This window comes from Coloeus monedula (assembly GCF_965178545.1).
Source record: "Coloeus monedula genome assembly, chromosome: 5".
Taxonomy (NCBI): Eukaryota; Metazoa; Chordata; class Aves; order Passeriformes; family Corvidae; genus Coloeus; species Coloeus monedula.
In genome coordinates, this window is record NC_138785.1 from 42,929,723 (window position 1) to 43,073,901 (window position 144,179).

A 144,179-nucleotide genomic window follows, 5' to 3' on the forward strand; every position below is an offset into this window, starting at 1 on the left:
GTTAAAGAGAGCAGTTTTGAGTCTTTAGTTTTGAAAGCACATGATCTTGTTCTGCTTTAGAAAGCCCTGGATGTGTATTCAAATGCCTAATATAAAAATTGTCTTTCCTTCTTGCCAGGGATTTGATCAATCGGAAGCATACTGCTCTGTCAGTTATTGTCAAGTCACCTGACACTCACACTTTCTCATTTTCCATACCAGATGAAAAGAAACACAGAATATTTATCATATGTAGTCAATTTATTTTTACCTTTGGTTACTCCACAAAGACATGAACAGTAAACACACATTTTAAAAGACCAATGACATTTTAAGTTTGTAAAAATAATCATTATGTGCACTCTTATTTTCAAAAGGATTTTCAGATTTATGGGCTTTATCAATGGAAAAATATTAATACTACACATAGTCTCCATGATACCTGAGGAGCAGAATTATGTTTTTGTGCCCAAAAATAACTTAGGAACTAACCTTGAAAAGGGTGCAACACTTTTTTTATCCCTGCTTTTGATGTAGAAAAGTAAGTAATAAATGTAGTGACACATGCATTTTTAAAACTTTTGAATTCTGAAATAATACTTTAAGACATTTTGAAAAGTCTTTGCATATGTGGACATTGTATTTCAGTCTTTGGGACTCGTGAATTTTTAAAATATTTAAAGTATGTGTAACTTCTTTTGATTCCATATTCTACTTGCATTATAGGCTTCTTACATTATAGAATGGGAAAAGTATGTAAGATTGTTTGTCACTGGGTTATTTTTTTGCTAGTCTTTTGGACTTGATTTAAATTTTGTTGATTTTTCTACTTTAAAGTGAGTTCAAAATACCCCAATAAAGAAATTATGACTTGTTTTGATATTTTCTAAAAATGCTAAGTTTAGTTTGCCCTTTGGGTGTGTTTATGTAGCTGGCACCTACCAGAATTCAACGTAGTCTTTGACAAGTTTCAGAAATTGATTACAAACCTGCATTCTTTCAGCTTTTTGGTTTTTTATTCTTTAGGACTTTACCAGCTTTTTTTTTTTAATAAAAGACCTTGCCTTTGCATATTTTAATTCAAGTTTATTTTTAAAATTTTCCAAGCTTTAATTTACGAGCAATGAAGGTATTGTGATTATATTTCCCCATTGTTTCTATTACGGAAATTGAAAAGATGGAGATACAAAAATCCAGTATAATTTTCTGCAGAAAGGTTTTAAAATTTGCTTTCACTCTCAATTCACAATGAATTCCTATTAGACTGTGAGGTTCTTTTTCATAAGAAAACAATTTATGTGTGTGCATGCCTCAGAATAATTTCCTGCAAAGTGATAAGGAAGTTGGTATCATTGCAAAATCATTAAGACAACATAGAACTTTTGCTTTGCTTCATACTAACCAGTCTTTATTATACTAACCATTTTATTGTGTGACTTGACATTTATTCTTTATCACAGTTGCTGTGTCAGAAAATTAAGGCAATATAACCCCAAATTCAGAGTAAAGTAAGCAAAACATGTTTGGGGTGTACATTAACGCTAGTTGAAAAATAGCAGACATGAACAACTGCTTGTTTGGTACTATCTGTGTAAAATAGCTGCTTTTCTAACGATCCGTCAAGTTTCTCATTTGTAGCGGCCCAGCCTGTAAGACTTTGATGGTGTTGATATTTGCACAAATACTTAATTTATGGTAAGAATTATGTCTAGATTACAGCACTTCTGTATAAGCTGTAGCATTCACGTAATACCTCAGCCGTCTCATTTTTGTATTCCAGGAGATCTGGTTTAGTATATACTTCCTTGAGTTATATTGACAGTTTCAAAAACAATATTTTAGCAGAATTTTGCTGGTATAATATGCTATTGCTGGCTAATAAGGACTTCTGCCTCTCTCAGAATCCCACAGGGAAAGGTTTAAAAGCTGCTACTTTGGATTTAGCCAGAAGTCCTGACACTTGTACTGCAGTTCTAAGCTGGTAAAGGCTTTTTGTGTGCATGCATATATTTGTGTGTTAAGCTAAGACTAGCATTTTGGGTAAACCGTAACTGTTTCGTATCCCTCTGGTGGCCTCATGCGGGCGCGTGCGTGCGCTTCACAGTACAGTTGGCCCTCCACAAAGAAGTAGCCTTTTTGTTTCAGGTTGAGATCGCAGTCAGAGCACACAAAGCACTCTGGATGCCGGTATTTATCACGTGCCTTCACCACTGTCCCTCTAAATGGAAACAATGAGAAGAAAAAGCCCCAGTTAATTCATATGAATTTAAAATGAGAAGAGAAACTGCAGCAACCTGGTCTAGTAGAAGGCCCCATGGCAGGGAGGTTGGAACTAGATGATCTTTAATGTCCATTCCAACTCAGACCATTCTATGATTCTGTGATACAAAGTATGTTCTAGGTATTTGCTTTAAGTCTTTACAGCTGTTCATCTTGTGGTTTTAGAAACTACTATATAATTTAATGTTGGATGCTGAGTTTGAATAGGTGACATAAAATGCTGTAGTTGATCACATAGAGCATTGGAAAATCAAGAGTTTGAAGAAACATGTTAGTTTGGTTACAAGACAGAAAGTACAGCCTGACCTATAAAGAGGGTGACAAAATGAGTTTCAAAGCCACATTGCTTTTTCTTTGTGTTTGTGTTCTCTCAGTTCATCATTATCTGTGTTCTTTGCTGAAGTTAGTGATGTTAGTCAGGTAGAAATCTGATCGTTTTAAAATAGGTCTACAGAGCTTTCTGGATACTCCCACTGGGTTGGGATAAGGATGCTTTGCATTAACAAGAAGTTTTTGAGAATTCACAGCCTGACACAGCATAGCACAGACAACAGCTGGTTTCATTACATATGTGTTAATGGTTGACTTGCAAAAGGTCCTGAGAAATCTCAGTTAAAACCTCGATGGTACGTTGTCAAAACTAAAATAATCTGTATTGAAATTGTTGAAGGTACAGGTTATAATTTGACATTTAGAACAATATATTTTTATATCTCTGTTCTCTAGAAGCATTATGGGAACGCACTTCTGTAGTTTGCAGTGGTGTTTGAGGATGAGGTGTGCTTGAGCTGGGGATTTCTAAAACTAAAAAGAAACAACTTACAGAATCCCACTCCCACATTTGTCACACAGTGGCACTTTCTGGGCACCAGACATGGCACTAGGCATTTTCGTTACAGGTGCTTTCACACTTCTTGTTCCCACAGGGCGCCCATCTGAGAAACAAAACAATCCTGTTATGTACAGGCTAATATAAAAACATCTGATGCAATTAAGTACTTATCTACACTTTTCTGTACTTTCTGTGATGTACATATACTTCTGGATGTATTTACAGGCTTTCACTTATATGAACAAACAATGCACTCTCACTAGAAAAGTTTAGTAGGCCAGAGTCCACCTCTTTGGAATCAGGAGAAATATTGTGTAGCTGTAGCCAAAAAGCAAGTACAAAAAAGATTGTATATGCAGTGCTCTCTGCCTCATGGACATCACCAAATTCTCTGATGGTAGGTCTTGGATGTAGCAGAGAGGGAGGAGGATTGGGCTTTAACACAGAAACATAACATAATCAAGACCTATTGTTAGAAAGCTTCTCATTTATATAACTAACTGTACAACAAATTGGAAAGATTAGTAACATGATATGAATACAAAATAATAGCAAAATGCTAAGCAAAATGCTAAGAAAGTGCTAAGTAAAATCCCACAATGATATATATGTAGACAATTAGAAGTGTTTATTCCTTCTCTAGTAAATATTGACTTCTCTAGTAAATATTGACATATAAACATTAAAATTTAAAATATTTACCTTTTAGTTAAATTTAGTTGTATTTTACTCTTATGCTTACTGTAAATATGACAAACTTGCAGCCTTTAATAATTTTATTTTCCAAACTTCTTTATTTGAAGGAAATATGACTGCCCTCATCAGTTTTTATTTAGAATGAAGAGGGAATAGGTTTTAAGGGGATTTCAGGAGTTGGTCTAAATTCCTCTTTTCCTCAATGTGGAAGAGAGCATTTTCTTTCTTGGTGTCATGAGTATAAGCAGCTTGTCCCAAAAATTCTCTCAGATAAAACTTTTTGTCGTTCAGTTAAAGCCAACTTTGTATATTAAAGATCTTAAAATCTGAGAAGAGATTCTGGAAAATGTTATCAGCACCTGCATTGTATTCACAGAGGAGGCTGCTGACAGTACAAGAAAGGAGGGGAAATGGCAGGAGACTGGTGTGGTAGCTATAAGGTCCAGAATAATCTGGGCTTTCAAAAATTCTTGTATCTCTAATCTCTCGTGTTTTCTTCTCAGATTCCCCCCTCCCACAAACATTTTTAAATGATTTGAACAGGTAGAATATGTTGTTTTTAACCACCTTCCTCGGAGACTAAATTCTGGAGCACCTTAAAGGAGCCAGATTGGCGCGGCTGACTGGGCTCCTCCTGGTTGGTGTGCAGCATCTTGTACACGTCAGACTGAGGCACTGAGCTGGGAGATGGGTCACTGTATTAAAGGGAGGAAGAGCAGATAAAACAGTTTATCAAACATAACTTTAAAGCAACAGTTCTACCAGGCATAGAGTATGATTCAGGAAACAAACATAAAGACAATGTGCCTACAATTACTGAAAAACTCTTTCTTCCAGGTAGCACTGCTTTATATAGCCTCCTTTGGATCTAAAAAGTGCTGAAAAACATTAAATCAGTGCAATTGTTACAAAAATAAATCTAGAAACTCATTAATGTATTTCCATAATTACTGTTTTGGCCCTACTGGCATTTGAGAATATGCCCTTTAATCTCAAAGTTTCATTCCTGTAATCGTGTGCTGTATTACCAGGTGCTCTTTGCTATGGTATCCAGAAGTTCCCTTTTTGTAGCAGCTGCCCTCAAGAATGTTGTTAAAATCACAGCTCATGCCTTTACTATGTAAAGGTAGGTCAGCCAAAACCTAACCAGTCAAATCTTTTGGGAGAATATGATTTCTAAATCAGCTTGATCACTAGGTAATAAAGTGATTATTTGGCTAAGATAATTGTTATTTATTTAACTTATGCAGATGACAAAAAGGAATGGAATAAGTATTGCATAATAGGAAACATTGCAAGGTGAATGCTGACAAACAGAAGTTCTCTTTCTTAATTTAATAAAATTGTGACATGGCTTTCTTTTCCAATGACAATTTTATGCTAAACATATAAAGTAACTTATTGTCCAAACAGCAGTTGAAGGCTGACTCTCAAATGACCTGTGAGACAAAGACTTTAATGAGAATATTTCATGGCATTTTAAACTGTGCTGAATATTTTGAATTTTTCATGATAAATGACATCCTAAATAGTCAAGAGGAAGAGTAGAGGACTACATGCACTGACAGGAGTTAGACTGAATATGTGGCATCTGCAAATTTCAAACATCTACTGGGGATAATTAGAAACATCCAAATTTACTTTGATGAAGTCTGTTATCTTACAGCTGCACGCACAAATGTCCAGTTTAAATTTCCTGTTGCAACTGGCTATTGTCCACAAAGAATTAGACTGGGTTTTGCTTTAAGTGGTTCAGTTTTTTTCCCAGCATAGCATCCAAACTGCCTAATGGCCCAGTAAGAGCAGCAGCAGTTGGACAGTGACCCCTGTTGCTTATGTGAATTTTTTGATCTTCATCAATCAGTAGATTTCTTTGAGCCACCTTTAAGCTGGTTAAAAAAGTATCAGTTTATTGTCTTGTCAGAAGCTTTTAATAAATAGGAGTAGCTTAGTTTTTACAATTCTTGGCAATGTTTAATTAAACCCCTGAATTCTCTCCTCTTCACTAAAATATTTCTAAATATAAAACAAGTGATAATGCAATTACATACAGAAGGCAATAAACCCAGCACTAATGTGTCATCTTACATTTGTTCATGCATACACAGTGAAAACCATCCCACAGCAAGAGACATTTCAAACCTGCGTAGAGAGTAGGTTCTCAAATTGGTGATGTCACAGGCAGTGTGAAATCTGATTGCTTTGGGCTTAATCCAGTAGTTCACAATAATGAACCAGCAGATTTTTCTTTTATTGTTCTAGAATTGTTCTGGTTGAGCATAAATATTCAAGCACTAGAGTAACTTCACTCTGCAAAGACTTCATGAACTAGTTTTCTTTTCATCAAATAGGATGAACCTAAATACTTTTATATAAATATGGGTTTTTTGGTTAGTAGCAGTCAAGGTGCTGAAGAAGGCTCATTGGTGCCAGTGATTATTGCTTATTTAAAATATTAGTAATCAGCTTTAGTTTATACCATACATATTATGAATTATTAACTTAAGTACTGTTTTAAAACAGGAAAATAGGCTACTATTATGCAAAAGTAAAGATAAAGCAGCTTGAATGATGAATTGTCTCCTGAAAATAATGAATAGTGCTTTAAAACTTTTTATTGTATAATCATAATTGTTATCCATATATGTAAGGTTCCTACCTGACTTTTAGTTGTGCAATGGACAAAATTTGTAAGTCAGACATGGATTTGTAGGCCTACAGTAAATTCTGTCTCTTTTTGGATGAGAGCTAGTTGTACTGAATGAGTTGTCTAGAATGGGAGTTAAGTATCTAGAACACTACAACCATCTATGAAATTTCTTAATCTTCCTGACCTGAATTTCAACAGTGGAAATAAATTTTATTTATTATTATTTTATTAGTTATTAAGAAGAGGGAATTATTAAATCATTATTAGATAAATAATTATTATAGTAACAGTTTTGAATTTTGGAGGGAATCAGAATCTTGATTTGGAGTGGTCAGTCAGGTAATAGTCCAGGTAGTATTATCATTTTTTATTTTTTAGCTGCAATTCTAAGATTATTACCTATTAAATACTTATTTTTATGTTCTGGAGGGCTCCTTTAATACTTTGAGTTAAAACCCAGAAATTGCTAGTATTTTAGTAAAAATATTGAATGGTTTTAAATTACTTAGTTTCTCTCGAACCCTTTCCCCCTTTTTTCGTAGAAAATTAAAGCTCATGATTTTTGATGTATTTTAAATTTGTGTATTCATAAATATTATAGATACTGCTCTAATTACCTTATGACAGGTGTTTCCCCCAGAGCTGTAGAAACTTGGCCTTGCAGTGTTTCCATGATATTGTCATCTGAGTACAACTGCATAGGTGTGTTAAACTGAGCGTGTACAATCTTGACACCGGGAAGCTCCATTTCCAGGGGGACATTAGGGGCCATCTTAGATACTGCCTTCAGCTCGGTGGGGCAGATGGAGCTGACCGTGCTAATTGAAGAGGGGGTACTGCGCCCACTGCCGCAATCCAGCCCCGAAGGAGTGCTGCATCCACTGTGTTAATGGCCAGAGCGCAGGAAAGTGTGCAGTGTGCGTTGGATTATAGAGAACAGAGACAAAAGTACAGCGATACGGTGATGTTAACAGGGCTGAAAAGCATGAATGGAACAGGCTCAAAAAAGTCAAAAGTACAGAAAGTGGAGAAAAGCAAAAGTATGTGTAGCCATTGAAAATAGATTTCCTGTAAAAAGTATCAAGGCCAGCTGTAAAGCAGTCCTTAAAATTCTGGTATGCATTTTCTTTGAAGACAGTAAAAATTCTTTGATAGATGAAATAATTCAGAATATAACATTATTTTACATTTTTAATGCTAGGTTTTATTGAGGAATAATTAAGCCTCCCTAAAATTCTTTGTTCTAAGTGAGTAATTCTTATAATCTGTAAATAGGGTAGCAGACAAAGTTTATGTGAGTTGTCCATGTCAGAGACAGGATAAACACCTGCAGCACTGGAATCCTAGACACATCATTCCAGTTCTATACCTCACAATCATCTCACTCCCCTGCCAAAAAGCTACTGTGAAGTAGTGTAAAATAATGAATGTGACATTTCCTAGATTTCCTTAAATTCTAGAGTAAGATACTTATTAATCTTTTAAAACTAGTTTAACAATTAAAAAAAAAAAACTTGTTGATCATTGCAAAGAAAAAAAGTTACTAAAACACCCAGGATTACTTTTGCTTTTCTAAATTACAGTGTTTCCAGTAGAATGTAAAGTGGTCCTTCACAAGTACAATGGGTACATATTCAGATAATTAATTTTACTGCTTCTGAAGTAGACTTTACATATTATTTATATACAAAAAATAACATGTAAACTTTTAAAAAATATTAATGTTGCTTGATGTTATTTAAGTGAAGTTACCGTACACCAATTCAACATATCTGGAAAAAGATTAGCAAAAGAATGTGAACATTAGACCTGAAGTCTTTTTCAGTATCACTATTTTGAACACTTCAATCATCTCTCTATAGTACTTCAGAGGCTTTCTTTGTTACAGGATATTTCTTTGCTGTTTCTGTGTAACAGCACATAACCAAATCTTTCTACAGACATTGGTTACCATTTATGTGATATTCTGAGCTGTGGGACAATAAATGCTTCATCTCTGTCCTCCAACCTGATATCAGGGTTGTGTTTAGTTCATTCCAAGCTGTGCAAACCTGGGACAATGCTCTGTTTCCCAGTTTGATAGTACAGAACTCTGTCCAGTAGCTACTCTCAGGTGGAGTTGACAAACCAAAATTCTCCCTTTGACTCAGAGTGGAATTTGTGCAGGACCACTTTCTCAAAATTTTAAAGGGAAAGATATACTTTTTCATCAAAGACATGTCAAACAAAAGCATTCCAGAAATTGTAGGTAAGCCTTAATGCAAATACAGTTGTGCATCATCACAAAGCATGAGACAGCCAAAAAATTCACACAGCCAACATACATGTTTGCAGTATTTTCTTTTACAAGAAACAATACCACCTTTAAATCCTGCAGTAGAATAAGTTTTGTCAGTGCTAACAGTGTTAGTAAATGGAAAGTAGCAGGAAAAGACTAGAAAAAGCACAACTCCTCCTCTCGCTGTGTGAAGCCAAAGTACTATTAAAACAGAATAAATTATAGGTAAATAAATAAAATATATTATATATTAAATGCAATTTCCAGTTAGTTTCACCGGAGTGGAGTCCAAAATTCTGTCCAATGTCCAATCCATAAGCTAAAACCCACAGTCCACAATCATCTCTTCTTTTAGTCAAAGTCCTATTTACTATCAGCTGTCTGTCTTAAAGGGATATTTAGAGCCAAGGTGGCGGGGGTTTTTTTGTCTGTATTTAGCAGTGGATTAAGTCAAACTGATGGAAAAGTAGCAGACAAACTGTGACAACCAAGGTTTTGTAGATGTAACACCCTGTGTCAGAGATTCTGCAATTTTCAAGTGCAGACCTCCCCAGTGCCAGAACACTGGACAGACCTTGCCCAACTGAAGTTCTTAAAGTTCCTGCATTGTTGTCAGGGTATTTTTTGCTTTGTCTTGAATGCTGGTAAATGGCCATCTACTTCAACATTTTCATGGTTCCTAGTGGTCCCAAAGCCAGTGTTGGTACAGTATGTAAGTGCTGTCTGCAGTTAGGGGCCAGGGATGTTTTCTAAGGACTGTTTTGTCCTTGAGCAGCTTTTCTCCACTGTGGTGGTGTTCTACATTGATAGTTCTTGTTTGCAAGATGAGACCATATTTAGAGTTAGGTGACTGACAAATATAAAGCATCTCTGAAAACTGATGATCCATATGAGATTGTCCTTTGTACGATGGAATAATTTATCATCCTGTTTTTCTGCTCTCATTTTTCAGACTTAAATTAGTATAACTAAAATGCAGGCATTTTTGATTTTCAGAATTAAATGTAGAACACTAATTCCACTAGCAAAAACTGCTACTGCTAGAAAGGATAAAGGATCACATCTCAAGATATTTCATCCCTCAGGTCCTTTTGAAGCTTCCTGGTGTTTTTAGCCACAGAGTTTACATTGTTTTTATCTCCTCTGTAATAATGAAAACAGTAGTAAGGAATTTCATCACCAGTTAAGACAGAGGATTATTACACTAAAATGATGGATGTAGATATATAAGAGTTTCTGCATTGAAGCTTTACATATCTGTGGCATCAGTTTTCTTATTTTTAGCTCAGCACTAGGTTGCCCCCTGGAAAGAGTTCTCCTGAAATGCAAATTTGAAATCTCTGGATGGCCTAGCTTATAACTCTCTATCTTTAGCTGTCTTTTATTTATATGTAATATATAACATATATGTAATATGCAACAGATACGTAATATGTAGCTATCTTTTGTTTAGCAAGTCAACAAATTACATTGCATTTGGACAGAAGAAGTTCACAGTGCCAAAGGTCTGTAAGTGTGCAGTATCTGGTGCTACGCTGTAAACTGAATCATGGCTACAGTTACTTCAGACTCTCATCAGTATAACTGAGATGGAATGTAGATCTACTTTCTTTCGGAAATAGAAATTTGAATTTCAAGCTGGGACTCTTAAAGTCAACCATTTAATTCTTTTTGTTTGTTTGCTTTTAATTTCAGCATTAGGCTGTCTAGTACTATAAGTAAATTTCAAATGCATCAGAAATCTTAATTAACATCAATGGTGAGTACCATCCATTAAAAAAAATAACACCATGCATCAAATCCAGCACAGCACTCAAAGTTTATAACCTGCTTCGGCCTGAGATTATGAAAGGTTTGGGCCGAATATTATGCTTGTGTTCAAAGTAGTTGATATCCTGTAAAGAAAAAAAAGATAAAATAGCTTTCTTTGACCTACAAATGCTCATTTCTAGTTAAAAAGCAGCTAACAAAGTTTACAAATTTTAACCATGAAGTAACCATGTTTAGTTTGTTCATTCCTGGTGCTCAAATTACAATCACTGCAGTGTTCAGAAACATTCGGAGTAAAGTGCAGTTACAGGAGGAAAGGTTGGAGGGTAGTGTTGCAGCCCAATGTAGAGGGCAAACTTTAGCTACCTGCAGCATTGCTGCTAGAAAGCTGAAAGGATAGTTCTCAGTCCTGGAAAAAAATGTTTCCTTGATCGCCCTTTTTTTGGATAATAAATAATCTCATTCTCAGAAAAAACAGCAAGAGCTGGACTTTTAAATTGAAAACAGAACAGATAATGATACACCACAAATGACCATGTATTATAAGTAAATACTGATACTCACTTTTGCGATGAGTTAGGAATGAGACCCCTCAGTTGTCCATGAAGTGCATCTTGAATATTGCCAGATGAATAGAGCCCAATTGGAGAATTATAGGAGGAGCTCACTACCTGTCTTTTGTCATCAATATTTGCTGCTGCAACAAAAGGCTGGGCCCTTCTGTTGTGAGCCGTACCAATAGGCTTGAATTCCTGTACATGATAGGCAGACAAAACACACAGAGCTACAATGCACACCAAAGCTAGCAATGAGTAAAACTGACACCACCGGTATTGTTAATCTCTGCATTTTTACTTTTGCAACTGTTATTTTTAACTGGTGCAAGCATATTATATTTTTCCATGAATTTTATATGTATTACTTGAGCCACACACATTATTTTCCTGCCTCCAGGCAAGCAGAAGGCTTAGAATAAAAGGGAGGGATGAATATTAGAGAGACCTTTCATATTGTTCACTAGATTTGACACTGTTTACATTTTTCTTTTAAAACACTTAATGTATGCTTATCTTAATTGCTTTCCTTTAGTGCTAGTCTCTAGCTTCTGCATTTTCATCACGTACTGATAGAGGGACTTCCAAAAGTGTGATTTTATTGTAAATGTCTTGCCTAGAAAACACATAATTTTAAATGCTTCTTTTAACTGAAATAAAGTCTTGAACATACATCAGATTGAGGATATTCTTCTGAATGTATTTCATCTTTAAAGTATATCTGTGTATCAAAAATTGCACTGCTCTATAATTTAATGTGAAATCATAATAAATAAGTAAACCCCAGAAGTGGCTAAATTTGAAATCATTATGCCTATGTGCCTATATTCTGCCATACTTTTTTTTGTCATTGGCCAAGGTAATTTCCTCGGTTTGTGGAATTCAAAGGGATAAGGTCTGGAAATAAAATCTCTGATGGCCTTTCAGATAACTTAAAATGTCTTTCTGTAGTGGTTGGCCAGAAATGATAAAGACTTCTGACTGCATTCACTTATTTGTATTCTGCGTATTTATTATAGTGTCCTTTGAGGCCCTTCCAGCTCAAGCCCACTCTTAAGCCTCAGAAATGGATACTTAGAAAAAAATTAATGTCGACATCTGCCGAGGGTTTTTTTCCTTTTATCCTAGCGGGTGAAGAACATTAACTGCTGAAGTCCATTCCCTCATCCTTATGGCAAGTGGCACTCTTTGGAAACAGTGCTGTGAGAGCATTTGAACTTCCATCTTTATGGAATAAAAAGCTTTTGTTTCTGACAAATAGGTTTCTACAACCTGAATTGGTCTTTTCTTTAGAGACTCGAACTTTCAATATTAAGATAGCATAGGTCATTAATACTTCAATTTTCATAGAAATCTTTTCCAGTTCTCCAATTTGGCTTTGTTTTTGAGTATGACTGTTGTACAACAGTTTCCAAAATATATTTTGGATTAGACTAAAGAAAAGTCATGGATATATAGAATATGCAACCAGAAAATGCAAACAGTAAAAAGCAGTTTTATTAAATGAAAATGTTTAGCAGCATTGCACTTTAAGAGGCTACTGAAAGCAACAATCAGATAAACGAGCACGAAGGTTTTACTTGCAATTCCTTCTTTCTGTCTAATAGAACTGAGTTGCAGTTAACAGAATGTATTAGTAAATGGAAATAATCTAATAGTGTTTAGGATTATGGCTATCATGAAAGAGATTAATGTCAGAGTATTTGAAATTGATTCAAATCCATGTATGATACAAAACAAACAAAACAACTGAGGACATTGTAATTTCATCCCCCTTTTTCATTTCTCATAGAGAAATGAACAGAACAGAAGATGTGGCACCATAGCAGCATGTTTGCAATGTAACAGTTACGAAACAAGTATTTGCAGTTAGTTAGACTTAAATTCTGTTTTCTTTATAATTCATCTATTCATACAAAATGTCAGTGACAGAACATACAGCAGCAAAAATAGTCCAGCTCTTGTGTTTATTTGATCTCATTGAATCTGTGAAAAGTCTTCTTTAAGTTCAAAAGCTAAATGAGAACTGGAAGTTGTTGAAATTTCTAATTAGGAATATTTGAGAATTACAGTACTTAATTTACTAATTTTTTTTTCCAACTGACTGATTTTTTTTTGCAGGGCTAGCTACATTTTTGCATTGATACATGCATCAGGAATAGAAATAATGTAGCCCCAAAAGCCTGGAGAAATGCATCCATCACAGCCCATATGATGGCATTCCTTGGGTTAATTGCTGTGACAGAACACAAGTGTGTACATTTTGGAGGTGTCATGTGACTAAGATCTTTATCTTTGAATGCTGTTATAAAGAGAGGTAGGTCCTCAAAACTAGCCCAGCACAATTATAGTGTTTCAAAAGTTGATTATAAATGGTAATAGACTATAAACTTATTTCTTAGAACAACGTATTGTGTTTTTCTTAGATTTTTATACTTATCTATGTGCATAATATATCTCCCAGGAATGTATAATCTCCTTCATGGCCAAAAGTCTAGTCTCACTGAATGAAATGTTCAAAGGCAAAGGTAGAAGTGAAAAAGAAAAGTTCAAATAAAAACAATTCAAGAAACTGTGGTAATGAATACAAAATTATTTTCAATGAGGTTAAACGGATTGTAACAGAAAACATTTACAAGTCATTGTATTCTTTGACAATATAGCGGAAAGCATTTAAAAAATAATTTTATGATACAATTTGCCATTTTGATGGTTTTGTTTTCTAATTATATTAATTGAGAACCTTATGTTCTAAATTACTTTTATTCAGAATACAATGGGATTGTATTAGTGATTCTTCAAGTGGTCTGTTATTTCCTATTATTTATCCGTAACACTCTAGGTTCCTCCAGACTAACAAAATCAGGGTAGCTGTTTTTTATGTGTGTAGCTTTCAAGAGTGACTCTCAGTCAGCTGCTAATTGCTGTAAGTTAGAATTGTTGCCTCAGTTTCCTCTTCTCAGATTTAGAAATAGTGAGAGCTTTCATTGTGCTCTGACAATTGCCTGTATGAGTCTCCAAACGGCTCTTGGGAGATTCTCAGGCTGATACAGAACTTTGCTACAGTGTGAAGGTTCCTTGTTCCATAGCTCTAAGTAGGCACAGTATTTAATTGTTTCACAGGTTTCACATAGCCATCTCCAAGTATCTGTAGAATGATTTTCATTCACTGAAGCTGAAGTAAGCATTCTTTGGCCAAATATTTGGCCACATTGCTGAACAATTTAAAATAGGGTTTACATTCATTTGTAGCTTTCTTTTATTAGCTTACAAACTTAAATTACATACTTATTAAGAAGATTGTGTAAGTTGTCTCTTGTTATTATTACTTAGTTGGCTTATAATGTATTTTAAATAACTGATTTCTCTTAACTTCCTTAGTGAATTTTGAAATGTCTATTTGACAAGAGTGAAAAAGTCTTATACATTTTTAAGATCTATGATCTTTTGAATAATTCTGGTTATTATACAAATAGAAGAAATAGAACTCAGTGGTTTTCCATTTCTGCACACCAGTAAATGCATGCAACACTTCTCGGTAAAAGAGTTTTACATTTGAAGTAACAAATTACTGCTTTTGGATTTTTCTCTATTCATCTGGGTTTCAGTGCCTGTATTTATTGTTAGAATTCAGCAAACTCTTATAAGACTTGGACAGCACAGGTTGTAGTTGTGCAAAAATTTGTCATCTGAGATTCAAGAAACTTTTTATTGTTTTCTCTACTGGTATACATGCTGCTGGGTCTCATGCTTTGACTAAATAGGCTGTAAAATTTAAATTACAGCAATTGTAGAAAAATAGGCTATGTGTATTTCCTTTTCCACAGGGAGTGATGGATACTTGGATGGAAGAATTTAATCTAAAATGTAAAACATTCCAGGAATAGTTTAGCATATTTGTTTGCAAGCATTGCTACTTTTCTGGTGCCTACTATCTATTAAATATACTCAGTACTGCTGAATTTCCTAGGAACAAAAAAGAGGTATACTGAATGAAAAGGCTGGCTGTTTAATCTACGAGAAATCAGTTTTCTGATTGCCCAGTGGAGGCTGCTTTTCAATAGGCTGCCAAATAGCACTTAGTGAAATCTTGTGATCTATTTTTAAGGAACTGTCCTTTTTAGGAATGCAGCTTTCATGCAGAGGGATTACTCTTGTGTCATGTGTGCCTGCATGGTTTTCTCTGTAGCTTTTTTAGTGAATTTGTTTCACTGCTAGTCATTTAATGTGTGTCCTAGCTCTTCCACAAGAATATGCATTTAAAATAGTTTTGTTTCTTCTCTATAGTATTCCCACTGCTGAAGAGGCTATATTATTTCTGATGGAGTTTGCTGTATGACTTAATGCAAGTTTTAGATCAGAAAGAAGATAGAGAAATGCAACACTGAAATGCTGTATTCATGTTTGGGAGCGTCTCCATGAAAACAGAATTGGTGGAAGTATTTATTGCACGGGAGTTATTGAAGTGGAATCTGCACTTATATTGTTTTTTTCTAGGGGATGACAGAATAAATACTTTGACATATTTGCTTTGCTTTTTTTTTTTTATATCTCCTGGCCTTCCAGGATCAGGAGAATATTCTTCCCTCCTTGCTCTTGAGATAACAGCAAATGTTCATGTAGGTTAAGGAGGAATGACAAAGAAATAAAGGACTAGTTGTAAGAAGTAGCTAGCTAATTAACTGTTGGCAATATGAAGACTTTGACCCACAGTACCTTTTTTTTTTTGAGTTTGAGTTTGAAAAGAGAGATGGCTGTCGATGGATTGGATTTGCTTTGGTCATATACAATGATCAAGACTTTCCTAGTCAGAAGTGGTGAGAGATTTGCTTATTGACCAGTATATGGGTCCTGTGTAAATTTGTAAATTTCAGTTCTGTGGCATGGTATAAAAATGTATGGAGGTAAAGAGATCCAGCATTTATGGACCTCTGTGTTTAACTGACTGTTACATCAAAATGAATTTTGTGATCTGATGAGTTCATCACTTAGGTGCTTTATTCCTGATTGAAGAATTTCCTCATATGACGAAGAATCTCTAAAAGAGTTAAAGCAACTTAAACTTTATCAGAATAAAATAACATATTTTACTTCCATAATAAAACTATGGCAATATGGAGACTCTTAAAGAAAAATGAGAATGTGTTGCAGCTTCTTAATGTTTTGTTTTGGTTATAGCTGAAAAATCAAAAACATTGAGTCAGATAAAACGGTGTTCCTATATGGCATAATCATGGTGGTTCCTATTAGCTTAAACTGGCGAATTATGGATGAAGCTCTAGTTAAAGAATTTTAATGACCACAAGGGAGATTATTTGGAGTGTAAAAAAGCAAATGGAAATGGTTAGGTACTTTTTACAGTTCATACCTGAGGTTCAGCTTCCAAATTTATCTTGAAGGGATGTGCTCTGCCATCTTCTGAAACTTGTGGGGACCATAATTTAGTTCCTGCCCTAGAAGGAAAGAAGGAAAGGCAGAATTGAAATAATTTGAATTCCTATAGAGTTGTGTATGTCCCCATAACATATAATGCAACTTAGAAATCTGCAAGTTTTTTCTACGCTTTTTTAGTGTTTTGACATAAAAATACTTCAGTGATATGTAAATAATAAATGTAAAATGTACCTACTTTAAAAAAAATTATGTATGCTATTAACAATGGGAAATAGGTTGTTAATAGTTACCAAACTCAAATGGAAAGGGAAATTAGTGCCTTTCTGACCTGAGCTGACCAAACTTTTTATTTTATTTTTTTTAATGGTTCATAGAATGAATGTTTTTTATGAATATTTTGTATGAATAATTGAATATATTAGCAATAATCGTAAACATCAACTGCTTTTCCTTTAAAGACCATAATTTCCACTTAAAGCCTGCTTTTCAAAGTAGAAGTGCAATCTAGGTATGCAAAGTATGTGCAAGGGGAAATTGAAGTTGTATAGATGATTCTTTCAGTCCCGTAGGCAGAAGTAAACATGAAAATATCAGTTACAGTTCTGTTTTCATTGACAAAGTGAAATGTGGCAGCTAATTTTAAAGTAGCATAATAGTAACGAACCTTGAATTAACAGAAGGAATTTTTCACCGTGACGTGTTGTCTAGTAATTCAACAACACTCGTTAAAAAAAAAAAAGAAACACTTTGTGTATTTTCAAAGAAATATCATGGTCAACTACAATAAAGAGCTGTGCCTCCTTGAGAGCCTCAGGTCACTTAGGCCTGTCAATTTTGGAGACAGCTGAAAGAGTGTGCTAAGCGATTCTGATTACAGGCTGAGAAAACTCAGCTGGAGATGTGAAGCTGCAGGTTGTTTCTCTTCCGGGCTCTAGCTGAGAGAAGTGAATACAAAAGTTTCTGGATTACTGCAGTTTGGGTAAGACAGAGTTTCTCAGTTTTGTTTTGAACATTGCTTTGAGAATCCTGTATTAGGCTTAATATGTTGTGACCAAAGAGATTGATTGGCTTTAAACTCCCTCCTTTGTCACCCCCCCATCAAAGTCTGACACGATGTTGTTTTCCCTGGGTGGGATGATACAGTAGCAGCTTTATGTGTGGCTGGGAGAAGGAGGCAATGATAAGCACCTGTGGCTGAGGGAGTGTTAGAGCACAGAGGTCACTGAACAACTGACATTAAATGCGGATTTTATTATTTCCCGACAACATGAAGGACTGCTTGCTTACTGACAGTAAACAGAGGACTTGTGCAGTCAGCAGAATTACCTTGTGAGTAACCTGAGGGAAGCTGGTTTTTTGTGCCTACAGAGAGTTCTGGGGAGTCTTGCTTGATCTGGAGTTTAAGAGGTAGGTCTGGTTGCTTATAATTTTAAGAATCTTGTGAACTTCAAAATATTCTAAATAGTTACACTATATAATAATTGTACTGTTGATTGAGTAGTATCTTCTTTCAGAAATAGGCAGACATGTACACGTACCTCTCTATTTTCAAACAAAGCTGATGTGTAGCTGCTTTAATTCTCTCCTGGGCATCATTATGTGTCATGTTCTCTGTGCCTAGACCATCAATAGCTACAATAACATCACCAGGGCACAGGTTGGCAGCTGAAGCCTTGCTTCCAGGTGTAATCTGAAAAGATCAAAATGTAACTGCTTAATCACCATACATGCCTGAAAATTGATAGAGAAAATAACCTTCACCACACTTCCCTATTTCCTGTTGGAGGGGGGAGATACTTTGCCAGAGGCTCTGTAGCTCTATTGTGAGGTAACCACATAAATGTTTTATTCATCATAACTCCAAATTAGATAGAAATTATCTTCACACTTCTGCATTAGTTTCCACTCTGATTTCTGTAATTACTGTAACTTTTCTTTAAATCTTCTTCCTTAACTGCCATTATATAATTTGCTTGAAAAAGAGCTGTATTTTCCCCTTAACACCAGCAGAAGAAAAGAACTGTTAAATTGTGTTGCTGAACTCCTTAAAGTGCTTAGCTTTAAGTCCCATGGCATTTAAGTGACAGTGGCCCTGATCCTTCTTGGTGGTCTGAGGTGCAATTTATACCTTATGTAAATGTACCACCATCTGTGACATTCATAGAAATAGCCCTAAGCTTATCTTCCTATGCTTGCTTTTTCTTTTTGTTTTTTTTTGTCTAGTTGAAAAACTTCTGTATGGATGTTAAAATAATTGATATGCAACATAATTTTGCTTTAAAATAACTATTGTAGAGAGGCCATGACCTCAGATGCTACTGAAGCTTGTTCTAGAATTGCAGGCCTCTGTTTGCAAAAGGTGACTTCTCCTGCCACTGCACTTACACATACCACATGCACAACAGGTCTTAGGTCACTGAGTGGGATTTCGGTCCCTTATGTGTGTATTGCCATTTTAGGCAACTCTTGATTACCTAGACAGCAACATGAAATTGATGCATGTAGCACATAAAGCTTCTGAAATTCAGCTCTCAAACAGCAGAAGGGACAAGCTGAGTGATGCAAAGTAACATTAGCTGCTTATTTGTAGGTAAATGAATCCCAGTGTGAAGGAGAAAAATGCCAATATAGTCTTGCTTCCAAAAGCAGTTCTTTTGTCTGTGGCATGTCTTAAATGAAAAAAACTATTGGAGAGAATTTTTCTCACTATGGGTTCTGCTACAGCGAAAGCACATGTTGTCTCAACTGGAAAACATGCTATGGAGACATTCTTCAGCTGTGGTGTTTCACAGTTTTCCAGGAAAGGAAGAGAGTAAGCTGCCCAGTACTTCCAGCATGTTCTGAACCCCAACTTTGGTGAAGCTGGCAGACTTGTCTCTGAAGGGGACGCTGCTGTCAACATAAAAGCCAAATAGAAATTCTTTTTGATATGAGTTGCACTGTATTAGTAGTGAAATAATGGCAAAAATCAGTGAAAGGGAGTAGTTCTCTCCTCTTTCCATCTCCATTAGGTAGGTCTGAATGATCAAAGAGATTGTTTTGTGATATCTTTTTCTTCATTCCAGCATGTAAACTTATTTTTTATGTCACTGTGACAAACTGCAATGCATTTGTTATTATCAAGTCAGGCAAACTTTCCACGTGGGTGCTTGTAGCCAGCTGCAGGCTTTTACAGCCTAGCCCTTCAAAAGAATGGTCTAGTGTATTCTGTGCTTAACAAAGTGTTAAGGTGCCTGAATAATCTGTTTGAATATTAATCAAGGAAGTTGTTCATAAATTCTAAGTCTGAAATCTCAAAAATTGTCTGCTTCTCGACCTTCAACAGCTACAAGTGTAAATGATCAACACTGAGACTGCTTATACCACTATAATAAGACAGGGGCTAGAGGTGCATGATCGTTCTTCTCCCTTCAATGTGGAATTGCTCCTGACTTGGCTTAGCATGTTGTGAATATGTCTGCAGTGACAAACTGCAGCAGAATTCCTTGTGTTTCAACGTGACTGTTGATGCTCTAATACCTAGCTGGGCAAACCCAGCCATTCTTGGTTCCCTCTCAAGAGTAAGTTAGCTTTTATAACCCTTATAGAGGTTACTCTGCAGATTATGTTTTTTACATGTCACAAAAAATCATCTGCTGTACCTGTGACATACTGCAGCAAAGCACTGAGATAATGATCCTGCCTTGTAAAGTAGCATATCTGTCTAGCACAGTACATTCTCCTGCAGCTGTACTGCTAGAAGAACATGCCCTGTTCTGTGCTGCTGCTAAATCCCTTAGGTTTTTTAAATTGTCAGCAGCTGCTGTGATACCACTTACACTTTTGGATGGGTTTACCATCATTTGGTGGGAGCAAGGATGGAAAGGGAGTCTGTATTTCCTATTCCTTGGCTGAATTGATTATTGCCAAGCTTCTGAGTTGTGTCTCTTGGGCCTTAACACCTTGATTGGGGTGCTGAGCTCTATGTACCCAGGCCTGATAGGGTGCAGAGAAGGCACCTGCCCTGCAGACTAAATTTTATAGAAAGGGACCATGTTGTGCAGTGCAAGATATCATGGGTATGATATTGATATTGTCGGTACCTCAATAATGTAAGTGATACTCTTCTTAAGGACTTACTAGTGACACATTAAGTGTATATTTTGGACACTTAGAATTGTGTTATGACTGTAGTGTTTGTTGTTTGCTCACTGTGGCTTCATGAGGTGGATTCTACTGTCGCTTTGGGAGAATTTTTGCCTTGCTCTTCAGGTCATGTCTGCATGGTGTTCCTGTTACTCATGTATCCTGGGTATCCTGGATTTGGATAAATACAAGAATATGTGTTGATCATTCAGATGTTGTTGTGGACTAACTATTTAACTGTGTGAGGGTCAATGTCTCTAATGAAACTTTGAAGAAAACCTCTCTGCATCTGATAATAGACTTGTAAAGCTTATCACGTTACAGCATCATAAATATTTCAGGCTCTGTGTTTTCTGAGGAGAGCTATGAATGTCTACAGATGGAGTGGCTAAACATAAAATTGAATTAATATGAATACTTGCATTGTGATTGGTAAATGTCTATAAAATTAAATAGAACTTAAATCTAGAGTTGATAATATTTTACCATTCTCTCCAAACTGCACAAGTTTCAATGGCTCCTGTAATCAGCTTCATTAATGCAATTTCTTTGCATCTTTGCAAAGTTCCAAGGATTTCAATGTTTTCAGTATTTATAGTTAATTAATTTTTTCTGACCCTAATAGAATTTGAATATGTCAATTTTTAGTCCCCTCCTGTTCTTCCTCTCTCCCAGCGATCACGGTCTGTAGTTTTTGCATTTGCTTGAAACAGTCAAAACAACAGAGCAATTTGACCTTTGAAGTGACATCTGTTCTTTAGACAGGTGGATAATGGTCTCTTACATCGTCTATCTCTCTTGATAAGTCCTGATAAAAGCTGTCTCTTGTTGAACAAGGACATGGCCAGCCAGTCTTAACACCTGCCCAATTATTTTATTCAGAATGTATTTTAAAATAATTTCTATTTATTGTTTAGTTTTTTCTTGTCAGGATAGTTAAGCCTAATGTGAACGGGCTGCTTATGATATCTTTTACAAAAGGAACACCTAGGCCCCAAGAGGCAAGACTTGTGAATCTTATGAAATGTTCTCTATTTTTCAAGGGGTATTTCATGAATCCTTATTGAGGGACTCTTCTGAATGCATGCTGTGGCAACAAAAATACTCTTTTAAACAAATTTACTGTTCATATTCCTAAACCTGAGCTAAGCAAATGTACCTTGTTTTCTTCATATATATATATATTTCATTGTACCACTTGAAATGTGATTTTGAACATTTCTGTAACATGCCAGAAACCAATGGCTTATGTCTTGTGATGCATTTGGTAGGTATGAGTCAACTGCAAAGTAATGTATTCTTTAGAAAGTTGTATTTATAGTAACATCCTTTGTTATTGCAGTTTTAAACTTCATTGCACTTAATCTAAACACAAAGAAAATACAAACCAGACACTGCTAAAATATTTTTCATTAGAGATAATGGAAACTATTTTTCTTTTAGAGGCCCATAAAAGGCAATGAAGGCCCCAAAACATCCAGAGATTTTTTTTTAATACAATGTTTTTGTCTCCTGTTTCTCCAAAGGCTTTGCTATAGTCTATGAGTATTTGTTATATAGTTACATTCAGTCAAATAATAATATTTTGATTAACTTCTATTTAAAATACATAAAATGTTTTATGCTTTTATAAATCTGGAATGAATGACTAAGTTACTTTTTACTAGTTAATATGTGAAAAGATCATCCTTAAACTCTCTACTGATTCTTGTTTGGAAGCATATTTAGTGCAAGACATCACTAGTGATATCCATCCTTCAAGGCTTTTGACGTTTACTCAATACCAGGCATAGTGTATATAGTGAGTCACAGTGTAAGGTTTTTTTTAAAAAAAAAAAGAAAAGAAACCAAACAAAAAAGCATAGTGATTTGGAGGCTCATGGAACACACATTTGGTGTGTCTAAGGTCCTGCAAAACAGCAGAAATATAAGGAGAATGAATTCTAGCCAGATGTGCATTGAACAAAATTTTCAAAACATAGAAATTAATGAAATATGTATCCTGTCTTTTGAGTAGATCCACGTCTGTAGATGCACGGCAGTTGACAGTGTGTTGTATGCTACATTGATTGAATAACTGGTTTTTTAAATTGCAACTAATATCTCAAAATCCATGGAAGTGACTGAAGGCTCAAATTCTTGCCATTTATTGGGGGAGGGGGGTAAGGTAAACTTTCAGTTTCTAAATATGGCAAAACCCAGCAAATAACTCTCTTTCATATGCAGGACAGGATAACTTTCTAATAACTCAGTCATTTAACATTCATAAAAGTGAAAAGCACTAGATATGTAAAAACAGGTATTGTTGCCTTTGCTGGCAATAAACAGAACTCGATATAATTAAATAATAGTCAGATTAATCTGCAAAGCACAAACTGCCAGACATTAGGAGCTGCTGCCAAGCAGTCTTCTCCCTCAGTGATCAGAGAGGCTAGTTGTGGAAAGCTTAAAAGTGAGGTCTTGCATTTAGTAGGTTTAAATGCAATTTTGAAAGCCTGGGAAATCATGCCAGAGTTTTTTTGCTGCCAAGGCACTTTAATTTTGAGACATAAGTAGAAGTGCAGTTAGTCTCTTACACCAATCAAGAAACATGTCACACAAAACTAGCAAAAACTCTTAGTATTCAGCTGGCTCTCCTCAGAACTAGCAGCTACCTTTTAATCTGCTCACAGCTTTGTCTGCGTCTCTGAACTCCACAAAAGTAAAGGACAAAAATCTACAGCAACTATTAAATGGAATAAATAGAAAGCAAATGGAAAGAGTACATACCCTGGTTATGATTAAGGGTTGGTTAAAATCTATTCCTCCTGAGAGCCTGAATCCCCAGGGCGACGGTCCTTGGAGAATAACGTTTTGTGGCATTGTGGGCAGATTTTCCTTGGTTACAGTTCTTTTTTCCTTGGGTCTGTTTGAGGAGTTGAGCTGCAGGAGGAGGGGTGCTGTTAGCAGAGCACCTGCCGGACAGGGCAGCCGACCTTTTACACCTCCTAAGAAGTTTTACTCATTCCAAAGCTGTGGGCACTGCACTTTATCCCTACGCTTTGGGTGACGTCAGCCAGTCCCTCGGCTTCTCCACCCACAGAGGGGAGTATCAAACTCGGACAAATAAAGCTTGAATGCTGGAAAGTTTACAACAAATGCATCAACCTTATCTGCTGCTTTAGCGTCCCCCTCAGCCTGATAATCAGTAAGCTTCAGGATGCAGCGTCGTTCTGGTTTAAAGCAACCTTGTTGCTCGCTTGATATCATGCCAATTATGTTGCTGGTGTTTGATTCAGCTATGCAATGCAGTGCTTTGGCTTGGTACATGACTCTGGTTCATGTAAACAGAAATATTAATAAGGGGATTTCCCTCTCAAGGTCTTGTTTCACATCTTGTCTTATTTGTAATGTAATAGTTTATTGCATTAAAATGTCCTCCCAGCCCTTCAGCTGCATTTTTTAGATAGTCACTTGAGACCATGGCATGCACCAGTCCTAATGCCTTGAAAAATCTGGACTGATGTCATACATATTTCTCATACTGAGGAAGAGAAATGTGGTATTAGATGATGATGTCTTTTTTCCTTTGTAGAAATCTTAAGTTTTTTAAGGTAGTTGTCCTTTATTTGTGGCTTGCTAGTAGATAGTAGTGTTCATCAGAGTTTTTTAAAACTATGTTCTTGTCAAGAATATTTCAAAGATATCCTCTATTATTAAAGTTTAATTCACATCCTGATCAGAACGAAACACATAGTGGTGACTCTTTCAAAGTGAACCATCAGAAAGGATATCTGTATCACAAAGAGCTTGCGGGGTGACAGTCAGCTGGTGGGGGCACAGCTTACATTAGGAATGTGAAGGAAGATAGGCACATTTAAAGAAATAAGGCAGGTGTTTAGGTCAGTGGTATCTCAGTCTTGGTAGCTCAAATACTTTTGTATATTTTGAAGTTGAGGAAAAAAATCCTCTCATTCCTTATGAGTAGTGTATATACTCTGGTATGTCCTAACGTGTTTTGAGATTGGTTCAGTACATGCCTTCAATGTATTGCTACTATATGGTTCATCCTGATTACATTGTGTGTGTTCAAGGTCAGAATTTATCACCAAGTAGTACTTCAGTTTCTTACCTTTTCTCCTCTTTCCTGATTATCTGTTTTGAGTGAAAATGCCTTGCATGTTTGGTACTCTTTTTTTGCTCCTCTTTTCCTAGTGAATCCTGTAGTGTGTTTTGATTTGTAGCTGGGAATGAATAACATGCTAGATGTACTCATTTAAAGAGCTCTTTTGTGCGCAATTTGCATTTTTTTTTTCTCTGAAAGCTGGAAATCTCAAATATTGAATCCTGCAATGCACTTTAGTAGAAAATAATTTTGAAATATAAAAATTTCAGTGTCAGGTCAAACAGTATAATCAAGCTCTGAGTTTCCAAAGTCAAAAGTTGTGCTTGTATAACTTGTTCACTGGAGAGATTCCTTTCGAATTACCATTATTAAGTTACCGATTTATATATTAATGTGCAGGCTTACTTTTTGGGTGTGGAGTTTTTTATTTGGTTGTTGTTAATTTTTTTTAAGAAACCCAAGTTTGGGATTGCTTAAGTGTCTGTAAAACTTGTTCATGTTTCTATACTATACTGAGATTTGCTCATATGGCCTTACAAATCTTCATAGATATATGTAAGGGCAGGGTAGGTTTAACCTTTTTCTAGGCAGGTGATTGCTCCCAGTTTCAGTGGAAATCATATGCATATATGATGCTGACCTCTTGCTCAAGGAATAATTTTTTTCTGCCTGATTTACTGGAAGGGTGACTTGCTCTCCAAGGTGCTGTTGCTCTGGAGAGCAATTGCTAGATCCTGTTTTATTGATGTTCCCTAGATGCAGCTTTTTTTTTTTTTTCCTTCCCTCTTTGTAATTAGAGAGGGGAAAGAAAAATAATAAAATCAAGTAAATTAAACAATAAAAAAATCAAGTCAGGCAATACTGACTTGATGCTTGCCACATAAGGCTGTTTCCCAGTTCCTTTTCAGTGGCTGCTTTTGAGAAAGTCCTTCACCCATTTACATAGTATGTGTACTTTTTTTTTGGTTTATCTACCTAGAGCACTTCTGTTTTTACATACTAGACCAAAATGCCCAGCTGAGCTTGATTGAACCCAGAGTCTTTTATCCACTTGACAAAGGTATATTCCTTTCAGTAAACTAAAGAACATTTTCTTTTTGTCTCTCTGATTCTAGGGCATCATATTTTCTGTCGTAATAGTTGTAGCTATGAAAAAAGATTTTTGTAAATACAAAGCAGTGTGCTATTTCCTTTTTCTTTTCTTTGCACTATTGAAGCTTTCATATAAGAAAACAAGTATTTTTAATAGATTTTCTTGTTTTGTTGTACTGTAAGATCATTGGCATTACACCTTTTTTTACCTGCAAATATACACTCTCTGAATTTGATGGCTGTGCTATGAATTTATGTATAAACTAGCCTCCTCAGAATCATAATGAAGTCTTTTGTTTTATAGTATGACTACCCAAATGTTTGAAGCAGAATTTTGCTTTCCAGGTTGATATTTCATTTGATTTTTGTTCCAAATGTCATTTTTCTAGCCAATGCAATCTGAAAGAGTGCAACTACTCTTTTCCACCCACCTCCTCCCCCAAAAATTGAAGGGAGGGGGAAGCTGTGTGAAATTCCTTTGTCACTCACCTCTTTTAGATTTGGGATCTGGGGTCACAAGTTAGGCATTGGAATAGTAGCATGGTGCACAAATCCATCATTGCACACCAAGCCACCTATCTAGCTTTGGACAATCAAACTCCTGTGCCCACGGCATGGCATTGTTTTCCGTGTTGCTAGTAAACGCCATGCTTCTTACCTCACATCAGAATATTTTTGGATGTAATTTCTAATTTGTCTCTCAGTATGTCCCTGTCTTGATGGAAGAAAATGTTGTTTTCCTGACAACTTGGCAGGCTGAGTGTTGAAGAAAAAAGTTTTAAGGAGCAAATGTTTAAAACCTATTCATCCTTCTGTAAACTCATGGAGTGCTCTGTTTCAGGCTGCAGAAACAGAATAAACCCTGGTACAGGCAGAAACAAACAAAAAACCCCAAACACTTCAGAGTCTGCATTTTAAGTCATAAACCTCCTGTCTTACTTTGGAGCTTAGTCTATATCATAATAAACTATATTGGACTAGGCCACCGTTTGTGAAGTTTAGATAGTAACAGGCTAGGATGCTAAATGGAGCCAGAAAATCACTTGCACATGTGGAATAGCATGTACTGAAACTGGCTGTCCAGAGGTGAAAGGTCAGAGTGTTCCGAACTGCACAGCCTGTTTTCTGTTTCAAAACTCATGGGAAGTCTTTTTATAATAAATATGACTTATTTTAAAAGAGTTCCCAAAGCAATAAGACTGATTACATACAGATTGTAGTTTTTCCTAATGGCATTGTTAGGGAACAGGAATGATTAATAATTTGCATACTGGTGAGCTTTTCTTATCAGTTTTTGGTTAGTGGATGTCTGACAAATTAGCAGTACCCTTAGTTTTTCCTGGCAAGTTTTTCCTGTTTTTCCTAGGTGGTGTGACAAGCAGCTCTGTTATTCTTCTCATGGCTCTGGCAAAGAAGGGAGAAGTGGGGTTCTTGTACCGTACCCCTCTCCCAGGCATTAGAAATTCCTAGGCTGGAAATACATGTGAGGTGGAGAAGGACATTCCTACAACTCCTTCCTGGAAGCAGTGATTTAGGTCAACTGACCTCTCATTTTGAACTTTTGGTTATCATTTTCACATGACTTTGGTACTTTGCTGTTTAGGTTCTGAGTAGCAAACTGCAACTGATAAGCATTTTCTTAAATTTTTGTGTGCAGGTTCAGGAAGCCAGGAAAGTTTGTTTTTTTTTTTTTCCCCCCCAATGATTTAACTTTCAAAGGTGGTAAATTTATTCCATGAATATTGCAGGAACTGAAGACTTAAACCTCAATTTTTTTCAAGAAGCTTCCTGCTCAGCAAGTGAGGAGTAGGTGTCTTAGATCCTTTAAAAGCCCACATTAAAGATCTGTTCTAAATTAACAAGCTAGTAAGTGGAAAGTAATTTTTTTTAGTGAAATGCTATGTTTCAGAGCTATTTCATAAACTTCTAAGCAAATTGAAAGTAAAAATTGAAATCTTTTATTTTCAAAAGTTGTTTAATTACAGATATACTTGGTTTTCTTCTTACCTGATATTTGTGCAGTGATTTTTTTCCCCCTTGTTTTCCTTTTAATTTTCAAAAACTGTAAAGGAGGAGTTAGGGACATTTATAAAACAATAACTAGAGTTTTAAAAAACATCTAAAGAGTATATTGAATGGAACGAGATGCTGATGTCACATTAAGGCATTGAAGTACTGCTCAGCTCAATTTTGAAAACTCATGTCTGTACCCTTTGCTTGCAACTTAGTATTTGCAAACTGACATATGCATGTATTGGCTCTCAATCTGTATTGCTAAGATTCTGATTATTGCACTGTTTTTCTGAAGTGTCTCTTCTGTCATATTATCTCAGTTTTTCCTGTTTTACAGGGGGTTAGATATGGTTGCGACTAGGAAAGAAATTTGTCGGCCTTTACTGGTTTCTTGCGCTTAATTGCTGCATTTCTCAAATGTCACAATTAATTTTATGAGAGCTGAATGTTTTCTGAGAGGCTGGGTTTTCCTGTTGTGTATGGAAAAGGGTTTGCCCTTCAGTTCTGACAGCCTGTAGAAGTTCTGATGGAGAATCTTAAAGCTGACTGAGGAAAGAGTTGTTTTTCTTTCCAGCTCATTCCCTCCTCAGTGGTTCTGCTCCCTTTAATAGCTGCAGTCAAACGTCACGTCCAAATTTGGCAAGCTGATGCCTTTTTTGTTTAAAGTTAAAGCCCATTTTGGCATTGGAAATGAGATAAGCTCATTTCAAAGGACTAAAGTTGGAATGAAGTTAGCAAGGCTCTTTGCCAGCAGATAAGTCCAGTATGCTTCATAAATTAACATGCTGGCACTTACATAATTTTTTGAACACCATAACCTGGCTGTTACACAACTCTCTGATGTGCTTGCCATTTGACATTACCTGAAAAAATAATGCACAGCAGTTGTTAGATTTATAGAACCTCTTTCATGAGGCATATTACAGAGCAGCATTCAGGAAACAGTCCAAATACTTCATCAGGTGTGCAATGACATGTACCTCCAAGAGCGATAACATACCTCTCTCTTCAGACACCCAGCACTGCCTCTATTAAAAGCAAAGTCTTATTTTTTATTTCTACAAGAATTACTCCTATTTCTTGATTTAATGTGTGATTTCATGTGTTTAGCTATGTAATCTTTTATTGTTACCTGGAAACTTTAACTGTGTCTTTTCAAGAGAAAAGCTTATCTTTACTAAAGGGGTAGTGAAGAGATCAAGTGTTATCAAGACACTTATCTCTTGTTATTTCCAAACCTTAAGTGTAAAAGGTAAACATTTACCACTAGATTATTATTGCCTGTGTCTGTGCAGGCCAAAACAGATCTGGATGTTGTTAGTATGCCAGTGGTATCTAACCATACACCTCTTCTTGGGCTGGGTTGCATGATACAAGTCAAGTACTGGCAGGGCAGTAGTTGAAAAGAAGAGGCTATCTGAATTTCTGGAGGAAATAAAGTGATCAGGGCCAGGGAAATGGGCAGTGGAAGTGATGGAGGTAGCATAAGGCCTTCCAAAGGGGTGTGCTAAATTGCAATTTAGCAAATAGCAGTAATTTTAGACACTTATAAGCTGTTGGCCAGCTATGTTTCAGACACGACCCAGTCAGCTTCTGCTGTGTACATCTTGCTTAGACATTGCATCCTTTCTTTTCAGACATGTATTTTTTAATTGCTGTTCAAGTCTCATTCATGGGATGTGAATTACTGTATCCACATTATTCATAGACTAAAGCTGGCACAAAATGCTCTGGTATGTCCCTTCTATGATAGTTATAATTAACATTTTTCTTCTCCTTACCTAATCAAGATAAAAGGTTATAGGAAAATGAAGATATTGAGATTACATGAGATGCTACTAGAGAAGAAGCTGGTTCTATTTAGTAGCACTAGGTGCAACAAAAATTGCAGAGAATTTTGCAAAACTCAAGACTAAGAATAGATCCATAGTAAAACATGTGTGACTAGAGGAACCCATCAGGCAGGGGGTAGTAGCAGTGCTTCTGAAATAGCATTTTGTCTAGTAATTATTAGATTACTAGAGAGAGTAATTACTAGATTACTATTAGAACGAGAGCTTGGAGTGGTAAAACTGTCAATAAAGATCCTGTCTATGGTGTATGTCCCTCCCCATGGAAACACTTGTGTGTATGTCCTTCTTATAGTATATTTTTGTCAGTGAAACTGACATCTGGAAAAAGATCTGAAGTGTCAAGAAAAGAACAGTAATTTCTTGGTTAAAAAGAAAATGCTTATCCCTGTGTGATTGTGATTTGTACTTTATTCCTGCTCTAAGATTTAAAAGATTTTTTTTTCATCTATAATTTTTAAATTATTATCTTTTGATGTATTGAGAATGTCTTACATTGTAAATAACAGATAATAAAACTCTGGGAATTCTATGACTATCTACAAAATACATTTTTGAAAGACAGAAATAAAGTGGGAGGCAAAGCTGCTCATCCTGTCTGGGTCTTCTTCTGAAATTTCTCCTAGTTTTTATTCTAAGCAGTTCTTTTTAACCACACCTTTATCCTTGGCTGTAAAATAGTGCTCTTGCATAGGGCTCTTTGAATATAGCAGAGCAAAGTGCTTATATGCAACTGTACTCCAACTGTGTGAATGCCATTGAGAGTGTGTCTGGTGTTTCCCTGGGGCTGTCTACAGGTTTTTGGAGGCATGTAAGCAACAGGAGACCATAGGATTTGGACTGTGGTCCATGGTGGCTCATTCTGTATTGCTGTACTTGACAGGTTTTTCTGTCAACCCCTGTCTATGAGCTTTTGTGCATTTGTGTCTGTGAGAGAAAGATATCCTTGGTAATAGGTATTTACAGTTGTTCTGTGTTAGTCTACTGACCCAAGACCTCTGGGAGGCTTAGGAGGAAGGGAAAACAAAAGTTCGTTCTGCCTTAAGCCTGAAAAAATATATGGATTTCTTTTTTTCTAACTATAGAGCAGTCAAGTGTTTCTTCAAAGCATGTGTCAAACCTCTAGATCAATACCTTGACCTATTTTGTGGTCTCCCAAGAGATAAGACTTCATACACAAACAAATGATGAGATCACATGTGAGATCACATGTTAAGTCACAGTCACTTGTAGTCCAAGTGCCAAAACTTCCGAGTATCTTTCTCTTAGAAGCAGGCATCAGAATGTCTTTTAATATACAACTGTTGTCTTATGTTCCAGAAAGTACCGTATTCAGCATCTGCTTTTCTTTCACTTTGTGGCTTGGGTTTAGCATTTTAACTGCAGTTGCTATGGAAGAGCTAGCCATGTTTATTGGGTCATGACAAACGGCAACAGCTGAAAGACAAATATTGTATTCTGTTTTAAGGATAAGGTGGGCCCTGAGCCAGAGATTAGCAGCTTCAGAATATAGCTAGCCACAAAGCTGGGTCCTCGGGTCCTGACGCACACTCTAGTTACTCAAGCAGAATGCTTAAATGTAGCTAATACTGTAAATATTTTCCCCATTACTATCTTGATTTCCTTCTGCTTGTTTAAAGGACACTGGCAGCTTGTTCATGTCCACGAATTAGTTTCTTATCAGCAAAAGAAAATACCGAATGAAACTAAAATTAATTATGTATTTCATACATTGCCCTGACTGGACTATTTGCTTGATTCTGTTCAGTGAATGTAGGGGTAAATGCACAGAATTGAGAAAACATTTGCAGAAACTGGCTGTATTGTGAAAAACAGTGAACTGCACCAAGGACAAAACTAGCAAGAAACCTAAGTAGGACAAACTTCACATTTGTGTGTACATTTACGTGTAATAAATGTAAATGAAATGGTAAATGTGAAAACTGTCAGATACACATATCCACAAAGAGTCTTAAAACCAGTATTCTTATATCCACTATTGCTGTACTCCAGCACGTGGGGAGTTAATGTAGTTCATACCATAGCTGGGAATTTTTTTTCTTGATGTTTGCTGGTACTGTGGAAATCCAGGCCAAAATTCCTCCATGGCTTTTCAAAGGGTAATCCTCATTCTACAGTGTGAAGACAGGTAAATAATGGTTTTTACAGGTAATGCTTAGAAATGTGAGTAAACTCTCCTAACAAAAATCTCTCTGGAAATAAAGACCTGGAAACAGTTTTGCTTGCAATCGTTACCACCAACTCCCTCCAGCCAAAAAAAATCACCTAACAAACCAAACACTGAAACCCCTGAAAACTAAAAAGTATTCAGAAATGCAAAAAAATAGTCAGGTACCTAAGACTGGGGTTTTTTTCTCACCTCCTGCCTGTCCATTGCATTTTCAGCAATTTCTGGTTTAGCACTTCTCAGAGTTTAAAAGTAACTTGCTAGTCGTCTCACTTGAGGGAACGTCAGAATGTTTAAAGTCAGGATCTTCTAACCAACTCCAGTCCATGTGCTGTGGGAGCTGTTAGCTAACATAAAGTTTTATGGCCTGATGCAGGAGACCTTTTCATCTTTGGAAGTTCTGTATTTCAATAATGATGTCAGGATGCTGAGGTCTTTTTGTAGACCTCTGGATAAGGCAAGAGCCAGAGTGTGAGAACTTGAACGGAATAAAACAGAATTGCAGTATTTTTCAGTAGTAAATTGTTTCATATTCCATGGGTGTCTGCTTTCTTTCAATAGTACTTTTGCCTCTGGAGCTGACAGGAAGAGAAGGAGTGGTAGAACAGGAGGGAAAAGTAGGATGGGTCACTGCTATAGTGGGGGTTGAGCGAGCGGCTGCATGGTTCTTAATTTCCAGCTGGGCTTAAAACCAGGACAGTCAAATTTCCATCTGGGTTTAGAACCACGCCCTTCAGGGTGGGCACGCCTATAGAGCCTGGAGAATTTCTTCGGGCTTGCCATAGATATTTGTATCTTCCCTTGTTGATCACACTCTTCTCTTTTTAGTCTAGTCTGATTGTAATAGTTACCTTCCTAAGGCTTTCCTGGGGACCTATCATTCATGGAAGCACAGGATGTGGGTGGTGAAGGAAGAAGGTTGACAAGGCTGGCTCCATAAAATGGCCAGGTATCCTGTTTCTAGGGCCTGAAACAGTTCTCCCTGGTCTTGTCTGCCTCATAGCAGTGTATTTGGGGTATCATTCTCTACTGGTAACCACTGCACCTCTCTGATTTTGGTGTGTTTTGTTGTGTTTTTTTTTTTTTTTTTTTTTTTGGTTTGTTCGGTTTGGATTCTTTTTGTTTGTTTGTTTTTTTTTGGTTTTTTTTGAGTGGAGGGGGTTGAAACATCTGCTGTTTCCGTATCTGAGGTACAGGATATATCTGTGAAGGTATGTCTATAAGTGACACAACTTATTTTAATTTAGTGGTGGTTTTCCCCCCTTGCATTAAAGCAATGGTCAAGACCTAAAAGGACCAAGGCTATCTTCATGAATGCTGTACAAATAAGTTGCAGGTTTTCTGTCTTGAGGATTCTTGTCTCAAAGCTTGCACTGTTTGTGACCTACAATGAAATAGATAAACAAAGGAAGTGTATGTTGCAAAGAACAGAGAAAGTTTGGATAGTTAGCAGTAATTTCAGGGTACTGTCCACAGAATTTATCAGTGATGTGTGCAACTGAAAAGTCTGTTTTCTGTAACAGCTTAAACCCCAGAAGTTTTGTAATTAAAGCTGTGATCAGAAATTATTATCTGATGCTGATGTAGGTTTGGGCCAATTTCTTTCTTTGACCACTCTTCTTTAAACTCCTTTTGACTGAAATGTTTGGTACAAAAATTTTGCACCCCTCTGTAGTAGTATGTAGTAGTATGCTTGTATGGATTGGTGGCTAGCAGAGGGTTTTTTTGTGTGTCCTGGGTGTTTCCCTGTGGTTTTGATGGCATATGACTTTCATACTTTCTGCTTCAGATTGTGTTGTGTGCTGCTTTATGTCTTGTACCTCAGAGCTGGCTGCAGGAGCAGATGAAATAAATCTATAAATAGTTCCTTGAACTCTTCCATGGCATAGAAATATTGCTCTCTACTACCCCAGACGTACTGGGCACATTCATTTGTCCTCTTTTATGGTGTAAGGAGGGAAGGGCTCATTCTCACCTGTTCAAATACTTCCAGTTACGTGTGAAAAAACCCCCTATCTATAACAGATGAATCTGTGGTAGTGTAAGAAAAGCCTCTGGCGGGTATTAAACCAGCTGGTATTTGTACATGTTTCACATTACAGTTTGGAGCACTAACCCAGGGAAGCATGAGTTGGGTCACTGCATGCTTGGGGTTTATCTAGCAAATCACAGCGACAGAAGCAGTGCAATGACCCACTTAGAACAACATGTTCAGTCTCCTCAGCGTTCCCCATCCGCAGCGCTGGTTTCACTTGTAGGCTTAACTCAAGGGTGAGGGGAAAAAAATCTCAGTGCAAATGACTGAAGGCTTGATTATTTTAATAGAGCAGTTTATTTCTTTGGTTCTTAAGTGGCACTTGTAGAAAGTCTTGAGATAAAATTACTCCATTTTATATTAATGTAAGATGGCCAAAACAATCTGAAAGGACCAGATCCTTTAAGATATTTAAATAACAACTCTTCCAGTCACTTGGAGCTAGAGCTCGGCCCCCAAAGTGGACACAAGTGAATACTGGGCCCTCTCTTGCAAAGGGAAACATGGGCTTGTGAGAGAGAAGAGAAATCTCTCCTTTTGGAGGCAAGTACCAAGAGCTACTGCATGTAATTTTCTGGTAATTCTTTACTGGTAGAAATAAATAATTAGATTATTCTTGGGATGTTTCTAAAGTGGTTTACTGATTTATCTGATGGATGGAAAATGTAGGAGGATTACTTTGCTATTCGTTTATGTGGGTGATGAAATAATGGCTTCTAAGTTTGTTATTTGTGTGGGCAGCAAGAAACACAAATTTTTCAGATGTGAGTGTCTGTACTGAGGATAGCAACGCATTTCTGGTTGTCAGTCAACACTTCCCCCCCTCCCTGCCCTGGTGTCACTTGTGATGTAATGCCATTCTGATGTAATGGAACCCTCTGTGCTCCTGATTTGTAATTAGATGTGACATCATGATACAAAGGCTTCTCAAAAAATTGGTATGGGATAGTTGTTATAGGCATTAAAGCTATTTTAATAAGAATGATTTCTACTTTTTTGTAGTATAAAACAACCTTTTACCACAAAACTTTGCTCCATTGTGACCCAAGGAAACAAAACTTAAATATCAAAAGACATATTTCTTAATACATATATTAGGAATGGGATTCTTATTGATACAAATGAAACAGGAGCTGGGAATCCTGGGTGCAGCTGCACAGTGTATCTGTTTACAGCACATTTGCACTAGAAGTTGTACCTGCTGGATTGTTCAGGTTCTTCCCTGGTTTCATCACCCCGTATTAACTAGAAGCTTCTGCTATTTTTTTTTTTTGTTTGTTTCAGAGGTGACACAAAACCCATATATGAGAGCCTAGCAGTCACCAGTATCACCTTCTTTGGCCTAAATTGTTTCTGACTCAGGGAAGTGCAAGCAAGAATTAATTCATTCTTTTGTTTCAGTGGATTTCTGTGATATTCTGCATAGATATGTATAAAAATATTTTTATTTTTCAAAGGAATATGACTTCACTATGTTGATGAGAACAATAGATTCTATTGGGCAATTTTTAGCGAGGACTTGGGAGCTTAACTATCTGGCCATTACAGGAGGGATAAAAGTAAAATGGCTTTTTTTTTTCATCCAGTCAACTAAATGGCATGGTGTTGATTGATTATCCATAAAGTTGCAGAAGAAAGTCTTATTAAATTCAGCATCCCTATTTAGTGTACAGATAAGGTGCCAATTTCCATTGTGTTGGTCTGGCAGTTCCCCATTCTGTAGAATGGATAGATTCAGGTATTGGTCTGATTGATATTTGCTGGTTGTATCAAGGGCTTCTGATGGATAAAACCGTTTTTGAAAAAAAACTGATTTTTTTTGAAGCTGACTTGTCAGTTAGGTACTAAAAATGGGAGCTATCTGCTCAGCTCTGTTTGGGGTAGCAGTTAAAGAAGTGGTTTCTGGTCTCTGCATGCACTCGTACTTTTCAATATAATAAAACCAACCCAAACTGGACATTCAGTTGCTCTCGTGCTTCTCTCTTGTGCAATTTTAGTTTCAAGTTAACACAGAAATTATTACCAATCCTGTGGGATCTGTTGAATTCAAAGGAGTTGGCTGTTAACTGGAGCAAAGGCAGGGTTTCACCCTGTAACTATTAATGCTGTAAGCGACTATACTTAGCCATGACCTAAGGTCTTTCTAGAGCTACTGACTTCATGTTTCCAGCTTCCCATGGGCTCATGCACTGCTTTTTCAAATGCACAGGAAGCACCTCGTGTTCCTGTCGGGGTTCTGTATATCAGCATTTAAAAGGCAACTAGTAAATACCAGGCATCGCAGAATTACACCGTGCTTTGCTTTGGCGCGGGTGACAGAATGTGAGACCTGCTAGGGTGACCCTTTGCTTAGTTTGGGATATAGATCACTACTCTGAACTGCTCATGCATTAGTCTCCCTGGCTTGTTGGTATGTTATGGGCTTTCTTGTTTTAGGAAGTCTTCGCCTCGACAGCAAATATATTCACTGCAGGGTAGGCACTGAGATCAACTGCGTTTTCGGGATGCTGTGGTTACATTACCTATTTGTCTGTAATGTAGTGCAACTCTACAACAGACTTGATTTTATTGTACTGGCACTGACTTTCCTTAGTCTGCAAACCCAGCTGCCAACTCATTAAAAATTCTAATAGAAATTAAAAATATAAAATAGCATTAAAAGAAATTTCTAATAGAAATCAAGAAGCATGCTACGTATGCTGACAAGAGAAAAGGAAGTTGGTTTGATAAATAATTTTCCAGAAAAATCAGTGAATGTCTGAGGCTTTTAATTGATCTTTTTTCATCTTTTCCTAGATATTAACTGGCTGGCCTCTAATTCTCCAGGTTGCTCTTGCTCTGGCTTTTAGGACAAAGCACCACCTAGTCCTGTAGGGTGTCCTTCATGATTTTATAGGGGCTTATACAAGGAAACAAAAAAAATCCTTTGTTTGTTCCTTAAATAGTGTAGTTGGGATTTCAGCAGACTTAGCAGAATTGAGTATGTTTGGTTTACCTGGATATACTTAAATATTTCTTTACCTTTTAACTAAAACATTAAGACTACAATCTTCTCCTGAAGTGTCGACGACTTGCTATTCTCACTACAATGGCCTACATTTTCCCCTTTTTCATTCACTTTGCAATTAGCAGAGGATTCAATTTCACCCCTTAACCACTCAGACCCTTAATTATCCAGAATTTCCTTATGTTAGTGGGCCTATACTAACCAGCTGGGGTAATTAGTTTTTATAGAAGTCTAGTTTTTATAGAAGACTGTTTTCTAGCTCAGCAATTGTAAAGACAGAACAGCATAAATCAGACTTGAGGAAATGGATTAGTCCTGTCCAAATGCAGGTTGCTGTTGTACTGGATTCTCTAAGGGTAGAAGTCCACCGTGCGCAGCATTTGGGAAGAAGCAGCCTGGCAGGAATGGCCAGTGTGGCATGCTGAAGGGCTACTCTGAGGCGCCAGCGGTAACTGTGCTACCAGGCAGAGAAAAAAATTCAACAAAAAACCCAACACAATCCCCACCCAAAACCCAGAACCTGCTTTGCTTCTTGTTCCAAGTTTTTTTTGGACAATTTTTCCTTGCCAGACAGAGATGTTCCAAGTGTAAAATGTTCCTCAAAAACACCAGTGTTTTCCTTAATTTTCGTTCCTATGCTGTCATTTTACACAGGAGTTCTCATTTTGGTTTTGTTGAAGAATTAGGAGGTAGGAACTTTTGGCATGTATAAAGGGTTTACCATTGTGTGTTTTATCTTTGTGCTTCTGTGTGAAGGGTGGTTCTGGCAAGAGAAAAACCATCTCAAATTGGCACACTCTATGCAGGAAGTCCCTAACGTTGCATTCAGGTGTTTCAGGGATGACACAGAAGTGGACCAACTGAGAGCTGTGTGGGCAATGCCAGTTGCCCATATACCTAACTGGTGTATGCTTGATGGGGGTGTGTGTGTGTGTGTGTAAGTACAAGGTGTAACTATTTGCATATAAGCTTGGAGAGTTAAGCACTTTGCAATACTTAAGCGGTAAGTTACATGTATTTGGAAAAATGATGGGGGAAACAGTTTTGTACTCCAAGCAAAATTTATTAGAAGTCTATTCAAGAAAAAAAAATCACAGAGACCTTTTGCTTGTAGGAATTCAAAGTCAGTTACCTGAAAGCCAGGTATGAAAAACCTGCATTTTTCTAAAATCAGATACAGAGTAGAAACAGTACTTTTTAAATATCACAGGCAACAGATATTTAAGTCTTCAATCATAAATGGCATCAAAGATAGTATTAATCTCACAGCAAAGCTGCATGCAGACCTAGTTTAAAATTGAAAGCCTTTGAATATAAAGCTTTTGCCATGAAATCTGCAATAATAAAGGTATGCTGCACAAAGATGTTTCTTTACCTTTGCCTTAATGACCTTTCTCAGTAATAAAGACATATGTACATTTAGATTTGGCTGGTAAACCATATTTTAATTAATAAAATTTTGCATAAAATGCTATCTTACAGAATTGCACTATCCAGATGTGCTTATGGTAAACAGAGCAAGAAAAGAAAAACACATTGAAACGTTCTGTATGTGAAGAGGGCAAATAAGAAACTTAATTTTTTAAAAATCAACAACCAAATGGCTCTGTACAAAAACGCAAACTTATGTACAAAATGCTACAGAGACTACATACATTTTGATAATTTTGATCCTTTACCCATGAAAAATGCAGCAGAAGCTTTTGCCATCTATAAGGTGCCAAAGAAACCAGATCTGAATTTTTGTTTTTATAAAGCCATAGCCATTATCATACTGTGCCTTAATGTCATTTGCTATTTATGCTTACCTTTGCTTATGGAAAATGTATGTTTTCAAACACTTGTTTCATTCAGAAAAAAAACCAACCCAACACCTCTAAAATATATCTGTTTTAATACTTGTGACTTTTTGTTCTGTCTAAATTCCTAAAAAGAATGTGTAACTTGGGTTTCATTAACATACATACACATATATAGTGAAATAAATCAGTACATGATGCTTGTGAATATTTTTCAGGTGGCTATGTTAGGAAAGAAAAAAAACCAAAACCCAACAACCCTTTGCACTAACACTGTTTACTTCCTGCTTCTTTAAATTCCTGATAAGTAAAAACACTAACCTCTTACACTTCATGTTGCTTACTATTACAACATTTTGATTACAACCATTTAATATCAGACGTCAGTAGCACATTATTATTGTCTATGCCTACAGCATTGTCTGTCTCTTCCTTAAGTTCTCTTTCCCAGGTCTTTGTGCCTTTTGCACTTCTTACCTTTTAACAGAAAACACTACAGGTTTACTACAGCTTTTCATTAGGGAAAAAAAGAAAAAAGATTTAGCCAATACCATTGCACTCATTCAGAACACTTGCAGTTCTTCAATTTTTCACTTTGCTTGCTTGAGATTTTACAATCACTGTGCATTTGTTACAGCATACAAGTGCAGGCAAAAAATCTATATTATAGTTTGTCATACATTGTAAACCAGTACAATAGGCAAACCCGTGACACAGCAATGTGGAAGCAACAAATGCTGCCAAGCTAATAAGAATGTGTAAAATCAATTTTTTAAAAAATAGTAAACAGCAACTTTCCCCTGTATTACATGCATGCTGAAAAAAATCCCACCAGACTTCATGGTAGTACCACAAATGTTCAAACCAAGAATACTTTTTCCCCCCTTCCCCCCCTAACCCCCATGGCAACTCATCTGTGTACCTGTCATCAGGCTTTTCCTATTGTGTTTCACATGAAAAGACTTTAAAGCAGGGAGTATTTCAATGCTGAATTGATTCCTCTTGTCTCAGAAAAGATTAGTTATTCACACTGTGGTCGTTGCTGTAATACTGCTGGAACGGTTTGGCGGGTGGGATGGGATGAGGATGAACTAGATGGCCTCTATCTGAGACTGCAAGCAAGAAAACAGAAGGCCAGCGTAGCATGTTTTCTAGCAGCTTTATGCAGATGTGTTGCAGAGATGCAGCATAAATAAGTAGAAAAAAAATTTCACAGCCTCTTGACATAGTTTCCAGGGAAAGTACCAAAGAATTTGGTTCTTCTTGAGGTTCCTGAAATTAGAAGCAATAGATGAAAGATGGGAATAACAACAGAAAATCACTATGTAAGCATGGCCTTAAAATTTTTATGTTTAATATTGCACAAACAGAAAGTTCTACAGTTCCTTGCACTATATAATTTTATTTGTGAGGTTTAGTAAAGTATAACTGCAGGAAGCAAAACGCAAATGAAGAGGCATATTTGATTAAATTGTTAGGTCTGATTAAAAGCTGTGCTAAAATTCTTGGTACATAGAAATAATTTAATTTCAACAACATCAAGTCTATTGAAATAATTTGAATTTTTGAAGTATTAAGGACTAGTCAGATGATTAAGTTAGCTGTTGTGTGCATGAGGGTTTATGAAATGATTAAGCCACCTTATCTAGGCCTGGTTATGAAACTGTTGTTTGTTCAGTAACACTTGGGTTTCACAAGTGGTCAGTGCTGTGCACGTATTTGTGTGAGTAAGTTTTAAGTTACCTGGCCTTTATAAAGAGAGAAGTAATACACAGTCCCTTCTGTGTCACAAATGACAACAATGCTATACAACAATCTGGAGGTATGTGCCAATTTGCATCTATCAATTTTAAAAGACAAAAGTGCGAAATCACCTGCCAATTTCAGTGGATTTTGGTTGGGATTTCTCCTGATAAAGCCAGGTTCAAGTTTATTACACTAAATGCCAAATATCAGGTTGTTTAAAAGACACTACACAAAGAGGACAGCAAAGGTTGGGGCAGGGGGGAAGAAGAAAGCAACCAAATTAAAACATACCCACAAACCATCCATCATCACATTTTTCCATCACATCAATGACATCTCCCTCTCTGAGCTCCAATTCATCTTCGTTCCTAGGAGTATAGTTATATAGAGCCTGAAACCTTAAATAGGACAAATGATGCATTTTAAAAAGAAGTAAGAGTTCCTTGCACTTTTTCTCAAGTAAAGGAGATGGTTTAAACATTAATTAAGAAGAAACACTTCTTGCAAATAGAGTGGAAAAGGACATTTTTTTTGCCTGGTGGACTTGAGGGTTAGGAACTTATAGTAAATAATACCTTCATTAGAAAGGTAACTCAAGGACACTAAAGTCTGGGTTGCAAGGCAAGCCTGATGGCTCCTCAACCAGTTGTTTCAAAAACAGACTTTTTTTTCAGATTTTTTTTTTTTTAATTTTAGTGCTATTTTATAGTTCAGTCACCAAACAGAGCACTGCTAAAGGAGAGTCCAGATGTGCTAGCTCTGTAACCTTCTGTGATCAGCACCTAAAACTGTGGTTCTGCCTTTAAGCTCTATGAAGCCAGTAACTCAGCACAAATGAGGGTACCCAGGACAGCTGCTCACACACACGGTCACTGTGACTGGGGGACCTCCCTGGGCTCGTCAGTGGCTACACAGATAAGCCATCTATCTCTGAGAGTGAGGGAGAGGCTTGAATCAAATCAGAATACATATGGATGGAAACTCAAACAATATTCAAACCCTGAACGTGCCTCTCCACCTGACCAGGACTGCAGATTGCAGGATAAATGGCAAGAGGTGTGCAATTACTAAATGCATTGTCTTTCATTCCTTGCCAGCTGTTAACTGAAATTCTTTGAATTGAAAGAATCCACTCTCACTAGGGGGAACTGAAGGTGCTCTTGGGCTGACAGGAAGATTGCTGCACAAGCCCGTGAGTCCTGCAAAGTTAGAATTGGCCTTTTTTTCCTAAGCAACTGTGCCTCAGATATGACTGACTGTGTATAAAGAAGCAGGGTGAAACTGCAGAAATTGTGAAAAGGAAATATTTTTAATTTCAGAATGCTGAAGCAAAACATAATTGTATCCATTCTTTTCTCTTAAATAGTTCACTGAATTTTAAACCTTAATGCCATTATTACACTTTACCCAGTAAAAACAGGATAGCTTGCCCATTGATATGTTAATCATTCTGGCTAAGTTTCCATGGCTTAAATAAGGTGTTTATTTTAGTAAAAAACTCCTACTCCTGAAAGCCCAATGTGAAAATCCTATATACAGACTGGTGCTAGGTTTAGTTTAATGATGGTCGTCTTGAATAAACTACACTTATTTTTCACATTGCTGGTTTGGAGATTAGAAAAGAAGACAATGTTCCAAGAAAAAAAAAAAATTTCTCGTGACTGGCAGTATCTTCCCAAGCCCCCAAAATCTATTTTAATATTTTAGTTTTACTAACAAAATGGAAAGAAACTGGTTGTTTAAGCGATTACCTTTAGTAATTTGTGTAGCAGGAGTAAGAACAATCTGTGCAAAAAACTAAGTTGCAATAATATTTTCTGTTATGCTTATCATCATTCCAGGAAAGCAGAGCTATGGTGATATTCCAAAAAATAATTAAATGCAGCTTCCAAGGGGACAGGATTTGCAGATGTAATGTGTCATGAATAGGATTCAAGCCAATTACTTAAGTACAGTTAGAAGAACTTCCCAATTAGCTCTCTTTGTACTTTAGAAACTGAATCTTAGTCATTTATAGATAATCCATTTAAAAAATTCCTTTGTAGTAATTTCATTCTCTCTATGCTAATCTAAGACTTTCTTCAGTATGAAAACTCTACTAGCATTTACAATACTGACAGAAAACATATTCAAGAGAAGGAATGGTTAGTTGGCCATTTAAATATATTTCTAATTTTAGGAATAAATTACTTTAGTCATGAAATACTTATACTGTATTGAACAAAATGAATTAGACAATTATTGCTTTCAAAACTGAGTTAGGTGCTCCAGTACACTCAACAATACCAAAAGCAACTTGTGGTTTTAGAGAGACTAAATATCCAAATCTAATTATTTATCTGTGGTATAGGTATTTGGTAACTTTTTGCCCCTCATTTCTATCTTCAAATGACTAAGGAAAACTTAAAAATATTTTTAGGCATTACGCCTTAGCTACATTTTATGAAGAATGATCTAATAGGGCATGTGCTGAAGTGCTCTGATGCTAAAGGAAGAATGGCTACTGGTTTCAGCGATCACTGAAGCAGGACCCAAGTGCAAGACTGGCAGCGGGGCGGAAGTCTTGAAACAATCTTGCACTAAACTTGCATTTTAACAGCCAGCACTGAAATATCCCAAGCACTTACAATGTTTGTCAAAATAAGACTTGAGTTCTAGCTTCTTCTCCGGTTTTCAGAATAGCTTTCTTGTATCTCATATTTGAATTGCACTTGTAAATCACACCAAAATGAGTGAGCCTGTGTTCTTGTGATCAACATTATCAAGTTACTTTTTTTCCCTCTATTCACATCCAGAACTGTTTCTGAATAATTGTATCAAGTCAGTAGAACAGATCAGTTGAATCAATGTTAATTCTGCAATTGTCATTTTGCTGAGATGTAAAACTGGAGAGAGTAAAAAAAGTCAAAATCCCTTCTATAAATATAGACAATGGAGAACTGTTAAGTTGCCATGTCTGCCTGCACTGAATGTAAAATTAAAGAAATAAGGCTTTGCCCTCTGGGACCTTCTTGGACATCTTCCTACATCATGCAGTTATCTATAAATCTGTGAAATCTCTTCATAATTGTACTTGGCAAGTTAAAAAATTATCTGATGATATGCTGGCTGTTGCTCAAATGTTAGGTTTTGGTTTAGTAGACAAGAAGTATACTTACGGTTCCCCCCCACTGTGTATGTTTTCATGAGAAAGCACAGGGCGCTGTGGCTGAAATGAAATGATTTGAAATGTGATAAAGATTTGCAGTTTAAGGTCCAAGTAGCTGGATAGGGGTGCAACACATAGTTGCTCAAGAGTTCATATTCTACCTTGTGTAAAACCATGGCCCATTCTGCCCCCCTTCCAACGCACAATAAATTCTTAAGAGATATGACAAACAACTGAATCTTGGCATGTTTAAAGATCTGATTTTTTGGAGGTGATAATAAAAACTAAACTGTGAACTTCATCAACAGTCCATTCTATTTATAGTAAAGTACAAAATTAGAATAGAACCCTGCTGCCTCTTCACTGTGAAACAGAAATAACATTAGAAAAATCAGATGCAACTGATGAACATCATACATTCTTTGGGTGAAATATATTTTTAGATAAGCAGAAACAAAATCTCCTACACATAATGGCAGAATCTAGAATATTCACAGATGAACAACATACCAATTTACATTACACACACAGAGTACTAACTTGGCAGGCATAACATGCTATGCTTTAACTAATTCTGTTTCATCTCAAGCCATGCAGGCTGTTGGGAGGCAAAGAACAGAAAAAATTTTTGAAAGAATACATTTAATTGTGTGAATGTAACAATTAACAATTTTACTTCAACAGAAAAAAGTAGTTTGTATTTCCAGTGCAAAGCTTTTTGAAAGGAACTATGTTCCTTCTTAATGGAGCATTACTGGCCACTGATATTCAATAAATTTGGATGCAATGGAAATGAAAAATACTAACCTTCTACAGAAACCATATCCTGCTTAGAAAGTCATTGACTTATATTGATTAGAATCTGGCTGGGGCCAGAAAGTGCAGGAGCAGCTGCTTGGGAAAGCTCTTGATATGAGCAGGGATCATATTCTCTGTTGACTGAGGATGCCCTCTGGTCATGCTGTAGAGACAAGTCTGGGAACCATATCTGTTTTGGGAGTGTGGATATCAAACACTGCTCATAGCACTTTCTTTCGTGAATTGAGTAAACTGCAATCTGATCTTTAAGCCATGGAATTTGTCTTATTGCCCCATGGCTCTCTCTTGGTTTGACTATTTCAGTCACTCTTTTATCACTCTTGAAGATGATACAGTCTTCCAAGAGAGGAGGCAGCAGTAAACAATCCACAGGCTGATGGCAAAAATTGAATGGAAAAACACAGGATGCAGTTTGTTAGGTTTTTTCCCCCCCTTTTCCCTCTCAACATCTCCAGATGAAATTAGTTAAATTTCTTTTCAGCAGTTTCTATGAATATGTGCAGAAAATATTGTGAACAGTCTGTACTTTAGATTCTATAGAGTATAACTTTTAAAAGGTGCCTAAATATGCAGGCAGGTAGATCAGAGATTTGGGGTTTTTTTAAATTCATATTATGGAATGCTAGGTGGAAAGAGTTTTTCAAAGAAAAAAAAATTTGTTTATACTCTTTACTGTCTTCTCTCCCTCACTTAACTCTCCTCTTCCAGTGTACAAGAAAGATGGATAATTTTTACCAAAGAATAAACAATAAAGATTGCAAATTAAACAGTTCTCAGTAAACCTCCTTCAATGGCTGGCTTGTCAAGCAAGAGGAGAGTAGTCAGAATGCTTTGTATTTAGACTGGAATGTGACCTTATTTGCTGCTAATCTTTCATCAGGTCTGTAACCGAGCTGAATGCCAAAGATAGTCAGAGATGCAAAAGAACTCAACTGAGGTTAAGGACTTTTCCTATAAACAATGGAAGTAAAAGTCCTAAACAATGCTACAAATGATTTAATGTGTTAACATAGTACCAAGCCAGGAAGAAACTGGGTAGGCTAGTATTATCTTCTTTTTCTGCATGTGCTTCATAAAATGCTCTATTGCTAATCAATTAAGTAGAAATAGATTATAAGAATCAAGGCAACTCATGATTTTCAACTCTGTTATTGCCTCAGAGAAAAGAATCTTTTGACAAAATTACAGTCTTGGAGAAATAGGGTGAAGTAATTGGTGGTATGTCTGAACAGGGCAACCTTGGAGCTTGCTACCTATTTTCCACAATAACGCATTCCACAATAATGCCCCCAGCTGACATCCAGAAGCTTTCTCCCTGTTTTCTTTCCCTAAGCTCTCATTCCCACATACAGTGGCACTGGCTAGACAGGGGACTATTGCAAAGATTTCTAGTTTTCAACTGCACCTCAGTTTACTAGACCATCCTACTTCCTGGGAAATATTGCAGGACCTAATCCCAAAAACATTAAAAACTGTTCCAGTTGTATGCCTGATTTTCATGCATGACTGATACTGCACTTGCATGTAAAAGTTCTGTAGAGTCCAGAGCATACAAATTAGGTGCATGGTATGTGCTCTTTGTACTTTTGGAATTAAAGTCATAAATACACTACACATCGACCAATACACTCCTCTTAATACATTCCTCTGGAGTAATGTGCAAAATTAAAATAGGGCTTAATCCTTTTTTTACAGCTCTCATTCCTAGTTGGACTTTCTGCGAGATGGTGTTTGTCTGCTACTACAAGAATCCTGGCCTTCCTAGCATTGAGCTGTCTTTCTTCACTGATGAAGAAAGCACAGTCCCCTCATACCTGGAAGCAAACAGAGGCCTGCCAAAAAGCTGAGACTTTGAAAGTTACACAAACCTGCATATCTTAAGCTAAAATTCAAATTTTAAAATTGGAGGCACCAGAAAGATGATCACCTATAATCAGCAGCAACAGCATGGAAAACAATTCAGCTCTTTACCAGTTTTAAGAGCTAAATGTTAAGAAACCAATGCAAAGGACAATTAAATCCTAAACTGAAAGTAAAACATAAGCCATAAATTCTCATTCTTATATGGTTTAGGTTGAGGGTGGGGTTTTTTTGTTTGACTTTTTTCCCCTCCTTTTTCATAATGTAGATCACCTTTTTGAGCAAAGTCCATGCAAATTCTAAACAACCTGACTTTCTGGCTATGTAAAAATATTAGAGCTGTGTTACAGCTATGTTACAGATAAGAAGGGAAAGATTGAAGAGTATTAAAATCTGTAATGACACTGCTTGGGTAAAGAGGACAGTATTGAGTGAAAAAAATATAGCAGGAGCAAAACATTTTGAAAAGAAGGACATGGATTCAAACCCAAAAATTCAATCTGTATACATGCAAAAGCCTGTATACACGCAATGAAGAATAAATTTTTGACTCTTAGAGGCTGCAATTTTAATAAACTAAAAATGCTTTGAAAGAGAGGAGTAATTTTAATAAAACCAGACTAAATATAAAGAACCAGACTAAATACAAACATCTTGTCACACTGGAAATACCATGCAGTACTGCAGAGATAGAGAACACTAATAGATTTATATAATAAGTTCAGACACACACAGACCTGTTGCCTTTACTCAGTCACAGCACAGAAGCACAACAGGAAGAAAACAGCATATGGATAGTATTGAGACACTTGGGTAAAAGCAAAATACTGAAAGACTAGACACTGAGCTCCTTGTCCATGGAAAAGCTGTTGCTGCACACTGGGCATCCAGTACCATACCCTGTGTGAATAGCTGTGACCTCTGACAGGTGAGCTGCAGGATCTCTTAGTCATCACTGGGCTACGAGGAGGTTTACCCATAACAAATATCTCCCTCTTTAAATTAGCCTAGAAGAACCACAAAAACTTTATCAAGTGAGAGTTTAAGAATGAAGCATCATAGGATTTTTGTTGCTTCATTCAAACATGCAAACCAGACATGCTTTTCCTGATGATAAAGAGCAACTGTTACAGGTAGAAGGAAGGGTACTATTAGTATACAATATTTTCATTGCTATCACTGTATCTTTTTTCCCCAAGGGTTTGCTGCTCTGGCACATGCCCTTACATGTTACAATTAAAAGATTAATCACATATAGCATATGCAGTTGGAACAGTTACTGCATGTGTACCCACGAAGTAGCTCAGATAGCAACACAGAAAAGCTCAACAGCACAGAGCAGAAATGCTACCTTAGAAATACCAATGGCAAATGTAATTCCTTGCTGATAAACAAAACACATCCCTTGGATTTGCATTTAGAAAGCAAGTAAATACTTGGTGGAAAGTACTTCCTAAAAATATCCTCATTTTGTTAGCATCACTACAAATCAGCTTCATGTTTGTCAGAATTCAATTCTTAATGGGTGTGTGTACAGAAAATGTAAATTCTCATGGTCAGGGGTGAGTTGGGGGGAATGTGAGGAGAGTGGAGTGCTATATCACAAACCTTTTCTTAGGTATTTGTGTCTGTCAGTAGAATGTAACTAAACAAAAAACCAGCCCCCTCTTAGGAGAGAGGTGAATAAGAACAACAAAAAAAGATACCAAGAGAGGCCAAGGAGGCAGAAAAACGTCAGCATTTCTCCTTAGGATGTGTCTTCAGACTTCTTTTTTTGGAGGCCACATCCCTCCCACCAACATGGTGCAAAGTGACACTTCCCACCTACAGCTCCTTGTATTCCATTTCCCACATCCCTCGTCATGCTTTAGTTTTGAGCCACATACCAAAAATATATACATGTCTACATATGTGTATATATACATATCTATGTGTTTTTAAATTAACAAAAATTCCTGAAGTAGAAGAACTCTCTGAAGAACCTCCCTGCACCTGTGATATTTGATTCTTCAAAATGTTTTGTTCTTTCTACTGTGGCAGTTGAGAGCAGAATTTAATCACAGGCAACATGCATAAAGAGAAGAGGATAGGAATTGTCCCATCTTCTCAAACCCAGCCTGTGGGCTAAATAGCAAGAAATGATGACAGCCAAAACCTGTATAAAATATAGTATAAAGTTATACTTTATACTATATTTTAATCCAACTCTCTATTCTGGCAATGTAATCAGTGTTGACTGATTAAAACATCTGTCATTGGTAGGAGTGTATCTAATTATTTTGGCAATTCTTAAATAGGTAAGTCTATACTGATTTAAGTTTATAAAGGAGCCTGTTCCTTAGATTTAAAAAATAATCTAAAAAAATTTAAAAAATAATTGAAAACAATAATTAAGAGTTAGAAGTCTGTAACAAGACCCCAGACCTGTAGTTCTTCTTGGTTCTCAGGCTCTTGTGTGTGCAAGATGGAGTCATCCCTGTGGTTCTTGGTGTCTTGCCTCCTGCCTTGCCCAATTAAGAGCAACTGCCTTGGAGGTTCCCTGGGGCAGATCTTTTAACTCTCAAAACATATATTCCTTCTATTTATTTTCAGCTGGGATTAACACACCTTCCTCAAATAAGGGCAAAGAATATAAAAATCACCTAAAAATAATTTCAGTGTAGATGAGGAATGTTCTTAATTTGTCTGGTTAGGCTAAGCAAAAGCATCAAAAACACTATACCAACTGCTAAACTATTAAAAGTTGCAGAAACAAGTGCAGTTCTCTGTTTTACCCCTTTCTGGAGGTGAAATAAACCTAAGGTCATGACAGATTTATGCCCTGGAAAGAAGCCTTATGTCTCTTCCCTACTTCAGAAAAAAACCCCAACAGATCTGCTTATCTTAAGACTTCTTTAACTCCTTTGTGTCTGTGTTTTCTGTGAATGCACATTGTAAGATGGGGTAGATGTTAAAAAAAAGAAAAAAAAAAAGGGTATTTATGACATAGATGTAATGATGCAATGATCACTTTTCTAGGATAGTTTCTCTTTACATGACTTTTTCTCCTTTTCATGAACAGATGAATCTTCTGGAAGTCAGCACTGCAAACTAACTTTGTCTTTCTAGAGCAAGTTTTCATTTTTCTACCACAGAGCTTCAATGCTGACACGAACTGTAGTCCTGAAGAGGGAATAATCCTTGTCCAGTCCTTGACTAACAGAATTGGTATTTAAAACATGACTCTGCAGTGGTGCTTTACTGTGAAATTTACAACTGTTCTCCTAAGCTTTGGATTAAAATTGAAAACAGAAACACAAGTGTTATCTAGTTTCTTCATACTTGAAGACAGTTCTGTTTCATTCAATTAAGTAAGTTACACTGTTATCCTGATATGGACCTGAAATTGAGTCGAAGGCTTTCTGCTTTCCTATCATTGGTATCTCCTTAAGCTATTTAATTGTATCATAATGGTTATAGTTTTACCTTGTGTTTCATTTGAAAAAGGCCTATCTTAATACTCCATTCATTATGTTATTTAATATTAGTAAAGAAAACAGTACATCTGAGAAGATCAAACTCAGTGTTAGCCTTGCAGTTATTTAATAGACACGAAGATTTGCAACAATCCATATTCAAGAGGTGCAGTTACCTTTAGCTGTAGTGAATCTTTCTCCTGCTGATGTAAGGGTTTAGAGAGGAGAGGAGGTGAGAGGGAAGCAGTAGGCAGGGATGCTGTAGGAACGGAGTGGGAAGTAGGTGCCTTGGCAGAGGGAAATGGAAGATTAGAAGAAAGGTGGAAAAGAGGATCAGTCTCCTGATGTTCCAGCAGAAAGAGGAGCCGGCTTAAATGTTTAAGAAATATGAGAAATAACTGTGCTATAAAACTGTTATAAAATCAGCTGAATGATGTCAAATGCTCAGTAAGGAGACATGTAACTAACCTGAACAATCACAAACGTCATGCTAATCTTATTATTAGTCATCTACTTTTCTGGAGAAATTTCTTGCCTCAGTATAAAAAAAGTTGCCATTTGTGGCCATGGACTTCACCTGTATTCTTCAGTTTTTCTCCTGTGTTTTTCAGGTCATTTAAGGGTAGAGGTAGCTTGCAAAATTTAATAATATTTAATAATTAGATAGTTTGACATTTGGCCTAAAATATTGTCCTACGCACCTGACTTGCATGTTGACAGTCAAAGCAACTGTCTGAAATGTCTGCTGAAGTAAGTGCTGGACAGAAAAAAAATCTATTCTGAAACTTTGCCTGGAAACAAACTGTGTAGTTATATTGTGGCATTTAATGGCCAGCACACATTTGGGATAGTTCAGTGATGTACTTCAGGAGGAAGCATTTGTCTAACTGCCAAACACAATCTGATCTGTTACTGTTAGTCAGATTCTCGTAAGAGAGGCTGCTATAAATACATCAGCTGGTGAAGTGACACCTGTGAAGCACAAACCGCAGAGTCTCTGCAGGAGGTACATGTCCCTCCCTCTGGAGGCTGTTGACAGCATTTGCTTGCTGGGGCCTGTCTCTCAAAAGGGGCAGCACGTAATGGCCCAGTGAGGGAAATGGTTCACTGGCTTTTCACATCAGAAGCTCCTCGGCAACCAAGGACAGGAGGGAAAGGACCAACACAATTGATACATCATGGAATTTACAATTATGCATATGCCTGCTTCTGAGAAGGGACTGTCCCCTAATGCTGACAATTTTTCATCATGGAATCATAGAACATAGTTTGAGTTTGAAGGGGTCTTAAAGATCATGTAGTTCCAACCTCCCTGCCATGGGCAGGGACACCTTTCACTAAACCAGCTTGCTCAGAGCTCAGTTTTATCGAATGCAATTGTGTAAAATTGTGCCTGTGCACAATACAAACATGTAAATACAAGGAAATGCAGAGAATAGTTATACTGAATTATCTGAACACAGAAGTCAGGGTTGTCAGAAATTAAAATACCTTCTCAATATTTGGTGAAGTGTATCCTTCATAGCAATCCATAGAATCTTCTCCACTTGCTATTGGGAATTCTAAATTGTCATGTACCAGATCCTCCTCTATATACAGTCTTGTCAGTTCTTCTGTTGTGTCTTGTGCTCCGCCGTAGAAATCTATTTCTTGAGGTTCTGACTGATCCCCTATATTAAGTGGCAGATCTGCAGTACAGATTTCCTCTTCATTTTCAGCACTTGCAGCTAGCACTCTGGACATGGAACCTCCTTCATATGGCGAAGGGATGTTACAGATAGCGCCATGTTCACCTTCTCTTGTAGTATCTGACAAATCTCTAGGTACTTCGATAACTAAAGGTTCTTCAATAACTAAAGGTACTTCAAAAACTAAAGGGTCAATTATACCTTCTAAGTCTTTATCTTTTCCTGACTTGGTATTGTTGCTGACATGCTTATATGCTATGTCATGAGATGAGCTGGCTGAAGATGAGACAGAGGGAGATACAAGAAAGGACAGAGGAAGAGCTGTAGGAGAGCTGAGAGACACCTCTGTGTTTGGCATAAAGTGACCATCCTTAACACGGCGAATGCTATTACCTGGGGCTACCATTTGGGAGGTAGCTAATGCTAAAGAATTGAGTTCTTCTAAGTCACAAAGAAAACTGTCTGGAAGTGATGGAGAAGTTAAGTTGCACATGTTTGAAGGTGAAAAACCAACAGTCCTTGAAAACAAGTCACTAGAGTCAGCCTGAAGAATCTTTTGATCAGTGTGTGACCAAGAGGAGGAAAGTTGTCTGGAAAGTGGGGTCAGTGCTTGGGAAGGCAACTTCAAAAAAGAAAAACACGGGAATTGAAATAGGTAAGTATGATGGAGAATTAGGATATGAGTAAACTGGAAAAGAAAAATGTTTGTGCCATCATCTGGATTACAGGGTAGAATTTCAGTGACCATAGGTGTCTGAAATCACTACTACATGAATCAGAACAGCAGGAAAGACATTTGAAACATGATACTGTATCAGGTTCTGGCTTAGGGCATAAATGTCAAACATTAAGACAGATCTGAATCATTACATTAATGAAGGCAACTGCATTTGATCTGCTAAAGTTATGTTACTTATGGTGCTCTGTTAGTGAGCCTGTCACAGGTTATTAAATCATACAATTAATAATAATGAAATTTTCTCAAACCATTACTATTATTTTGAGAATAGCATTTCCAGAAGTACACTTCAGGTGTCATTAAATACTTCTTTCCAAGTATAACAACAGAGGTAATTTCTAATTATTCAAATGTTAATACTTCTACTTTTTCTTAGTACTTCTGAGTAAATGTTTAAGAAACATCTTTAATACATTGCATACTTTTATTAAGGCATGAGCAGCTACAGAATGCATTTGTTTTTCAGAAGTAACCCTATTAGTTCAAATGATGTCTACATTTGTGAAAGGTACACACATTCAATTCAAATTGGATGTAGGCAGTCAACAATGCTTTTAAAATAGTGACAGCACAGTACACAACAGTATGCTTTGAGTACCGTTACACAATATTGATTGAAGTATCCTTCTGGGAAAAGAAAGGTCCTTGTCTAAGAATGAGAGACTGGTGAGTCATACGTACACAGCATCGGTAGATATCCATTGCTTCAGTAAATACTGAAAATGCATTTTTGTTACTATTAATCCTCAAAATTAAAATTGAGTAAAAAATATTATGATCTCATCGTTAGAACTATCCAAAATAATTAGATGTACACCTCTAAGTTATCTGGACTACTACAGACTTTAAGTATTAATGTAGTAGAGAAAAATAATTTCAGAAGTCTATATTAATGTTGCAGAATAGAGAGGTTAGTTTACTTACCTTCTGCTTGAGTTTTCTTGAAGCAAATAGCTTTATATTATAGTTAGACAAACCTTTGTTACAGTCTTCTGTACTAAAGTGAACAGTATAGACTGATAGAAGGCAGTCTGCTAAAACAGAGCTAGGCTGTTACAGCAATATTCAGTCTCTTTCCCTCATCTTTCCTCTTAAACAAGGGTCCCTAACCTGTGGTTTTAAGGTCAGTAATACTGCTGAGGAGACTTCACCATTTTTACTTTCCCATGGCTATAAGCTGCGCTAGATCTAAAGATATAGATGGATTAGGCCAAGTTACGGAGAGCAAAACTTGCTTATTTATTTTATTGCCATTAGGCCAGACAAGTTTAGTGCAATTGCTCTAGCAACAAGGAGAGATATGTGGTAAAAAACTCCAAAGGAATAGGGAAAGTGGTATCAGAAAGTGTGGTAAACCCTAGAACACCTTCAGAACTGCTGAAATTCTTCTAGGTAGTCAGGAACAACATGTCTTCTTCATGATATTGCCATTTCTGAATACAGCTGAATTCAGGAAAAAGATGTCTGTTTAAGAGTCTCAGTAGAAGTTGGTGGTTTTGGGGTTTTCTTCACCTATCATTGCAGAAGTATCCTATGTTAAAAAGAAGGTTTCTACCAATTTCCTTCCCTCATGAACTAATTTAGTAATAACTAACTTAGTAATAATGGCAGGATAATTTTGTAATATGGATGTAAATGCTCTGAAGCACCACCTGTGCTCAACAAGGATTATGGAACTTTAGCAGGATACCTTAGAGACAAGCCTGCTCCATAGAAAATAGGGAGAGGTATCTCTAGAATATGGAGCACTTACGCTCCCTCATACTCTTGACTTGCCTTCAGGACCCTCTGGATTCCTGTAACAGTAAGGGGCCCTAGCTTATGAATACCTCAGTTGGCAGCTACAGAATTTGATGCTACTTGAACAGTTTTGTGGTAATAGAAGAGAGAGGATCTAGTTCTCTGCTGTGACACATTCTGGAAAACCAGACAAGACCTGTTCTAGCAACTGTCCCAAACTAATATTTAGTCCTAAGTAATATTTTCAGAGGCTACCGTTGCATATAAATGACATCTTTTGGTAGCTTTTTACAACCCCAAAGCGATAAGCAAATGTGGAACTTATTTCAAAGTTGAAGCATGTGAATGACCACCAAGTATACAAGTAGAAGTAGAAAAGGGGACAAAACCAAATGAAACATGGATTAAAATCAGGGTAAGTTTATAATTACACACAAAACCTACTGCCCATGCTGAAGAGATAAGCAACAAAGGTGAAGAGGAAGATCTAGAAAAGTTCCCATCTTGAGTGTTCAAAACAATTGATAACATGTTAATTCTAAGCACAGTTTGTATGCAGAAGCTTCCTTAGTTTCTTTCACTGCCAAAAATGTTATGTTCCCCGCACAGGTGACTGTGAAGCCTCACAAGTGAATGATAAACCAGAACACAGGAATCTTTCTGCAGCATTGTCCCGGTTTGAGACAAGTCACCCCAAGACAATCATCCTGTAGGATGATATGTGATGGTTATCTAGACTAGGAAGGAAAACAATTCAGAACCTACGATACACATCTGGTGTGAACAATATACAACCATAAAGGTCTGAATCCAAGTTCATCGACAATGTGATGACAATCATCTATCTCACTCCGAAATGAAACAATACTGTCAGTTTGTACCGCTCCAAAGAATGTACCAACAGCCTCCTCCAAGACTGAGAATGGCAAAAGGAGGAAGGTTTTAGTACAGAATCACTGGCTGTTATCCTTTGCTTCAAATGGTACAGAACTGCTCTTGGCAAGGTGTGTCTTGCATGCTTATGGAACTGGAGGCTTTTAGGACAGCTGTGCTACGGGAATGTCTTTACACTGTACTATTAAAAGGCTGCTATACATACCCTTAATGTTCAAATTCTTGCTAAGGTTCCCAAATAAATTTTTCTCTATTGACTTGACTTTTCTGCCCAAATTTTGCCTGGTTCTACTAAAAATAATGTAATAGCCAATGAAGAAGATAGGATAAATCCTGGCAGAATATGACACACACTTGTCTATTAAAAATAATTTATTAACAACATAGTAATGCAATTCTACCTGTGCAAGAAAGAAAATGTTGTGTACTTAATGCCTAAGTTATGTATTATGTTAAGAAAAAAATTACAAGTCCCTCTAAACCCACTCTAGGGGTGGCAGCTAACATCAGAAAATCCTTACCTTAGTTGAACTTAAATGATGTATTCTGTCACTAGAATAGCTTTGGGGTATTGGAGGGTCGGGATAGTCATCAACACTTTTTGATGGATTCTTTTTGATGACTTCTACATAGGAAACAGGGAAGATGCCTTGTTTGTTGGTTCCTGGTATTTTACCTTCATACCAGTTTTGATCAACTCGCTTAAGAAGAATTACTCTGTCTCCCTGAAATGCATTATGAAAATGAGTTATCAGCACATACATTGGAAGTTAATTCTGTACATAACAGGTATTATTTTACCACATAATAGTATTTTCCCTGCAATTCTGTTTCCCATCAGTCTTTAGCATCATCTCCATTTTCCCATTTTTCCTCCCATTGATAATAACCATATATAAAACTACCATCCCAGTAAAATGAGGGGTTAGGCATGGACTGAAAAGGCTGTTCTTTTATCCGAGGGGAATCTCATGTAGTCCTCTCCTCTTACTTGGGAGATTAACATTAACACTTCTCTTTGGAACATAACCTGTTTTAATTGTTGGTCAAACTGCTAGCTAATGCCCCAGTGATAATATGCAACAGCAACAGCTATGCCCATGTTTTCTTAAGAGTGATAAAAGTTAAACAATGAAGTCCATGCAAGTGCTTTGTTATCAGTAAAACTGGAATAAGTGGAGGTAGAGAACTAAAAAGTGAGTCTACTGGAAATACGAGAGAAAGAAGTGCTTTTCCTGTGTAAAATGGGCAGGGCCTCACTGTTTTTAGAGACACTGTTTTTGTAGAAATTGAAATTTTGGGTTTCTTTTTGTTTCTCTAGTTGATATGTGGAGTTCACTACAACTGTCTTTAGTGAGATGGAACAAAAGAAAACCAGTGCAAGTCAGCTTTTCAAACAAACCAAAGTTGGGCTGTCAAGATTATGATTACCGCAATAAACACAAAAGCTAATTTTAAAAAGAAATAAAACATCGAATTACCCCATCCCCTAATTTCTCTAAGTTCCTATTCCTGGGGTTTTTTTAGACCTCTTTGACATTTACTACTTTCAAATGAGTAAAAAACACCCATTACTTTCAGTAGTGCTGGATTAGGCTCTAGGTCAGCAACAAACATCTCTATCCTTACTTTTTTGTTCAAAATAAAAACAAACCACTGAAAAGCTTCTATGAACTCTAATTCTTAAAAAAAAGAAAAATGTAACAGGCAGAACTTCCCAGTGGATGAAAAGTACACACTACTTATGCTCAAGTATTTAATATCTGCAATAATAAAGTTTCTCTACAGTGTTAATAGTCCAGTGTCTAACAAACTTCAGAAATTAAAGTTATTTTGCTCATGTGCAGTTCAGTATAGTCACCAGGATGTGCACAGGAAAGATAATAGAACATTACAAACAGAGAACTGTTATTAAATGAAATATTTACATTCACAAAAATATATCTGAGGCTTTTTCTTGCATCTTTTATCTTCTGTAATTTTCTATTTATTCTGTATTTAAAACCTTACCATAATAATTGTGACAGCAGGAATAATAATTAAAACCAGGAATAGATAATGGAAGTGCAAACTCAAAATTTAGCTGGGCAGTTAGCAGATAATTGCATATGCTATTCTGCCACAATCCAAATTAAAGGCACAACACATTTACACTATTTGCAGATAGCTGAGACAGACTGCAAGCCAACAAGCTATTATGTCAAGAATTTCCTACCGTGGTATATATAGTTTTGTGCATTGCAAATCTTGCATGCAGAGTGCACCAAAGCACAGTATTTATGTATTTATTGATTCTGTGTAACAGGAGACACTATAACAGTATTTTGATGGAAGATAGTTCTCAACTGTACCTTTCTAAGTGATAACTCCACATTTGTGTCTGCACTGAAATTATATTTGGCAACAGCTTCTCCAATCTCTCCAATCTGTGCAGGGGGAGGTGGCCTGGCAGGTTGTGCTTTTTCTGGGGGAAAAAGTTTCTAAGGAAAAAGAAAAACCAGATTTTCATCATTCTCATGTGGCTTGTGGACCTATTACCCAAATTAAGTAAAGGAATTAAAACAGAGAACAAACCTCAACATAAGAAATTGGGAATATTCCAACTCTTCCATGGTGCTCACCCTCATACCAGTTTTGATCAATTTTCCTGAGGATATAGACAGTATCTCCTTTCTTAAAGGACAGCTCTCTGTAACAAATTTATTTATATCAGATGTTTATAGCTTTACATTTAACTCTTCTCCCTGCATGGCTCCTGAGATCTTTACAGTTTGGAACTGAAACAGAATGTAACAACTAAACATTTGAAGAAAAAGTGTCACAGCTGTGGTACATTTACCAGTTGATCATACCATATAAAATCAAATTACTCGCATTTATAAATCCCATGCTTCTGCTCTACACTTTTTTTTTCAAGACAGCAATTCAGAAGCATGAAGAACACAGGATTATGTCCTCATTTCTTGATACTCAGAGACTGTGATATGTTAAATGTTAGATATCAAAATAAGGGAGTTTTTCAAATCATTAAGAATATTTTCAGATCCTGGCTTGGGAGATCTTTGCTGTACCATCCATTTGGTTTTTCAAGAGCTGATGTGCTGCTCTGGTAATTTCAGTTGTGAGTTTTGTCCTAGACAGAGCTAATGTAATTTTAGTGTCAATGTTTGGCCATATCTAAAGATTGTTTAAATTTAAACAATCTAAAGAATGTTTAAATGATCATTGTAACAACAGCAGAAATGAAATGTAGACATTCTACTTTGACTCTCTCATATCCTGAATTAGTGGTTCCCAATCTTGTTTTTGTTATGGACCACTGCTTTTTGTGTTGGTATGTGACATGTCACATCCTGCAGAAAGCCTGTGTATATTAAGGCAGACAGGAAGATGCTGAAGCATTATACAGACCTTTGATAAACTCATTATCTATGACCATATTTTAAGCACTTTACTCTCTGCACCTTAATGTAATTCACAAGAAACAAAGAGCATTCAGTGGGTGTCCCTCACAACTGGTGCTCTAGAAGGCTGAAGATGTACAGCTATTCATATGTTCAAACAGATGCAATGGAGAATATAGTAATTGAAGACATTTTTATTACAAAGTAACTTCTCACACAGTTTGCTAATGCAGGGACTACTGTGACAGCAAGCAGGGTCCTCGTGTCCATGGCATTTGCTGTTGAAACTGGCTCAAACACCAGTTAAGTGGTAGAAAGAGTTTGCTTGAAATATGAATTCTTAAATGAACAAAAGTCTAGTACTTACTTAGGAGTTTGAGCTTTAAAGTCATATACAGCTCTAGCTGGCAGTTTCTGAAAAATAGGCAAAGTGATTAATACATTCAGGTAGTATTACTATATGATAAATGTGTTTCAACTTCTAAAAAGGTGACCAAGATCCAAAAAGAAAAGGATGAGCTTTACAGTGGTTCTTGCAGAAAGAGGCAGTTAAATATATGGCTTTCTTTTTTAAGACAGTTAGGTGTTTGGGACTTAAGTGTTCTAAAAACGGAAATAGCTAAATTTTAATGCAGACTACTCTTCAACTTTAAGAGAAGCACTAAAGTAAATAAAAAAGTTAACTATGTCAATGTGACTTGTAGGCAACTAGATCTCTAGGTACAACATAAATACACATACTTAGTATCCTGTAGTATTTTAGGTGCCTTTTCTGTTATCTTTAGGCTAATTTCAATTGCAAATGATGAATTATGTTTATATATATATATATATATATATATATATACACTCTGACAGCTGGAAATGGTTGGAATATTTTTAATTTCTATAATTACATTCACAGTTTTAAGAAAGCACAGAACTGGAGGTGAACTGAGTCATCTGTGCAGCTCTCCTGCTATCACAGACAATCACATTGTATCATTTCTTTCATACATTCATCAACTTCTATCACCAAGTATGTGTAAGCTCAATATCATTTCAAAAATAAACCTGTAGAACAGCCCTAAGTCTCCTCACCTGTATGGCTGACACACTTTCACTGTTTTCAAAGCTGTGATGAAAATACGCACTGTGATCTGACCCAACAGCTTCACTCATGGACTGTCTGCATCTGACAAGCAGCCAGGACCAGATACTTCAGAGGAAGGTGCAAGAAGTGATAAACAGTACCACACAAGGGTATATGGTAAAGTGATTTAGTCTTTCTCTGCAAGTACTTGCACAGGTAACATTGCCATGTTCTAAAAAATGGCTCTCTAGGATGTACTAGTGACTAGAATGAGCTGATTATGCTATTTCTGAGAGATATTATTTGTAATGATGTAACGGTGCACATCTTTTTATGACAGGAATAAAAAGGGACACTTGTAAATTTTGCATTTTACCTTTATTCCAGAGCAGGTGTTCTTGACTGGGCTCTCTCCCTTCTTGTCATTTTAAGACTAGCTAATCTCACATACCTAGAGAGTTGTTTGTCTTCACTACAATAAAAAGTCCCTAAAGTTATTACAGGGATCCTGCCAACTTGAATTTTGCAATACTAAAGCAATTTTCTATTACAGATCTCCTTCAAATAAGATAGCCTAAATTTAAAAGCATTTTTCTGTTTGTTGCTCTTATTAAAAACAGTCTTTTAGACAGGAGGGGGTATTCATATCAACTGTAGCTAAGCCCTTTTCAGTCTTTCCTGATTTTGGTACAGCTGGTACTGTAACTACTAAAGCAAATAACAGAAGAAAGGGGGCAATATTAAAAGAACAGTGGAGCTGTTTAAATACAAAATGCTTTGAAATGTACAAAATGTGCTGGAAATAGAGATGCCTTTCCCCTTTCATATTTTTAAACCTTCTAAAGTGATCTTAAAAATAGCCTTTTTAAGTATTTTATGTATTTTCAAATTGAAAGATGACTTTCTATGTCATTAGATTCTTTAAAAGAAACACACAATATGGGTCCTGGAACTTTGTTAGCCTGTATTTTGTAATAAGAAGTCTTTCTTTAAAAAAATCAGACTTTAAATCAAATTGCAGCAATATAAACATGTCAGTGGGGTGTAAATGGATCTGAATTCAGTTCTAACCATACCACCATTTACCATAGATAGCCCAGAGCAAAATCTTAGCAAAATCTTATATATTAGCAACTAAAATATAGTAATCTTTTATGCTGCCATTATTGTGTGCAATATTTTAAAAAAATCAACTGAAATTGTTAACAATCAATGGTCTGTAGATGGTGGTTAATTTAAATGTACTTTACAATTTGATAAATTCCATGAAGCCTGTTTGGAGAGCATTTATAGTTATAGGTCTATAAGCATTCTTAAGATGTGGAATAATATACTTTATTTTTCAGTAAGTACTTTTCAGTGATACTTTGTGTTCCTTTAAAGGTGGTATGCTTGCTTCCATTTCCTCTTCCAAAGCATTACTACAAGCAATCAGTATCTAATTACAGTCACCAACTGCTACAGATGTTAGAGACTGCTCTTAGGATAAGTGGTTTTGTCTAATCCATTAACAGCAGTGGTTTGCTTTCCAAACAAAAATAATGGTGAAATATAGATGTTTTGTATCAGTTTTGAAACTACCAAGGCAGTTTCTTTGGGTAACACTTCGGGTTTCTAAAGAGCCTTTCCCCAGTCACATCTGTTCTTTTTATCTGTTCCAAACACATATTCCACTCAGCTTTGACAGAGCTGATCAATGACCAGTGAATTTATGTCCAGGTCTATTTAATAATAAATAGAAGAAAACTGCTTATCTTACAAAGCTTGATATTACTTAATTTCTTGAAGTACCAATCTCCTTAATGAAAAAGGAAGATGCTGATCTGTATGATGATAAGTAACTGTTCCTTTGGTCTGCATTTTTATAGTGTCTTACAACCAACACAAAACTTGTCTCAAATATGTTACCACTTTTCCATGTGGATATTGCTGTGTTATTTAATGTTGTTTCACTACCTCTTTGTCTGCAGTTCCTCTTCTCTCCCTTGGAGTACATCGTCCCACATCAGTGAAAGCAGAAGAATAGCTTCCAGGAGACTCCTGGTCTACTGAAAACAGAAATTATGTGAAACTACAATAAACAAAACCATTCAAATCTGTGATGCTGCTTCGTTTCATTTAGGGGGGTGAAAAGATATTGAAATCTATTGTTTTACCTTTAATAGAAAGCAAAGCACATGATATGATGGTAAAGTGCACCTTTAAAGGAAAAAAAGAATACTAACTTTAAGCAAAGGCTAAGGCTGTCCTCTGATCCAGAGCAGAGGAAACTATATGATAGAGGATTGAGAGGGCATATTTATGCCTCACTGTGAAAAGGAATGCTCCCCCTACTGGGCCAAGTGGAAGACATGACAGCAGTACTGGGACTTCATCAGGTTTCATGACACTGTTTTGAAATGCCAACACTATAAACACATAATTACATGCACAACACATGATTCAAGCATGCTTCAATGAGAAAATGTGAAGAAACATTGTTTCCTCCTAAGTGATCTAAGATGCATTTCTACTTTACCAGGGGCACATGTTAGGCAGCACAAGGGAATTTAAAAGGATGTTACTTCACAAAAACAATTCTGTTTTAAGAGATGGAATACAAATCATATTACTTACCAATCTATGTGGCAGACTTCTCTAAAGCACAGTTTACCAATGTTTATTACAAGATGGTGAATATCTTCTCATGTTTTAATAAGAATAAAAATCAAAATCTTATACACCCTATAGCTCTGCAAGTTGCCAATGTGAAATGAAAATAGAACTATTTAATGAATTGCCTCTTAACTTCTGAGAAGTACTGTTTTAGTCTCCTACTACCGCAGTGGTACTTTCTAGTGGAAATGTGATTTATGTTTGTCTTCCTTTTACTTCACTCCCACAATCTGTTGTTACCAAGCTCACACATTTCTAAAGAAATACAAGTGGAACAAAAAAAAAGAACTGAAAGCATTAAATCCATTCTAATTGGTTGTTGGCTAGGCCACAAAAACTTGAGGCTATTGATAAATGCAATGGAGGCAAAGAGATGAGATAATTTTATTATTTATGCTGTTGGTTGCAAGCATGTCATTCTCAACAAGTATATCACAGCCCCACATCTGGACAGCTTTTTTGATATGGCATGTGTTCATGAATGAAGATGGATGCCCACTGCATAAACCTAAAGATACAACGACTCCAAACATATCTATTTTTTTTTTTTTTTTAATTCCTAGCAGTAAGAGAAGGATATGGGTGGGAAAGAAGTGAAAAGGCAAAAGTTTTAGGACAAACAATTTCCTTTTTTTTCTCTACAGCTCCTTATGCAGTCAATATTGGTAGTTTTCAGTCATCTACTATGACCTCCAGGTCTCTGTGTGGCTGGCACACAGGTCCAACAAAACACGAAACTTGATTAGAAGTAGAGCTCAGCCATGACTGGTGCTAATGGAAACTAAAGGAATATTTGCTTTACTCATTCTCCATGCTACTTCAGGGATATTAATATTGACAAAGTGTATTGCTTTCCTCATGCCAGGCTCCTTCATAGCTGCAAAAGCTATTAGAAATCCACATTTACTTTACACTATGGATTTCCTCATTTTCACGGACTGGAAAATTCTCATTTAGCAACTATAATATGTGACCAGCACATTTTTCAACAACTGCAGTCTCACCATGTAGTACTATCTGATAGGGTTAATCATGATCAGGCCTCAAGTATGACTAATTCAACTCTGAACTGTGTTTTATAGCTGTTTTTTTACCAAATTTTCTATTGTAAATATGTCTATTATAACTAGCTAAGAAGAGATGGTAACAGCTTCAAAAAGCTACACAAAAATATGTGAGAATAAGGATAAGATGGGTCTGATCAAATATTGCATAATTTATGCTTTAAAGACATTCTCTCTTACATCCATTTGGGATTTCAAGAATATCTTTCAAGCAATTTTTTTTTTTTTTAAAAAAAAAGGGAAAAAAAAGAAGCAGAGCAACAAATGAAACAACTCAAAGCAGTAATTTTAGAAACAGATTGGTCATACCCTGACAATTTCATTCAAGTTTTGATTATTGAGAAATTTCCTTCTAAGAGGCTAGGAAATTTCTCAAAATTTCACAGACATATTGAAATTCTATGAAATGAATTAATTTTGCTGCCACAGAAATTGGAAATTGTATTGTTTGAACAGTGGAAATGGAAACTTCCTAAAATGACCTTTACATCTATTCACAAAAAGTAAAACAAAGCAGTGGATTCATAAGAAAACAGAATCAATTTTCTGTGATACTGGCAGAATTAACAGCATTTTAATCACTTATATTTAACAAAATTATGTAGTACAGCACATTTTAGATGCAGATTCTTTTTTTCTTAGTAATAAAGGGAGAGTTATCTGCATATTGTTTTCAGTTTGACCAGCATCTTATGATGCCTGAATTCATTGCTTAATAACATCATTATAATTTATAGAACTAATAATCAATTAACTGAAATGCACTGGTACTTCAATTGTCCTGATTCCTGTACTTTGTGAATAGACAGCAAATTTATCTACCCTCAACACCTATGTGAAAATGATGTCCTTCACTAAGAATTTTGTGGGATGAAAGCTTCTTAGAGGTGACACAAAGTGGAATGAGAAAGGGTGGGAAACACAGGGAGTAAGGTTGGATAAGTCAATCACAAGGACAGAGGAAGAAAGTTAATCCACCTTGGAAACACAGTGCACTATCATTGTTGTTAGTTGCATCCATGTCTGGAAAAGAGGCACTAAGAGGTAATCTTCCACAATCATTCTGGTACAGTGGACAATGGATAGCACCATCTTGAGGCAGTGGATGAAAAGGCTGGTGCGTGGGACTCTTTTTCAGAGCTTTAAGAGATGAATTCCTTTCTGGAATGTCTGGAAGCAGCTCAGTAATAAGTCTGTGTAATATACTGTTGTCGGGCAAGCTTCCCCGCCTTTTTTCAGCTTTAATTTGGTCACAGATGTCTTTAAGTGCAGAATCTAGTGCTTCAAACACGGATGACTTGCATTTTTTCTTGTCAGTTTGTTTTTTAGGAGCTGCACTTTTTTTCCTCCGGAAAGGCACTGGACTGACTAGGAATGCTATCTTAGAGAGGCCAGATTCTGCTTCCTGTCTCCTTGGATCTTCAGTGGTTTCCTGCTTAGCCCTTTCATGTTTTAGCATGGTGGTGAAGCGGGTGTAGGATGCTGGGCATCGGCCTTTGCAGGAGCTGATGAGATGCCTGTGGTGGTGGTGATGGTGGTGGTGGTGATGGCCTGATCCATAAAAACTTTCAGATGAAGTGAAGGAAAAGTGATCAAAGTCACTTTCACTACAAAAGGATGAACCCTCTATCTGGATAAAGTCACTGAGATCAGAAACCACTCCATCTTGATCGCTGTCTGAAAAGTCTATATGAGATCGTTGTGGCTCATCACTGGTCACTTCAATATGAATTGGCACCAGGGTTTTAGACTTGTAGCTCCGTTGTACCTGAGAGGGATGTCTGACTGGAGTTTCTTCTTCCAGCAAGGATTCAATAGAAAATCGCCTCTTTGGACACAAGCCATTTTTAGGAGGCTCTAATGCAACACTTGACAACATGTCATCACCAAGGTTCGGCATTGATTTTGATTTCTGAATTAACTTTTCAAACTCTGATATTCTGGTTGGCACCATGTCTCTGGGCACCTCCTCAGTAGAAGACTCTCTCCATCCTTGAAGAATACCTTTGTGCTGTTCTTTTTCATATTGCAGTATTCTGGACTTGACAGAACAAATCACCTCAGAATTCATCAAGTCCTTGCGATTGATGCGGTGCATCTTTTTGTACATCTTCAGGAAACCTGGAGCATCATGTGCAGATCTGTGACGAACTCTTGACCTACCACTACCACGGCCCTCAACATATGGGGAGTTCCAGTTCACTGAGCAAATTTCTTTGGAGTCCTCCTCACATAACAGAGAGCCCATGCTTTCAGCCTTGGCCTGTGCATCGGGATAGCTATCGCGATCATCTGTTAACAGGTCATCGCAGCTACGAGATTTCCTCTTTGGAGAAGCAGTTTCCTCTGTGCTACTCCAGACTTCTGCATTTTGGCGAGTCATTTGCCAGCCATTCTTGTAGCTGGTTGCCCTTCTTGAATCATTTGGAACAGCTAAATGTTGTCTGTAAGTGCTACAGTAATCTAATTCATTTGAGGTGTTGTGGTTGTGCACCGAGTAACTTAAAAGGGATGGATATACTTTGCTAATATCCCCACCTTTATAATCCGTAGAGCAGCATGGTAAAAAAGAGACATTGCCAGAAATTAAAAGATTCAGAAAGTTGGAATTAGCATCAGTATTAGAAAGACTAGAAAAGAAACAGCAATTAGTGCATCTATCGACTTAGGTCAGTACATAGTTTGTTACAGCCTAGGACAGCAGAGCTCATAATTAAGTTATTTTCCAGCTGCAAAAATGCCCTCATGATAATGTGAACAACGAAAAGAATTCCATATTAATTATGGAGATGTTATCTCCTCCAAAGCCCCTGCCATCAAAGCAACACAAGAAACGAAGCATTAGTTGGGGATTAATTGGGAGCTTTAAGCAGGTCAACAGACAATAAAAGCTGCAAAGGATTTAAAGATGAAGCCAAACAACAAATCTAGACCTCAGGAAAATACTGACTTTTCCACTTAGGCATTCTGAAAAAGTTATTTAGGATTTTTAACCTGTATAATGCTCAAGAGTTCACTGCACCTGCATATTCTAAGTTAAAATAAAGATAAATATTTATATCAGATCAAATAGGAAATTTCTCCTAGTCATTCACAGGTAGCCTGCTCCTCCCCTGTGTGACAGCACTGAAGGGAGTGGTGTTTTGTACAGCTCATGCAGGGCAGAACAAGGCAGCTCAGGAAATGCTATACAAGTGTAAAGGAAGGTGCATCAGTTTACTGAGCCTAACCAGAAAGTAGAAGTAAAAATAATCCTTAGATTGACTTCCATAACAAAGGCCTGAGTTTTCAAGCTTTAAGACATTTTTATGCGCATGGTAGATCTAGAAGACACTATGAGACAAATTTGGAAAGGTGGTCTTTAATAATTCCACTGAACTTTCAAGAATGGTCTCAAGTGGCAACATTCAGTTCAGGAAGGCTGCTTCAAACAGCTCAGTCTGCTTTCTACAAAAACTGAATCTAGATCTGAAATGGAAACACTTGAGTTCAACATTCATGCTGATCAAACAGTTTATAATGTGCTCCTTCTTTAACAAATTGATTCATTTCAAGAAAAATTAACATTCTACAGGGGTCATAAAGCTGGGAGAGAACAGAATGTCACCTTCTGGAAGCTAATTGGCTGTGGAAGATATACTTAATGAAAGGATTTTCAAACACAGGAAGTGTTTTAAGTCATGCTTAGTGCTTGTTATTGGTAATGGAGTCAAAGGCACATGCAGGTAAATGGAGTTTATCAACCTTGTACTGCCTGGCCTGGTACACCAAATAGATGAGTTTATCCACTGTTAAAATTGCTACTATAACACTGGGTTTAAAATACATTTGCTTTTCAACCACCTCACTCTCAATATTCCTCATTGCTTTTCTTTGACACATTCTATTGCAGCCTGGATTTTATGTTCTTTTCACTGGGAATTTACTTTTACAGAGGTTTACTGATTAGTATAGCTACAAAATAGAGCAATTGAGTGAATAATAATTTGAACAGAAGGAGACATATTGTACACAGTATTACTTTATATATTACTTCTAACGTATGTTTTACTGGAAGCCTTTTGTCTTTGTAAAAAACCCATCTCCAAATCCAAATGAACAACTGACTCTCTGATCTCTTTCCTGGAGAGATGTGGAAAACAGTAATAGGATGTTGATTTACTTGCCAAAAATAAGCTAGTTAGATTGCATCAGCTGTACTCAATACTTCCAAGGATTTAGAAAGTAAAAAATCAGACTATAGATGCTTTCTTGATTACATTAGGTCCTGATAACTGACAATGTCTAAGACATCAGCTATGGATTTAAAAGGTCTACTGTCCTGGAAACACATCTTTAATCTTATAGGTTATTTGTCTTGATTTACTTTCTCAATATAATAAAACTAGTTTCAAAATCACAACAATCTAATAAGAGAGAAGTAGAGATAATAAAAATGTTAGGGTTTATATAGTGTGGTGGAATTAATAGTCCTCATTTAGTCAATTTTCTTTTTAGAAAGAACAAATTAGAACAAGCAGTTGACACTGGAAAATCCTTGTTATAAATCCAGCTTTTCAGGTGAAAATTATGCACATATGAATAAACAAGCCAGCCTTTCATGAAAGATCCAAAGCTGTTGCTTTGCATCACATCCCCTGGGGCAACGCACCGGGTGATAGGAGGCAGTTGCTACCAACATATTGTACAACACATCATCAGCAGTTTTCTGCCAATTAATATGGTCTCCTCTTACCTTTTGCCCTTGATGGAGAAGAAGGAGATGAGCTAGTTAAAGGCTTCCTAAGGGTGGTACATGGGCCCTGTGTGTCTGTACAGCCCAGGTTAGGTCTGTTTGCGTTCTGATCACTGTGTGCCCTCTGATGACTTACAGCAGGTTCTGACTTCCTTCGTTTTCTGTAGTCACTTGCAGTACTTGCAGAACTACAGAAAAAAAGCAGCATCAGTAGCAGTCTGATTCTGAGATCAGAATTCAGAATTTAATAAGTAAGCTCATAATTATATTATTGGTTTATAGATTAAAAAATGCCAGAACAAATAGATGAAAAACACGTAACAGGAAGAAGCACTGGTCTCACACATCTTACAGCCTACTTCACAGGGAAAAGATGAATTTGTTCTTAGCTTGATTGTTTTAAAGTTTTACAAAATTACAATGCCATTTTCTTTGAAATATATGCATCAAGTTTTTTTAGATTATTTTTTGGAAAGCTAGAATTTAAGTACAATGATAGGAAAAAGACAGAGATCAAGAACAGTCAGGGCAGCATGCTTAGGAAAACAGCACAGAATATGCTGCAGGCGGTAAGGGTAAAGGATAAATCACTGCTATTCAGAGAGAAGCTCAGGGATAGTAGTGGAAAGACACAGAACACAATGTGGTTTATTTTGAATGTAAACACTAAGTCCTTGTAAAACTATAATAAAATTATACATCCATATCAAAATCAACACCCTCTCCAAGCATCTAATTTGCCAGTAGCTCACAAGGTGAATGCTAAAATCTGACTCTTCACAAGATCTGCTGATTTCAGGTCCAAAAGAAGACCCTCAGGCTGGATAAGCTGTGTCTGCTGAAATAATAGATGGTATTTCTTACCTAGAGGGCCTGTCCAGGCCTCTGTCTGTTGAATAGTGATGATATAAGGAAGCCTGTGAAAACAAATACATGGATTGTTATATGTATGTATTTGAAAAAAGAGTGACAATTTTTGCTTATCATGTTTGATGACTCTTTGTTACTCTGTGACAAATCCTATAGCAACAGCCCACAATGATTAACATCCTGGGCACTCTGTCATAGACACTGCAACATTTCATGAGAATAAATTATCCAGCTTTTAAAAAGTATCGCTGGATTTCATTTCCTATTCTACTTCAGTAACAATTTTTCCTTTAAAGCACTACTAAATAATGATCCAAATCATGCTTTTCTATACACTTTACAAAACCAGATATAGAACAGCTGAAACAAATCTTTACTATAAAACCATAAAAATCTGAAAATAATTCCTTCATGTACATGTGAGGTCTGCAAAGCTTCTCCTCATCCCCCAGTTACTCACCAAAATCCCACAATCAATTATAGCCAGCAACTTTTGTAAATCCCATTATGTTTGTGGTCAGCAACTGGCCTTATACACCATACAATCCTGGTAAGAACAGTTCTTATCCTAGAACATTAGTCATTTCTTATGGAGTTACAGGTGTAGCTACTGCACGAACACTGGGAGATGGAACTTCCATCATTATATTATTAATACAAAGTCAACCTTAAATGACTACTAATTTTAAATTAACCACTTCAAGCCTTTGTTCAGAATTAAGTGATACTACAATTCTGGTAACCAGGTATGAATCTACAATGAACTGCATGGTTCCTGGGGTATTTCTTCATGGGTACAAAGAAGTGAGTTTCAAGAATTAAACTTCTTTCAAGTTCTTGGCATGTCGCTTCAGTTAACCCAATGGACTAGAAATAAGACTATCATACAGATTTCTAAGATGCAGGAAATATTTTTCCCCTCTCTAGAGAACCTTCTTGGCTTTTTCCCAGCGTGGAAAAATCTTTGTACTGAAGCACTGCAGTAGTAATGGCACTCATGGCCTGTAGAAGTCCTTTCTTTTGTTAGATTTTTTTCCCCCAGTGATTTGATTTGCAAGTTCATGAATAGAACTTTACCCAGGTTTGTTAACTTAGGTATAATACCTCCAGAAGTCACCTGTAGTCTTAGAATATTTGGGAACAGATTTTGTAGGACTGTGCACTTTAAAAGACATGCTAGAGTAACTGTTTAAACTGCCTTTACAGGTGGGACACTATAAAGACAATATGGTTGTTCCCTTAGAGTTCATTTGTCAGTTGGCTTTAAGACCTGAATCACATACGAAGTGATCCCATCACGACACTAACTGAAGCTTTAATTTTTGTATTATACTAAAATTCACTATACTGTGGGACAGGGAGAGTCACACAAACATGCCCCAATATGAATCAAATGTTATCTAAAACTTGAGCTAAGAAAATTCCAATTTTTTAAGTACTTTTTAACTCTAATGTAATTTAAATCACATCAAAATCAGGTAAAAAAAATCTGACTTTTGGAAAGAATGGCTGCTGAGGTTAATAATTCAAAGACTTTAAAGCTACTTTCCAGAGAATATAAGTCTTCTAGAACATATTTAAAGTGACTTCTGCATAAGGTTAAAATATGTCTATTTTTTCTTACAAGTAGGTTTTTTGATGTGTGGGCCAGTATTCATGTATTTCTCCTGTGTTACTACTTATTACTACTATTGTTTTCACTGTTAAGTACTGTTATGTTCCTAAATTCCAGTTTTGATCAGAATGACATGCTGTATAACCTCAAAGGTAGAATCCCTCTTCAAGTCATTATTCACCTGCATCTCAGTTACAGTAGAGAATGACAAGCATGCAACCCTGAGCATGAGCACTACAGGAGGAAGGAGAAAGTAGCATTAAAAAAATACCAAAGGCAATTTGTCCACCTACTAGGGATTCCTATTATGTTCATTCTTTGCAAATTAACATGTCCTCAAGCCACGCTCATCTACTGTTTCCAGGCTGTGCATGAGAGATCTTCACAGAAACTGGGAATTAAGCTATCCAAGTTACCCAAGAAGAGCAAGGTGAGGTAGAGGGACATGTACCCCATTCTCATGGAAAGGGAAGTGTGCATCAGTGGTGTCACAAGGATGGCTCTCCTGCTAGGACACATCTGTTGAAGACAGGCCCCCAGCATTACTGATTGTGTGCCCAGCTTCTCTCATGTTTCCATCAGTAAAGGTTTGCCTCTTTCACACAATGATGTACGCTCTGCCAGGTGGCTTTCTGTGCAGTGGTGCCCCACATAAGTGTTTTTCCATGGTGGGAGAGCACACAAGACTGTGGCATATGATCAAGCCTCTTATTTTTAGCTGCTAAATTTTCTAAAACCAACTTATTTTTCTGCAAATAAAAGTGAAGTTATTTCTTATAAGTTTTAATTTCCTATTCAAACATAGATTTCAAGGTGTTTTTTAAATCATCTGTCATTGCATTGTTCTTAGATGATAAATAAACTATTTATGATATCTTAATATGAAAACTGATCTGAGGATGTGAATGTGAAGAACAGAAACAGACACTTGTAATATTTGGAATCCATAACCTAGCTCAAAAAATCAGTGGATTTAAACATTAGAAAGAAGGGGCACAGTAAAACCAAATCCGTACTATCTGCTGCAGGAAAGGAGTAAAGAATCAAACTTCCTTTCCGCAAAGAGATTAAATACAAGCCTTTTGTATTAAATATAAGCTTTTTGAAGCCAGTTGTGTTATGGAGGTGATGCTGATGATCATCAGATATTCTCAAACAATAAACCTTCCATTAGCACCTAGGAAATTATCCCTATTTTATTTCTCAGTATCTGGAATGTGTATTGGGCTCATGATGAGTGCACTACTGATCACCTCTTCTGTCCAAACAAAATATCCTGCTATTTGTCTTTTAAAATAGATTCTGAGGAAGGTATCCCTGAATTTTTAATGTTCACATAGTTCATATTTTCAAGTTTTTCTTTACACCCTCTGAACGCTGAAAAGTACTTTGTGACGATTCTCCCACCACTTCCAAATTCAGTGATTTTAAGGTATATCCAATACTGTGAGGTCTGTCTGCAATAAAACCATAGAAGCCAGACACAGCGTTGCTCCCACCAACAGCCAGTACAACCACAGTACGCAAAGGCCTCAGGTCTGTGTGCTTCCCTACACTACCAATAAAACACACATTCAGCCTGTCCTGGAAAACGTCCGAATCTCATTTCAAAACTGGCCACAACCATCTTCCTCCTCTTGACCACTCACTGCCACAGTCTGGAACCAGCAGAGGAAGGAAACTCGGAACCACAGGTGATCTCTTAGAACTGTTGCACAAGGTGGTACAATCACTGCAGATAAACTGTTACTGTGGATTCTTTTGTGCAGATGCCAACCACTTCCACTAGCGACCACCGACCACCTGTGACGTGACAGCGGCCAAATGGCCCTGAGGCAGTGATTGCTTCCCACCGCTTGTAGTGGCTCCACAGCTATACAGACCATGATGCCACTCCCAAGGGTGGAGCAGATCCCCACTGTCTCATATGGAAGGCTATGGGTAAATCACACCATGGAAACCATACCAGAGGGAACTTCTTCATCCACAGCATTCCCCAAGCCATAGACAGTGTGTTAGTGATCAGCCTAAGATGGCTAGAAGTGTGTATCATGCCAAAATTGACTGCTGGGTTACTAGATGGCTTTTGCTTTTCATCCTTTAAGATTCCCTTATCATCTTGAATGTAACTTGCCCTTTTATCCTTTATTTGGTGCTGGCTTTGAGGTTTTTTCTATATGACAGATCCTGTATGCTGCCCATTCTACAACACCAATTTTTACCACAGGCATATGTAGAATGTGTGGAGTTTATACCTTCTCTCCATAGGTAGAGCTTAATTGATGTGACATACAGAGGAAAGGTGAAAGTAAACACTGCATGTGGTTATTTTTTACTGCTTCTTTTACTGTTCACAGCTGTCCTGTCAGGTCTTGGGCATTGACTCACTTTTAGATGGTGCAACTGAACACATCTCTCCTACTCCCCCATCTCCAAAGATAATTAGTCATCTTGCAGAATATTCAACACTGCTCTATATGAATAAAGGCCACTTGAAAAAATTAATTAAATATTGGAGATGACAACTCCAAACTACCAAATACAGACTTTTTGGAAAACTCTGATTTCATTTTTATTAAAAAAATTAGATATATATTTAAAATTAAACAGTATTTTAGCTGTTTTCATGCATCAAGGCTTTAATTATGACTGAAAATGAAGCTAGGGAAAGTAGGCAAAAAATAAAAAGTAAATATCAAATAGGTTTGTTAGCATGATGGTTATAATACTTTATCAAGTTATTTTCAATAGTCTCCCCCTCCAGAGAAATATTAAGTTGCTGTAGTTTTTGAACATGATTTATCATATTCAAAGATTATTAAAATTTCGAAATTAAAGACAGGAGTTTATGTAAATTAATCCGAGAGAAAACCAGTGTTACTTAATAGCCACTTTACCCAGACCTACTCAACACGGGAATATTTCAAAGTCATGTTAGGGCTTTTAAATTGTCTTCCTCAATGTATTGAAAACCAACAGGAATTAGAAAAGGCCTAGAAGCTTTTTCTTTCAGAGAACTGGCCCCAAATGTCACAAGTATGAGGTTTTTCTAGATACATAGAAAGCTTAAAACCAAACCAGAGTAAATTGCAAGCAATTAACAATTTAAGACCACAATTTGAGTTTAACTTTTGGAGACACTACGGAAGATGAGAGTGAATCACAAATATGAATGAAGTAAAGCCACCACATGAAGCAAAGTTGCCAGTAGAGGATTCACTGACTTTTGCCCTAATGCTGTAAAAATGGGGAGGGAGTGGAGAAGGAATGAAAGCCTGAATCTCTCCCACTCAGAGTAGGGCAATGACAGCCCACTACCTGATCTTGATGAATTTTATTTGGAGTACTGACAGCAACTGTCAATCCTGAGTTACAAATTACAACAGTACTATTAATTGCTGCTTTACCTGACGAGCAACCTCAGTCATAAATACTTAATTGGAGAAATGACAGCTTAGCCACAAAGGCTTTCACTTGACACATAGAATTTGCAGTCAGATATTTTAATTAAAAAAATATACTGTGCTGAAGGATTAATTGTGCAATGCACTTGCCCAACTCTGAAAAGTGGGAATTTGTCAAAGAGTTAGAGACGTATGGACTGTTGTGTAATTCTGGGTGTTAATCTCTGAGAAGTTTTGGGGATAAGGACTCACAGTTCCTAGGATAATAAGATCAACATCCAAATGCACTAGTGATCTGGAAAGATATGAAGACAAAGATACAATGATCGTGAATTAGAAATGTCTCATAGCTATCAGAAGGAAACCACTAAATTTTAACAAACTTAAGACATAAATGGTGAGCATTCCAACCCTTCTTCCCAAGAGATCATCTGAAAAATAACCATTCATTTACCTCATTGGAAACACCAGAAGAACTCTCTTGAACATAGTCCAAAAGCTTTTTAGGTGGCTGCGTCATAAAAGCAGAAGTGTAGAGATGAAATGAAGTAGAATCAATGGCAGCAAGGAATGAAACATGGAAAAGGTGACACAGTTAGAAATTAAGTGCTGACAGCGTCAGATACAAAGAGTGACACACATGGGTAGAATGGAAGGATAAATTTGTTATTTTTTAAATATCTTAATAAAAAGTTAGTAACTTTAGGTGGTAAAATTTACAACTGGGATGTTTGAAGAAATACCAGCAGTTTTTAATACTGAGATAGAAGAGTATAAAGCATCACAGTTATGCTCTGTTGGAGGAATTTCAATGTATTTTATCTTAAAAATTATCATTATCAGTATAATATTGTTGAGATATGGTTCATCAGAAGAATTTATCTGTACTGTTTCTGTCTACCTAGAGGGAGGAATGACAATATGGTTTCAATAGCTGGATAATGGACATAAAAAGTAATCAATGAAAATGTGATAACATTATAGACCACTGCACAAGAAATTAAACCCAGATACATTTAACTTCTATTTTTAAAAATTTTCAGTGGGTATTCAATGGATAATTTTTTAAAATGCTATGATTAAAACATTAAGGTTTTAAAAGAGTGTATGTGACTGGCTTTCTCTTCTGCTCTCCCTGAAGTAGCAGGGAGTTCTGATTTTGGCTTATGGATAGCTACAGAAACTGACTAAGGTGCCTGGTTCCAGGATGTCCTCCAAGGCCCTGTGTCAAGTGCTCAGGTTCCTCATGTAGCCTGGCATGTCACTAATTAAAATTCTGATGGGCCTCCAGAGAACTGTTAGCTAACAGGAAAAGAAAAGAATGGAGATACTTTAAACTCTGATACTCTAAGCTCATGTCTACTTCAGATTTCCTGCCTGTGGCCAGATGTTTTTGTTTTTTAATCTCCAAAAATCTTGGGGAGGACCCTGGGGAGCTATGAGAATGCTCAAAAAGACTGAGGGAATGCTTGGGTTTACTTCCCTCCATTTTCTAAGGGGATTTTAACTTCTGTCTTCTACCTGGTGGATATTCCAACTATCCTCTTAGACATTCTTCTGGGATGAAGACATTTGCTATCCTTTTTCCTAAAGATGTTAGAGTGTACAGGAAAGAATTTGAGCTCTGTGGAGCCAGAGAGGGAGTGTGCAAAAGCAAGAGCGGGTGCATTTCCAACCTAGTTGTTAAGGCATTGTGCAGGGAGGAAGTGAAACCTAGTCCTCAGTCTTGCCTCAAGGACAGTGTTACTGTTTTACCCTTGTAAAAAATATACACATAGCCTTTAGTGCTTAGACACAACTAAGCCTATGGTATTTGCAGAAGAACTGCAAGTGCTTAAGAATTCAAATGTGAAAAATGGAGATATTTCTGATTTTTAGCTGTTTCAACCAGATAGAACTCCTCAGGTTTATAATTTTAAACATGAGTGCTTGCAGTGGGTCTAAACCAGCATCTGTTTGCCAGAGCCCTTTTTCTGGGTAATACCTATCTGTGAAAATTGGAGCAGAACTGAAGTCTGTTGGTTAAAACAGATGTCCAGCTTGAAAAAAGAGCAAACCTGTATCTCTGCGTTCAGGTACAAATTACACATTCTGCATGTGTGCATATAAGAGATGAAAAAAAGGCAAAAAACCCTCAGTATTTCCTGCCATAAGAAATTTATTTATGGCTTCATAAATTTAAATTTTGATATAGTCCTTTAAGTAAAATACATGATTTGTAACTTAGTATCCCTTACACAAACTGACATGTTTTTCTGTCCTGGAAGATTGTTCAAAATAATGCAGCCAAATGCAAAAGTGTAGGGAAACTGGCGAACATCCCTGTTTATCATGAAATTTGTTATTAAATACTTACACAATACTGTATGTCTAATACATACTCCTTCTTAAAGCTATTACTGTAACTACTCTGGCAAGTTAAGAGTCTATTTGAAAAAAAAAAATACTCACGGGACTTCACTGCCCTTCCTCAAAAAAAAAATTATATTAATTTTACTGGCATATACTTGCTGAATCTGGTAATTTAAATTCCTAATTCTAAAAATATTTTTTCCTAATGTGTAAATACCAATATTCTGTCCTCACTTACCAGACGTCCAAACTCCAGCTCTGAAAAGAATTTATACCAGGGTTCGTTTTCTAAATCTATGTCATCTGGGTTTATGCAATCAGTCTGGAGCAGTTGTGCAGGAAAAGGGAAGGAAAAGTCATACACTGAGCAAAGTGCTAGAAATGCTATGTCACTCTAACAACAAACACACAGACATAAAACAAATATGGGGAAAGAAATGGAATAAAATCAAAGAATGAAGATGGTACTTAAGATAGAGAATATTCTTGTTCAAGAGCTGTCATTGACTGGTAGCTTTAATACTTTGCTTTTTGTTGATGTTCTTCCAAGGACTGGAAGATGTTAAATGTTTTAAAATTACACCTTTAAAGCTAAGAGGACTCTTTGACCTTTTCTTTAATATCACTGCATTAGTTAATTACATTTAATGCCGCTAAAGATTCCTTGTTAGGAAGATGGTTTAAATGATGGTCTTCTCCAGCATAAGCAAGAAATTGCCCATCTAATCAGCATTAAAGACACAACTTTATCTGTATTGCTTTCGGTCATTCCTTGTCTTCTCAACAAAGCATGTTAATTCTGAATCTTGATGTCTTGAAGCAAGCGCTGAGCAGAGATAAGGAAGTTATGCATCATGCAAGCATCACTATGTTGAGAAGCCACTTCAGCACATGAAAAGGAACTGGTGTATTTTAGTCCTATGGTCAAAACATAGGGAACAAAAAAATTATGCATTCCATAATATTTGTTTCAGTAGTACTGTGAAATGCTTTATCTCACATGGCCTTGTTGACATAATGAAGCATTTTTGTTGACAGTGAAATACATTGTTTTCATCTGGAAATTCTCACAGGCAAGGGATAAAGTAGCAATTGAAGATAGCATTAAGGAAATTCTTCAGTGAACAGAAGAATAATTGACAGATTTATTCAAGTAGCATGAAAACATGATGGTGCAAAACAGTACAGATCTAAATGGGATATCTAATTGACTGTAAACTTGGCTGCATTAATTACTTTCTAAATAGCTTCAGTTTCTTTGTAGCATCTGATGTAGGCTTTCGTGCAGCACAGAATTACAGTGAACTGTTGGGTTAAAGGTCTCTGAAACAGAGAAATCCTCTTGTTAAAGACATTTCTGAATTTAAAATCTGGTTCTCCGAAAGTGTAATTATCAGAACCTAGACACTAATTATGATGTGCCCTAGAAAGCAATCATCAAAGAAAACAGGGTCCTGCATAAAGAATGATACTGGTGATCAAGTATGTAACACTTTTTCCTCTGGAGTCAAACTGTCACCAATACACCAGAGCAATCACATAGAGCTACTTCTGCTTTCTGCAAAAGATAACATTGTGCTCATGACTATTTCATGTAATTAAAAATCTTAACAGGACTTTTCTTGCTGCTTTTGATATTACTGTGACAGCCTGCCAACTCTGCTCTCTTGAAAGGTCAAAACCCCTTCAGAACTACCTTGGTGCTCACATATATATGAGCTGTTCATGCAGTATCTGGACCCCGACTGTTCTTTTATACACTTATCTTCACAGTGTCCTTTCAAATAGGGGAAGTAATATTCCTGTGAATGGAAAGGGAAGTGAATGTCACTGATTAAAAATTCGCTGTGCTCCACAGCTGGGTTACGAAGTGAAGCTGCTCTGGAGTTTTGCCCTGAGATTTCCACCATCCACAGCCGTATCTCAGCAGTACTAAGGACAAGTGCTTGAACTCAACTATAGACCCCCAAGTTTTTAGTAGAGAAACACCACTGAAATTAATTTCATGAACTGACTGCTAAAAAATGTGTGGATTTAATAGAGACTATGACTAATTTAAGAAAAAACCACAGAATTCTCTTCGACAGAGATATGAAGACATGAGGGCAAAAAATGACAAATTCATAATGCAGAAGATAACTTTGCTGTGCATCAACCTGGTTCCCATTACAGAGAAGGCTTGCCATATTTAGAGGTTTTTTGCTTACCTTAAAAAAAGTTCCACAATTTACATTGTTATATATAATTATATGGATAATCTGAGGAGACATTACTGAACAATTCTTGACCATCCTTTCTCCAAACTAAGTTACCGTATGTTGATATATTGCATGCTTTTACCTTTATATTCTACCAAAAAATTAATTTGCATAGAAATTTTGATATCAGCAAATGGGTGTATTTACATTAAATAAATAAATAAATAAATAAATAAGTTGAAATGTATATAGGGTTGGAGTTGTGGAGCTTTTGGCACTAGAAATCCAGGCCTACTGACATTACTTGCTTGGGTGGCAAGTGCCAGCCTTGTGAGCCTCAAGGTGCCCTGAAGAGCAGCAGCCCCACACCTACACAGTGATGGACCCATGTCCCTCCTTGCCGGGAGGCAAGATCAGCTGGGCTCCCCCCAGCCAGCCAAGGAGATAAAAATGAGAATGGGAGTTGCCTCCCTTTTCAACTTTAAATACTCTTGCAATTAGCTGCAAGCTTAAAACCCCTCCGATTTCTGCCGGCAAGGAAAAATCTAGAAAGAGTGTATTTTATCTAGCTTCTAAGTTTACAGTTCTTCTCGTGTAGTAGTTGCAAATGAAATGAGACTTTTACAAAGTATGTACAGCTAACTCCACGCAGACAAGTCCCACTTCAATTTACAGCTTCAACCGCAGAGGGCAGCAAACAAACGGAAACTGAGCACTGAAGTCTGCAAATGCCCTGCTGCCTGCCAGTTCTGGAGGGGACTGCATTCCCTGTTCTACCAAGATCAATGCACAGGCAATTGATTTGGCTTGGGTTTTGGAGTCAGTTTTGCTGACAGACCTTTTTCTATTATCTCCGCTTCTAAGAGACTTAAAATGAATGAATCATTTTGACTTAAAAGTTGCACTTGGCTTAGTCTCACAAAGTATCTCCCAAACTACTGAAATAGAAGGTAAAAGCAATAAAGGAAAATCCCTTTTTATGACTTGTCAGTCAAGTAATGTTCCTACAATCTATCCTTCATCTAGTAATTTAGTAATATTTTATTTGTTGAAAATATACTACTAAAGATCACTAAGTAACCTTACTCCTTTTGCCTTTTGCAACAGATGGTCAACACAACACTGCATTGGCATACTCAAGTATAGAACATGGACAATGAAAAAAATTACATCGGTAGTATTACATGTAGCTTTGCCTGTTCTTGATTTGATACACAAATAGACATTCACAGGTAATAATCAAAACTGTGCATCTAAACTCACAAGTTAAATGGTCCTTACACGTAAACCAATATTTTGCATTTGCAGGTTCAGACACCAAACTGAAGCCTGTCTGGAACAGTGGGCTGAGATGCCGGTTGTAAATTTGAGTTTGTCATTTTATTATCTCTAAAGAATTTGGTTTTGCTTTTCCATTTTTTTTTTCTTTTGGACTACTTTTAAACAGCTGTGGTAGCTCCAAGTCTACTACCAGATGGACTTAGTCTATTTCTTTATAAGAAGAAATATTTTTTTAATGACATATTAAGCATACCAAGCAGAACATTCTGATAACCAGCTTGAGATGTCAAAAGCAACCAAATGTGCATGTTCTAAAGAAAATTTCAATTTTTTCACTACAGTAAAAACCAAACAAAATAAAAAACAACAGATGTACATCATGGAGCAAGCCCAGTCTATTTCTGGCATTTGACAAAACAGTAATTAAAAAAAATTTCTTCTAATCATGAATTCCTCTTGCATATAAACTCAGTAGAAAATTTGTATGTTGAACAGAGATTAAAAAATGTAGAACTATAATTTAACCTCACAGTTTTATTTGACTAGCACATGTAGACTTTTATGCTTTGACTAAAACAACTAATGAAAATAGAGGCATTGCTTGTACCAATTTTATGGTTTTTTTACAGTAACACTGAGATTTTTCCTTACATACTCTACTGCAGAAATAGATATATGTACATGGATGAAGGAATTGCTTCTCATACACAAGGTAGAAACTCGTAAATAATAAAATTTAATTTCATTTACACATGAGTAAGATTAAGTTGTTACATTGCCCATTTACCTATTAATGGAAAGCAAACAGCCATTTTAGGAAACAAGTCCATGGTTTCGATGACATTGGAGAAAAAGAGGAGTATTTTTTTGAATTGCAGACACTGCAATGTATTAAGTACATAAAGCTAAATAGCATCTTTGTCAACAGTAGAAATTCCAGACTGATAAAACTGTGATAGCTCCCTATTTTTTTCAACTATGTTACACTAGTGTCAGCACAACTTTCATCTTATATTAATTTCCAAGTTTTTACAGCTCTGAATCATACATAAACAAAAAAAATCTCACAATTCTGTACATGAATATTCTTTTCTCAGCTTTCTTATACAAAGAGATGCTTCCTTGTATGTATATCAGCTAAACCTAAACTTTTAGTCTAAGCTTCAGATGATAAAATATGACCTTACCCTTGATGGATACTGCTTATTAGGTACAACATGACTAAAGCTTTTCTGCATGAAAATATTTTAAGGACCAAACAAAGCCCAAAATTCCATCTCTTGATTTAGATCAGCAAAAGTAAAATGCATAAGCAAGTAGAAAAAAGGATTCAGGAAAAGTCAGCAAACCTCATTTTTTTGTTATTTCATTAGTTTGCTAGAATCGAAAAACTAGCTCTGATGATATTCATTAGCAGTGCAATTCTTACATGAATTATTTTTGTTCACATTACATTAGAGGAAAATGTAATTTATTAGAAAAGTGAGGCGATTCTTGGAATACACTGAAATCAGTATAATTTTCTTATTTTTACCTTGAATCTGCTATTACTCTTTGGCATTGGGAAGGCTGGAAAATTACCTCAGTGTTTATAATGCAGCCATGGGACTTAAAAAGTCCTCGGAACAAATGACACCGCCTTTTAAATAAAATTATTTGTTAAGTTCATCTGCACTCAGATACTAATTATACTGATTCATTACCAGTTCCTACAGAAATGCCAATTTCCTCCTTGAAAAACACATCAGTTCTGAAAGAACTCAGTTTCACAGAAAAAGAGCTTGGTGTATTCTAGCTAACAAAAATTAGATTCCTGCAAAGACCTCAAAAACAAAGGAAAAGGTGCTTGATTCAGGTGTTTCACATTGTTGATATGCTGCATATTCTGAAATTCAAATACTTCCTTAATTTGCTTTAAATTGGCAAAAATGAATTCTGTGAACAAGCATGGAATACAGAAGCAAATAACAATCCAGTACTGATTTCATAAAGCTCTTCTTCAAAACTGGACTCCCTCAAACATTTCAACCTCAACGTAAAACACCAAGAAAAGAAAATACTGCCATTGATACATAACAGCTTTCCTAAAATAAAAAAGTTGTTATTATAGCACAAAGCTAAATTAGAAGGGCTGGGTGAATGTGTCTTTCAGCAAATGAAAACTTCTGTTAACTGTCATTTTGCAAGCACTAAGCACAGCTTTATTCCACAATTGCAATCATTGCTCAGAAAACAGGAATAAAGACCTCCAATTACATGTTAATGGACACTCTGTAATCAGAGCATTTGAGGCTGGAAAGGACCCCCAGATGTCATCTAGCCCAACCTCCTGCTAAAGGTAGGTCTAATCATATCAGGTTGCTCAGGGCTGTGTCAGTCCTGTCTGGGCAACCTTGGCCAGTATTTGACCAAAATCTCCTTAGGTATACAATTCAGCACATCCTGAAAATGCAAGTATTTTATTTTTACACATTATTTAATCAGGTATCATATGTGCTGTTAATATTACTGCAAATAAGTGCTGGAGATGCATACCAATTAGAAAATCTGTTTCCATCTGTTCTGCCTAACATCCATGAGGTTTGCATGGTGGTGATTTCTTGGGAACACCGAAGATGTAAGTTTAGCAAATAAGCCAAACCCATTTTCAATACAGTCATGAGATAAGAGCAAAGACAAATTGCTGCAAAATGTATTTGAAAAAGGATCTTCAATATCCTTTAAGTGGTTATTATTAGTAGTAAATAATAAAAAGAGAACCTCTTACCAAATCTCTTACTGCATTACCCATTTCATTTATGTGTCTTACCGGTCTTTCGTGCTCAAGGATTGATGACTTTCCCGGCTCATATTCAAAAATACTTCTTGGTTCAGAACGGAACTTGCGAGTATCTACCTTTCTGTCAGGAGGATCCCACTCGTTCCTAAACAACAAACACAAGCAACTGAGCTAATTTACTGTCATCACCACGTGCTTTACAGCTCTGTACAACAGAAACCTGCAAAGCCAAATCACATTCAGAATGGTTACTCTTTCCAGATCTCAGCTGTGGAACGTCAAGCCTGGCATCCCAGTGCTTTACTGTATCTTCTTAACCTGTTTACAGCAGGTATGCTCAGTACAGCAAGAAAAACACTAGAGATGTCCAGCCTGTGCTCACTCATACTTTTATTTCAACTAGTAGACCAGTTTAAAAACTTCCCTGCATACCATGTCAAAATACCATGGCACTGCAAACCATTGCAAATAACTATACATGCTTCGTGCATTCTACTAATATAGGCAAGTGGTAGATATTTTTGTCATCACATAATATGATGATAAGGCCATATTGAAGAAGCTATAAAATTTTCTGAGGCAAAAAATGAGGAATTATTTTAAAAGACAGTATAATGGTCATTATCCTGATCTGTAGGAGAATTGCTCCTGAATATCCTTGTAAGCAGTATATTGTTTTTCTATCTTGAATTGATAAACAAGAGGAAGAATTTGGCAGTTGAATTCTGAATAGAAATGTATACATTTTATCTATAATTACAAACTTGCTTTCAATTCAATAGTGCTATGCAAAGAATAAAAACTAACCCATACTACTATATTTTTTCAGTCATTTACTATGTCATATTATTTTGGGAGAATACTTAGCTAGTTACAGTGAGAGCTACCTTTTCATGGCAGTTCTTGCAGTACGTACCTCCACTGTACTTGGAAAACTGTAGCTCATACATATTTTTATTTAACTCTGTGTAAAATGACCCACTGCTAACTCAAAGGTTGGAGGAAAGGGAAGGGGAGATACTACCAGCTATTGTCTGTATTTATGATAAGAAAGACCACACGCTGATTAAATTTTATCAGTTCTATTGGTCTTTCTGGTGTGACTTGGTTTGATGTGACCTGACATAATAATGCACATGTCATGTGCCTTAAAAAAATCTATGGGGTAGCTTTTGTTTATAGTATGCTTTCAAGTGCATTTCTGGGACACAGACACCTCTATAAAATGCCCTACATTTCAAGGGAAGTAGTTCTACATGGCTTTATTGTTTATTTTCACTGAGGAAAAAAATTATTTTCAGAGTAGAAAAGGTTGCATTTTTTGAGAATGAACAGGAAAATGGAAATGTTCTGATCAAGTTGCATTATACTGCAAGCCACTGAAGAAAAAAGGATGATACTGAAATTCTGATTCACACTCAGTTCAACTAATTTACAGTGTTCAGCTTTTTATCCTGTGTGGACTATATTTTTGAGCTCAACTGCTAATGCAAACCATATCTTGCCTCTCAGCTATGAAACTGTGATACATGTGAACCTAAGCCTCTTATGTGAGATTTTAAATACTCTGGCTTTATAGGCAATGAAAAAAAGAACCTCTCAGTGGCAGGAAAAGATTGACGAGCCATCGCTTTCAGCAGCAGGCAAAGCATAACTAACGTGTTTGGCATCCCCTGGCCTGGAGAACACAGATTTTCACTGCCTGTCTTATCATGCAGGAGATTAAAAGGAGAGGTTAAATAGCTGAATTCAGTGCTGAGCAGTTATTTCCAAGCTTAAAAGGAACTGCAACAAGTCTTAATTTCTGTGACCAAGGCATTCGGCCTAGCACAGGACAATGTCTCATACAACTTTTAGAGATCAAAGCTAAACAGTTCCACATCTTGGTGTCTTGCTAAAAAAAATCTGCACTTCTGTATGACCTGCTAACAAAATTCAAGCCTCATGGCCTCTGCAAGGCAGCCCAACCCTAACCTTTAGCATTTCCTCTTGACAACCTGCCCTCGGCAACAGGGAAGCCAAAATCAGTAACCATCAAGCAATCTCACCTTCCTCTGCAGTGTGTGTATTTACTGAATTACATTTTGGATTGCCACTATCTACGAATTTTTCAAAAAGCCACAGCCGTGTTTTAGTTTTAAGCACATACTATGGTCTTCCCTCATAATATTTTATTCAAACTCCTAATTGCTTGAAACTGTTTAATATAATTAAATTTCTACAATAAATATGTTTACAATGTCCAAGCTGACAAAAATGGTCAAATTATCTTCTGTTGCTTGAGTGTAACCAAGAGAGGTGGGCTTGTAGGCACAGATGAAAGGTAAAATACTACCCTTTTAATATATAACATATAAATACCCACACACATATAAGTGCATAAAAAGCATAGTATTACATTAACATGTAGTATTAATTAATGTGAACACTAAATAAGAAGATTTTTGCTTGAGCTAATACTTACAGATATGCTGAAGTCAACAGAATTTGTGTGCAGGTCTCTTGCATGGTTTTATCAAAAGGATAAGCACTTCTTTTCTGAGTTATTCATTACTAACTTTTTCCAGACTGGACTCTAACCCCTGGACTTGGTTTTGTGCAGAAAATTTGGATAGAAAACCGTGAGATATCTGAAATGCCTCTTTAATCTGTAAACACTGTCTTGGTCTACCAAAATGAAGATTGAAAAAAATGGGGATATAAAGTACTTCTGAGCTCTGGGGAAATGTGGGTTGACTGCTACACTCTTACATAGTTTTGGTCTCCCTTGAACTTTGAATTACATCATTTTTTAGATCCATTCTCTTTGCTTGTGGATACAATAAATGGCCTTTCCTACTCAGAGACAAACTATTGAAGACAGCTCCTAGAGCACAGACTGTTCTGAAACACAATAAGCAGGACAAACACACTAATGAGAATAAAAATCCTTAATGCTCATGTTCGCATAATGAATAAGAATAAACACTTCTTTATCACACTGAAGAAATGACAGCACCAGACTCCTGGCGAAGATCACCCCTCACCACCTGACTGGGCCTTGAATAAAGCCCTTGAAGTCATATTATTCCAGAGCTGCTATTTTACCCTTTGTTATCTTCTGCAATTGGAATGTTGTACTTAGCAAGAACACCTTTTGAAAATGCACTAACTTACTTTTCTGGTGTAGACCTTTGCCTCATACGATGTGGTGGTACTGGAGGTGGCACATGGGGTGGCAGAGGGGATGAGACCTTAAAGGCATTGGAGCTGCTGTCAGAAGCGCTTTTGGACAGTGGTCTGTACGTCTGTGTCTTTGCAGCTGGGTGTGCCTGAGCAGAGAAGGATGGACTGTAGCTACCTAATATAAAACAAAACCAGAAACAGTCATGGCATGAGAGTAAGTCTTAAAAAAGCACAACATGGAATGCTACAAAAACCCACAGTAACTCAATAAAACTACAAGGTTACAAAAACATGTAAATGCACATTTAAAAGTACATTGCTGTGTATTATGTAGTTCATTGGAGAACTTAGTATATATTTCTACATAAAATTACAAACACATAGATAAAGTGCAGTACAGTTAAAATAAATTCATTACTAATTTGATGGAGGAGCAAATGGGTGTATATATCCATCACAGCTGTTAATGACAGCCTGTAATTAATCTCCAGGCTCATCCTGTTGCTCAGTTGTTCTACGTTCAGAAGGTAGAGAAGAGGCAGGAAACACACCTTTTTTCATTGTTTTAATAATTCATTATTTTGTGATGATGAGGCAATAGTGTATCTTGAAGAGGATCACAAGAGTATAAAGAGATGTCAAACCACTGACCCACAACAAATCCTCTCAACAGCATAGAAAAAGGCACTACTGAGAGCATGCCGAATGCAACAAAAACTGAAATGGAAATATTTTGAATGGCATTTTTGCAGAAGGCACTATGGCTTTTATGCACATAGTCAATTAATGCTTTCATGTCTGCTTTTTTTGGAAATAATTTTACCATATGGCTACAATCTTCTTAAGACACGATTACGTATCTTAGATGAATATGTCTTTTCTTGCAGCTAAATAATGTCAACATGAATGCCTATAGCAAAAATGGACAAGTTCATAAAAAAATCAGTTTTATTAGGCACTCTTGCTGCATATTTTTAAGGTGTATTCAATATATTCTTTTTGTCTTTCCATGTCAGTAATTAGTATTTTAATTTTCACACAGTAATTCCCTTTCCATTTCTGTAAGGAAACTCACAAGGTTACTCACAATCACTAGTGAAAATAAATGCAATGTAATCAAGAAACTACAGTGTTACAATGTCCCTCTGCAGTAAGAGGTCCACAGCTGCAATTGATTTCTGTAGTAAAAATGCAACTAAAACTTGTTTCATTTGTGCGAAAAAGGCATGAACAACTGAGATCAAGCAAGACAATAAAAAGTGTCTCTACAAGCATTATAAAAGTGAGTGTGAAGAGTTAACTGCACCATTACTTGCTGACATTAACAAAAGCATCATTTTGAATAGGGAATAATTCCTACCAGTACCGTATGCATATGCAGTATTATACAAGTCTGTGTCGTCATCTACAAAAAGAAATACAGATGTTACAGTAGTGCCATACATACCAGTTCATCGCAGAAACTGAGCTTTGTTTTTGCAAATACAAACAGAAGATTGGTAGGCAATTAAGCACTGTATTTCTTTTCCTCATCTCATAGGTGCTTTTGGAAGACTCTATCTTCCCATTATACTTACCATAGGCTGTTTTTACCACCTTATTGTTAAAATGGTATCTTCTGGTCCTATCGCTCATATTGCATGCTTACTAAGTTGGCACCAAATTGCAAATTACTTTTTGTCTGTTCTTTTCCCTTCCTCAAGCTCAATTTCTTCCTTTTGTCAGCTTTCCTCTGCTACAGACTGTTAAGCTGTTGTTCCTATCACAAAAGGCAGCCCTAAATATCTACTACGTGACTAGTGTTCAAAATAGATCTTGTAAGCCAACATTCTCCTGCCTACGTTTCTTACTCTCCCACTAACATTCTGTGTGACCATACTGAATGTTAGCTCTACCTCAGATAAATAAAGTCTCCTTCCTTCCAGAGGTATAATGAGCATAATTGCCATTTATACAGTTTCCTGACATCCTTGGTGAAAACTGTAAGGACATTAAAGCTAGCAATGTCACCAAATCTCCTTTTCAGCAAAACCAAGTAAGATATTCTATGATAACAACTAAATTCAGGCACAAAATTTATCCTTAAACCAGCCTGTTTACTAGCCCATGCTGTTCTAACACTGGAGTTCTCCAAAAGAAAGGCAGTACAGATGGCAGGAGATCTACGGTAGACAATTTCTCATCCCTCAAACTGGACATGAGGAGACAAAGACAAGAACATACTCACCAGGCTTGTGAACCATATGGATTTGCTTGAACATTGTCTTGTACCAATCCTTTGGCCTGTCAACTGTCTAAAAAAACACAGTTTTAAAAATTAACAACAAAATAAAAACACCCATATGTACAGATTGGATCAGACATTTAATGTGATTCTGGACAGAAAGTCTATTATACATTATTCCCTATTCAATTTAGTAATTTTCATTTATTTTGAATGTATTTATGCATTTTATCGAGGAATTCCTGTAATAAATTTTGCAAGACACTGAAGATTGAGTCAGTCTTGGACTCTGACCTTGTGAGAGTACAATGGTTCAGAACACAGGAATTAGTGCTAGATCAAGAATTTATCATCTTAGTGCCCTACATCTGACAACAGTGAATGCTAGACTCTTTACAGGAAAATAGAAACACCTCAGCAGTTATGATTACAAGCAGGTAAGAAGAGCTTTTTTTGACCTCCTGGCTTAAATTACTTTCAAAATGTAATTGCTAAATGATGCAGAGAAACTTTGTAATACTACTGAGAAAAGAACTAAGACCACACTATATTTCAGAGTTAATGTTGGGACCGTAAACAAGGAGCATTCCTTTTACCAGTTTTAAAAGCCCTTTCCAGACAACTTAATTTTAACTTATTTTTCTCTTCTGAGAAAAGTGAATACAATATATCTTTCAATAATCACTCATTTAATGATACTTATCCTCACTTTTGCAAACAAAGTAATCCCAAGATTCCCAAACTGCTCATATCAACACTTGCTTGTGCTTCTTTTTCTCTCTTAACCCTTCTGCATTTTCTCTTTTGCTGCAATTTTCTTTGAGGTAGGATGATAGTATTTCAGAAGAGTAAGACAAAGGCAAATACGTTTTCAGTACTATTCTTCTTAGATGCTAAAATTTTACTTGTCCCACAGTAGTCAGAAAAGCAGAAGTTTTAATGCAGAGAATAATGGAATCATAGAATGGCCTGGGTTGAAAGGCACCTGAAAGATCATCAAGTTCTAACATCCCTTCCATGGACAGGGACAACTTTCACTAGGCCAGGTTGCTTGGAGCCCATCCAGTATGACCTTGAACACCTCCATGGATGGGGAATCCACAGCTTCTCTGGGCAACCAAAAAAAATTATCTTCGAACCTCATGGTACACGGAAAATTCGAAGGACCCCTCTTGAAGTACATTATCTTGCACTAGCTAATACTAAATTTGCAACCACTTTGCTTACTCCCCTTTACCACAAAAAGCGAAAATCTACAAATTCTCCCCTACAGAATACGGGACAATTTGAGTGTGTTCACCACACGCTGCCATCTTTACTAAATCACACTTTTTGCCACAATTACTTGTTACAGTTTCTGTATATAATGAATATGTTTTGTTTACAATGGTGAGCTCTTACTATAAGGGACTAGACAGAAATGCTCCTGTATTTTGAGGACTCATATTGAATTCTCATAAAATTGCTACTAAATAATATTAGAACAATGCTTAAAAGAAGAGCTGACATTCAGTTGAAGAACTCGGGGATTTCCCGGGTAAGAAAAAAATTCAAGCAGAGACTTATGCTTTTTACCTAGACCTGCTTGCAAGATAGAGATAAAGGAGATCCAGTTTTGTCAAGATAGGTCCCTTCCCCCATCTACCAATACTGTTGAGTTCTGCCAAGAACAAGTTATTCAGAAGCAGATTGAGGTAATTTTAATATTGTTTCCCTGAAGGTATTAAATATCTATACTATTGGAACTTTGGTTAGAATAATTTAGCTGGACTTGAAACAAGTATGCTGTTTGGTGCTCAGGATAGTATATACTCAAAAGTTTACTAGGCCAGGAGGTCTGAAGGAATTCATGCTGATGGGCATACCCTCCCTGCTTCTCCTCATTTACCACAGCAACAGAAACCTGCACCAGTCCCATGATACTGAGACTGCCTTTCTGATTGTATTGAGCCAAGAAGAGTTTTCCAACCAGTGGCAGCTGAACGAATTGCAAATAATGCATAAATACTACTGCTATGATCCTACTGTTCATCAAGCATCGCCAGGTCCTCCACAAAGTCAAAGGAGGCTCCCACATAGAGATCAGGCATGGAGAAGCTCCCACATGATTAGCGAAGATGCTTTCCCAACATCTTTCCAGACATTCAAATGCTTGTTTCTCTCATCATCTCCCCCTCAAACCACTCCTAGGCGTTTCAAGCCTCAGCCAATAATTTGGCTTTAATTTATAAACCAGATAGGATTAGCTAAGAAGTAGAATACATTAATTTTGAAATACATTTTCTCAACTTATATTCACTAATCCCACACACCAATATAGTTTGAGGAATTGACAGTATTCAATATTATACATTTAATATATTATAATGCACCAAGCCATTCAGATGCCATCCTGCTTTGCATATATTATAGCTGATGCAATAAAATGTTGGAACATAGTGTCATAATATGTGAAAAAAAAATCAGCCAAATAGCACGTAGAGGACATAAGAAGTAACTGCAATTGCTTCCTAGGAGGAGTCCATAATCACTGCAGCATTGTAATCATCCATCAGGAAGTATGCAATTAAAGGAGGCCTCTATGACCCTGAGATTAGCTCAGTTGGTGGGAGCAGGGTGCTAATAATGCTTGGATCCCCGGATCAGCTTTCACTTAAGAGCTGGACTTGATGATCCTTGTGGGTCCCTTCCAAATCAGAATATTCTGAGACTTCCCGTGGGCTTTTTTTGGGGGGGAGGGGTTTGCTTATTTTTTTTTCAAGCTGAAATATTACATCACTAAGTATGGAAAAGAAACCTAGTGGGACTCGACTTTTTTTTCATTCTTACTAAGTAGAGGCCTTTTCAGTCTACAGATTAATTTTGATAGTTAGATATAAAACAATCATTTTGGATAGACTAAAGCAGTACAGTCTTTCATGACTGCTTTCCATGAATCTGTTTTTTCCTTTCCCAGGTGCCCATCAGTGGTAAATGGTGCTATACTTGACTGAATGCTTTTCTGAGTGAACAGCATTTTACCCTCTCTTTTTCAGAGACTTCACTTCTAGTGTCTTGGAATTTTACCATCTTTGGGGCAGGGCTTGGCACAAAGGCAGAACCTAACAACGATCTGAATTTTCAGACTTGAATTTCCCAGAGCTAGAAGGAGCTAAAGTGGCATAACAGGAACATGCTGAAATGGGATGGGGGTTCTGAGCCAATAAAAAGCTTCATAGGTGTCTTTCCCTCCTCAGAAGCCTGGGACAGAATGGGTTAGCAGGAATAGAAAGAAGAGAACATAATTCTGTTTTCCTTGCCTAAACAGCTGTGACAAACCATGTTCTGAGAGTAAAGACAGACTTGGAGGAGATAATCACATCTTCCAAAACCTCTCTACTCCTGAAAAGCACTCAAGGTCTGGAACACAGATATTCCTGATTGCTTACTGACAAGCTTAACTTTGAGCAGCACAGCATTTTGGAACACAATGTGTATGTTACCTATCATCCATGAATCTTCATGTACTGCTTTTTTGATAGACTGTTGCCATTTTTGCAAAGATGGAAGAATAAGAAACTTCTAAACTTTACATGCAATGATAAATTGAACTAATTTGAAAAATTCTCTTTTCAGATGGATTAAGGCTGAACTTTCTGGGAGAAGATTCCTATTTGGATTGCTCACTGACCTTGGAGTAAGGGCAGGTGACATACCCTACCTTCTACTATTAATGGAAAATGCAATTTTAGCACTTTTGCAAGGTGCAGCATATTTGAGTCTTTTGCTGACAATTATACCAACTTTGTTCTTGCACAGCTGGGGTACACAGGGCTGAAATACACTCATGCACGCTTCAAGTAATCTCAAATGAGTATCTTGAAAACAATTTTACTATCAGCTATGTCTTAAGGCAGCAGAATAAGGATGCAGAATACCACATCAGACACACTCTTACACATACACACACTAGCATAAAATTTTAATTTATAACTCATTGTGAGAATAATTTCTAGAAGACTAAGATTACAGGCTATAAGGTTTCTTGAAATTGAAACACAAAAAAACCCAGAGGAAAACCAGCAGCAAAATGTCCTAATTCAAACAGAATTACATTTTTAGGAGAAAATCTCAGAGACTCAGATCATACAACCCAAAAGTTAAATATAGTTTGGCAGATTGCCAGCTTCATTAGGCACACTTAAGGGGGATTTCTGTTATAATCTTATATAACTGATACGCACCCTATTAGAACAATCTGCTACTAAAAAGGCACAAAACCAATTACTATATCCAATAAAAAGCAAAGGGACTATTTCCTTAAAAAGAGGACAGGAACCTAGAGCATTGTTGCAAAGAAATGTCTTCATTTTTAAGAGATTTGGATTGTATTACTTTTTTATGTCAAAAATAAAGCAAGAAATGCCAGAGTTTCTCCCCCATTCTTATAAAAATTGTCCCCATCTTACCACTTAACCTGATTTTTACCCACTGATTTTCTCCATCAATTCCTGATTTCATCAATTCCCCTAATTTCTCAGTCCCTTGAAGCAGTTCTTGGCAATAAAATACAGCCCCATATGTCAATATTGGCAGACAGGATACATCCAACAGCTGCTACATCCCTGCACCTCCCTAAGACTTCACCTGCAAGGGCTCTGACGCTTTCATCCTGGCTCCCACTCTTCTCACTTTCTCCGTCCAGCACAGCAGTTCTTCTCTGGCTGGGAAGGCCAGTAAGTGCTGCCTTTACAGACCTAGTGCAACTGCCTCTGTGCTCTCTGGAGCAGCCAGAAGAGGCTGCCCTGACAGCAGAGTGGAAAGAATGCTTCAGCATAGTGAAAACAAAACTCCTCAGTTTGACATCCTGGGACCACTCAAGCAGTGACCAGCGGCAGATGATCAAAACTGGGCTGGTCACAATGAAAGGGCTCCCCAGCTATTCGCTTACGTGTCACTCAAGGGCACAATGGTTATTTACTGCACTGCCACGAAAATGCTACTCCCTTAGACTGCTACCAGAACAAAACTATGCATTTCTACGCTACCCTGATGACATGAGAACACTGCCCCAAGAAATGCAGAAGCATAAGGTTTTTACATATACACACACACATACATATATATGAATATTTGTGCACACACACACACACACACATATATAGTATGCATAAACTTTATTTTAGAAATAAACCAAATGCAATTACCGTGCATCTCCAAAAGGCAAAAACTACAAGAGACACAAGAAAGATACAAAATTTTGGCTACTTCTAATTAAAACTAGAAACATGAGGTTGCCCAATTATGCTCCCATCAGCATTCTTCTTTTCGTCAACACACAATATTATATTCACAAGGCCGCTGATTACGCACGCTGTATTCCAAATTATATAAGAGTAGAAGAATGTGAAAAACCCATTACCAACAATCAGTTCATTGTATGAGTTCATACACAGATTTCCCAGAATTTCCTACCGTTCTAATTGCTGTAGGGATTCCAGATTCATCTACTGGGCCAATCCCTGCATAATGTGGAGCTTTAATTACTGTAATTTTTTTTTCTTCTTCTGAGGATCTACAGATTGGTATTGTACTGGTGGTGGTGGTGCTGCCAACATTCTGAACATGCTGCGAGTATGTCTCTGTGGACTCTGTAAAGATAACATGACAGAATATTGTGTAATGACACAATAATCATACTTGGCAGTTAAAACACACTTCCCCATTTTAGTATGCTGTACAAAGACTGACAATCTTAATCCCACACATATACATTATTTTAAGAAATATCACCGTAACTAGGGCTTTGCCCTACTTAATGTTACATTAACAGAATTATAAACTTATTTAAGGACTAGACAAGCTATTAAACTCAGAATTAGAGTAGAAGTACTTTTTCACAATGCCTTGCTCACAAAAAAGAGAAAAAAACCCACAAACACAGCAAAATCTATTGAGAAAGGTGCAGCAGCCTTTCTCCTATAAATCAAACTCTTGCACCTTTTCTAACCATTCCTTGGAAACTAGTGACATAATTTCAAAACTTCCACCCCTAAAGTCTAGCAAACTATAGAAAATTGCTTTTCTGTAAGCACAGCAAACAGCCTTGCACAAAAACTTACGTGATATGCGCTTAGAAACATGAAGTTTTGATGCATTAATATTTTTAAGAAACAAATTCTGACATAAAATGTTCTTCCCTTAATGTGTGTTGATATGTTTATGTGACTCTACATATAATCCATAAAAATGGTCTTCAGTAACCTGGCACCTGCAGAGCAATCTGATGATCCACCTACAGTAATTCAGGTGAACTGTGCAGGCTGCTGCTGTTTTGTAGTGACTTGCAGTATTTCTACCCTTCGCCCTCAAATCTTCCTTTATAACTAATGAAATTAATACATCACTATTACCATTTCCTTCTAAAATGCAGAGTACTTTACTTAACAAAGAACACCTCAGTGCTGGGATGTGACACGAAAATTTGTACTTCTGCAGACAATGCACACTTTCCTGTAGACAGGAAAAAGAGCCCTACTCCTTCAGGCAGCAGGTTTCAGTAAATTAGTGGGCTGCTATGACAAAGCCTCTATTTTGCAAGTGCAGGTACAGTGAGACATTTCCACTGCAGGATAAATGAATGCAGGGAGTGAAAATACATGTTCTAACACTAATGGTGACAGTTACAATTGACTTTCATGTAGCATTAATATCCACTGATTATTCTGAAGAAAAACAGATGAACTGTAATACGAGTCTGCAAAAGGAGCTCCGGTGACTGAAAGCTCTAATTTTAATTTGAATATTTCTGCTCACTCCCACTGCAGTGCTGGCTTTGGCATGGCTGTTTACTCAAGTCTGAAATCCTGTAAATAATTCAGTGCTACACATATATGGTGACGGGCAACTCGGTGTGGTAAACGTCTGAATATTTGGAACTTTTTCCTAAAATGCATGATGTTAAATTTAGAAAACATTTTGGATTTGATCCTTCATTCCTCACAGGCCTCAAACTAAGACCATCAGAGGGATTTTTGTAGGAGCAAAGAGAATTAAATTAGGCTGTTACTGTGGAAGACAGAAGTTTAGGATCATACAAGAGTGAAAGTCATGGGAAAATATGTATTTTAGGTATATCCAAACCAGTACTGATAGGTTTTTAGATCAGCAAACTGGAAGCAATCAAAAAACCTAGAATTCTGGGATGTGGAGAAACCCATGCATACAGTTTTTGTACTTATCACTATGATGACAGCAGCATTTTTCTAAGATGTAATTCTCAGAGCGAGAACTGTCACCTAATTTCCCTGCAAGCACAACAAAAATGTAAACTCTGGGACCACATTCAAGCTGTTTTGCATGTATAATCTTATCTGAATATGCAAAACTAGTAGAAAAAGCAGCAAGGAAATCATTCTCTTGGCGAAACAGGATTATACTGGCAAAGAGCCTAAGGCTGATAATATTTGGTTTGTGTTTAATTTTTAAATTAAAGATGTCCTAAAAAATAACATGGACAAATTTTAGATTGATGTGGCTTTAGGTTTTTAAAAGCAAAGAGCCCCTCCCTTTGCTGACAGTATTTCTGCTGAGGAAATACGGAAGTTGTGGGGAGGAGCAATGTGCAAAGTTGGCCATTGGTTTCTTAAGGCTAAATCTGAAGGGGCTGGACAGGTTGAGCTATTTTGACAGACATCCCTTCTTTGGTAAAGCCAGTAGAAAATTGGCAAGAGGTTAGCCCACACACCTAGGTAATAAAACTTAATAGCAACTCCTGTTCAGGATCACTACTGTACCTAACAATAAATGCTGTTGGTTTTTTGCACTTACTTCCCAAGGAAGGTGAATAGACAATACCTTCATTATGGACATGAAGCACTCCGCAATTGTTTGCAGTCTTTGCCACATGAATCAGAATATGCTGTGTAATGCATAAAGCAAACATTCTGTGTGAGGCTTACCCATCATCCTGCCATGCTGCATGATAACGAAGTTGGAATTGAGTGAAGCTGGCGGAGGGTAAGCTGAAGAAGGGGAAAAAGGCCTTTGAAAGTGACTCACTGGGCTGGCAGCAGTGCCAGAATTCCCATTCACTGTGATCTGAGCCTGAGAGAGACAAAACAATATCCCATTAAACTACACACAAAGCCCTCCGACTGCTATCCCAAAGAAAGAGTGATGCAAGACTGTCATCCACGCAACAATAACCAGTTGTCAGGTACACAGCCATAAGGCAGCTGCATTCACTGAAACACAAAACTTATCACAAAGGGTGCAGAATGTGTTCCTTAGATACCTTGTACCTCCCCTCTTCTCTCCTTGTGTGTGCTGTCTGTGATGCAGGCTGTCATGGGAAGGTGACGGAAAGATCACGGTCAAGGCAATGAAGATGGCACAAACAAGGTTTGCAGATGTCTGACAGCAATATAAAATGAAGATGGCAGTAAATGCTCCTAACATTGTGTGACAAAGGCTGTCTGCCACAGATCCCTCACACCAAGAGACATATTCCCTTAGTGCCCATGCTCAAGCACTACTGATATTAATGGGAACTTCTGTGCAGACTGAAGGGAAAAGTCTCATTAGAACTAGCTGAAAAGAGTGAGCGAAAATTTCTTTAAAAAATGGAAGCCAGCTGGAGTGACCATGGGATGCTGATATGTAATCTATCACAATAAAAACAAACAGCACCAATTAAAAAACCCAACAACCCACAACCACAAAATGACAGAACAAAATCAAAAATGGGAGAGCTATGCAAACTGGCAATAAAGCATTAAGCACCTAAAGCCATTTAGGCTTCAGTCACTAGAGGTACTTCACAAGAGTAAACTACCTGCCCCCAGGTTTAGAATCCCTGCATTGGGGCTGTATCACTTTTATGGGGAGTATTGAAAGAATCAAAACTGAGATACTGACAAAGCACTGAATGAAATAAGAGGGTAGTGAATATTTCAGCAGAAAAGCAAGGGAAGCTCTCTGCAACATCTCCTTTAGTGCAGAACTGTTCTTTAAATCTGAATTGGAAGAACTGCAAACTTTGCTCAGTTGTATACAACAAATGAACTAAAACATGCTGCAGATGTAAACAAGAGACTACCTGAAGCAGAAAAGCATAAATAAAAAATATTAAAATGCATATTATTTTTACAAATAAAAATCAAATGATTCATGACCTTCTGTATACATTTTTATTTCAGAGATTACTGAATTGATTTGAAATTTTTAACACCTTGGCCTCCTATAGCTGAGAGAGAAAAAAAATTTCTGGGTCTTATGCAGACATCGTGTGAACTCCTAGATTCATTTAGGGGTTTCTTATTTTAAGGATGCCTGTTTTCATGCGTGAGCTGAAAAGCTTCTCTTGTGGTGATGTCTCCATTGAAAGTTTTGTGTTTAAATGTCTCCTCTCAGTAAATTCTAGAATCAAAACTAAGTTGGCTTTTCTTACATAATCCTCTCCTCCAAAAAACCAAAAAAACCAGCTTGGGAGATGTAAGAATAGAAAAGCTATGTAACTCAAAAACAGCATTTCAAGAAGTATGAAGGCATGTTTTCAGATAAGGTTTTAAGATGAGGCCAGCCATCTCTCCTCTTCAGGCATTCACCCATTCTCTTTGCCTACATATTGTCTTTGTGGGAAAGCTTGTTTCTAGGGAAGGCAAGGTGCAACTATGTGCAGAGCCTTACACCTTCATACTCATTTACTATGGCTTTTGTTTCTCTGAGCAGAACTGGTGTGAGTTCTTTGCAGACTGGAAAGATACTCTTATGAATTTCTGCAATAAAAAATTTAGATATTCCTTAGAAGGATGTTACCAAATAGCTCAGTTAGACAGCAAGGTACTTACACTAAGTAGTACACAATATCATGAAAACAGGACCCACACAAGCAGTTGAAGGACATCAGTCATAAATGTGTATGTGGCATGCTCATACATGACATTTTTGGGTTTGCTTCTAAAAGTCTTAGAGAGGATCTCAGCTCAGCTATAATTTCTTAGTTTCTAATGATTTTCTCTTTGTGAAGGTGGCTATTTAATTTGTTTATCTGATGCATCTTGCATGGTTTATAGGGCTAGCTATAAAAGACAGTTTTATGGTTTCAAAGGCCTTTCCCTCCCTTGGAATCATTTGGTAGTTACTGTTATTTCAATCTGAGAATTTTAGGAACTTTAGGTCCAGGTGACAGTTTATTCCCAGATTTTACAAGGAAGTGAAATAATTTAAGATACCTATTCATGAATTAGACATTTTGCTTTCCTAGGTAATCTTTGTGGGGAAAGAAGACAATATGGAAATAAAGACCACTATTCAACCAAAATGCACCTATTTTCCAATTTACTGGGAAAATAATCATTTTTCACGGTATTCCTTTCCCTAGGAACCTCTATTAATATTTTTTTCTCCAGTATACTTAACCTGTCTTCCACTGCAAGCAGAGCCACCTACTTCTAGAGCAAGACAATCAATATCTTGTAAAAATTCCTCCTAGGTATCAGGTTTAAAATTCCTGTCATTTTCCTGAGCATCAAAAAGAGAAGCTCTCTGGATTTCTGAATCAGAACAGAAGAAGACATCCATCTGGGACTGGAGCTGCTTTCTAACTTCCTTTCTGCTGAGACAGGGAGAGAGGTCCCACTATGGATGTCTGAGCAGTTCTTTGCAAGAATGCTGCACAACACATGCCTGACCTCAAGACACTGAATTAAGCTTCAACACTCAGAATTGATTGTAGTTTGTGACAGTCATGGAACTCCAGAAAAGGCAAAAATCTAATGTGTACTTCCATTTCCAAGCTTCCATTAGATTCTACAATTTCAAACTACATAAGCAAGAAGAATGCAGGAAAATTATTTTATAGGGAATATGTTCAGGCTTGAAAATTACAGTATGCTAAAGTATTTGTACAAAGTTTGAAGACTGCTGTGACCCAATAAAACTTTGGATTCAGAACATCCCTCTGTTTTGCAATTCAGCAATGAATTGCTCAATTTAAATGAAGGCTTTGTTCTGACTCATTTTAATCATGTGGATAATCTCAAAAGAAATCAGAAGTGATCTGGGTTTGACCCAGATTCCATACCTTCTTTCTCCCCATATATGAGTATACTAAGGTACAGAAAAGTGAATGTATGTATGAAGTGTCTAACTGCATACTGGTTTTTCTCTTGACTTAACCAAGAGAAAAGTAACAGGACACTTGGGTATACAAGGTTACTTATGCAGTTCAGTCCTATAAGAAACTGTGCTTAGGAGAGGAAAAGGTTAATTAGAGGAGAGAAAATCAGTTTTGTGCAGTCAGTCGTCATGGCTGGGGAAAAACCGCATTAAATACTGCCAACATTTACCATGAATTTACAAATTACATTATTGAAATCTGCATCTCAGTGTGAATCAAAAATGGTGGTAAGCCCACAGCCTACAAACTCCACAAACCTGTAAATTGTTGACAATATTTTAAACCAATCTCTTCAAACTCTATGGATTGCTTACTTTTAATGCATTTGGAACAAGTATTTCTTGAATTTATTTTCTTTTAAGCAAAGTGTTTGATACACCTTAGCTGACCACAGAACTGTGCAACAATCATTTCCTACTCCCAAATCTGCTATGTCAATGATTTTTTTTTTAAACAACTGTTGCAAAACACTGTGAGATGGTGACCATGGAAAATTACTACCAAAATACTTGTCTGTGTAATGGCATAACAGACAAGGTCGAATTCTGTTCCCTTTTCACAACCTGTTCAAACAAAATGGAGGAGGAAAAAAGGAAGCATAATTACATGAGAAGTGGCAGCAGTGTTGGTTAAGGTGGTGCCATCTGACACAGCAGACATCTGGCTCAAGGTTGGGGAAGGTGTTTCAGAGCAGTCAGTAGTATCATAGCTACAAGTCTGCAGCTCATCTAGAATGGCTGTGGAGGACTCACTCACTGTGCGGGAGGAGCACTCACTCATGGCAGAGTCTGTGCTCACAGAGGCTGTGTCGTTCCTGTGGATAATATTGTCAGGAGCTAGGTATGGGCACTTATATGAAAACTGTGAGAGGGCTGGGGTCTTATAAAAGTGTGAAGGCAAAAAATCATCAAGCATTGGCAAAAAATATGGTACTAGATGGGTGCCACTGTCTGGTGAGAAAGAGGCTCTGTTAACTGGTACCACAGGAGAAGGAAGAGGCAGTGGAGAAGCTTCTGTTGCTGTTTGTCTGTGTGTCTGTGAAGCATTTACCTCCATCACAGGGGCAGTTACTTTCTGGTTTCCAAGCTGAGATTTGAGGGGAAAAAAAATAAGAAAAGAAACAGATTACTTAATGAATAAAGAACTTTTCCCTTCGCCTCTTGCTGGGTGTAGGGGAAGTACAAAAGTGTAAGTTTTTCAGCCAACCGAGGAAGTTCACATTCACTAAGATTAGGAAATAAATCAACCACACTTTATTAGGACAACATGAAAGAAATGAATGCATAAAATACTAGTGGAAGCAATGCCAGAAACCATAGTGTGCTGAGGATGAATATTCATAATGTACTGCATATATTAATGATCTCCACTGTGCATTGAGAGGGTTCACACTACTTTATACCTCACAAAAATATGAGGCTAGAGAATGTCATGTCCATTCAGTTTGAAAGGAAAAAAATCTATCTGCAAGTCTGATCTCTGTAAATGTTACACTTTTTTCTGGTCAAGGACAGGTATGGTTTTGAAATTAACTGTAATATAAAGATGGGCAGGACTGCCAGCTATACAGAAACACTATTAATGAATGTTCATATGATCTGCAAGTAATCGGCAGTGGAATTTTTTGCCATCTTCTCCACTGCCTCTCTAATAAAAATATTTGGACGATCTTAGAATTTCCAAGCACCCTGGAAGCACCCTGTCAACCTACTCTATAAGGTGTATGCATAGAAGTCTTTTTCAACATTAGAAGACATAAGGATTGTTAGAGTAACTGGTATAAATCTGGAGAACGAAGACTGGGAGCACAAGAACAGGACACACTGAAAACAAAACATGTTAGTTGTTTGGATTCAGCACAGTTCCTTAAAAGTAGAAGGGAACAGTCTCATGAGAGTGCTTCTGAAAACTGCCACACAATATATGAGCTTTATGTTCTGTTATTTCAAATCAGTCACAGGACACTCAGTTTAAACTAGTCCTGCAACTGGCTTTTTGCCTCTGCAACTTCTTTTTGAACTAAAGCATGTTGGCATCTAATATCTGTTAAACAGCTGCACAAATCCTTCTATACTGCCTATTAACCACAAGCTTTCAATCAATTCTTAAGTATTCAAAATACTGCCTACTTCAGCACTAATGGTTTCACTGTTGATAGGGCTGAGGAAATCTGGAATAGCTTCTGGGAAAGCGTTTTTGGGATTTTAAATTTACATGAAACAGAGGACAGTAAGATACTATATGTAGTAAATACTACTTTAAAAAGCAACATTCAGTCATACATATCACATTGTTATTAGTAATATGGTTATTCCCTATGCTTAGACTAGGCAGATGTCTTTAATCATTCAAAAAATGTTTCAAGCCATCAGATTAAAATGCCAAAATGGCATTTTAATCCAAAATCTGAAAATATCTTCTAAAGCCCTTATGGAAGACTTGGAACACAACCCAGATTATGCTACTTATAAGAGGTCACTGGGGTTCCAGTTGCATAATTCTTGTTGAGATCAACTAGAATTTACACAAATAACCTTACTGAAGTCAATGAGACCATCCCTATGAATAAGCATTACAGAAAAGAATCTTAAGTATGTGAACAGATATCTATTACCAATTGATTCAAAAGAAATTTTTGGCATCACTGGATCTCTAGGGTACACAAAAATAGGCAAAAGCTGTTGTTAAAATCTGCAGCTAAAACAGTGAAGGAACTTAGTCAAACAGCTTAAAATCCAAATCTTATTCACAGCAATATTTCAAATCTACTACTGAACATCCCCTGCCCCTCAATTTAATCTTTTCATAGAGGAAATCTGAACAGATTACCTCTTGATCAAAATAATCAATATGTATTGAGTGTATGACTGTAAAAGGACATAGTATTTACAGACAGAACTAATTTGCCAGTGGAAACTTCAAAAGAACAATGAAATACTATCAAAAATAATTTCATGAGAAATTAAGATGATTATACAGCATAATACATCAGGGATTTAAGATGTGTGCATTTACATACACACTAAGAAACTGTAATTTCCCCTCACAGATACATAAAGGGAAGACAGAATCATCATTCATGATGATTCTCATCATCTATGTCATCAGATCCTCATGTCAAGATCTCCAACAAAAGACAGGAACCAGGAGATCATACCGTAGTTACGAGGCAGAGCCAAAAAGAAGCTCTGAAGTTCTTGAGACCAGATATCCTCTCAGCATCCCCAGAAGAAAAGTTACATATGATTGAGTCAGAATGTGTAAATTAATCTCTATATTGTTAAAATAACAGGAAATTTTGGAGAGTTGAGAAATCTAGTAAATCTTCTGGCTTTGAACTGAGAAGATTTCTTGCATGCTTGAGTAAAGAAGGGATGGACAACACAAGAACAGATATTCAGGGTGCATCCAGAGAGCTAATGAAACGGAGATTTTAAAGAATTTAATTCATTGTGTTTGGCAAATAACAGCTGATTTCATCAAGCCAAATTCTTAGAAAGAATATAAAGTTATCACTCTTACAAGGCAGGAGGAAGGAATGCAGCAATTCTAGGTACTGATTCCCAACATGAAGCTTCTTGGCTTTGCAGAGCAGAACTTTTATTTTGCCTGGCTCTAGAATTCTTTTGTATGTATCTCTCTGGGAAAGAGTGTCTGAAATTGGGATTTAAAACAGCATTATTTTTGAAAACTGATTTACACTGCTTTAAAAAAAAAGAATGTTGGTAATCTCAAACACATACAACTGGCTACTACTTACCCATATTTTTCACTGTGCATGAAATCTCATATATGAATCATATTTTCTTATATTTTTCACAGTGAAAAATATGAGAAAGACAAGGCTGAATGCATTCCAGAAAACTTTCAATACTGGTTCCATTTAGCATGCTTCAGATTAGGTTTGTTATTGGTATAGCCCAAGAAATGCTAGCAGAAGTCAGGCGGATTAAATGCCAAACAAGTACTTAATCAATTAGATTGATGAAAAACTAGCTAGACTATGTGGCTATCTTGGGCTGTGGAGCAACACTTGAGAGACAGAGAGACAAATGTCATCAGTCTTGATGTGAATTGAAGGTCTGAAGAGCAGCTTTCTGCTGGTCTGTTGAAATGCTTCTCTTCCATCAAACAGTAAAATGTCAGGCCTGAAGAACACAGATGCTTTCCAATTCACATAAAGCAGACAGGTGACCCCAGTACGGGTTTCCAAATCAGTCATATCGTTTTTATGCAAGATGTGTGGGGAGTGGTGTGAGGTTACTAATGACACCAGAGTACTGGCCTTGCTTCAACAGTCAAGACACAGATAAGGAGAATCAGAGATAAGTGAATAAACTCATTGTGTTAATACATAGCAGAGTTTAGTAGTCAACAATCAAATTACACCCATACATTTGCATAAATGGGTAAAAATACCTCTATTTTCAATTGTTAAAAGCTGATTTCAAAATCTTCAAACTAATGCTGCAAATTATATTTCAATGCCCATTTTTCTACCTAGCTCTCTAATTCTAGACACAGTATCAGGAGGTGGAGTTCAGCCCTTGTCTAAAACAATACTAGTGATGCAGAACTTAAAATGAAAAATACATGCTCAATTTTCTCTGCTTCACATCTGTCTCCAGAATGCTGAAACTGGTTTTCGCTTTCTTCTATATCACACCATATATTGTCAATACCTAAAACCTGGAAATGTACTAGATGGATTGATTTAGAATTTTTTTTTTTTAATTCCAGGTTTATTTTCCTTGATGCACTTTTCAACAGCTATAAGGCTGTCAAAAGAAACACCTTCATAAACATCTGTTACAGATGTTTCACTCCTCCAGGACATCAGGACTAAACCACGTGTTCAACTCATCTGAGGAATTCAAATAAGAGAACAAATGCTTTGCAACCTCAGTTTTAGAGAGTGGTATCTAGAACAATAGGACACTTAGGAACCCAGGAACAAAATAATAGTATCAGGTGATTATTTCTGAAGATGCACTTCAGAATTCTTCATTGGTTCATAACTTCTAATAAGAAATTTGGACAAGAAAATTTACCTCCATTGGTTTCATACTAACAAATACTAATTTCTCTGTTGAAATAGATGCAGTTATTTCTCCTGCATCTGCAGTATGGTACAAAGAGACTGTAATAATGTAAAAACCCCTAGTATTGAGTAACTTGAATGCTTCTATTTCCATATATACTTTCAAGGAGTTTAACCTTTCTCTGAGTAGGAGTGTTTACAAAATGTCACTTGGTGAGTCATAGCACACTTCTGCTTGCTCCTAAAGTTTCAACAGACAAGCAATGAAATTAAGTGCAAATAGGAGCACAAACATAGCAAGATACATTAACTGGGAACACACAAGCTCTCTCTGGGCTGTAGATTTCCATACTTTGTGACATAATATAGTTGTACATGTTGGCTAGACACAGATACCCCCACATGGACAGTATTTCTCATTTACCACCTCTTAAGGAGTGTTGATTACCTATCTTACCTCATTCTCCTTCACATACATAAACCCAGATGCAGAAGGAGAGTTGCACCTTTCCAAACGTATTTGTTTTTTTGAGAGTTTCTGTGGCAGCTCTGAACATTGCTGGCAGGCCTAATTTACAGTCTGAGAGCGTCCTTTGTGGACTTAGTTTGACACACAACCTATAAGCTGTATGTACAAAAGTATTTTAACTCATATACAAAGTCCTGTAGTGCTTGCAGATCTAAAACAATTTTTTAAATGAAAGTACTATCCTGCATAGTATACTGAAAATTAATTTTCTATGTGAGAAAAATCATGAACTTTGCAAATACTATGACATATAGCACTAATATTTGGGATTAGCTAGAATAGCTTCAAGGTTTTAAACTGAGATCTGAGTCAGAAAATAAATCTTTTTAAACATATAGCTGCAGCCTTTATTTCTAATTTTAGCTCATGGCATCTTCATTTTGGGACCTCACCTGATGCAGAATTTTACACCACCTCACATGCTGATTTGTACTCTAGTTTTAGATATGTATTTTAGCAAAGAGTTACAAAACCCACTGGTTCCACGACTCAATTGTGATGCCAAATACACCCCTTCATCAGAATTTATTTCAAATTTGAACAGTACAGAAAATGTCAACTGAATTTTACAGATAAGAGATCCATAAAGGGATACAGCTTGAAAAGATGGCTACATTCCTTAATGATCTCTGTGATCGACCCAAATTTTTATAATTTCATTTAGAGCAACCCAGTTGCCAAATTCCTGATAGTGCTTCCCACACGCTGAAACCAATGAAAAGGCAGAAAAGTAAGTGCAGAATTGCCAAATAAGCCACAGATACTTTTCTGATTTTTTCAGCTCGAAGTGAAACTAAACTAGATTCTAAACTAAAAAGAAAATGCAAAATATGTTTTGACTTTTAAAATTCTAAGAAATAGTAACTTGAAGATGAACTATTTTTAGTCCTTCTGATTAGACTTTGAGTATTATTCTTGATCATAAAAAGGTATTTCCTGTAATCTTTGTTCGCTATCATACTTTCTGTTTTGAGAAACACTTTGATTTCTCTGACCACATATAATGCATCATATTCTAACAGGCTGAGCAACTATTTTTAAGTGAAAAGATAACAGACACAAAATTTGTACTGGCCACACCTGTTCTGCTGTTTGACAGTATCCTTTGATGCCCATATTTAAAAGACTTGCAAGCCTGTCATCTATAATCTTCATATCTACCCCATCTATCAGAAATACCTCTTGCTCAGCTTTCCTTATTGTTTCTGACATGGATTCTTTACTGTGACTCTTGCTTGAACTGACTTGTTTTAGCTGGCAAAAATCACTGAGTAGCAGACTGGTTCTTCTAAAAGCTAAAGCAACTTGTTTTTCTCAAAATGTTCTAAATTTTATGCAGCCTAAATGAAGAACTTAAGATGATAGTTTTGATAGTGCCTAGTCTTGAGAAGGACAAAAGTGATTAATCCTTCTGTGCTCCTATTTTTTAACGGAGAGAATTCAAAAGGAGCACTGCGGATTGTTGCCATATAATTCCACAGAGCTTTGTTCTGATCAAAAATTTTACTTGGGAGTTGAAGGGGGAGACAGATGTATTCCAACTTTAAAGCTATCCTGTTTTTAATGCAGTTACTTATGGCTTCCAGAGTAGAGACGTGGTTGAATGTGATGCTCTGAAAGAACCACAGTCTGGAAAAGCAGATGTGTTACTACTGTTGACAATAGGGCTGTCAATAGTGCTGTATTTACTTCAGAGCAGCCTCAATAATTCCAGCAGAACTAGATGAACACAAATATGCCATGATGGGATTCTCACTCAGACAAAGCTTTGAGGCAGATATGCCTAGACCTACAGCAATCTCTACCTCCATTTCAAACACAGATAAGATGGTATATTGGCAGATATAGTGGAATAATTATCTTTTTAAATAGAAAAATCCTAATGTGGATAGGTAAAGCAGAGTAGAACGGACAAAGTCTATTCAGAGCTCTCCTTTTGCCTAGTATGTATTCACTGCTGCTTTCTTGTGCCCAGGCTTATTTCATTTGACCCAATGAGTTTCTGAATGGCGACGAATACTGCTCAGACTCCTCGGGTCCTATACTGTGTGTCTGATATTCCCATTTCTCCTACATGAGATCAGTATAAGAAATTTCATTTCAGTAGGCATAAGGTATAGGGGAAAAAAAGAGAGTAGAAGTTCAGTGCCCAGTGATGTTTCATATGGAGGTTGTTGACAAAGATTTTACCAACCTGTTTTCTTTAAAAAGCTCTATTGCACAGGACACATAGGAGGCAGCAGTGCCCAGTCTTGCAGAAAGCACTGACTGACAAAATGTATTTTTTGTGGCCCTAGCAAACTGGCAGAGCTGCATTTAAGCTCCCCCCAACTCAACCTAAACTTTTCTATCCGTACTTGATCCTTCCAGCATCTATGGCAGCATAACTCTCTAATGCAATCCTCTCTAGGAAGAGCCACTCAAGCAGATGCATCACCTAGAGTACAATAATTTCTTGTGGTGCATTTGCACTTCATAAAGTGCTAGCAGAAGAACAAAGAATTCTGCCTTCCATCTCAGCTAGATAATTTTATTTTTCCAATAACCTTCCAAAACCTTCAGGTTCTGTTCATTTCTGTTTTGATCCATGTGACAGGTAGTTTTACCCAGAAAACACAAGATCTAACTTTGGTAATGTAAGTATAACTAAACAGATGGTTATTAAGTGATTCATGAAGATCTAAAATAAAAGATGGAAAAATTAAATATACCACATGGCATTCTGCAGCCTGTGAAGAAGGAAGAACTGTAGACTTTTGTCCCAAATCCTTTGAAGGCATCTTTGAAGTGTCTGGAGAAATACTAGGTGGATGATCTTGGATTTCAGGCTCTGCTTTATTGTCAGGGGTGGGAACTATCTGAACGGAAAGAGACGCTATGTGTATCTCAGGCATGGGGTTACAGGCAGGTGAGACAGGCCCTCCTGGAAATACTGGCTCTTCAACAGGCTTGAGCTGTTGCTGTGAATTACAAGGAATGCTACTTGCTGGGTCACGTGTCCGGGTTAATTTCAGGGTAGATATTTTACGTTTTTGAGACTGTTGCCTTTGGCCTTGATGGAGAGTAGTACTAACGCCAGCTACTGTGCTCGTGTCTGCACTGGAGATTGAGGTCAGTGGTTTAATGATTTTTTGTGCATAGGACACACTTGTGTTAGATATTTGGGAAGACATTGTCTCCTGAACAGACGTCTCGCTAGTGTAATAGGCAGTATCTGTGGGGTGGTGTTTAGCTGGATCAGCAGTTACTGCCTGGAGATTAATTTCGTTCCCGTGATTAGTTACTCTTGCTTTCCGAAAACTTTCTTTTCTAGGAGGTGGCAGAGGTGCCTTATTTGCCAAAAGCATCCACACACAGCAAAATAACATTGAAGAAGAAACAGAAAGAAAGTAAATGTTAGCAGGAGATACAGTTCAGTTTTACTTTTATATTTAAATAAAGGAACTTGCAAATTAAAGGGCTTCATCTCAACATTGCTCAACTCAATGGACAACTAAATTGGTCAGGTTCCCACCACCATTTCCTGTGCAGCTTCTGTTTAAACAGCCAGATGTTCCATTTCCTTGGAGTAAAGTGGGATCAGAAAGGATGAGAGAGGAGCCCACAATTATTCGTTTTCTTTTAAAAAACAATTATTACATTGAACAAGAATTATTGCTGTGAAAGCATTCAGGTATCTAAGTACTCCATGATCTTAGATAGGAAGCAATTATTCACAACATAGCACACATATATAAAACACAGAGCCTCTTAAACCTTTGAATTAAAGTAGTAACAGAGAGTGTATTAAGATTAGTATGTTGATAATTTTTGGACAGATAAAGATGTTTCCAAGTGTGTCTGGGGGTTTTCTGTTTGATTTTTTGTTGTTGGTTGTTTCTGTTTCTAGTGTGCTCTAATTACATTGTTCCACAAAACAGGCAGAAGCATTTTATTCTGTATAATTAATAAATTTTAATTCTCAAATATTTTGATGACTGGTGCACTTTTCCAAGTGTAAACTATTAATAAATACTCTTTGAAGTCTGGGAACACTCCTAGAAAGCTTTTACTTGTGTATGACCTAGTTTTATTTAGCTGTCTGTCTTACTCATTGAAAGCAATTTCTGGTAATTAACCAGGGGGCATACAGCCTGTGCGGAGTATGCTTTATCTATGCAGTAAACCAGTCTGTAGTGACCCATATGAACAGGTGACACTATCTGGAAGACATCAGGACACTATTTCATAGAGGTATCCCACCTATATGTGCTCCCCCACCAGAATAACCCCCCCAGCAATGGCATAGCAATAAATGTGGTGTGTCCAGTTTTACCTGAGTTGGTGATTTTTTATCCTGCAGATTTGGCCGCACACTCCTAAAACCTTTTGCTGAAAGAGATGAACTGCTGGCGTCTCCATTCAGCGTTTCTCTACTTCCATTATTGTAAGATTGCCAAGCTTTTGTAAATAAAAAAGAATGAAACCATTTTTGTGGTGTGATTAGTACATCTACAGCGCTCTCAACATAGCAACCCAGCTACTAAACAAATTACACAACTGACAATGATGCTGTTTTACCATGGAAGTTACAAGAACATGGCTAAAGCTGCTACTCTACAAAATACTGATCTTTAAAATTTAGACAATTCAAGCATTGCCAAAAGTCTTGGTATTGGGCAGTTTGATATCTTCCCACAGCTTTCATACAGACTATGTATTTTAACCCTGAGAGTCTTTTTGAGATGCTGGTGCTTTGGCCCCTGTATAAATCAGGCTCAAGTTCTTTCACTTTCAGGTTAGGTTCTTGAACTTCACAGCTGTGGTGGATTTTGAAAAACATCTCAGCTCATGTAAAGTTAGTTGGTCATGGCAGTTTCACAAAATTTAACCACAGTACTCAATTAGTTGTTCCAATAATGTATCTTATTGCTGAATTTGAATGACACCTCGATTTTCCAACTAACCAACCATGTTTTTTTCTCTATCCTCAGACCTGGAATGCCCTCAAAGCGTTGGCCAAACATACACGGAGATGTTGAAGACAAAATACTGTAAGAGGCTGGGAAAAGTAACACATTATGTGAGCAGGCTCCTAAGTGAGGTGGGCAGAACTTGAAATCCTGAGTAAGACACCAAAAAGGAAATAGCAAGTACCACCGAATGGTGCCACAGTGATGAAGCTAAAGGTGGCAAATTAGCAGTCTGATTTTTCCCACAAAATTCCTTTTTCTGACAACATACTCTGTGTTACAGGAAATAAATGCTTTCAAATGAGATCTGAATTTGAGGTCTTAACCATTAACAATTAGGATTATAATTTCAGGTGTGCTTTCCTTGAAGAATGAGGAAGTATGGAGCAATGAAATCAAATAAATAGAAGATTGTTGTAATTCCTCCACTTATATGGTATTACACTGATACATAAATAATACAGTGTTTTATTTACCTGAATCTGGAGACTGAGAATCAGACCCTGAAAAAGAAATATCCAATATTAATTTGTGTTAGAAATAAATTAATTTTGCAAAAACCACACAGGAGTATTGATAAGAAGCAGTGTGCTTCTCTAATGAAGATTTAGTATGTTTTTATTGTTGTGAATATTTTTAGGTAAACATGCTTCATAAATGATTTTTTAAAGTTAATCTGGCTTCTGACAATCATTTTACAGCAACACTCAGATTCTTTTCCTTGAGAAGAGGTTTTAAATCAAGTTTCAATAAAAAGTTTGTAATAAACAAAACCTCTTTTTCATGCTTTGTTATCTTGAAAAAAATACAGGGGATGTGAGATCCAAAATACATATCAAGGACAAAATGAATTTACACATAATTCATGTTTTATTATTTTTTTCATGAATGGCTACTAAGCAGAGGCAGAGAGAAATTATCACCACTTTTTAAAAAGTATTGTAGAAGTAATAGATCTGTCAGTGGAATAGAAAACAGTGTTACCCTTCTCCTCGTTGCAAAGTAATATGGCAGGAATGCACAACTACAAAAAAGCCATTCAGAAGTTGTATCTCAATGGTTAGTGGTTATACCTGAGGCCAATAGGTTTGGAGAACTCTGAACTCTCTTCACAGCTGTTAATGTGACAGACATTGCAGCGCGTTTGCGAGCACACCCACCGCTATCTGGAAGCACAAAACAATACAGACAGCAGCCCCAGACAAAGGGAGCAAGCACATGCAACATATCACAGTGTGAGATATGCCAAACATGTATGAAAGTAAGCATGCAGTTAGGGAACTGCTGCAGAAATGTGTGAATTCGCAAGTTTGGCAGATTTGCAGAAAACATAAAATTTCACAAGCTTTAAATAATAAACCTCATAGAAAATAACTGAAGAAAGCTGTATTTAATACTTAAACCCCTAGGGAAATATATACACTCTGTTATCTGAAAGACTGCTTAATTACAGCTAATTAGTAAAAGCAAACAAGTAATCAAGATAAAGGATTAAGCATTCCAAAATAATATTAATCAATAATCTGCACTGTAAAATGATTTCATTGTATGCATTAGAAAGACACCATTCATAAACTAAGCTCATGTTCGATCAGCTGACAAAGTACTTTTTTTCAGTCTTTTGGATCCTTTATGCTCAAGAAACAAAATTACCAGTGAAGGCATAATTTTTTTTTTTTCATTTTGATGGAACAAACTGGTTGTCCCTCTCCTCCTTTTTAATCTAAGTTAAAAAAAAAAAAAAAAGTATGTCTGGAACTGAATAACATTCTGAGGCAATGACTAGAAATCTAGAATAATTAAAAAAAATGAGGTATAGAGAAAAACCTTCCTTCAGGATCTTGCCCAGCTCCTTTCTTTCTTTATTCTACTTCTCTCTCACTGGAGCTGCCATTGCATTTTATAAATACTCTCTTATTATTAGAGGATAGCTTTCCCACAACTTAGCTTTGTAGCAACTCTAGCATAGTTGTAAAAGAAACTTAATAAATATTTTTCCCAATTATATTTAGCAAGAATATTCTTCTGCTCTTCACTAAAATAATTATTTTAACTGTAATATTTGATACTACTGAAATTTCATTCAGTGCTTCAATGAAGTCAGGAACTACAAGCATGATAAATGCATTTTTTATTTCTGTGACCTATGACAGGGAGTTTTATAAAATTAAGTTCTTAATGAAGACCTGCAACCTATTTGCAGAAAGTATTTGGTAAGATAGCAGTAATTTGAGCCACAGAGTCATCTTTAACCCACATCTCTAAGAGAAGTGAGCTCCTGCTATTTCTTTGCTCATTCCAATATTCCCCTGTTCCTTCAGTATTTCCAATACTCCCCTGGCCACAGGTCCTGTAGGATATGCATTAAGTAGTTGTTAACACTGGCAAACATCAGAGCCACTGCCTCGATGTAAGTGGTACCAAAGACTCATTGCCAACTTCAAGGCTCAAGGCAAAAGGCCAAATTTTTTCAGCCAGCAGTAGTTGAAAGCAATACATTACCTGCCATTAATTATTGGCATTGTACACGTGAAACTAAGGCAATGGCTATCAAATCTGCACATTTGTTTTAGTTTGCTTACATAAATATAGAATGGCAATGGTAATTAAAATCACATTTTCCATTCTTGTATTCCTTTTCCCCCACCATCAACATACATCAGAGGTAATTCCAATGAGATCTGATGATGTGTTGATACTGAGGTTCTGTTCCAATCTGAATATTGGCAGACTTTGAAAGCATACTACATTTAATATAAGCTAACAGGCAAAAAAATTTTTTATACTGTCACAGCTCTTATTCAAACAAAGTGATACTTTACTTGTAATTTTTCAAGAGCTACCTTCCTGAATTTCATGATAGACAAAGTGAAGACAACGAGAAGCTGACTACAAATATTTAACTATTTTAACTTCAGGAAATTCTGCTTCAGTTTAGTTTTTAATGTAACTGAACTGAGTCAGAGTTTTATACTTCATGGACCCATAATCTAGCAAAGTGTTTTGGCTTTATACAAGATAAATAAAACAGATTGTACCTGACTACATACAATATTTACCCCTATATATATAATATAAATATATATATTCACAAGTCTGTACCCGCATTAATTATCAGTATCTGTACAACATAATGAGATCCAATTAGCATTCAATTAAGACATAACCTCCCATTTATACGATATTGAGTTGAGCAAAATTTCTAGTAGAATATGAATGTATGTGGGCAAGCACATATTTATGCACGATGGATTCCATCTTCCCATCTATGTTCAGGCCAGGCTCCCATTAAGTGGAGTGTAGAGTATTAAGAAACAGTACTGGAAACTGAATTAATGATCTTCTGCTCATTTCCCTTGCAAACTAAAAGCAATTAATATTGCATAGCTGTTACTTAAGGAACAAGTGAGGATATGTGAAACAATCTATACAAAATGCTTGTATATATAACAAATATGTGCACAAATATGTATTTACATGCTCCCAACTCTTTTGACCTGCAAAATTCTTCAGGAATGAGCCCTGTCTTACCAGGTATTGTTTTAACATTGAAGCAAAGGAGACCGGAATCAGCTAAGGTCTGCAGGCAATGCTAGAACGTGAAACTAAGCAATAACTCACAATCAAAACAGCTGCCTAAAATGCAACTGCAGCTTCTTTTTCTCTCCCTCTCTTAATTCTGTTTCCACCTTTAACCCCTTCCCCTAAATTCACAGCCCCAACAGCTGCTCCCACTAGAAACAGCATCACCCTGAGTGAGCTGTATCTGTATTTGACAAATAGGCTACTGGCTGGGTCCTGCTCCAAAGCCAGATGGAGACGATTCAAAATACCACCATTTCATTTAAGAACAGGGGGTGGGTTTCTGAAAAGACTATTTCAGACAGTCCGTAAAAGCAGTGGCATAAACAAAGGGGGCAAAGATGAAAGGATGGTGACCTTGTGTGAAGAGGTGAGAGAGAGCAGCCAGGGGCAAGAAATTCTTAATAAGCTCTTAAAGCTTATTAAAGAAAAGAAAAATGGCATCCAAACATGTTTGCTGATTATTAGTCTATTCACTGTAATTGTGAATGGCACCATTTTTCCCTTTGTCCGTACAGTGAATTCAAGTTTAGAAGTCTTCAGATCAGGGCTTCTTACTCCTTATTTGCATTCTGACCTTCTGAAGCAAATACATACTGCTAGGTCCAACAGTCCACGGCAGACAAAGCTGCTGCCTCTCTATGTCCCCAGATCCAGCCAGGAGGGAGATTGGAAATGCATTCCCAGCAGACACATGTATACACCCCATCCATACATGGGATGGAGAGCTCCAAGCACTCACACTAACACAGCACAACGGCCTCACCCCCCTTCCCTCTCTGGCTGAAGGTCCACTAGGGAGAATGGCACACATGGACAGAGTGGATCCTTCCAGAAACTGGGCTCAAACATTGAGTCTGCCACTCACTGAATGCCTGGCTCTCCTGTGACAGCCCTGGGAACGCCCTGGATGAGGGAAACCCTTTGTTCCTTGGGTCTTCTCAATTTATGTTCTTGCCTGCCCTTGTGTCTCTGTGCCCTTCCAGGCTTATGGAGATAGATAGGCATTTGATGGCTCCTATGATGGGCCTGGGAGTATCCTGGCAGGGCAGGCTATTCCTTGGGCTTCCTCTCCTTCCACTGTTTCTCTGAATTCCTTTTTGGATGTACTGACAAGCTTTTTACCGCATAATCTACACAAACCTATTATTTGGTTCTTTCATGCTGCTAAAAAGTCAATTTTTTGTAGAATGCCTGGAACTCAAGCCCAGCTAATTTACTTCAGTGATCTAAAAGTGGCTTAACAATCTATTCAGAACTCTGCATAGACCCAAGAAGTTCTGTTCTTGTGTCCCAGACAAAATTTAAGAGAACAGTCCATGTAATGGCTTCCATTAATAATTTTAACAAACAGATAATATTTGCAGTCTTCCAGAACTGCATACTTTTCACTCTTGGCTGTTTTTATGTACTTCATTTAATGCAAACAGCTAACCTGTTTAATAACTTTAAAATTAGATGCATTTATCAAGAATGATCTGTGTGAAATTCAGCCAAAATATTTACAGATGAACACTAAAAATCCGTTTTAACTATTAACTTCTATCCATTTATTATTCCTCGATGCAATTACCTCTCCTCCAACATGAGCTATGCATGCACATATGTATAATGAACAATAACGACATTTATCCTGTGTTTTAATCTGATGTGAGCTTCATGGGCAGATCATGTTTTCTGTAAGTTAGTTAATCAAGCAACCAAGTTAATGATGTTCATCAATCTGTAAAATATCTGAAATACTTACTGAAGAAATCCCCTATATATAGCTTAAAATACTTTTCTGTTGATGATTGCTTAGTCTGGGTTTAAAAACACACACAACATTCTATGAGACTACTATTTTAAAATTATGACATTTGAACTCCAAAAGGAAGCATGAGCCAAAGTACCCTTGATACTTTTGAAAACCTTCTCTATATTTTACCTCTATTTCTTAGCTTTTGCAAAAATGTTTCATTGCCTTATGCTGCTGAATATTCCTTCCTAACATGTGGTACAGAATTAACATCAAATGCTAAAAAATCCCTCCCATATATGGTAGAGTATTGCAAACCAAAGCTCTTCAAAACATTTTCTCTGTAGACAAAAATATCTTCCGGAGGGTTAGCTGAGACAGACTGCCAAGTCTGCAGCCACAGGGAACACTGGCTTAGAGGAGCCCGCTCTAAGCAGTAGATTTACTTTTTACTTTTAAAGCTGCATATACACCAGCTTTACCACTCCACCAGTTACTGGCATCAGACTAGAGAGCTCATTTACCTACAGGAGTCATTAATGAAACATGTATTTTTAAAACAAACTAGTGGCAAATCAATAGTATCTGATAACCTCCAACTGGACCATGCACAAATTCCTGTTATAAAGCAGTGAAATAAAAAAAAACCCATCAACCCCAAACCAAAGCTGTAGCACTCATGTTCAAAGAAAGCATAGTGTAGAAAGAAAAAAGGAAAAAAAAAAAAGGAAAGAGGAAAAAAAAAATAGCTAGACAGAACACCAGGCAGAACAGCTTCCACCTGAGTCACTCTCTTTCTTAATGAAGTAACTCTTTAAGTAAGTGCAAGGATAGGTGCAAGTGTCCACTTTTACACCCTACTCGCAGGTTTTTATTTTTTTTTTACAGTCAGAGAACAATCTACATCAATGGAACTGATAAGAAATGCCACATTTTCTGTGAATGCCTTCTTTTACTGCAGCTGATAATATTCACACTAATATCAAGCATACAGAAGATGAAAAAATGTTTTCACTGTCTAAGTGAAGAGTAGATGAAAGTTCAACCTAAAATCATGATATCTCTAAGTAACTGGAGAGGATTTCAGGCATGTTCAGGTCTTTAAGGTCTGTTTTCAAGGCTCCTGTGTGATCAGAAGACTCCCAATCCCCATGAGAAGTCATTCAGCCACAGATTATTTAAATCTTATGTCTTTTGTCTTGAGAATTCATAACTTACATGAAAAATCTTAGTATAACATTGAAAAAAGTCATACTTCAGGGTTGCAGTAGCACAAACTGGCAATTTACCTCTTTATTCACGTTTTCTGAACGTGAAGCTATAAATTACCTCTATCATGATTTTAACTCATATGACAGCAATGCACAATGTAATTATAGTATGATGATTAGCCAAGTTACTTCTGAAATTACAGTTCTATTAAACAAGTCTTATTTTAGTACTATCTTAATTATATAGGATGACATGTTTAGGAAAGGCACCTTCACTAAAAATGAGAGAGGATGGGAAAAATATCAAATAGTATTTTTATAAATGAAAAATACACCACCTTGGATAAACAATTAAGAACAACCAAAACTTTGGGGAACAAAAGTACACACTCAAATGAGGAAATTAATTTCTCTTGCTTGTTCTATTTACAAATGTAGTGGTATCAAGTGAGCTAATGTATTTTAACTTTGTATTAAAATGTATGTTCAAAAAACGGCTCCTACTGACTTCCGAATGTCTGAGACAACAGGAAGTCATGAAGCCTGATTAATACAGTGATCTAGATAATGGCACCTATACCATGGAAAAGCTAATCCCTTTGAGTTAGAGCATGCTGCTGAAAATCAGACTGCAAAGGTAGTTCTGGTCCTCAGGTCCCACATACCATATCATGGTGAAGCACTGTGGTCAGTGACAAAGCCACTGGTTTGGAAAGGATGGATATGTCTATCCTTGGGCCACAGGTTAATCTTCAAACCAGACAGTTCACCTAAAGAGCTGATTGCAACCAAAAATTTACACCTAAATGAGGCCAGGATTTCAGCAGTCTGCTTTCAAGAGACCTATTCCCTCTTCCAGCACAAACAGCAGCGCTATCTTACAGGCTTCGGAAGTTCAGGAGCAACTATTAGTATGCTGTCATAGATCATGAAGATAACTTTCTACAGAGTACTTAATTTGGTCAATACATCTGTTACAGCAGCTTGAGAGAAAATACAAAGCACCGTAAGTACAACATATCCTCAAGATTATGCTCAGCTGATATGCAAGTGCAGTTTATAATACAGGGCAGTGTTTATATGCCCCTTAATTTAGTGACAGTACAGAATGGAAATAAAGGATTTTAAAAGCATGCACATTTTCTTAGGAAAATGTGATGCTTTAATGACACTCTTCCATCACTGCTATACCCTCATACTATGCATTTTCACATAAAACATATACACGCACAAAACTGATACTATAAAATTAAGAACAGAAGGCTAAACATGCACTTTTATTTTGTGTATCCATATATATCCATACATAGAAAAACATGTATGTAAATTTTACATATGGAATACAAATGCACATAAGCAGGCACACTATTAAAGTATCTTGCTTATTTTGAGTTCAGCACTCAAAGTACAATTTGTTCATGAAAATTCTAGTAAATTTGGGATTTTCTTTGCTCACAAAACAACACATTAAAAAAAAAAATCTCACAGATGCAGCATACCTGTGTTCATTTTGACACTGGAGGATTTGCTATAAAAGTCTTCAGATTTCCTGTGGAAAATAAAACGATCTATTAATTTGCACAGGACAAGAATGTGTGGTACAAAATGGCAGCAGGGCTTTTTGGAGGGGTGGAGAATCACTGTGATACAAATGGCAGTCCTATTTTAACACCGCTTTAATTAAATTGGTACTGCTTGTCCTTCCAGAGTTAAAGATGAACTCGCACTTCCATTATAAGTCACCCTATTTTCAAGTGTTTAATATCTCTGTTGTAAATATTTTCTCTGGGATACAAAAACCCCTAGTGATTAACTTCTGGTCTCGAAACTATAAACTAAAAATTTTTTCCATACAGGAACATGGAAATATTTTTAAAAGATGTTTATAAGGTTTATTCACTCCTTTGTGCAAACTAAAAGCTGTAAAGAGTAGGTCTCTCCAAATATTTTCTAAGCAGCCAAAGTTACCAAGTCTTTCTTAATGACTTATGAGCAGATGTGGTTGTTTTCATCCAGTGATTTAACGTATCTCCACAGACAACACTGAAATTCTTAATGTTGCTTGATGTATTTCTAAGCACAGAATTGGGATGTGTCTTGGCACCCACAGGAATCCTTATCAAAACTCCTAATGGAATCACTAGGTAGCGAACCAAGTCACTATATGCCAACGCATTTTTGAAAGATAATAATCTGCACCAAAGTAATGTAAAGTGCACACAAAGTTTGAATCTATTCAGATATCCCAACTCTATACAGTACTTACAAACAAACAAATAGTGAAACACAACAAACCAAACTACAACTGCAGAAAACTCATAGCATCCTACATTAACAGCCTACTGATATCACAGGACAAAGTAGACACTACTTTCCACCTACTGCCAGTTTATGTCACAGCTTTATCTCAGGATGAAGTGGCATCTGCACACTAGCCAGTCTTAGCTGTATTGTTACATATACACTGTCCACTATAATTTACTTTAGAAAATGGGCAGACACACTAGAGGCCAAAATACTGAGGGCTTTAAAAAAACAAAAAAAAGAAAAAAGAAAAAAAAAAAAAAAAAGAAAAAAATCATTCTCCCACTGCACTGTTCCCATACCAAGCCCAGGATAAAACCAAGGGGAAAATTAGATTTTGTGATGTAATACAGCTTCAAAAAATAAATTAAAAATATAAACTGCCTGGCTATGTTGGAGTAAGTTGGAAGGTATGCATAAGGGACCATTTTTGTGATGGGAGACTCAAGGTACTCATTAATACAAGTAAACAAAATATCAAAACAGAATTCCAGTTCGACTCAACAGGAACCCTGAATTAACTGTACCTCTGAGGTACCATGTATACTGCTGTATTCTCTTGTACTCATAACAAGGCCAGACATTCCACTGCTTCAAAAAACTACTGTTTTTCAGAAACTATCTGAACTCTGCTGTTATTATGCAGGCAGTTTTGTGACAAAAAGAGATGTATGTTAAACTTCTTGAGAACTATGGAAATAAATAACTGGCAGTGAATGAAGTTCTGTTGCATTATTTTTATGCTGCAGCTATCAGCAAACTATCCCTGAGAATTTTTAAAAGATCTTTTAAAAATTAAAGCATATTCTATTTGTAAAAAAAATTTTTTGATATATAGTGTCAGACTGAAACTTTGGATTTCTTTAACTGCTACAGAATATTCTTACCGCCTGAAATTCCCACTGTGTTTTCAGACTGCTAGAGGAGACACCATTTCCAAGCCTTCTTTTAGCTTAGAACTGGATTGCTGATGGTACCACGTATAAGCTATGAAATGCAACATGATATTTATTTTCAGACCCAACAAGTAGAGGACTCTTGGAACATTGCAGAGCCAAAATGATTTCTAGCAGGTGGCTTTGATATATTTACCCAAAGCATGCTCAACTCTTACTCAAGTTTTAACAGACAAAACTCAGTTTCAGCACAATAGCTTTGTCTTCCTAAGAATTTCTATCTGAACCGTTTAGGCTACATTGCTGACACTCACCGAGGGACCTCATACAAATCACTACCGTTTCCACATTAATCTAATTTTGCTAAAAAACAACTTAGTCTTGCATACCTAACATATGCATGTAAATAAGGCAATCCAAATCTCACGCATGCAAACAGCAGGCCTTGTATTTAATACTAAAATTATTTTGAATTCCCTGCTTCTAAGGAGTTACAGCACCATTCAAATACTTAATGATACTGGGGTAGGAGCCAAATGAATGCGATGAAATTAAATGCCATATGCCTGAAATGACTTTATTCAACATGGTTTCAATCAGTCTTTAAGATCCTTGCTTCAAGAAGGAAGTGGTGGGGGGAGGAACAGGGAGCAAAGGGCTGGTTTTGTTTTGTACTGAGGTTCCTTCTTGATTTCCTTCTGAAAATTGTTCTTTGGGAATGGGTTTGCCCCTGATGGAGGAGAGATGAATGTTCCACTGGAAGCATCAGACACTACTGATGCCAAATGCAACCCAAAGATCAGCTACGATACTCAGCTCTCAGACAGCCAATGCTGTGACAGAAGGAAGGCCTGCAAGGACTGTGCGGACACAAAGCACCACAGGAATTATTGAGATTTCAAAATCAGTCATCTAGATTGGGCAAGTCTTCTACTCAGCTCACATCTGATCTTTGATGCTGAGGTAAAAGAACAGCGAGTTTAAAGACAGTAGCAGGCCCAACTTTTGCAGAGGGAAATCCAGGATTAATCTTCATGTCATTTTCTGTAGTTAGCTTCATTTGGAAGAGCTAATGAAGCAGGAAATGAATGACTGTGCAAACGCACAAAAATGGGTCTGCTGGGTTGCATACAACTGCAGTTACCATTGCTACATTTAGTTTCACTAAATACATATTTTTGATAATATTACAATGACTAACTTAGCTCAGAAATTCTTTGCATTGCAAGAGGTTACTGCAAAGTCTTGTGGGAATCTCATTGACATCTGCTCTATTTTCTCCAAGAGACCCTGATATCTACTTGTGATTACTTCTGTTCCTGGTAAGTTCTGAAGTGGGGGGTGCTGAAGGAAAACCTTCTGTCACCCCTTCTGTTCCACACTCATATGGAGCTATAAAAAGGGTTAGTGAGAAGTCAAGGAAGGTTTCCCCACCCTCAGTTTATTCATGAATCAAGATGCATGACTTTACTGTTAGGGGTTTAATTCCATTCTTGATCAGCTCTTCAAGCACCTACAACCATAAGGCAGGAGAACCATCCAGACACAATCCTGTGCCACGTGCTCTCAGATGACCCTGCCTGAGCAGGAAGGTTGGACCAGGTGACCCAATGTGTTCCCTTTCAACCTTACCCATTCTGTGATTTTAAGTTACCTCTTATTTATTCTTTGCCATTTCACAAAAGATATTATAAAAAGCAGGTTTAAAATGTAATTTTTTGATAGAGTATTTATATTAATTCTAAATCTAATTCTAGTATGTGCTTTTTACAGTTACCATCCTTTTAATGAATTCTACTTCAAGGACCTTTAGTGAGAGAAGCAATTGATTTAGAACACAGAGTGCAGATGGATCAACAGCAGCATAGATATGTGTCTGGCTGGAAAATTACAGATTTTCATTTTCTTAGGTAGAGAGCAGTTCCCAGATATTTGCAGAGGACAGGAGCTTTCCTGACTTGCATCAGAAGGAGTGTCAAACTTTCATTAATGTTGTTTGCCAATTTCACAGTTTGAGCTAGAAAGAGTAATCTACTTGAGAAAATATCTGCAAAGCTAAGAAAACAAGTCAGTGGGTGAGTTTACTACAAGGATTGTTTATTCGGTGAGTTTAAACATTGCAGGTGATCCACAAACACATATTTATTACCTGGCAGGATTCTATTTTGCATGTGGCAGTATATTCTTTTAACACACATCATTAAGACTCTGCAGAGCATTCCTGCTCCACAACAGGTCAGTACTTCATATGCCAACTCATACATTCAGTGATGGAAGGTAAAAAAAAGTATGAAGCATTAGTTCTGAAATTACAGTGAAGCTGACTATTTCTCTCACTATTTAAAAGAAATTCTTTCAGATGTTTACTGTTAGCAGGACAACTACAGCAATGAGAATGCAGTGGAAACTGATAAACCCCAAAATGTTAGATTGTGACAACAACACTCACACAAAGAAACAACAGTCCTGAAGCTGCCTTGCTAGAAGAAGTCTCTCCTGCTGAGCCTATAAGCAGGTAGAAAGCTTAGATGCAAAGATATTGTTTGCATAAAAAAATGTTTGATGGAGCACAGGTAGATGATGCTTATAATGAAAATGGTTCCCCCATGTTTCAATTTTATTAACATGCAACAAGAAGTCCCCAAAATGGCAGGGCATCTTTACTAAGATCCAACACAGTAAGGCATATGCTCAGCATATGCATAAGCATATGTTTTATGAAAGCCCCACAGAACTATGCTTTATGTTAATCACAAGCATAAATACTGTTTTCCCCCAGACCACACTGCCTCACCCTATAAGGATTTGAACACTCAGGAGCTAGAACTCCAGTTCTACTTAAAGTGTTTTCAGATAGATAGTCAAAGAGACAAACACAGGGAGACAAGTGACATCGCAGTTTCTGTAACTTTAACTTTTCAGTTTTTCTTACAGGGTTGTGAAGACATCCTCGCTCTAAGAAGTGCAGTGTCATTGCGCACGTTACTCATGCACATTATCTGCAAATGCACTGATCAGGTCATTAAACAATTGGGGTGGCGGAATAATTGGTACATGGTCATAAACTTCTACTGGAACACAACAGATAACTCACATTGTACTCAGCAGCAGTAAGTGCATGACCAGAGAAATCTCTACATACAAAACCTCTGTTTCCTGGATCATCTGCAGTATTACAAACAATCTTGGGCTGATATCTAACCTACAGCAGATCAGATATTTGAGCCTATTTCCTCAGCAAATACAATACTGACATTGTTATTCAATGTACTGCTAAGATTTTGTGTTGGAAAATCCAAGTGGTTCTAGTTTCCATGTACAAATGTTCAGGGTATCAGATACAAGAGAATCCATCACAGGAGTCTATGACTGAACATTCTCTATAAGCGCATCAAGGGATTGGACGTAAGTGGAGGAAATAAATGCACTCTTAACCATTTCATGTATCTTAAATGTAAGTTGAAAATCGTAAGGCAATTTCTATTCATGACAAAAAAGGTCTGAAGCACTTGTCACAAGTGCTTTGGTCAGACTTAATATTCTGAATTTGACAAATGTATGTGAAAAATGTGACTGTCTGAAGGCAGGGGAATAAATCTGATGACACAGGAACTTCTTTCCAGACACTTCTCTTAATGCAATTCTTCTGAGAATGTTAAAAATGCAAGATTAAGAGAAATCAGTATCTTCCTTTCCCATGTTCCTTCATGAAACACAGAAAATTTACCAATTGTCTGATAGGAAAAGCAAAGACCATGTTTCTAAACTGCAGGTTTCTAACATCAATCTTTGTTCTTGCACATAGCATCAGTAGAAAAAGTTCAAACACTTGTATTTAAATTGGTATCAAGTTAAGTCTCTAAAGAAAACACACAAAGCTTAAATTTTTGCCTGTTTGTAGCATGATTTTTACTAGATACTTATTTTGACTTGCTATGTACTGAAAAATGAACAAAATTTCTGCATTTGGTTCTAAATAGGTACTTGCTGTCATCTCAAAAAACTTCTCAAATACTTCAGTAGCAGAACATTTTCCTAAAAGGATACTGCAAGTATAAGAGGATACCAAGAAACTTATTCAAGCTGACAACATTCTGTACATTTTACTGGTTATTTTTACAGCTGCACAAGGAACGAGGAGGACAGACTGCTGCTCTTACATTCTGCATCTCCTCCTCTACTACTAGAGAAAATTTTATTAATAATTCCAATCATGCTTGTGGTGTTTGTGATTTTTTTCATTATTTTTACTACTTAAATATAAATAAAAAAGGAAAAAAGTTCCATTAACTGACTAAAGGTTAAAAGAAAAGTTCCATTAACTTGCTGACTCCAGTTCACATTTCTTAGCCTTTTTTCCAGGCACCTACTACTGCTTTTAATAATACAAAATTGTACATTTCTAGCCTTTAGTGGTGGTTATTTTTGTTCAGTACTTTTGTCTTCTACCTTTGCTGTTGTTTTACAGGAATTGTATTTGTTCAAATGGACTCATTCTGTAGGCTGGAAATTAGTGCAGATTACTGTATGAGAGCATGTCACTGAAGTAAACATGCAGTGGATCAGTGTGCACAGACATAATTACAAAAAACTCCACTGTAAGACAGAGTGTCTTAAAAGTATTCTGCATGTTCTTAGTACTTCTGAAAGTTTTCGTTTTATCACAATTAAGTATTTGTCTTCTACGAATTACAATTTTTAAACAATGGTACCCAGAATTCACCTGTCAAATCTTTTAGATGTTCTTCAAAATTTTATTTTAAAGTTTCATTTCCAAGAAGATACAAATATTCCCAAAATATCCAACTATTTCTCCATCTTTTTCAAGACAAACAAATATCATTAGAACCATGTTTCTGTTAAAAAATCATCATTGGAGGTTTAAATCTGGGTTCTTTACATTGCAGTAACTACCAAAGTTGTCAGGAACATAAGAAAGTTTTAGTTTCATCACTCATTTCCAGGACTTTGCAAATTACTGGTCACTTGAATACTTCAAGTATTGTCTAATTTTCTGCTTCTATACAGTATGACAAACAATGCATTCTTGCTCTTTTTTATTAAGTATGTAATATGTACCAATTTCAGACTAAATATGCATAAAGTTCCACCTAAATAGAATTCCTTCCAATACAGATTTTTTCCCCCACGAGTCAATACCACTCCCCATAGAATCAGTGGGAATAGTGTTAATTCATGAAAGAAAAGTCCATTTCTGTTTCCCTCTATCGGTTTTGTCTTAAATATAAAAATATGCTTCCCTGAACTACTGGGTTATGTCACATATAGCTAATAGAGTTGGACCAATGTGTGAAGTGATGTAAGACTCCTTAATATATTCTTTTAACTATGCTGAAGGAGCAGCATTTTGCTTTAATCTTTTTGTAACACGTGCATAAAACCTGAAAGAATACCTGTAACTTAAAAGACTAACAAAGAGACACCAAGTGAAGGATTTGAATCCTTATTATTTTCTAAGATAATAACTTGAAGGGATTGTACAGAAAAACTTTCAGTACCCCTACTGAGTACTTAAAACCTGTGGCCAATTTTGGCTAAGTTTGACAGAGATGCAGAGGTCTTGGAAACATTGAAGGTTTACAGGTTCCGTAACAAATTCTCATAGGGAATACAGACCTTTCCAAAACCAAGTGGGCAACATACTCAGACATTATTAGATGTAGGTGAATTCATACAGGAGGGAAGACTTAGAAGCCATGTGTGGATAGATGCATGGACCTCATAAACCCAGACACACAACTCTCTCGCACACCACATCCAGTTTAATTTGCCTTGTTACACACGAGGAAGACAACAAAAACAACCAGAAGATTTCTGCTGTCTAAAAAGGTGGAGAGTTGAACCCAAGCTTTTCCCACTATATTCATTTCAAGCTCTGCATGGACTGATGACTAATACAGTTGGAACTCACTGAACAGCCTTAGTGTGATTCTGTTCCAAAGCGTGTTCCAGCATCAGCAAGTAGAATTAACTTTCTCCAGCCAAAAGGTAAGTGTCAAAGCCTGACACCCACACAGGGGCTGAACTTCAGATCAGCTCTACTCTGGCTCTGTAGACAGAATACTACTGACACACCTACTTCAGTGACCTCCCAGGAGAGGAAGCATTGACAGGCTCCTTCCTTGAGCCACATCTTCCAATTTAGGTTTGTTGGTACATCTGCACATCTATTCTGTGAACCCAAAGTGACAAGAACTAAAGAGCAATGAAATGGGGAAAGATCGTAAGATTTTAGTTTAGATTAAGGAGTTTGGAAGCAAAAGCTAAAGTAGATTTACTCACTGTTCATCTGAACAGACATATGGTTTCTTCAGTTCTGCTGCACAAGAAATACTTCTGGCCTTTCAATCTTCATGCTGACATACCATAATGCCTCAATACCTAATGATTCATCAGTGACAGGCTTCAAAGCAAGTCAAGTGCTGTAAACTTCTATCTTCTATCCCTGCTATAAAGCCTGCCTTATACCATGCAGTTTATCTTACTAACTCCTAGCGCATTTTGCCATTTCTCAAGAATTTTACCATTGCTTTGCATAAGTGTAGTCCCATTAGACTTAACTGTTTGCAGGAAAGAAGATATTTAACACCAGCAGTACTATGTGCTCTCAAAACAAAGGAAAACTCCTCATGTATAACACATGAAAACCAGAATAATCAGCCTTGCAAGCTTGAATTTGAATGTTTTGCTGATATTGTATTTTGCCTTTTCCCATGGGGCACAATCAGCAATTTTCATTTCACGTATCTTCACTCCTCCATACAACAGACATCAAAATAATGCCACTACTACTGTTTACAACATGCGTATGTGCACTGTACCATCAGTTGATTTCAGACCTCATGAAACCCAACATGCCTCAATGCTATGTACAACAACAACAACAACAAGCTACAATTCTTCCTAATATAAATAGCCAAAGAAAGACCTACCAACCATTATAGTTAACTCATGAAAATAAGAAGTGTTAAAGCTAACTACCTGTACCTGCTAGCTTTCAAAACTTCTAGACATCTGGTTAATTTTTAGATTGTTTGCTTATCCTTCTCTCTCCCTCTCAACTCCTTATTCTTCAGCAGCACATTTAAGATTTCTGCTAAACCGTCTAAAGCTAAAAACTCACAAAGATTAAGCAGAATGGTACAGGAACAATTGCGAGATGGAACACAAAAAAATGTTCAGTCTTCACAGAAATGCTGAAAGAAAATGTCAGAGTTTTGTGCAAGGCTTGGACAATGGGACAATGGTTAGGGATCACTCGAGAGGTGACTGGGTGCCTGTACAGCACTGCCACGTGTGGCTATGAAGTGCACTGGAATCTGCCTGCCAGCCACCCACAGGTGAGAGCTTTCCGTGCTCTTCCACAATTATGTACAAGACCCACTACCACAGGAACGAAGAGGGAGGGCACAAACCAGGATGTTTTCGCTCTCTTAGTTCCCTACTACCAAAGCAAACTGTGTCAGCAAATGGAAGAAGCACCCTAAAGAGTCTACTACTGACTCCATTCCTTACCCAAACCTACTCCCACATCCCATGAGGAGATCCAGTTTGCGTTCTGGATGAGGCCACAGATTTGAAGAAAACAAGTGATTATAAAACTACTGCAAGCACTACATCCACACAGAGGGAACAAGCTGAAGCAGTAGACGTAGCATTAGCTGGCATTTCCTACTGCAGCCTTCACAACGCTAAAGTAATTCCTTCTCATCCCTTCTATGTTCCTTCTGGAATTCCTTCTAGATTCTCTTTCCTTCTGAAAGGAAGGGGAAATACTGAAGTTGCATTATCTGGCACCACAGGGACACCCAAATCACTCCTCTAGAGACATCAGAGAAACCTCCGCCTTTTAAGCTCTCAGCCCCAGATCCCTTCCTAGCCAGTCTTATCTCTCTAACCCACTGAATTCCCAGTTTTGTTGTCACTACTCTCCAAACCAAACTCCTCCTTCCCCCGCCAAAGGCAATTTGTCACAGTCTACTGCTTTTATTCCCTCAGTCTTCAAGCCAGGCAGCATTTTCCTCTGCAAAGACTGGTCTATAGTGGGTCTGAAAGAATAGCAAACACCAGCACCTCATTTTCAGATTGCTCTAGCATTCATTGCAGTACCAACTACATGAATAGTCCCACTCATTCCCTATACCAGCCCTGGCACTTAGAAGCATTCAAGTACTCAATTCTAATTTTCTATTCATGTGCAATGGGAATAGATTTTCAGATTCTACTTTTGCCAAATCTCTACTGAGCACCTGCAAACAGATTTTTTTGTGAATTTTTGTAATGAGAAGGAAAAGTCACATTCCTATCAAAGCTGTGTTAAAAGTTTGCCACTGTAACTGGAATGCCACTGTATTCCACCCAGTGAGTCCAAACTTTGCTGTAAGTGACCAGAATTTTTAATGTAAACAAAATCATTATATTGTAGAACCATGACCTTTAGCTTTTGACAAGAAACTTGAAACAGGATCTCAAACCAGAAAATTATGATAATAGTTAAACAGATAATTGGTCTCCTCTAGCTAGTTAACAGAGGCTAAAAGTGCAGTTCTAAACAAAATTATTGAGAATTTTAAAGTTTTAGGACAAGGTTTGTTTCATTATTACAATGATAAACGATAGTATATAAAGCCTGTTCTGCTTTCTAACCACCCGTGACATTTTGCCAAGGGTATGTTCCCAGGAGCTCTGATGCCAGCAGGATTGAGTGGGTTTAGTACTGGTTCCAAATGCAGTGTTACATTGAGGTTATCAGATCAGTTCAAATGTACCTGCAACAGCCCCAGTTCTGACGCCACCACCAGTGCTATTTAGGGCTCATTGTTCTGCTTGGTAAGCGTCACTCAACTAACTCCAGGAGTGCCTGCACATGTGATGGTATCTGTTTCAGGAAAACACATAGATCAGTTACATGCCTTGCTGTAATACCAGCTGCTCAACCTCATCAAGTGCAGTACGAATAACAGATAGCGGATAGATGACATAATGCACCATGACAGAATATCTTCCATCATGTACTACCCCCCAGATTACTTAATGCAATTATTAAAATATGTCCTCAGCTCAACCTGGTGTACCCAGTATCCTAACGTCAGTTTTACAGCACTAGGAATTTGTATTTATTTATTTATTTTAAATTGGCAACAGTAAGTGCCATTCCCTTAGCAGATGTTCTCCGCTCCCACACACTTAATTATAGTTTTATAACTACAGCCACCTACCATACAGTGCACTGCAGCAGTGTGTCATTTCAAAAGCCACTTCTACTTGCTCATTAAATTCGCCTGCTATGTAGAGCACAACTGATTTCAACTGTATGCCAACCCACATGCACGTGACAAGGACACAGGCTTCAACTCCAGCACATGTGTTTCACATGAATGTGAACAAGTTAACATGGAGGCATGCAAATTTTGTTTAGGAGTGTTAAGAAGAAAAAAATATCATTACGGTAAATTACATTCTATGATTTTCATTAATATGCTACACCAATTGTTAAGTGGCATAACAAATACAGTAATTTTTCCTCTGAAGAGCTATTTAAAATAGCTTGAAAAAATGGAAATTTAACTGTAAATAGATCTTACTGTCAAACTAGGCAGACTGAGAAACACAGGTAAGACTATTACCTTTTGGTTGCTTTCAATCACCACTATATGAAAATTTAAAATTTTAAACAGGATTCAGACCTCATATTAAACAGTGATGGGAGCAGTGCATGTTTTAATACTGTCATAGCAGCCTAACACCTTCTTCTTTCAGCTTAGCCATATGAAAACCCAAAAGATTTTTGTCAGGAAGAAGTGTCAGGGTGCTCTGTCAGTTCTTGGTTTTCTCACCAGCTTTCTGGGATGTTTCTCAGCACTCATAAGTTACTTACAAGCTACTGGGCAGCAGCCCAGCTATCCTCAATGGATCTACATGATTTACATCTACAATGGACTACAGCATCTATAAAGTTACCATTTCCAGATTTTTCTGCAGACAGAAGAGTGATACCAAGATCTGCAGTGGCAATTGGTAAATTTTAATTATCTTACAAATCATGGTCTTATATAGGAGATTGGTAAAATTTAAAAATCTTTAAAAATCATGGGGCTATAGGCATGAAAATATGGTAACTCTGGAATTCATCAATACCTGCTTATTAAGGATTTTTATGTTTAATAGTCTGGCTTATAGCGGTATTACTTAGAACTTGTTATTTCACAATCATTCATATCCAAAAATGTATAATTAGTCACATGAAACAGTAAGACAGGACTGTATGGCAGGTGAGTAGAGAAGTAAGGTTCTCCTTTTTTAAAGGATTCAACATTTAAAGGATCAATATTAAATCAGATGTAAGAAATTTAGAGTGACTCAAATTACTGATACTTATTTCATCTGAACTTTCTGAATGAAACGGAAGAAGGTTTAAACTCACACTGCATTTTTAAACATGCATCTTTCTCCTCCAATAAAGAAGTTATGCTAACCAGTCTTGAAATTTCCTGAAGTCATGAAATGCCTATCTGTAAAAAGCTGTCAAATTAATAAAGTTAATGAACTGAAAACACAACTGCTTTTTCATTCCTTACAGCAGTTGCTGGTGCTGCTTACAAAACACAGCATACAAGAACCCAGAAGCCTAAAAGAAGGAATAATTTTTAAAATGTAAAAAGCTATTTTAATATCTCCACAAATCCATCACCTTAAATTGGTCCCAGGAGATGTAAATACTTACCCTGAAGATCAGTAACATTTGAAGTAGTAAGATGTTCTTTCTCCCATCTAAATGAAATGGTATCAGAGTACTTCCAATCAAAAAATGAGCTAATTCTGAAAGTCCAGGCATAAACAAAGGAATGTATGTTGGAATCAATTTGCCTTTGAAAGCTAATTTTTGAAAAAGACAGATTAGTGTTCTGATTTCTATTTCAAATAATTAAAAATTATCTACTTATTGAGAAACTAACAGTTTTAGAGAATAAATTACCTGTATTATTGCTAGGTTTTTCTTTCTATTCTGTACTCTTGCTGAATTTCTCTACTTCCCTTCTTTCAGCACCATAATCCTTTTCACATTCAGTATTCACCTGTATCTCTAACCCCACACTGTCTCGCTTTCCTGGCATCCTATCCTCATTTCTGAAGAAAATTTTTCTCCTCTCCACTTGCTCTAAGTATTATCAGTGGCATAGGTTCAGAAATTCCTAAATAAAGTCCTTTCATTTCAAAGGTGTGGCTCTGAACATCTCTGCTTTCTGCTATTTTGGCTGCAATTTCATCCCATTCTGTTCTACCTCTTGGAAGCCTCCCCTTCACACTCAAAATCCCATTCTTAAGCATCCCCTCTGTTGCTGAAGAATGTGCACTTCTTTATTTTAATGAACACTATGTGTATCTCCCTTGTAAAACTTGATGAGGTTGTAATTACCATGCAAACACAATGTTTTGTAGGAAAACACTTTTACATAGAAAAATGTTTGTAGATAAGAGTAGCAATTCTGGAAAATGGTGCCTAAGTTGCAAAATTGTTAAGAGGTCCTGTTTTGACTTTATTTATTTGCTTGCTTGTTTTCAAATCACATGTTTGATTTTTTGGCTAGTCTAAGCTTTCATTTATACATAAGTTAATTTACTGTAAATTGTCCCAGAAGAGCAAAACAAACTAACTATTTCAAAAAATTATCTTAATCTGGTCTTTCCACTCACAGAAATTTGACATTGACATTCAGGTTTTGATTTGCTTAGAAAGTCTGGAATACTTCATGTAATTTCAAAACAATTTCTGTAAATCAAAGTAACAGTTTCCCATGCAACTCCACTCAGCTCTTTAGGTCTGCCCTATGAGTCACCTCAATTTAACTACTGACACAGCAACAGTGCCTCGCCTTCAAGCCCATTTTAATGTAGTATTAGTTACCTTAAAGAAACCACAAGGCAAACACCAGATTTAATTGAAGACAAGGTTCATATTTTTCTCCTATTCCCTTCTGCTATATAGCTATAATATATAAATTCTGCTCTTATTTAGAATAATTTATACCTCCTTGAAACCAGCTGCTCCATGTTCTCATGTTCATACTTCATCTTTAAAAACCTTCTCTACTACTTCTACCTGTGATACATTATTTTGAATTCAGTACTTTTTGATATAGCACAGTAATCTAATATAACTCATTATTTGCTCAGGTAAGAGATGTCTGCTTTATATGTACTTTACAACTCATTTCTAAGTGTCTGTCGCACTGCTTTTCAATACAATTATTTTATTATTTCTTTCTAAAGAACACTTGTGCTTCCTACTTTACAAAACTAGCGGTCTCAACACAACCACTACAATGAAAGCTGTACAACAGATAAATCACTCTTGCTAGAAATTTTTGTATCACATGGTAACCCAGTGCTAATACCACAAAACAGTAAGCATTTTGAAAATCAACACTGTCACTCGGTCATTCTGTGACTCTGTCTTCCCGAGTCACTCTTATGTGTGATGGGGCACTGCTCTCCTGGAAATGGCTGAACACCTGCCTGCCCATGGGAAGCAGTGAATTAATTCCCTGTTTTGCTTTGCTTGAGTGTGTGGCTTCTGCTTTCTCTACTAAATTGCCTTTATCTCAACCCACGAGTTTTCTATCCTTTATCATTCCAATTCTCTCCCCAGTCCTGCTGGTGGGGGAGTGAGTGAGCAGCTGTGTGGGGCTTGGCTGCTGCCTGGGGGTAAACCACGACATGCATTTTTAGTCTGCTTTGGCAACAGCCATCAGATTTGATCCATTAGTAAAAGCAAACAACACTGCTGCATAAAATTCTTACTGTGGTGTGAAGGCTTTGTATTTTAAAACTTTTATTCCATCTTATCAAAGCCAGGAGAATATGTACCAAATAAAGAGAAAAGACCACTTTGCAATTGTTCAAAAAGTTAACAGGGTGGTAAAGAAGTATACTGTAAAATCAGTGTCTAGCAATGGTGTGTTCTTGAATATGACTTTTGTTTGAGAATTGCAGGCTATCTTACTGGGAGAATAGCTATCAAAAACTGTATTACTAGACAGGGTAACAGATGTAAATACAGGCTTTGTGGATGTCTAAAGAAAGATATAAGCTGCATCTGTGCTCTAGTGCAGGACCATGCTGCACTGCCTTCAGCTGAGTGACATCAGCATAAACAGAAATTAGAGTAGAAGATAAGGCTCTATGAACATATCAGCAGTGAATCAGTAACTAAGGCCATGCCACCCAAAACCACTGAATTTTTATGAAGTGCAGCAACTCTGAAAAGCAAATGCTTCTGAATATTAAATGAACCAGAACTGTAGGTTTCAAAAATGATTAACTATTCGCTTGTGTCCTTGGGACTCTTATTCTATGTTGAATATCCCATTGTCTCTCATGGCCTCTGTGCTGGTTGGCAAATACAATCCATCCTTCCTTTCTAGCCAGCATTTTTAGAGACTGGATGATTTGCTTCAGTTTGGTAGATTTTAGAAATAGTGATACCAGATGAAGCTGTGGCCTGAGTTAAAGAGCAAGAAAGACACGAATACATACCTCAGTCATATCCTCCACCACAGTTCAGTGGCTGTAGAAGGCTGCTCTTATGTACCCCATTTCTAGTGGGTATCAGGCTGAAGTCTTCCAAACACCTGAACTTGTACAAAAGCTGCCCATGCGTGCATAAAGCCTCTTCATTTCCATGAGCATATAGAACTAAATGCTGTATGTTATATCACTCCAAGAAGAAACCTTGCACTTAGTATAAGCATGCAGCCCCAAGTCCTCTACTTGTCTGCTAAATGCAAGGAAACTGTGCTTAAACTTGATGACCTCTGAAGTTTTGCATGAGTAGGGTATCAGCTTCATTTAAAATGATACCAAATCACTACCTAAATTAACTGAAAGCAAAAAGTGAGACCTGAGAGTTAATAAATACCTATTTGCATAATATTAGCAATGAAAGAGAGTCCTACTCCAAACTAAAATGTACCATTTTCTGTAACAATCCCTAATTTTTCTGCTTGCCCTCTGGCCACAGCTCTTTTCTCTATGTTCCAGTCTATGAAATAGTGAAGAATGCAAATACTTCCTGCTATTTCCTCAGCTGTTATAAACCAGTGAAGTTCAACTGAGGTCAATGGTGCCCTTTTACTCTATTTTAGGATCCTACCCCTTAATTATCTCACACTTACTAAAAACCTGTTTCATACAAGGAAGTTCTATGCAAATAGACATTACAGCCTCTGGAATTTCTTCCACCACTTACGACATCAAACACAATACAGGCTTTCTTGTTTTGCTTTTTTTAATTTAGAGACTATGTAAATACAAACTAATACTATGCATTAATAAGTCACCTACAAGTAACCACTATATGGATACAATTAATGTTCAATAAATCACAATTTGGAGTGGCCTGTCAACATTAATGGACAATATATACTGCTGTACTACCATACAGCAAATAGAAGAGGACAGAAGAACTACTACAAGACAAAAGTTTTACCTTTCTGCCTCTAGAAAGCAGATGCAGAACATACATGTGATATTCTGAATACTGCCATATGAGGACTTGCTTGCAGAAGCACCACAGACCTGCTCAGCGTCTCTAAAGTAATTTTTGGGCTTTCTTGTTTCAATTTTGTTTTGTGATAGATACACTTACAAGGGATCAGCATTTGTCTTCAATTCTCATACACAGATCATGATCAGTGATTTAATACAAGTTCTACAGTAACTTCTATCCAAAAGTGTCCAAAGTATCACCTTATTATGAAATTCAAATGACCTTTGTAAAAAATGATGTAACTATCAACCACTATCAAAAAGCAATTCCATCACCTTTTGTCCCCTATGCATCACTTCAGTTTTTAGTATAGTTTACAAGAGCAAAATTCATTGTACACATTAATGATTATCAAATCCGTGAAAATTTCTTAGGCTAGTTTCATCTTCCTCCATTACAGAAGTCCTATTTCCATACCACCAAGGACATCTAATGGCTTCCTGACTTCACAGCATTAAGACAGCCTCATTCGGGGCAAAACATTTTTGTTTGTGCTATCTTGAAGGAACGAAACCTGTCTCTCCTTTTTCCCCGTGAAATATATAATTACACAACTAGAGATTTATATTCTAAAAAGAGCACATACAGTGAGCACTGTTGTCGAAATAGGTGCTTGAAGCAAATGAGCAAGATTCCTGCACTGCTGTACTCCATTGACTTCTGTGCTTTGAAAACCTGACCATAGCAGCTTATGTTAAGAACTCCATCTTGATGTTTAAAATAGAAATTATTTCCTTTTAAGGGTTAACCATTACCAGCATATTTGAACCAGGTCTTGAGGACTTCACTAGTACAAACATTATTTTACTGAAGTAACCAAGATCAGTGTTGTCACCTGTTACATAAATATCACCATATACACAAGTAAAAAGCACCTTTTTTTTCCCAAGCCTTGTTTCCAAGACATGGGAGGATGAAGAGCCCTACTCTCCACTAATCTCAGGGGTTTTTTTGTACTCTATATGAGATGATATGCTATTCAAGAAAGTCGCTGTCAAAAAGCCACACACTATCTACCAAGCTAGAAACTAGAGATGTTGAGATTCACAGAAAAGCCATCCTGCCTTTACTAAAATGATACTTTTGAAATTTGTCTTATAAGAAATTATTCATCACGGGACTTGAAGTTTGTAATTCATCGCCACTGTGGCTAGAAGGTTGTCAAACCACTTGCTTCTTTCTCCAAGAATGCTAGGCTAAGTGACTATAAACCTAAATTATAGTGAAGTGCCACACTCCAACATGTCTCAGCTAATTATGTTTAATAACTATTTTATTCCACAGAGTTTTGCACGTATGGCTCACACATGAAGATGATGGGAATTAACACCAGTAGTTGTGTTGTTCTCAGCTGCTACTGTTGGGCTTCTGCAGAACATTTTCCACACCCCTGTCCCACACAGAGCAGACTTCCTTGAAGTACGACAGCAGGAAACAAATGTGGGTGTAGCTGGACAGGCTCTAATTGTTTTGAGCTTCCACTGGATGTAGAGTTAGCAAGTCACTCAGAGGTCAGAGCCGTCACAGTGTCCCACTAGACGTGCAGTGCCACTCCACTGCATGTTTGACTCATCTTTGCAGCTCTTGTAGCTGCTTCCAGGCAGGCAGACATGGGAAGAGTTTAATAACAGAGAAAGCAGGCAGTGGTTTTGTAACAGTAATTTTCTTTACACTGCTTTTGACAAGTCTTTTTCAAAGGCATTTGAGAGAAGCCTGGAAGATTCTTCCCGGGAGCAAAAGGTGGCAATTTTGAGACATGAACTAACTCACAGTAGCCACAAGGAACACTGTGGAGCACATGTGAATGAACTTTCTGCGATATTAACTTAGACTGCTAAGGCTTCCTTTAAACAAATCATCTGTAAATGATCTCAGAGTAAATTAACCATATGTTTCTAGGTACTGGACTGCATCTCAGGGTACCTGGACTCATTTCCCAATGTGAGAACAATGAATAAATATGAACTCTGGCAGTATAATTTTGTTAAATAAATGAAACAGAATATTCTGTGAAGGAGCAAGAAAAAAATGCCTGCCAGGAATTTTTGTATTGAGCTTTCTGGAATTTCATGTACATTTGGCACAAATGTTACCAGACTTATGAGTTTGGCTCCTTATTAAAAAAGTAAACGTTCCTTGAAACAGTGCAACTGTTCTTTTATGGGTCATTAGTACCAAGCAAATTCAAGTTCATGGAGATCACCAGACTTGGGAAGTTGCTGTTACAATGGAGGGATCCCTCAAATGCTGGAGGAACAGGCTGGTAAGAAACTCCTGAAATTCAACGAAGTCCTGCACTAGGGATGAAATAACTCCAGGCAGCACTTACAGTCCAAGGAGCAGCTCTGAAAAACAGGACCTGTGGACCTCCAGAGGAACAGAAGTGGATTGCGTGCCTTTAGAGCCATGACGGCCACCTGCACAGGAGCTACACTAGAAAGAGTATCACAAGTATGTCAAGGGTAATTACAGGTTGGGTCTGCAGCCACATTTTAACTTTTCCACACATTCCATCTTTGTGCTTTGGAAATAGAAGTGGACAGCCTGCCTAAACTCAGTCAGTTCCAGAGTTTTGGGTTTGAATGCTGCTACTTTGCATATCACGAAAAAACCTGCAGTGGTGAAAAGGGGCTCTTTTGCCTTTTATAAAAAACAAAAACAAAACAAAGAAAAAAATAAACCAAATAGAAAACCCAACATGGCAGTACAGGAGGAAATGACATAAAACGACCTTCATGATCTCACCAAGAAAATGACAGTCAGAAATAAACAAGCCTGGGAAGAAGAATGGGTTTAGCCATTCCCTAGAGTGCATCCTGAACAACTGTGCATTGTGTATCATCAGTGAAGTGAGTGAACAGTGCAGAGGTAAGGGAGAATTGCATTTTCTGTACATCAGCTTTAGAATATAAATGTACATATTTAATCTACAATAAACTGTGCTGGGTTCTGTTTATAGTGTGTTGTCACAATTTTATTATGCACAAGGTCATTTTTGGCACAAGCTTAAGTTTCTTGTGGGTAAAATGGTGAGTTCTTTTAGATCTCTTTTTGCATTAGCCAACAAAAGTTCCTAAAGAGGTGTCCATGAAAGATCATTACACAAAAGACTCAAGATCTGTGATTACAGACTAACTTTTTGATAAATTATTTCTGGTCTCTGCCACCTGGACCAGTCTGAGCATTATAGGATTTTATATTTTAGCCTTTTTAGCAGAAAGCTCATACAGATGTATACACAATGTATCCATTACTCAGAGTAAATTCAAAAAGATTCTCATTTTACCCTGTAATAAACATAAAGGCATTGGCCATGTTAACACATTGGCAAATAGCTTTTGAGACTCATGTTCAACAGCTATAGCTAATTTATTACCTGCCAAATCTATCACTCAATGTAAACAACTCACAATGCAAGTAGTAACACAGAGAGGCAAATGGCAACCGTTTTAGCTACCTTTTCACGGTACATTTGCACTAGGCATTTGTAATGAAAGAAGCTTGGTTGATTTTTTAATAGTGACTATTTTATCAGTTTCTTAATATAAGTAGTGAAAAAACCCCATCACCCAACTGCAAACTAGTGGCTGAAAATGGATGTCAGGCTTGAGTCAAGGCAAAACATGGCTAAAGCACAGCCCTGAAGATGTTATTTTCATTTCCATAAACACATCTAAAGTACTTATTAATTATGAAGCAGATTTTGTCTCTCTTTTAAAAGAGCCTGCTTTATATGGTAGACGTGTGTGCATAACATTTTCCCAACCTATTAATAGAATGTTCCAAATAAGACTATGGGACAACCTAACACATCAGAGGTTATCACATACATTTGAAAGCATCAAAGACAGAAAAAGGTAGTTTACCTATTTTTACTTTCCCTCAGTAGAATAGTCCAGCACTTTAACACACAGCTCTGCATCTCCCCCCCCACCCCCAAATGGGATCAGTTTTCTCATCAATGTTTGACCTAATTTGGGGTTTTTAGGGGACCTATTTGCTGCTGTGTGTTCAGTCTTTACATTTGTGTTCTTCTGTCGTGACTATCTCTTTTCTGAGAGAAAAAATAATGTCCAAAGGCCATCCCAAATCTTCCTGACATCTTTATTTTTACACCTATATTTTGCTATGTAAAAATCATCAGCTGTCAGCTATTCCCTGTGAAAGGACCAGGACTCCTCAGGTCCAGACACTGTCCTTGCAATTCCCCAAACCCAGCCCAAGGGGCAGTAACTTGCCATTCTTATACTGGCCAGAGATGGGAGAATCATGTGTCTTTGCTAGGTCCAATCTGCAATAACCATTTGACTGAGAACCTCTACAACACCTCAAGATATGTATTTTGTTTTTCTCTTCCAGCCCTTGCTAAGGCCTTGAGAAGCAGATTTAGTTTCCATCCTATAATTCTGCTGAACATACTTTGAGATCCATTGTCATTCCACAATCTGGAGGTGCCCATTAAAAAATAAAAATTACTTCAGTAAGCATACCACACACTGAGCAGAAACACAACGTAAGGCGCCCAAACATATTTCACACCATTCTTTAAAACTTCTTTCCTCTTTGTGATACTATTATGTGTTGCCATTATCACCTCACAACATGTAAGGTTTGGAACAGAACACTTTCACCTGTGCGCGCTATCATTCTGTCATTCCCTTTATAACGAGGCTACAGCTAAGACCTTACATCTCTCTCTTCCTTCTTCATGCTGACCAACAGTAACAGATTATTTGAATGTAGCCTATAGCCCTTACACTGAAGCCCTCTGACTTAGCCGAAATTCACCATACTTCTTTTAGGTTCCATCTAAATTTTATGGTAAAAGTACCCCAGTAATCACTCTGTTGGTTGCTCTCCAATTCTGAAAATGTGCAAACTCCTCTTTACCTACTTATCCAGTTTTAGTAACTCACACTGACGTAACCAGTGAAAACAACATTTTAATTAATTAAACAGCATTTTTCACAGTAACTGATGGATACTCTGTGCTGGGTTTTTTACACATTTTTTGCGTTTTTATTTTTAAAGAGAGCACATTACTCCCACCTAACACACAAACCAGGCTTTTTTTTTTGATCATTTCCTGTTAAGGGGCATACCAGAGTGGCCAGTGTTCTCTCCCTCCATCAACTCCTCACACAGCTGAACCCAATGGGGTAATGGTGGTGAATAAAAACTCCTAGAAAACGCATCTTAAGAAAAAATAACATTTGGACCCTCCTGGTACAGGTAGCACACACCTAGGTACTGTAGCTATTAACTAACCAGAGGCAGTCTGTCATACCGTATGCAAAATATGAAATAATTTAGCAGTGTATACACCAAACACTCAAGTCTATCAGGATCATCAGATCATGAAACTATAAGCAAAACACTCTGTTTCGAATCATTCACAACTCCACAGTCACTGCTGGCATGATTAATTCTACTACCTACAAAAGTAAATCCTTTTTCTATTTTCAGTCTATTTAGATCTAGATCTCAGCACCTAATTAAAAACAGGAAAAAATTTAAGCAGGTTTTTTAGAAAGACCTTGTGCTATGCAATTATCTTTTTAATGGAAAATTTTCAGCAGGGATCCCTTGTCCTTGGACAACTCCTGTGAGTAGTACAAATGCCTACTAACACCATGCATGTCTAATTAGATGGCTGTGGGTTCTATTTAGAAACATCCCCAGCCCATATATCTGAAAACAGCTTTTTGTATGTAAACAATTGTTTCATGAGATTCATTAAACCCGTTCATTAAAATCTTTTCATCCTGCTTGAACTATTGAAGAGGAAATGTTCAGATCATACTCGAGAAAGATATATCAGAAAGTATGAGCCCTACATATTAAAAGTTCATTTAAAATAAAAAGCAGGAAAGCATGTTTTGAATTTTTACTTTCTCATGAAAGAAGAAACTAAAACAATGTAGGGGAAGGACACAAGGCACCAGAAGCAAGATTAGTAGCCATAATAAGGCATGTAGTCATATTTTATAACTTGCTTTCCTTCCCAGAGTAAATACTGCATCACAGAAAAGATATTAAATTCCAAGTCCTACAGAAACTATGCAGTGACACCTGACCTTGCCTCAAATAATGGAATAATTTACAAGTATTGTAGCCATTTCCAGAGTTTTTTGCTTCATGGCATACAATGGCTTCATCAGACATTTTCCATAAGCGAGTACCGACCAAGCAGCGCAATGCTTTCGGACATGCTGGCCAAAGAGAGGTGAGCTGAAGGGAAAGGCAGCAACACACTGCTCCTGCCTTGCCTCCAGCCTGCATGGCTCAGGCAGCTTATCTCCTCTCAAAGGCATGGAAGTCTCAGCTGATCCTAGTGCTCTGTCTACAGTCATCTTTGCTGAAAATCCAACCTTCCCTAATAGGATAGGTACACAAAGAGGGTACTTTGAGAGCTGGATGATAGAAAAGCCTGAAGCAAGTTTCCTCTGCTGTCTTAAGACAGATGAGGCTCTTACACATCTCATAAACCGTATCTGAAGGATGCAAAGGTCCAAAAATAACCTTAGATTTTCACAGGTTCTCAAATGAGGACACTGGCTTCCAGGCTTTTACTAATACTGTGTCATGCTGCTATGATACATTCTGATGCCACAACATTACAATATCATTACAGCACTGAGGATGCATCAGCTGTGAAGCAAGAGCAACACAAGACTGTCCTGGGCTTTGCACGCCCTCTGTTTGGTGTTTTGTGGTCCCACTGCAGCTGTTCAGGCACAATATGTGGAATCTGCACACAGAAAAGGAAGGCCAAGGGTGAGCTCTGCTCCCAACATGTTAAATAGAATCAGCAGCCCAAGAACTGCCTACTTATCAGTTTTAGCCTTGAATGATAGCATTACTCCATATGACACAAGAATTTTCTGACATGAAAATCTGCAAGAAGTTGAGAAATGACAAAAATCAAGGCAAAGGAAAACTCCTGCCATCAGATAATTTTTTTTTTCTACTTACAGCAGTGTTGATGTATTCCATATAACAGACATTGCTACAGTGTATTTCGTAGACACAGATCTGTGCATACTGTGGAGAAATTAAGCTTTCTGATTTGAGTATCTGAAGCTGTAATTATGGCTAATACCAGGCCTGTAGCAGGCTTCCACCCCTAGCTTTCCCATTTAAAAATATCAGGGCTCTGATTCAAAGTCTTTAATATATGCTCATAGAATCCATTGTCTTCTTTGAGATCTATGAACAGGCCTTTCTGTATAAGGATGGGATTATTCCCAAGCTACAACTAACCATGCACCATAGAAATCTGCTAGATTTAGGCCTCAGAAAAAAAACCCCTCACACGAAACAGATTTTTAGCACTGATTTTGCATATTAGAAAGCACACATTTTCTACTTGCACACAATTTGCTGAGCTTATATTAAAAGTAGCCTAAACAACTTTTTGGCTACTGTAAGAACTGGAAAGGTAGCTTTAACTCTGCAGTTTTGCAATGCAGCAAGTTCAGGGATATTTTTATGCTTTCTGCTTTTTATAGACTAATTCTTTTCTTTAATTCATTCCAACAAAGTCCACTCCAAATATTTTTTCCATATCTAGACACAAGATGTTGTTTCTTTTCTAAGAATAAACAATACTTCAGTTTACAAAACTGTCAGTCAAACTCCTTGACGTGAACATATCTTTATATAGTAAAAGCATCCAAAGCCTTCTTGTCTGGTATGCGGTTACAAAGGGGCAGCCCTATTAGGTGGGAAACTATAAAGTCAGATTTCCCTACCTACCTGATTGGTCATACTTACAGAAATTTCCAGTGGAAACCACGAGATTATTTGTCTTTTGCTTCTTTTCTCTGTTTTTCCTGTTTGCATTAAAAGAGAAGTCATGTACATCTTTGGCCTCTAATATACTGAATATGGTTGCTCATGTTAAAGAATCCTGATCATACCATGTTAAATTTGCATTTCCAGCTGGAGTCAGAGGATTCATCCACACTAAAAGTTACAGCATCACATGTGGTAGGGGGAGGGAGCTTGCAAATTAGCTGTCAAGTTGAACACTAATATGAAGAATCTAAGAAGCTGACAGTTACCATTTGATACTGCATTACTGATCATGCCTTACGGTAAAGATTAAATTATGTTAATATTGAAAAAACTGCAGCTACTGCAAAACTGAGCAACTAAAAAACCTAAAGCAAGTCTATTCACCTCTGAATTCAGAAAGGTACAACAGCCTTTCTCTCAGAGAAATAAAAATGTTACGCATTAAAAAATTATTGATTTTTTTAATGCTATTAAATGTTTGACAAAAAGCACAGACTAATAAATGGTTTCTAAAGCCAGATTATTTATGTGTTTATAGCTATTTTCTACTGACAAATTACTAGTAGTAGTTTTAGAAATGAATCATTTAACATACACAAGGAAATAAAGGAAAATTATACCAAATGTTGTGCAGAATCTTTTATTAGTGCATTTTTCCCAGGAATTCTCAAACACAAAGCCCTTTGTTACTGGTTTGCATGGTTTTGACTCATTTCTGCTTTATAAAGTATCTGAAAGGTTGTATTTATGGTAATAGGAAAAGAAGACAGCAGGTCTAGATAAGGGTGCCTTGCTCACTTGAAGAGCTGACAGAAAAAAATCATTTTCTTCAGAACCTCCCCCCATCTTATTTCACAGTCAAAGTATCTGCAATACCAAGAAACCCACATCAGTGACAAGGTGACAAAACCTTAGGGCTGAACAGGCATGGCTTGCTAAGATTTAATATTCTCTGCCTTCGATAAATTCCAAATGCCAGATTTGGTTGATACAATCACTTTAATCCAGCCTCTTAATTTGTCCTTCCTATCTTACATACAGGAATTGCTCATTATACGTTTAAATGCCATTAACTATATGTTGACTGCTATTTCGAATTACAAAAAGTTAGCAGTAAACATTTCACTAGAGGAGAAAGCATCTTGATGGCTACAAGAACAGACACCTTCCCAACCCCCTCTTTACTCTCTGCAACGGGTTAAGTAACAATACTAATAAAATATAGATGATGGAAAACTCAACCCTTGAGAGAATAAGATGAAGGCATCATATATTTTTGTGGGAACAATGCACATAAACAAAGCTCATTCTATATATTTAGTATTTTTTTATTGCATACAAGTATTTCATTAGCTGCCCAAAGAAATGAAACTGAAAATGATTATTAATTTTAAAAAAGGAAAAAATACCTATAAAGTTAAGAATGAAACATTTTCTTCTGTCAGCTTTTAAAACAATGGGGGGTGTGACTTGAGCTTTTATATACCTTCTTTTGGTGCTGCTTTCTACAACTGATGAATATTATGAATAGCAGATATGCTTGAGGGAGAAACTGTGGGGAGCAAATACCCAGACCACTGCAAATCTCTTGCTGAATAAAATCAAATTCAGAACACAATTGCCAGCAAAAGTAAACAGACAAATATTTCACTAAACTTTTACTAATAGTAACAGAGGTACAGTGCTATCTGCTAATGAGACAGAGCATGCAGAAGTAAATTCTCCTCATCAAGAGATGTATGTGTGAGTGCCAACACCTGCTATCCAATTTCTTGCAGAATTCCCAGGGAGGCCATGCATGTAAATACAGAAACACAGAATTGGGATACAATCTTTAGATTAGGATACCAAGCCAGCTGAAGAACCCAGACACATAATAATCATACTGCTGAGTTTAGCATATCCAGCTTCCTAAGTGTGTATTTGTAAAATTCAATTGCCATTACTTCAAGATCCCAAGCTGGTGTCACTCCAAACTCCCAGGTTTCTAAAGCATAGCACAGCACAAAAGATAATTTAATCCTAAGAGTAGCAAGGGTCCAATATTTTCCCACACACATCTTACTGGCTCAGGTATGGTGCCACGTTTACATATCTGTTCTAGAACCAGCACAATTCTGTGCTGCTTGTTTGGATTATCTGAATCCTCATTGCACATGCACTTTTCTTCCACGGGCCCTGAAGGAATTCCAGAGATTTCAAGCTCACTGTCCTATCTAGGTTCCTTGTAGAATACAGAAGAGTCTGAATTTCTGAACTGAAGTAAATTCTAACTTGGACCCTGGCCGTTTTGACATTTTGGAAGCAGTTCGTCCTGTCATTCAGACAGAGTGTCTCTGTAGTCTAAGTAATCAGAGCAACCTAAGAGGAGAAAGCATGCAAATGCATCACAGCTAAATTGTAGAGCTCCTTCTTCTCTTCATTTACATTTTTTGTTAAGGCTAATGATGCAGATGTTAAACATTTAGCCAAATTCTCTACTAAGCTTGTAGTATCAAAGGCGAAGCTATGAAGTTGGACAAGAGTTTCTATAACAATCACAATCCACAGCTCATTCATCTTCTCACACTGCATGACTTCTTGAAGCAAGCAAAAATTATGCACCTCCCTGTGCAGAGCAGAAACACCAGAATGTGTGAGAATGTAAACAAACTCTGTTGGATGATTCCATGGATTCATAACAGCAAGATCTCATGTTAGATTTTTTAATTTGGACTCCTTTAAAAGTATAAATGAAACCAGTTTGTGTTTATATGCAATATTCATTGTAGTTAACTATGTGACTACTGCCTCTACATGAACCCTGCACCTACAAGTATATAAAACATTTATAAACATTTTA

General features: G+C 36.9%; 2 protein-coding genes across 9 annotated transcripts; both read right to left on the reverse strand.

Annotated features, from left to right (window-relative positions):
• Nucleotides 1-221: 221 nt before the first annotated feature.
• PDLIM3 (PDZ and LIM domain 3) lies at nucleotides 222-23,571 on the reverse strand. Of its 3 annotated transcripts, none has more exons than XM_082282106.1 (8): nucleotides 23,328-23,571; nucleotides 17,972-18,123; nucleotides 16,408-16,492; nucleotides 11,050-11,237; nucleotides 7,055-7,318; nucleotides 4,355-4,482; nucleotides 3,083-3,194; nucleotides 222-2,197 (listed from the first exon to the last, which is right to left on the reverse strand). In XM_082282106.1, exons 1-8 carry the CDS (start codon nucleotides 23,418-23,420, stop codon nucleotides 2,008-2,010), a joined length of 1,212 nt encoding a protein of 403 aa, XP_082138232.1. In that variant the 5' UTR covers nucleotides 23,421-23,571; the 3' UTR covers nucleotides 222-2,007. The 3 variants fall into 3 exon arrangements, with proteins under 3 accessions (XP_082138232.1, XP_082138230.1, XP_082138231.1); XM_082282104.1 differs by lacking the exon at nucleotides 11,050-11,237 and adding an exon at nucleotides 10,543-10,610 and having other exon boundaries at nucleotides 23,328-23,569; XM_082282105.1 differs by lacking the exons at nucleotides 7,055-7,318; nucleotides 11,050-11,237 and adding an exon at nucleotides 10,543-10,610 and having other exon boundaries at nucleotides 23,328-23,569.
• A 14,327-nt stretch (nucleotides 23,572-37,898) lies between these two features.
• On the reverse strand, nucleotides 37,899-110,371 carry SORBS2 (sorbin and SH3 domain containing 2; the record flags this gene model as incomplete). 6 transcript variants are annotated; one of them, XM_082282099.1, is made up of 20 exons in its annotated part: nucleotides 37,899-39,919; nucleotides 40,685-40,791; nucleotides 43,552-43,601; nucleotides 55,258-55,461; nucleotides 57,088-57,216; nucleotides 57,311-57,425; nucleotides 58,508-58,554; nucleotides 61,169-61,257; nucleotides 63,910-65,469; nucleotides 67,667-67,854; nucleotides 68,531-68,583; nucleotides 82,196-82,310; nucleotides 85,322-85,505; nucleotides 86,691-86,735; nucleotides 87,558-87,624; nucleotides 93,009-93,184; nucleotides 95,495-95,639; nucleotides 108,601-108,656; nucleotides 109,714-109,740; nucleotides 110,311-110,371. In XM_082282099.1, the coding sequence occupies 20 exons, from the start codon at nucleotides 110,369-110,371 to the stop codon at nucleotides 39,858-39,860; spliced, it is 3,480 nt and encodes a 1,159-aa protein (XP_082138225.1). In that variant the 3' UTR covers nucleotides 37,899-39,857. The 6 variants fall into 6 exon arrangements, with proteins under 6 accessions (XP_082138225.1, XP_082138223.1, XP_082138224.1 ...); XM_082282097.1 differs by having other exon boundaries at nucleotides 108,601-108,725; XM_082282098.1 differs by lacking the exon at nucleotides 86,691-86,735 and having other exon boundaries at nucleotides 85,322-85,501; nucleotides 87,554-87,624; nucleotides 108,601-108,725.
• Between the last annotated feature and the right edge of the window lie 33,808 nt (nucleotides 110,372-144,179).

Coding starts and splice junctions, on each gene's coding strand:
- PDLIM3 (XM_082282106.1), bottom strand. CDS start 23,420: ATGCCACAAAACGTTATTCTCCAAGGACCGTCGCCCTGGGGATTCAGG. Junction 16,493..17,971: donor CTTTGTTTGAAAATAGAGAG/GTACGTGTACAT, acceptor CTTTCCTTCTAG/GGCAGGAACTAAATTATGGT. Junction 3,195..4,354: donor GAATTTAGTCTCCGAGGAAG/GTGGTTAAAAAC, acceptor TTTGTTTCTCAG/ATGGGCGCCCTGTGGGAACA.